We start from the raw sequence: 144,179 nt of genomic DNA on the forward strand, positions 1-144,179 counted from the left end.
AACTTAATAAAAAGAAGTAGAAATAGTTCTGACATTTGTTTACCTTTTGTTGTCCGCCTTTTGTTTACCTGCATTTCGTACAACAGGTCAGGTATATGAAATGTTTGTATGAAACAAACTCACCTTTCAATGACGTGATTTTGTTTACATCACTCACTTCAGTGACATAATTCATGGGAATTGCATGGGCCTGACAATTTTTTACCCTCTTCCCATCTGATTCAGAGCTACTGTTTGAAAATTCAGACAATAGCTGCAACATATTGGTGCTCAAAGCTGTATGGAGGACACAGCAGTGCTGGAGCACTTTTACAGTTATTGAGCTGTTGACCTTTGAGGGAAATGTTTCAATGCTGTTGTAGTTCTTGTGAACAGGTGGCAGATATATCACATAGGCATGGCTAGTGATTTAATAGACCAGGTAATTTCAGTAGGTACATTTCCAGTAACTGACAGTGAATGAAGAAGCTATTAATTTAATTACATTTCTCTACAAAATGCAAAAATCACATGGTCAAAGTGTTTTTAACTTCTGATGGTGGTTGTCATTCCTGTAGCAGTCTCCTCTTCTAAGGTTTGCCCAAAGAAACTGGTAACATGCAGTTGGAGTTGGATGTGACTGACTCCGTTATGTGCCACTTGCTGACGAGGGTGTGTGTATTGTCACATCTTCCCACATGTTTGCCATCAATTCTCCATCATGAGCTGCAAACGGCTGCAGCCCCACTGTATTTCTTAAACTCCCTTTATTTTATATTGAGCCACAAAAGACAGAGCATATACCACTGTTGTCTGGAGGGCTTTTTTTCCTTCCTAATTAAATTTCAAACTCTTTTTTTAGCATTTGCATTCAGTTTTGTCACACTTGCAAAGCATGCCAACTGCCCCAGTGAGTTGCAGACTCCTGGCAGCCGAGGTATCCATGTTTGGTCATGCACCCTAAAGGTTTTGGCAACAAAACATTTTTTACATCCTAAAGAAGGATATTCAACTGTCATTTGTGCCAGAGAGGGTCTCACTGTGTGCTTGATAATTAGAACCTGGCAAGTGTTAATGCATGGTGTTTGTAGGAATGCACAGAGCCTCAGAGGCCTGAGCAAGGATGAATTCCCTGTTAAATTGTAGTGCATGTAAGAAAGAGATGAACTTCCCAACAGCACTGGGCTGCACCAAAGTACTTCCTGCTGAAACAGAAAAGCACATGCAAACCAGAGGGTCCCCCTGGGCTGAATATGGCAAGGATTTACCTTCTGCTGAGGGTCTCTCCCAGGCATTGTGTGTAGTGAGGAGGCTGCTGGTTCTTGAAAGGAAAGCACCAAAATTAATAGTAACAACAGCCAGAGAAGCAGATTCTCTTACAAAACAGAAATATTTTCTCTTCTGTCCCCCAAGAGGTCATGGAGTGGCTATAAGTGCTTAGCTTAATCAGAAAGACTCTTTTGGAATCCTCACTGGAAAAATGCTCCTGTAGTGTTAGCAGGTGAATGAGGATTGCAAAAGGAAAATTCAGGTTTAGTGTCAGAGCACAGTTCTGGAGTGAGAGACTGATTTCCACTGGGCTGGTGTCTTTTGAGTCAATAAAGTTGTTCTGAGTTCTCCCTGCTGTCTGTGAGATCACAATTTCTTGTAAATGTTTTTACTAATCAGTTTGGCACAATCCTAAGATTTCCTGTGTCTTTCTTTCATGCTCGGAATACTCAGTTCATGACCTGCTTGTTAAAAAGAATGGAAATTGGAATTTTCAGGCATAGATGTTTTGCTTAGTGAGTAAAAAACCTATTATGATTTCTATTTCATTTATCTACTATGACCTTTTCCTCTGATATAATATTATGGCTGAATCCCAGAAATCAAATTCCCAAAGGGTGAGTTTCATCTTTATGTATAAAATTATTTTGAGGCCCTTTTGCAGTTTCTCATATGTACTGTTTTGCCACTGCAACCTCATAATTTATTTACATAAGGCATGTAGGTCTCTTCTTCATGACTGATTTTAACACCAGAGACAGAAAATTAGCAATATGCTAAGCCTTAGCAACCCAGTGGTTCTGTGTACCATTTTCCTTTGTTTTGGAAACCTTTGATATTGGTGGATGTATTAAAAATCTTCCTTAATAGAGGCAAGTTACTCTCAATGGAATAAAAATCTTCCTAAATAGAGGCAAATGACTCTCAATGGTTGAGTTAATAGTGCACTCAAAAAGTTGGTGTAAAATCAACAGGAAAATTTCTGTAGGGTGAGATATCCCTGCCTATTTTTCAGTCTCTTGGCTTTTGTTTAGGGTATCTGTTATGCAATGTTTTGGCCATGGGCCCCATCCACTGTTGATATTCCTGTGGTGGGAAGCCTGCCAGTGTAAGTCAGCTGCAGATCTGCTGCAGTGTGTACCTGGTATAATCAAAATTACTAGGATGAGCATGGGAAGCTTGTGATTCTGTTGACCCTTTCATAAATGCAATATATAGCATCCCTGAGAAATCATGAGAAGTAATCAGAGGAATGTGTTACAAATCTGGTATTTAAGTTCAGACTATCATTTGACTGTGTATTATGCTGGTTTAGATTGAAGACCCTGGTATTAACAGTGGACTGTTTTAAAACCTCGGAGATTTTTTACTGACTTTTCAGGGAAATCCTGAAATATTATTGGAAAGTAAATTAAATTTAAATAATTAGAATAAAAATGGATCAGTCTTGTGACATAGCAAAATGTTTTCATTCTTAGCTGCTATTTTCAATGCATTTTTCACAGAATAAAAGAATATTTAGGGTTAGAAGGGACTTCTGGAGATCGTCAAGTCTGATTTTTTCCCTGAAATATACTTGGAGGTAAAACTGAGTATATATATTTTTTGTTAAGAAGTAAATGTGTCTGGAGAAAATGTGTTTCGATGTTGAGTTTTCCTGATATTTTGAAATTACAAGGGCATATAAATACTGTTTTTAATCAGTTGAAATCACAGAATTAACTAGGTCGGAGATCTTCGAGATCATCAAGTCTAACCTATGACCTAACACCACTTTGTCAACTAGGCCATGGCACTGAGTCCCTCATCCAGTCTTTTCTAAAACATCTCCAGGGCCCAGCTTAGACTGTGTCCTCTTGTCCTGTCTCTGGTTCCCTGGGAGAAGAGGCCAACCCTCACCTGGCTCAGCCTGCTTTCAGGTGGTTGTAGAGTGATAAGGTCTCCCCTGAGCCTCCTCTTCTCCAGGCTAAACAACCCCAGCTCCCTCACAGAACTTGTGTTCCAGACCCTTCACCAGCCTTGTTACCTTTCTCTGAACACATTTCAGCATCTCAACATCCTTCCTAAACTGAGGGGCCCAGAGCTGGACACAGCACTCAAGATGTGGCTTCACCAGTGCTGAGTGCAGGAAAGGAATCACTGCCCTGGTCCTGCTGGCCACACCATTGCTGACACAGGCCAGGATGCCATTGGCCTTCTTGGCCACCTGGACACACGTTGGCTCATGTTCAGCCTGCTGTCCATGAGATGCTGTGCATTGAAATAGTCTTGAGTGAGTTAAGTACAAAATGTTCCCCTGAGATAAGACTCTGGAGAAATAATTGTGAAGGATCTGACTTAGAGAGGCGCAGGATGGTGTGTATTGCAGTGTTTGTGGGATACTCACTAAAAATACACTTCATGAAAGAGAACTTGTGAATTCAGTGGGATACATCTCATTTAACTGGGAGGAAATGTGTGGGGCAGGCTCCTCTTGTTCCAGGAGAACCAAGAGCCCCATGGATTTTTCTCACAGATACAAAACACCTCACAGACATGAAACGCAGGATGGATGACCCTGAGGGGCACAGGTTCAGGTAATTGAAATTTCTTGTGAATTGTGACTGATTAGGGACTCGGATACCAAACACAAGTGCTGGCATCCTTGCTGGATCACGCAGGTACTCCTTATGATAGCAAATTTCCAAGCTTCAAATGCCACCCCAACTCAAGAATTGTAAGGCTCTGCATGGGTAGAGCCTGTGGTTAGGCAAGAGGCTTCCTATTCAAACAAACTATGCCATAGTTGTTGACAACAAATATTTGGTATCTTTCTCTGACGCATTTATGACTAGGAGGCTGACTAACTTTGTGTTTGATTTATTGCTGCACTCTCTATTTTTAGATTTCTGAGGTTTTTTCCCCTCTCCCCCACAGTTTCACAGGTTGCTCTTCCCATGTTTATCAGAAAAAGCATATGGACAGACTTGTCAGTTTAACAGTGAATGTGAGCAGTAATTCTAGCACGAGGAGTTTAACATATTACAATAATTCATTTTAATAACATGTTTATTCAGTCATGACAACAACTATAAACATAAGTACCATTCAGCTCTTTGCCAATATATGAACTTACTAACATCAAATCTTACCAGAATCACATATTCTTACAGGTGTCCCAGACACAACATTAACTTTATTAAGCAAAAGTTCATAAATAGTAAAAATGTCCTCTGTTTCACATTGCAGCGTTCCTTAAGCATGTACGTACAAGTTTGGAGTAACTTCTCCAAATCTTTGTGTCATAAACTTCCTTAGCTGTTTTAACAACCATAGAGATGATTTTTTTTGCCTGCAGCAAAGCCTTTTGTCCTTGAGCAATCTACAATTAGTATCACTCTCAGCAGACATGAAAGTTCATTTCTGAAATGAAAGTGGTGATGAAACACAATACAATATTATCTGCTCATAGCTTGCCTGCACACTCTGCCCTCATTATAAATCTTTCAGTTATAACACAGTCTCCTAAAGAACAATATATCTCCCTAATATCAGTTCTTTATCTGCATTACCTCTCTTTGAAGATCTTAAAATGCTTGGCCTGCAGCAATGCAGATATTATACTTAGGGTGGAGTGTGTTTACAGTCAGTTCTTTTCCTTTTTAATATTTACACAGTATTTCTTAAGGTTGTTACAGTTTATGAATCATGTACATTGACATACGTTTTCTGAAATGTTCACAGTGCAGTATTTTGTGGCCTAACCAAACTTTGTAAATGTCATTAAAAATAAACTTTTTTTTTAATATAAAAATAGAATACTTTATGTGTTTACACCAGCAAACCCAGTTCTATTCTATTCTAAACAAACTATACAGTAGTATGCACAGAATTCCACAGGAACAGAAATGACATGTGATGTTTGCCCTAAAGTTATAGTACTCTTCCCTAATGAATATAAGTTTTATTTACTATCTCTTTTCAAAATTGTTTCTCTGGTCATAACATAGCATTAAAAGTAGATAATTCACTGGGTTGTGTGATCCAAGAAGAGAGTAAAGAGGGCCTGAAGCCATTTCTTCTTTTGATCAGTCTTTGCTCTTCAGGGCTGGTATGAAGAAGTTACTGATATGCCTGTGATGGTGGGGTCTTTTTAGGTCAGGGCAGCCTGCAACACCTCTGCTCCTTGCTCACCTTTGTTAGGAGCTCTACGCAAGGGTAGGTGGCAGAGCTTCAGCTGCTCACCAAGTGACTCACCAGACAGCAGCCTTCAGGTTTTAATTCCCAGAGTGATTCACTGTTTATTGAAAGAAATGGAGGCTTTTCATTTTTCAGCAAGAGATCTGTTGCTGTAGACTGTTTGACTCAAATAAATGACTGAATGTTGGAATAATGTTGACACTAGGAATGCTTTAAGCTAGATGATTTTCCCTTTGTTTTTGTACCGTCTGACTATACCAGAGAACTGGTAAGACACAGAATCAGAGAATCATAGAATGGCCCAGGTTAGAAGGGACCTTAAAGATCATATAGTTCCAGCCCCTCTGCTGTGGGTATATTGATTAATGTTGAAAATTCCAGGGATGGGGCATCCACAACTTCCCTGGACAACCTGTTCCAGTGTGTCACCACCTTCACAGTAAAGAATTTTTCCCCAATATCTAATTTAAACCTTCTGTCTTTCAGTTTAAACTCATTCCCCTTTGTACAGTCTCTACATGCCTTTGTAAATAGTCTTGTTCCATCCTTCCTGCAGGCTCCCTTCAGGTACTGGAAGGCTGCAATTAGGTCATGCCAAAGCCTTCTCTCTTCCAGGCTAAACAATTCCAATTCTCCCAGCCTTTCCCCACTGGAGAGGTGCTCCAACTTTCTAATCATCATGGTTGATGATTGATGTCCTTCCTGTAATGGGCCCCAAAGCTGGATGCAGCACTCCAGGTGGGTCTCACCAGAGTGGAGAAGGGGCAGAATCCCCTCCCTTGATCTGCTGGCCACGCTGCTCTTGATGCAGCCCAGGATACAATTGGCTTTCTGGGCTGGGAGGGCACTTGGCCTGCTCAGTGCAGCCTCTCATGCACCCCAAGTCCTTCTTGGCAGGGCTGCTCTGCATCTGTTCATTCCTGTGGTGATACAGGGGTTGCCCTGACCAAGCTGCAGCACCTTGCCCTTGGTCCTGTTAAAACTCATGGCATTCCCACCAGCTCTCTTCTTGAGCTTGTCCAGGTCCCTCTGGATGGCATCCCATCCTTCAGGTGTGTCAACTGCACCTCCCAGCTTGATGTCATCTGCAAATGTTCTGAAGGTGCACTCGTGCCCTTTGTCTGTGTCATTAATGAAGATATTAAATAACACTGGTCCCAGTGCTGACCCCTGAGGGACACCACTTGTCACTGATGGCCATGAGGACTCTGAGCCATTGACCTCTACTCTCTGGATGTGCTGTCCAAACAACTTCTTATCCATCCAATAGTCCACCCATCAAATCCATCTTTCTCCAGTTCAGAGAGGAGGTTGTGGGGGGCTGTGACAAAAACCTTAGAGAAGCCCAGGTAGATGACATCTGTACACCTCCCCTTGTCCACTGGTGTAGTCACTTCATCCTAGTAGGCCACTAGGCTGGTCAGGGAGGACCTGCCCTTGGAGAAGCTGTGCTGGTGTCTTGAAATCTGGTGAAGAACTGCTCTGTCCTTCATGTGCCTTCTAGGAGGGTCTGTACCATGACCTTCCCAAGCACAGAGGTGAGGCTGACAGGTTGGTAGTTCCCAGGGTTGTTCTTTGTTCTCTTCTTAAAGATAGATACACTGGTCCCCTTTTCCAGTCACCTGGGACTTTCCCTGGCTGCCATGACTTTTTGAATATCATGGAGACCAGCTTGGTGAGTGCATCAGCCAATTCCTTCGGAATTCTGGGATACATTTCATCAGGTCCCATAGACTTGTGCACATCCAGATTCCCTGGATGGTCATGAACCTGGTCTTCACTTACAGGGGGAGGGGCTTTGTTCCCCCAGTCCTCATCCTGTTGTCCATCCTTTCCAGAGGTGTGGGAAGAAATGATGCCATTGAAGACTGAGGAAAGTCTGAGGACTGAGGGAATTCTGAGGACTCAGACTTCTCCTCATCCATTAGCACTGTTTAACAGAGAGGGAGCACCTTCTTTGGCCTTAGTTTTCTGATTAACATACCTGTAGAAGCCCTTTCTGTTATTCTTTACATCCCTTGCCAGATTCAGTTCCAGTTTTGTCTTGGTCTTCCTCACCCAGCTCTTACTCATTCATACTTTTCTATACTTATTTTACTGCACACCATTTCTTGATTTTGATTTCTGTTAAGACACCATGAGGCTGGCTATCTTGGCTTCCTAGGTTCTTAGAAACCTTGTTGATGTAGTTCAAAAATCCGAAGTTTTCCCCATGTGGGATGAAAATACATTTTAAACTCTTGTAATTTTCATTGCATTTCTTGGCCTTTTGTGTGAAAACCATTTCTGCACTGTTCGTTATCCTGAAGTACATGCACAGTAACAGTCCTTCCAGCCATACTGATTGATATTCTACTTCCATGGCATTTGTTCTTGGGTCTGAGCACACATTAATGACAGTTTGTGGGAACTAACTCTGGAGGGTAGCACTCCACATTTCTATTTGGTAAATTGATGGCGTTCTCCAAATACTTGGAAATTACTGTTTATGGAATCCTGTATCCTTAAACAATATGATATTGTGTCCTTGTACTAGTGCAACTTGGGCAACAACATAAACATGTGCAACAGTGTTCTCACAAAGACTGGGCGGTAAAAACTAGTGGACAAAATGTTTTGCTCTTTGTTCATACAATGAAGAATGGATTTTCCTTAATTTCAGACATACCCGTCATGTGTCAACATCCATGTCTGTGTTGTCTTGTGATGACAGAAGAGAAGGATATGGAGCAATGGACTTGACATTGACATAAGTAGCATTGACATGAACATAGTGTTCCCCAATAAAAGTGGAGAAGATTGTTGATATTTTTGAAACAAGTTCCGAAAATGCTGGACGCATCTCAGGTTTTGGATGCCAGCACTTCAGCATGACTTCATACCTGCCATTCAAATAGAAGAGGTGTTCAATTATAAAATCACATAAAAAGAAAAAACCCAACTCTCTCTTTCCTCCCACAGCCTCAATTACTATAGCAGAAGAATCAGCAGGATTTGCAGAAGTCTTTGCAAACGATTTACTTACAGTGGATCAGGGCAGTATTCAGGTTGCAGCAGCCTTCTTCCTTGTAGTAAGTAAACAGTTATATCAAAAGAATTTACATCAGGATAAGGTGGTGCCCCTCGTGTCATAAGTTCCCATAACAATACACCAAAGGACCACTAAGAAAACAAAGAAATAAATAAGAAGTTAAAGGGTTGGAGGGCTTTACATTCCTGTTTTAGAAGATGGTTTGACAGATTTAAGCATTTAACTGCATGGATTTTCCCTTTGAAAAGTTGTTTTACTGCATTCAGCTTTCTTTTAAGTGGGCTAATAAATGCTGTAGGGACTTGAGGAGCCACTTAAATACGAGCCAAAGAATCTCAACTAAGTAAATGAAAGAAAATAAAAGCCTATAGGCCTGCTACTTTGCTGGTATAAATTGGCAAGACTTCTTTTGAGGTTAATGGAGCTCTGCCAGTTTACATGAACTGATGATCTGACTAACTCTGTGTAAATACCTGCTGAAGACAATATACATGGTGAAAATTCTGTGCATCACAGGTCAATCTGAATCTGGATTGAAAAGAGAGCTAAAATAGAAAGCAATCCAGCCAATGACTTCATTGTAACAATTTTTTCTTCGTACATGGCCAGGTAATACTTGAGATTACTGTAGGCAGCCAGACTAGACTTTTATGAGTCTCCAAGTTAACCTGTTCTGTCAAGCTTTCCTGAGCCCCTCCTATAGCAGGGTTCTTGGCTTCTTAGAATGTCCTTAGTGTCCCTTGGAACAGGGTTTAACTCCTAATTCTTTCCTGAGCAGTAACATATAATCAGGTCAACAACTTCTTGCTTAGTGATTGGGACAAATACACTTTCTGGATGTAGAAAGACTCTTGTTCTTATGTGAACAAAAGCTAGATTCAAATATCAGTTTTCATTTGGAGCTGTTCCATTAATTAAATACTAGAAAGATGCCTCAGGCAATATAAAAGAAATAAATAGGTGATACAAATATGTTTGTACATTACCACATCTGACTTTGTTGTGAACTTCTGAGTTTGTAAACTTTCTAAAGCCATCCATTTCACTGGCAGTTTAGCTCCTGTTTTATTGTGTACACTGTAGTATTCTTTATCATAGACATCTCTAGCAAGACCAAAATCAGCAACCTTGACAGTGAATTTTTCATCCAACCTACAGAAAAGACAAGAGGTATTATTTGCAACTGAGTGGGAAAGATTTACCATGTTGGTGGATTATAATGACTGACTTGCATTTTTGAGACTGTGACTTTGGATGGCAGTACTTTATTTGGCATCTATGAACTAATGTAACACTGAAACAAAAGTGCAGCAAAGCATATTTGACACGCATTTAACACAGTGAATGAACTCAGGAAATTACTGATATTGTTTTGATAATACAATTTGAATTACAGCTATTTTAAAACAATTGCTATGTATAAAAAGATTTTCGCTAATAGCCTATACATCCTGATTGAGTTCTACATCATTTCTTCCACAGCTGTTTTTTCTTCTGTATCCTTAAAACCTGTTCATTTTTATTTCCAAGTTAATGCATCACCTTTCCTACTTACTCTCAGTTTTGATAAGGAGGGATCCATCATTATCTCAGTGACTGCCTTTATGTAATAATGTACTCCTGTAACTAAGGATGAGTTTAGTGTGTATTCTGGGAGAAAATTATGGCATAACAAAAGTTCTGTTGGGGTACCAGCTCAGCCATACCAGAAGACCTCCTTAGCTTCGCTTCTCCTAAGCCTGGTATTTGTCCTGATAAGTGGTATCATTGTTACAAACAGACAGAGTGTGAATGTGGGCATTTTCAGGCCTATCCTTCTTTACAGGTGCAGACCTAGTCACAGCAAGCACTTCTTTTTGGGCTTCCTTACAGCATCACAAGGTCACAGAATGGGTGTGGTTGGAACGGGCCCCTGAAGATCATTTAGTTCACTGTAATCTCCCCTACTCAAAGCATGGTCTGCTACTACAGGTTGCTCAGAACCATGACCAGCTGGGTTTTGAATATTTACAAGGATAAGGACTCCACTACCTCTCTGGCAACCTGGGCCAGTGTTCAGTCATCTGTATAATAAAAGTGTTACTATGTTTAAAGGCAATTTTCTCTGTTTCAGTTTGTGCCCACTGCCTCTTGGCCTGTCCTTGGGAACCACTTAGAAGAACCTGGCTTCCTCTTCTTTAAGTCACCATATCAGTTATACATAGGGATAAGATCCCCTTGAACCTTCTCTAGGCTAAATGATCCTGGCTTTCTGTGTCTGCACATGACGTTTCCTTGTCTTGAATTTATGAGGTTTCTGTCTGGACAACTCTGGTCTGTTGAAGTAAGTGCATGGGACAGAACCATCTGCTGTATTTACTGATGTTGTAACTTAATCTGATGAAGGGAGTAGAAGGAACTTTGATGGATCAACAGGAAACAGTTTATGCCATAGCAGGTTCCTGCACCTCTTCCAGGATAGTGGAATAGAGTATATAGTCCCTGAGGACTATATTTGCAGCTGGCTTCCTTTCTGATAGACATCACCAGTGCAGCAGGGCCTGAACTGAGCGTTGGATTGCACATGGCCTCTGGGGACAGTGAGTCTGGTGACTGCAGCTCTCCAGGCTCTGAAGTGCTGATCCCTATAGGAGTACATTCAGTGGTCATGTGAGACACCCTGAGAGCTGCTCCTTCCTCACCCAAGGAAGAGACAGCAGGCCAGGGGGAATGTCCCATTGCCACCATTTGGACTTTGATTAGATGAACTAGGTCTTTTGTTCAGAAACCCAATGCATTTCTTCTTAGGAAATATTAAAATCTGCTTGTGGCTTTTTTTTTTTCCCATCTCTTTAAACAAACCAATACCTGCAATAAAATGTTCTTTTTCAGAGGCTGTTCAGCTGCACAGGTGTGCAGCCTTGAAAGAAGAGTAAGACATCTGATGTCACAGGTTAATGACCTTTTTGCAGCCAGAGTTCCAGTTTATGATGTGCTAAAAATAAACTTTAAGGCTGTGCCTCATTAATTCACAACATCAGTGATAAATCAGCATAATCATATTGGCAAATCCTGTATCAGTTTTTCTTTGTGGGAACAGAACTGTCTGGCTTCCCAGACACTAGTAAGATTCTTTGAATAATAATTTGTGTGCCTGTTTGAGCCAAAGCAAGCTCATACTCATGTAATGAAAGACTATTGTCAAGAGGTCTCACTGGTGTTTCTTTGTGTTCCTGTTTTTCTCACCGAGTTCCCCTGTTTTCGTCTCCCTCCTGGTTAGGTGTGGCAGCAGAGACATACTGCTTCTGAAGAGGCAGGGTGGAAGCACAGCAAGTTGAGGCAACAGCAGTTTAACTTCCCTTAGGAGATGCCTTTTAAACTCTAACCAATGATTTTGAGAGGCTACGCTTTCACCTCAGCTTTCCTATTTCTCACACTCAAAAAGAGCTTATGTGTTAGAAATGAGCCCTTAGCAAGATGAGTAGCTCATCAGCATGCAAGACAAACATCAGTATAATTGTAGAGCAATGAAAAAACCACCATCTTTTTACTAAAAAATAGCAGAATCCTGGAAATTTCAGTTTATCTCATCTCATCTCACTGTTTTATACAGAAGAGTGTGGTAATGTGGCTGAAAGTAGACCTTTGTACTTACATACAGTTTCTTGCTGCCAAATCTCTATGGACAAACTTTTTACTTGCAAGGTATTTCATTCCTTTTGCAACCTGAAGGCCAAATCCAATTAAATCTTTTACTGTTGGATTCTGGAAAACACAAACATTTATGATAAAATTAATGCAGAAGCTTAAGGATTGGACAGCTTTATGCTGTGACTCTAGGTTTTATCCACCTCTCCTGCCACCAGAATGATCAAGAAAGGTTGGTGCTTGTAGTGAAACTGGTTTAAGTTTAGGTCAGCTTCTTACCCCCAGTGAGAAAACACACTATAAGAAAACAAAAGAGCTGACAGTGTCCAGAAGAGTAGAGTTTACAGCATACGCAGCATAACCTGACCTGAGAAGTGGAACAGTATGCTGAAACTTCAGCATCACAGATGATACAAAAAATTCACACATGTGGACTTAAGGGTGATAGCGTGTAACTCAGTAGAAGGTAATAACTGTGAACTTGGAGCTCAACTGCGGTCATTATTCTATTTATTTCAGGAAGGAACATGGCACTATTTACAGACAAGGGTCCTGGTGCTTGTAGAATGAAAGAAGCTCAAATGGGAGTGGGTCCCAGTCTCTCAAAGCTTAACTCCTCCAAAAATTTGTTGAAATTATTTTTTTAAATTGTACTGTCTATTGATGATTTCTGTAAAAGCAAGGACAAAATCCCATGGGCTCAGAAGTAACTTTATATTGTTCTAACACTGTGAAATAGGTGAAATACTACAGTGTTAAGTGGGCTTGCACTGCCTGAGGTAAGATCTGTGGTCTCCTACTTGAGAGAAAGCAAAGAGACACATTTGAGGAATCTACAGTCTTTCAGTGGAAATGGGGAAGACTGCTGATAAAAGGATATGCATAATTTGTATAACAGCTCCTGTTTTTCTTTCTTAAGATAAGAAGAAAAAATATTGACAATAAACGTACTGTGACAAGAGCTGCACATGGAGTTCCCTTACCTAGGAGCTGGAAAAGCAGATGCTGATGACTGGCACTGCTGTGCTAAAGTCAATAGAGATGTGCCAGTTTAACCAGAAGATGATTGAGCCCCTGGACGTAGATCTCATAAACACATTTGTTTATAAAGAGGCTTATGGATGGGAAATGAGAATTGCTGATAATTTCTGGGAAACATTCTAGAGAGGAATTTGAGGGGGAGGGGAAGGAGTGGCACTGCTGCGGCTGGGCTCGATGCCAGACTAAGCAAGTGCTAAAGGTTAAGGTGTAGGAACAGCAGCAAGTTGCAGACGTAATGCAATTATGAGAGCCTGTAAGTGTTGGAGCAGGGTGTGGCCAGACTTGCATTACCCTCCACACCTCACCAGGTACTTACATGAGTCTCATTCCTAATGAAGTTTCGAAGATCTCCATGTTTCATGTATGGAAGAACAACTAATGGGGATCCTTCATTGGGCAAACAGATTCCCAGGAGTGACAGAACATTGGGATGAGTGAAATCTTTCATGATTATACCTTCTTTCAGAAACTGAGCTACTTCTTCCAGGTCTGTAATTCCTGAGAAATCCAGTCATAAAGTCAGTTAATTAAAAGAAACAGAAAAAAACTAGACTTCATTTCTCTACAGCATGTCACTACACAACAAAGTGATAATGAGAGACTACAAACATGCTCTCCACCTCCCACATTAAAATGAGGTTATGTGCATTGGTTTTCCTACAATGACCAAATACAGGTTGTTGGTAATGTTGATTTTGTTTCTCCATTTCTTATGTTAAATGATTTAAAATTGAATAATAACACTTGAGTAAAGTCCTAAATAAATTTTATACTATCTTTCTGGTTTTCCAGCAGCTTTGCCCACTCTTCAGCAGTTTAACCTCCAAACCCGAATCTTCAGTACTCAGTAGAATAAAAAAGTAACACTACCTTTCCCTTATTTTCCATAGTTGTTTTATTTGTAGAGGAAATATATGGAAATTTCATTTGATTTAAAAATATATGCCAATATATTGTGGTAATTTGGAGTAATTGGAATTGCTCCAAAGATAAATCTGATTCAGCTGCAACTAAAGATCTTTGTTGGTGAATGTATACTTCACTGGAATTTATTGGTTCACCCCAGTTATCTTTGGAATTAATAGTAATGTCTCACTATTAAACATGTAACTCACTATTCAGTGACTTCACAGCACAATGAATTTTCCTGCTATCGTTATCCAGCAATGTCCCATGGTACACACAGCCAAAATGTCCTGTATAAAAAAATGACCAATATTAGCTTTAAGAAGTAAAATTAGCTTTCTGGTATTTTCCACTGGGTAGCAATCATACTGTAACAAAGTGATCACACTCCATTTCTATCCAATTCCCAACATTTGTAATATACACTTCCTAACTAACATATTAAAATAAATGGAATCAGACCATTACATAAAACCACCATTCATAAAATCATCATTACATAAAACCACCACTACATAAAACCACCATTACATAAAATGAAAACTACTTGCAGCATAATTGGTGTTTCTTGACCTAAATGCAGAGTATAACTAATGACAAGGCTGGCGCCACAAATATTTCATGTTCTTGCAATGACTAAGCATACGAAACCCACGTCAGCCCAGTCCCACCATCTCCTGTGACATGGCTGTCAAAGGAGGATGCCTGGAAGGCACAGGGAGCAGTTAGGAGCAGACATGACCACTGGATTGGTGGCTCCCACTGATCTGCAAGCCCATGCTAAGCGGTCCGCTGGACTGTACAAACTCGATGCATCTGATGGAAAGGACAGCCACTCTGGGATTACAGTGGCTCAGGTCTTGCTGCTCCATGGAAAATGTTGAATGTTAAAGGTGATGTGCTGGCTGTGGATGGTTTGGGAGTTGCTCTACTGATCACAGACTGATGACACCACTTGGCAGTTTTTTTCTGTGGCCTAGTTCCAAGTATAAAATATCACTAAAAGATGATGAACAAAATTTGCCTTCTTTCTCATGGTCTGAGCAGTGAAATGAATTGCCAGGGACACAGAAATCCTGTGCTTTCCTGCCAAGCAAATGATGTTGTCTACCAAAACTTACTATGAGAAGTCAGGTTTAGCAGTATGGGAAACAGGGAAGTTTGAGCTCCAGGTTCACACATTAATTTCTCTAAATCAAGTTATGTACGTGCAGTTGTGGCTTCCTTCACAGATGAAATATTTACTGGAAAGTTTTAAAATACTAATATTTACAGTTAGAAAGCATATTTTGTTTTCTTAAGTGTGAACTCTACAGAGAATAAGACTATCTGATTAATTTTACTATGTTCCAGTCATAAGCTCTGGTCAGAGCTCAGTTTGCTTTGCTTTTGGCTTGAAGTAAAATTAATCCAAAGTTTGTTTTATAAAAGCAACTAAAATCCCATCAGACCACAGATTGCTTGCAGCCTGGGCACAAATCCTAAAGCTTGGATTGGGTGTGTCTAAAATATTTTGGGGTTTGGCCCATTTCTAGTTAGAAGGGAGAAAATTTAAAATGGTTAATTATCTCAGTGTCATTCCAGATATTATTTAAGATTTAAAAAAGGGGAAATTACTTGGATTTTTCCAAAACAAAAAAGAAAAGAAAAAGGCCCACCCTTGCTTAGGGGATGAAGAAGTGTAATACATAGAAGTGAAACACACTGACTGTTTGTTTGATTTGTGGCTCTTGTCCTGCAGAAGAGGCATTAAGAATATAATTTATAGCCAATTTTTTATCAGTATTCTGATACTAAACAAGAGACCTCTCATGCATGATCTGTAGAAATACCGAAAAACAGTTTGTACTTTGGTTACTAATAGGTACTCAGTCATACAGAGTTTAAAAATGTCCCAAACAGAAATACTGGCTTGGGCTGTGAAAGGTAAAGGGAGCTTGCTTATGAAGATGTAGAGGAATAAGAGTGATGAGAGAAATTTAGAAAAATAGGAGACTTGCTAAATCAGGGACAAAACTAAGGGGAAGTGAATCAGGAGCTACATATTTCTGCAGCTGGCATGAGAGGAATGAAGTGATATGAAGAGCATTTGCTGGGAGGAAACAAGCAGCAAATTCCTCAGAGCTGGTGGAAACTTGAGGAGGGAAAAGGGGTGTGGGCATTTCACCTGGGCCATGGGGACTTTTACTGTATGCACTAATGACTGCAGGAGTCTCCCCTGTCATGTAGCAATCCTGACAGACAATAGGCTCCAAGTTTGAGGGCACTTGTGTTCCTGCCTCAGCATCCCCTGCCATTTAGGTGTGTGCCTTAGGTTTCACACAATACCCTGTGGCAGATTCACTCCCATTCCACAGCCTCACGGATCAGAAGCCCTGGCTGAGCTTTCTGTAGCCTGGAAAAGGGTGAGAGTGAGGCACTTGTAGGGGAACCAGCAAGTCCATGAGTTTAAAAGAGCCTCATTAGTTGGCAGACTCCTTCCTCCTGATGGTGTCTTCTCAACTGATCAGATGCACTGACTTCAAAGGAGAGCCCCTTCATTCCCCGCTTGATTCAGTACATGGTATGCAGTGCTATAAGAGCTGAAAAGCTTGAAAAAAAATCTCTGTATGGACCCCTTATTCAGAATGGGTGTGCAAAAAGAGGAGCAGTTTGTAATGTAAGAGTTGCAGTACCCACCTCTTCCTATGACTTCATTGAAGTGCACAATCAGACTGTCAGCACCAATAACCACGTGCTGCACTTCTTTGACCAGGTCGGGATTTAAGGCACTGATGTCTATGTGGACATTGGTCTGGAGAAGTGGACTGGCTAAATCTGAGTCTCCACTAGACAGAATCGGGGAGAGGTCAGAGTGAGGATACTGGGCAGGTCTGCATGATCCATTCTGAGACATGCTTGGAAACTGATCTGGAAAATGAACAGAAACTGTTATAATCATTTCAAACTTCTCCTTGAAAAATGAAGAGTTTTATTGCATTGGTAAGAAAGGTTTGATTTTATCAGTTTGGAAGTGGCTTGGCTTTACGGAAGTTTTGGTCACTAAGGGAAAATGAAAATATGCCTTGGTTATCTGCCAGCCTCCAGGAAAACCATGTCACTAGAAACTTATGCTTGTCTCAGCTCTACTTTTAAGAAAGTAAATGGCAAAACTTGCACTTTTCTGAGGGGATGGAATGAAGCCTTGTCACTTCTTGCCAAAGAGAGGTTATAGCATTTCTAGCAATTGGGAGTAACAAGATTAAAACAGAAAAATGACAGCAATATGGGAGGAGGAGGTAGTGAACAATTGAAAACATGAAGCTTTTTATTATTGTCATGCTCTAATGTGGTAGGGAACTTTACACTTCTCGAAGGTTTCCAAAGTGCTGGTGAGTAGCTGTATTTATCCAATGGTAAATATTCAACCAGGGAAATGCCTAGAGGTGATTCATTTCCTGTAACTGCTGAAGATATTACAGTTGGTGCTACTCATGAAAATAACATGAGCCATCTGATACAGCAGAAACTAAAATATTTCAGTAAATCCAGGAGTATCTATTTTGAGATTTTATCAACAGCACGTTGTTCAGGTATTTCAAATTAGTTTTGTTTAAAACCCTTTCCCTAGCATTTTGTGTGGCTGAATGAAAGAACTATGTTTAGTTTACATCAATTTGAGTCTGGAATGATTTCAGTGGAGTTGATGAGCTCAATTTAGTTCAGGGTCAAAAACAAAAAAAAAGAGAGTAAATTTACTAATATAAATGATCAGATATCTTATTACAAAAAGTAAAAAAAATATTGTACAGATGTTCCTTATTTATTCCTGCATAAAACTTGTGGAATTTTTATAAAGTGCTTTTATCACTCTGGGAGCTGAGAAATACTCTGTTATTTTATCTAGGAGCAAAAATACCAGCTCTTACAACTTACAAATGAGTTTATTTGTAACTAAAGGCAAATATCTATTTAATAAGCACAGTAAAATAATCTAGCCATGGCCGCAAAATAATATTTACAGCTGCGAAATGTAAACCTGCATGTTTTCTAATGTTTCTTTTCTTTCATTCTTTGATAATATTGACATCAAATTGCTGCAGGATCATTAGATGAACACACACCCTTCTTGGATGCACTCTCCACTGCACTTTGCCAGTACACAGTGGCTGCATGACCACTGTGGATTTGCCTTTCACCAAGGATCTTTGCATAGTTTTGTCTCATGTACTACTTTCCCTTCTAACCAGTAGCACGGGCTTTTCTTTCCCTTTGGAAATTTTTCAATCAAGAAACTTCCTGTACAAGCTGGTGGCAGCAATTAAAGAATAATAGGGGAAAGCTGGGAGCAGGTCTGCGTCTCAGATAGCTCTGTGATTGGGGCTTGCAAAGGTGGAACAAAGATTTGGAGTTATTTCTGTTGAGTTGTATACAGCAGCACCTGAAATAGTACAAGACTATGTCTACACCAAGACTAACAACTATCTATGATATCTCACACACTATAATGTGGTAACTCCTAATAGATAAAGGTTCTTTAATGGTAATCACAGAAAATGGTCTCCACACGTGTTAAAGGATCTTAGCATGGTGTGACAAGTGTAGCAGAGTGCTCTTCTGAAGAATAACCACTTTAAGGTCACATTATTCAGCACAAAAATGTATTTGGTGCAGGATTATTCCCTGAGACTGGCAAAATGGCAGATGGCATATGGACCTCCATTCAATTTGTCACAGTCTTCATATCCTTTTAGCTTAACTTTTAAAGTAAACATTTTTGCATTATACAATGTCCCATTTTACAGGAGGGGCATTAACAGACAAAAGAATATGAGTTTACAAAACTCCATGTACCATGTCAGGCCAACAGAACTGCTTTATTATAACTGTAGGAAGTCACTGGGACACACTAAACCTACAGCCACTTGATGTTATCATTAAAATCAGCCTTTTCTGAGGGGATTTGGGCATGGTGCGATGGATCTTATGACAACACAGAATCACTATATACACTAGCTCCTAATAACTTGTGGAGCATACTTATAGAGAGTTTTTACTAATTTTATTTTATTTATTCCTTCAACCTGAGTAAAAGTAAAAATCCTATGGACTTTGATCTTGGGAAGCACCTGAGAAGCTCAGTTAAAATAGCAAGCCTGTGAATACGTGAGAGGCCCACAATTGCAGACAAATCAGATGAGAAACTGAAATTAGGATACTGATCAAAACAGCTGTCATTTGAAGACATATGAAAATCAAGATGTGTAAAATATCCTCCATAGTGATTCCTAATTAGAGTCATACCTTCTAGAAAAGTTGATCTGTAGTCTACAGATTCGCTTGAAACCATTTCTGTGGTTGGGCTTACACTCCTTGCACTCACCAGCCTGTCCAGGTGAGGAGTGTGCACTCTGCCATCATAACGAACTAGGTCACTTCCCAGATCTGGAGGGGGAGGAGAAAGCAATAATTAGAAAACCCTCATGTTTTCAGTATGCCAATATTGATTTATCTACTTATTTAAATTCAGATTTTCTGCTCTGCTGGGAAGAGGGTTAGGTTCTTGCTGTGGCAGATGTGCAGGACTTGATCTATTTTACAGTGCAAGATTTTCTGGAAAAAAATCTTGTGTTGAAGACTCACTCTTACCTATACTGGAAGATCAAAGACTGCTTTGAAGGCTCTAGGGGCAGCTTCATGGTCTGACTGTGACAGTGCATGAGGACAAGACTTGGTTATACACCAGCTACCCTCCTCCTCCCACCTTACATAGTGTGGCTGCTCCCACTGGAAGGAAACCCAGACACAGGGGCCAGTGAGGAACAGAAGTCTGACCAAGTTCCTGATTTGGGGGAAAAAAACACCAGGAGACTGCAGCACTCTGTGTCTTGCACAACTCCTGCACAGCCTGGATGAAGCTGAAGTACTTGTGATTCCATGCATGTCATTTACCCATCCCCTCTTCCAAAGCTGATTAGGGAAAAGAAGTTACTAAGTTTTCCTAATAGCTCAGAGTTCCTCAGAAATCCTTCTGCTTAAGGCATAATGTGGCCCTTCACCCAGCTCAGGCTCTTGCCAAGCACTGAAATGCAACTAAACATTGGGACTTGATTGTGAAACCTCTGCTGACAGGTTACAACAGGGCAATGCATGGCACTTAAGCAAAGCACAAAGTTATGTCAGTTTTTAAAATCTAAGATAATAACAGAATTATTTGATGGGATTGACTATTATGGACCTTTAATTTGTTTCTTCTTCCTTCTCCAGAAGAAAACCATCAAAAAGATAAAAATTAAGATTGATGTTGAAAGAATTCCAGCAATTAGTCCTGTGAAATTCTGATCTTGCCGGATCAGCACTTTTCCAATAACTGTTGACAAAACTTCTTGCTTCCACTGAAATAACAAAGAAAAAATAGTGTAATGATTTCCAAAGACAAGTAAGAACTAGATTATTAGTACTAAAGTATGAGCTGATATGTCTCATATGTATTAAATCTTGATTTTGTGATGCTGTACTGCGATAAGAGACTGTGAGTGGAGAAATTGTTATATTGGTGTACATGAAAACAGAGCTACATGTTTATGACTCATTTCTCGCCTCTAAGAGCTCTGGTAGTGACACAGCTCTGTATTTGATACACCACACACAGAGCATGCACTCACATGCACTCTGGATAACAAGGTTCCACTGTTACCAGATGTTAATTCAAAATGTTATATTCCTACTTTTACTCATATGCTGCACAGAATGGGCCTATGGCTATATGGGCTGACATGTGCATTAAAAAAAATAGCCCAACTGTCTTTAATGTGTGTCCTTCTGGCACAAATATGCTGTAACATCAAACTCACTCTCTTGTTGACAGCATGCTTGCATTTTAGTTCCCAAGGTCACGTGAGCCTGTCCCTTGCCAGCTTCTAGCTTGCTGACAGTTTAAAGACACAAAACCAAACAAAAAACCAACCCCAAAAACCAACAACCAAACAAGCACCAAGCAGCTAACAGGGAAAAACTGGTTTAGGTCACACAGCACTAGCTCAGTCAGTTGGAATGCATTTGGCCATCTTTTCTCTTCCTCCTGTGGAATTCATCCCTCTGGGTACTGTAATGATGGATTTGCCCGTCAAAAGAGCAAATTTTCTTCTTCACTGGGCAGACTGCAATTTCTGAGTCTCCTTGCCAGTAAACAAGTAGAAACCTTGTTTAACCCCTTTATGTTTTGTTCTTTTCTGTGCATGAAAAATGTCACACATATCTGTTTCTTAGAAGTCAAGAAAATATCACAGAGTAGAACTAATTGAATTCAATGTTAGTCCTGGTCAGATATGTAAAAATACAACATATTAACTGAATGCAACCTGTGCACAAGTATTATTATGTGAAACTAGGCACTTAAAATCTGGGAGACCTACACCAAAAGGAGAGCTGCATCTGATTTTATAGTTTGACTGATATATCCAAGAAAATTAATACTTACTTTAAAAAGAAATTGATATTAAAATAAATTACTAGTTACCATATTAATAAGTCAAATTAATTATTACTATTTACTTAGATTGCAGTAGCACATAGGAATATCATTCAGAGCCCAGGATCCTGTGAGATGAATGCCATAAAGACATTGAAAAAATAGATGTCCCTGCTTCAAAGAGCTTACATAGACTTTGATCCTAACCACACTTACATGACCAGCAAAGTCTCCACTGTTCTAAGTGAATCAGAGTACAGTTTCATAGTTTAAAAGAAATCCCATTCCAATTTCATTTTTCCATATCTTTAAAAAAATACAAATGTATTGAAAGATTTATGTCTTATTCTATAAATCAGTATGTCTACAATTCAAATTTGCAGTAGCACAGTGAATGACTCTAATGAGACCACCTTTAAAGCAATGACTCAATCATTTGTCCCAAGTGTCTTCTTCTTATAAAAAGAATTGAAATGAAATTATAAAATGCAGACCAAAAGAAAACAAAAAAACCTTCAGGAAAGATTTGATCCTCTTGACTGCAGCAGAATGTTTTGTTGAAAAAAGGGCTTGTGAGTTCCAAACTAAAACTGCTACATTATAGCTTCTCATTCTTCCCCACATGTTTCCTCTTGTGTTTGGATTAATAACTATAATTTTATTTCTGTGCTTAGTTCAGGTCCTACTTTGTGCCTAAGGCTCCATAAAGTCTCTGTACAAACAGGTAATAACAACAATGACGATCAAATTTATTTTAAAATAGCTGATACTACTTGAATTTCCATCCCAAACAAACAGGGGTAGAGATATCTCTGTAAGCAAAGGCTTAGGCTTAAATTTTATTTAGGCTTAAAGTTTATTGGTTCAATAGTGACACTGTGAGTAATAATAAAAATGGCATTAATATCTCATGTGTGGTGCAGTTGGCTCACCTCTATATTTAGCTCGCTGTTGGATTTCAGGAGATCGCTGGGAACCGTACACAGAATTGATTCTGACTGCAGGAGAAGGTTTTCGCAGCTTTTGTTTCCAACTTTTAGCACCTCACCTTTAACAGCTTCTGAATCAATGTAATTTCCCTTGGAAAAAAAAAATCAATTTCATATTACATAACCATCTCATAAAAGTTAAGTAGTTATAAGCTTGGAAGATATTTTTAATGAAGACTAAATTGTGAAATAAAAGGCTAATGAGAACTTACACTGTCCTGTCAATATGCATGTATAGGCTTATTTCATGTAAATGTGACTTTGACAGAGGGGCCAGTGTAGGATGGTAAGCTTTACAGATAAAATCTCCTGTCACTCATACAGCTCATACAGACTTCTGAAATTTTAAATGTCTGAGGGATTAATCCTGTTGGTCCTGTTTAGATTTTTGCATAATTTGTTTAAGAAAGGACACGTTATTTAACACTGTTGTTTACACAAAACTGGCATTATATTATCCACATGCTTAAGGCATCTAAAACATTTTGTTTTGCAAGTGGTTATGGTAGCAGAAATGAAGCTTTCAAGAAGAAGTAATTAATTAAAATAATACACAAGTCTGTTAAAATGATGTTCCACAGACCAAAAAGGAAAAATTCTTGGTAAAGATGAGGCATGAAAATTTTACTTCTTACCCAGAAAACTTGCTCTCACAAGACTTGGATGAGAAATTATTGCTTCTGATTCTGTGACAGCAGAATCCAAAGGCCAAGTTTAGGATCTTTTGTGCTCAGGAGTGCATCTCTATTTAAGAGCTGGCCTGGCCCATGTGCAGCCCAGCTCAAGATGAAAGAAGAGACATACTAAGTGGGATTGAAGGAAAGAAGGGAGAAGGGAAGGACTAACACAGGCTATTTATATGGGCTGGATCTGGGAGTTTTCCATGAGAAGAGAGGAAGGCATCACAGCTGACACCACTGTGAAGCCTTGTATATTGGAAAGAAAACAAGAATTCCATTCTGGGGGCAAAAAATAATCTTATTTTGGCATATGTTTTAGATCTGCTTCAGAATGAGACTGAACCCTGAGAAAACTGTAACAAATGTATAGGAGAGCCAGCTTAATATCCTATTTTGATGGCAAAGCCACACCCCAGGTAAATGCTTTTTAATTGCTCGCCATAAAAGTCCATTTTGCACTCTATCTTCTGTCTCATTGAAGCCATTCTGTTTGGTGTTAAGTAATAAAATATTCCTGGGCTGGGGAGCATATGAATGCTTATTGCTCATTTGTTTGGAGACTTGTGGCAGATTGTGAGCCACATCTTTCCTCTGATGATGTACCTCAAAAGACTTGAAGTTAATTCTTCCATCTTCAGGATAAATATATCATCCTGGAGAGTGTGGTTGATTGGTCTCTTCTTCTACATCAAAGCCTAGAATTTTTTTCTCCACCAAAACTGATGGAAAAATAGGAAAAAAACCAAGCTGATATTTCCTAAGGTGGTCTTTACCTAGTTATAGAGATGGCAGCCTTTACTTACTACTATGAACATTATGTTACAATTAATATATTTTAGTCTCAATTATATTCACCATGATATCTAAATATATTAAAAGTTTCAAAACACTTAGCAGTGGTTTTGCTCTTCTTGGGACAACAGAATTTGCCTACAATTTTAGGAAAAGGAGGAAACTGGCTCCTGTGAGAACTGAGAAAAAATATTTCCTCTTTTCAAATATGTATTACCCCCTTCTTGGTGAGCAATCCCCTTGAATGCAAGCTGGAGAAGGTAATCTTCAAGCTGTACTGGGTAGCTGTTGCAATCCAACCTGATAGCACAGCCACCTCACAACTTTTAGAGAGATGGGGATAACTTGGGTAAAAGTCCAAAAGCAGAAGAACAGTAAACTAAATAAGGGATGGAAATTCTGAGACTGGTATCAGAAGCATTTTTGAGGCTCCTAAGCAGAGTGAGCAAGTTGACTTGGGAAGAATGAGGAGTTACTGCAGCTGCAGAGGTTCCTCATCAGCTTGCTCAAAAATACCACAGTTTCCATATTGCTCTTTTGGACCAAGTTTTGAGAGTAATGATTTCCTACGCCATGTGAAAGATTGACAGTAGAGTGATCTATAAAGAGGCAAGAAGATTTCCTTATGATTGGCGCATAAAGAAAGTGTTGCACTGGCTTAAGAATAGAGTAGGCAAATTAGTAAGTTTTAAACTTACTAATTTGCCTACTCTAAACTTACTAAACTCAGAGTTTTAAGACAGAAGTGCCAGAATGCAGCCAGGATCTCAGATGTGCATGCCAATTGTTACACATTGAATTTCAACTGTGCTATGCATTTCTCTAGTGGAAGATTTCTATTTGTAAATATACTTTTGTTTCTCATGGCCCATGCCTAGGTCTCCTCTGGAACAATGCACAGAGTCCCTGCACCATCTTAGTGCACAATCACAACCCCAGAACAGACCAGGCCTCTGGGCTAACTGAAGAAAGATGCTTTTCTTATTTATTTGTTGCTTAGTTTTCTGTGGGGTTTTTTTGGGGGGTTGTTTTTTTTGGGGGGGAGGGGGGGGAGTTTTCCCCACAGCTAGGATGCTCTCAGCTGTCAGCAGCCCAGCTTGCAGGTCTGGATCAATGGCTTTTGGGGAAGGCAGCAAGTGGACTCTGTCCTTTTCAGCAGACTCAGGAGTGAAACACCAGTATTTCTCCTGCCCTGACAGCTTTCCATGTTGGCAGGAGATGGGAGTCCTTCTGAAGTGGTGTCTTCATGGTGTTGAAGGAGAGAGTTGTCTGTCATGACCCCTCTGACTGGGGCATGGTGGGCACCAAGGGACTTGAAAGGGCCACATACTTGGCATAGGAAGACAGTGATGATGTGGGATGTAGAGAGGCTGGCACTGAAGACAAGGAGGACTGGCATTTGTGGCACACAGTGCCCTGACTGTGTTTTAAATAGAAAACCTAATGTTTTCTTGTGTATAACATTTTCTTACAAAAACATCTTGTGGTCATCAAGGGAAACCAAACAGAACATTTCAATTGGTACCCACTGTCATTTGATGAAAGCCAAATATGTCACACTAGATTAGTTAGATTGAAAAACTTGTGATAAAAGTTCCCTCCTCCCCTCTGAAACTAATTAAGAAAGAGATAAAAGAACTTTGGTTTGGTAGAACAGACTGTTCACTGAAGCAAGCTGCCATTTAATTTCATGCTGAGCTTGCTTAATTACTGCACAAAATATGATCATGAGGCATGTAAAGTTGTGTGTATTTTTGAATGTGGGTACAGGGCGAGGGGGAAGTGTTGCCAATATGGCTTGTAATGCTCTTTTGGCTGCTGACTATAATTTTTGAAAGTTGTCTCACAGTTTTGATAGAAGCACCCCACTATAACTAATTCTATTTAGAAGAAGATGTTAAATTGGTGCCTGTTCATGCAGACCACCTTTCACTAATGCTGTTCTCCAGCTAGTTGTCAGGAAATAACCAGGACATTAGGCTTAGGGAGACATCTCCCTTGGGTGCCATCACTACAGGTCAATTCTATAAAACTGTGACTTTGGTCAGTTGTCACTATGACAATCCTCAGTCAGCCTTTCTTATCTAAATGTTTTTTTTTCCCAGCAATAAACAGCACCAGAGACTTCTCCAGGGAGAATAAAAGAGTAAGCAGAGTAGAGAGTTTAAAAACCAACTCATTTTTGACCCTCAGTGTCTCTGAAGATTATAGAGCAAGTCCTCATGGACGCACTCCCAGGCAGAGGAAGGACAAGAACACGACTGGGAACAGCCAGCACAGGTTTCCCAAGAGTGTATTTTGCCTGCCCAACCTTCTAGGAGTACAGGACTGGCTCTCTAGAAAAAAGGAGAGCATTGGACAAGCAGGCCTTGGTTTTAGCAAGTTTTGCAACACAACCTCTCCTAGCAAGGAAAAAAACTTAAGATGGTATGGACTGGATGGATGGTATATAAAATGAGTGAAAACCAGATTGGACAGAGATCAAATCTTTATATGATAGTGGAACCAATACTGCTTAAGATCTTTTGACAGCTTGGACAAAGGGAGAGGATGCACTGTCCTTGAGCTTTCAGATGATATCAGACTTAATAAAATGACTGACATGTTGGACCATAATGTGAAATTAGACAGCAGTATGCCACTTTAGTGATGAAGGCTCTGCACACATTTTAGCAGCAAAGCCAGTAGATTGAAGGCGATTGTTCTTCTCTGGTCAGCACTTGTGGAGCTGAATTGTGAGAATTGTGTCAAGTTTTGAACCCCACAGAAAAAGAGAGGTACTGACAAGCTGGATGAAGTACAGAAGAGGGTCATTGAGCTAGGAGGGGACCTCAAGCATAAGATACACCAGGCAAGACAAGTGGAGCTGAGTCTTTTAAAGCTGTAGAATCTCCATTCTTGGAGATTTTCAAAACTCATTTATACAAAGCCATAGGCAGCCTGACCTAATTTTTATTTCAGCCCTGTTTTGAGCAATGGGGTTAGACTATGAAGACCTCCAGAGGTTCCTTCCAATCTACATTATTCTGAAATTTTCCCCAAATTAGTCCTCTTTCCAACTGGTTGATATGCATGACTTGGAAAATACTGGAAAACACTGCTGTCATTGCACAGAGGCACTGAGCCATGCAGCAGCTGTATATTCCCAGATCTGTTGACCTGCACATCAGAACTCTTTCTAGCGTTTCTCCATAACTGAGCAAGAGATTTGCTCTGCATTGAGGAAGAAGTGATTGCATGGCTAAGAGCTCAAAGTAGAAAAAAACAATGTAAAAAGTAAAAATCAGACCAATTATTCTTTGGTATTTGCCTAAAACCTTTGCAGAGATGGATTAATATGCAGAGTTTGACTGGAACTCAGCATGGCTGACAGGAATTCTGAAGTAATCCTTCTGATGTCTTGCAGCCCAGAAGTTGGCCCACTGGACCATGTTAGATTCAAAGACCTTAGGGCTTCAAGCTTTCTTCATTGTGATGGGGTAAAAGTTTTGGCTTACAGAGCTATGCAGGAGTGACACAAAGAAATAACCTAAGCATTAGGACTGATTATCTTCCATAAAACATTTTTATCAATTATATTTTATATAGATTATAGATATCTATGTAAATAACATATAAATACCAACATTTTTTTCATAAGCATTCATTGTAAACTAGAAACATCCATATTTATAATTTTTCTATTTAATACTCAGAAAAAACTAGACTTCAAGAAATTGCATTCTTGGACTCTTGCAAAATGGATTTAACTTTCTCTACAGCATTGTAGTAGAGAGAGACCTGTGCTATTGAGGACCCCAAATTCCTAAGAGATGCTTCTCAGTGCTATGTAGGCTATTCTCAGTGCACTTTGAATAGGCATTCAGCATCAACTTTGCATTTTTCATGGATCCATAAATATTTAGGCTACAGCAGTGACTGATCCTCATGAGTGACTTTGTGCACAGGCCAGAGTTTCCCTCAGCTCCAGAGAACTGAAGAAGCCAGACCACATCTTTTGTGAGGAAGGACACATAACCATGGGACAGTAAGAGCCAGGCCTTACACACAGACCACATACTTCATGTTCTGGGCTGCTGGCCATGTTTAATCCTGAACTGGTGGTGCAGCCCATTGCACTCAGAAGCTGATGCTCCGTGGTCCTCCACGAGGACAAGGAAAGCCCCTCTCCCACTTCACCTGATGACAGCAACCACCCTGGTACACACACACATCTTTGTTTTCAGCTCTGAATCTTTTAAATGGTGACAAGTGGGCTGGGGTGAAGGCAGTACTGAACACAGTGCTCTCTCTGCCCTCGCTTCCTCGGGGCTTCCTTTATTTCAGCAAAACGTCTCTTCCACGCTGTGCTGCTGATGTGCACTTGAGAATAATTGAAAAACTCATTTCAGCATTTCTTACCTTAATTTCCAGAACATTTTGGTTGCCTCTTGAGATGAACACTGTCTTTTCAAAATGCTTAAATACAGGATTATTTACGTAATCAAAATCAAAGTACAGGGAGCTGACACCATCAAAAATAAAGAACACTTTGGTCACAAAGGGTGGTTGGAGATTGAAATCTTTCAGTGAAGGTGTTGTACAGCAGATTATCTCTGAGCTAGAGCGGTGGCTACATGCCTATAAGAAAAAAAAAAGAGGTAGTTGCAGTATCTACATGGAGAGGAAGTCACTGATTAATGCAGCTTTCTTTAACAATACACATATATTGAAAAAATAAACACCAAGGGTCTTGTTCTCCTTTAACCAAAGCAAAATCCTGATCAGTGCTACACAGCGTTTATGTAGAGCTGGGAGAAAAGTATAAAAACTTCACGTCAATGGTGTTTGCACTCTTGTTGAGGAAATGTTCAAGTAAACAAGCTTCCTGGCCTGATTGTTCACAGCACTTTTAAAGTAAATATTTTGCAGATAATTAATGGAAAATGATTTCCAAAGCCAAGGACCATCAGGAGCTAGCCTGGTGTGCTGAGCAGCTATAGTTCAGGTTTCCCAGCTTGTCACAGTGACTGCAACATGGATTTCTCTTTCTTTTTCACTACCAAAGCAATAGTAAGGGACCAGAGGACAAAATAAAAGCCAACAATGCTAACTGGAACAGTGGAAAACAGAAGTAAAGCACTGTTTACCCACAGTGCAGCTAAGTTGCTATGTTTCCGAAAGGCACTGTGGACTCTGAGAAAGGGCTTTAGAGCCAAAGCCACTGTGGATTCTGGGCCACAGAAGCTCAGCAAAGTGTATCTTCTTAAAATGTGCATCTAAGGCCCCAGATGTGTGGCACTTGGTGCTGAGGTACAGAGTCCTGCAAGCTCCTGCTGAGAGCGTTGCCTGTGGGAAATGCTTTGCACTCTATCTCGGACCAGCAGGGACAAGATGTTTCACCTCACTGTGGTGCAGGAGCAGCCTGACAACAGGCACGAAGCCACACGTGCCCCTCATTGCCACTACTCCTCATGGCAGCCTGCAATGGGGGGAAAGCTGCACCCCATGATCAGAAGTCCTTTGAGAGGATGCTCTGTGCTATGGGGATGTGACCCAGTACAAAATGCAGGACTCATCTGAACTGCCTTTGACAACAGCTCATCTAGAGTGGGTTCCATCTGATCCACCTTAGACAACAATCCAATCTTTAATTAGATTACTGGTGCTCTAGAAGAGTCAGCTTTGTCTGGACTGTGAAGGTTTCTACAGGAGTACTTTGCTTACGATGCCAGCAGCACATCCACAGCCCCAGTGGGAGGCACGGTGCGTGCTGGCTGCACCACACAACTGCAGAGGGGCTGTTTGTTATTGCACTGTGCTGTTATTGCACTGTTGTTATTGCACTGTGTCCTCCCTCCCTGGCCTGCCCCTTCTGCTGCCCACCAACGACACGGCTGAAGGACTTCTGGCACAAACACAGTTGCTCCAGCTCCACAGAAGCATTTCTCTTCCAACTCTACAAACTTTCTGTAAATAGTCCCTTTTGCACTGTGCCCTGAGAGAAGGACAAACTTTTTCTTTTTTTACAAAATATAAAGGAGCATATCTGACATATGTTCCAGAAAGAATGGGGCTAAGCTCCTTGTCATCATAAAGCTTACATTTGTTTTACAAGAGATTTCCTTGGAAGATCAACAATGCTCTTGAATACCTTTGTGCATCCAGAGAAGGCCAAAATACATATTTTTCTGTTTTGTTTTTCAAAATAAATTTGTTCTCATTATCAAATGCTGCCTGAAGGATCTTTGAAATTAGTTTAAATTAATGCAATGTAATTTTGCTTTTTCAAATCACTCAGGCTGTATCAGCTATATACCCACTTTAGCTGGAAAAGTGGGTTTAAATTAGCTGCAAACCAGCTGTAAATCAGGGGGTTTTGTTATCACCACAGCAATTCATGTTTCTGTGAATAATATTGTAAAATCTTGAATCTGCCAAGGGAAACATTTTCAACATTCTGAGCATTAGTTTTAGAGCTCCTATGTGCCTGTGAGCTGTGAGTTTGGCGCACAGTTAACTAACTTGGTGGAGCTCTCTGTGATGCTAATGGCATTTGCACCTGTGTATCTAACACCCCATTTAAATTTCTAGCAGAAATTCAGAAATATTTTTGTAACCCTCATGTCAACAAGGTAAACTGTGGGACACAAGACAAGGCAGATTTTTGCTCCATTTGCTTACAGTATCAGATTGTTCTTTAGAATACCTTGTTAAACAACACTGACTATATCTCAGGCTTTGTTCTATCACATAGATCTATAAATTAATTTCAATTAGTATGGAAATAATAAGATGCATCATTAGTACAATGGATGATCAAGCCATACTTTTCCATGATGTATGAATATTTGTTATCTTTCATATTGTGTCGATTCTTAAAAAGGATTACTAAAATATATATAATTATGAACCCAAGTATGTCCCAAGTAATCATTATATTTATTTGATTAATGTAAATTCATTAGACTCTTTATCTACTGCAGAGTAGTGATGTCCATTAAATGAATAGCAGTGGTATTCATAACTTTGTTAGTGGCTATCTATTAGAATCAGATACTTTACTTTATCAGGCTGGTCTCTGAAGCAGAAGCTTTCAGAAAATGATAAAAATCTAATAATACTCTTTGGAGGGGATGCAATGTGACTGATTGGTAAGGTCAAGAAAAATCTTATTTGCAATGCCCTTATTGGTACATGATTTGACATGACATTTTTACCTTGAAATTGGTTTTAGCAATTGAAGAATATGACGGTTTAGTTTTCAAGAAATATTGGATTGAGGATCTCCAAGAAACCCCCCTAATTCAATCTATTGCCTTCTCAATTAAGATACTGCCTATCACCCAGCACCTTTAACTTTTATTTAATTAAACTTTAAAGTAGATTCACTTTAAAAGCTAAGCCTACATTTTTCTTGTGACAATAATCTACATCTGAAGACAAAAAGGAAGAAAAAATATAAAAATTATGGAGCATTTCACAAGCATAAGTAAATGCTATACCCCAAAGGGAATAATAATCCATTGCACAATGCATATGACTCATCACTTAAGGTATGTATTCTTGTTCCATTTGTAAAATATGACCCTTGAGGCAATTAATTCAAACCTGACCTACAGAACCTGAACTTCAGTGCCCAATTCAATTCTTTTTCATCTGATAGAACAACAGGAGAAGTATGAGGGAGGATCTCTGAGCTCCAGAGGTCTCCCAGCAGCTGACCCAGATTAGAGAGGGGCAGTTGGGTGTGTATTACAGGATCTGCAGCTGTCAGAAAGGAGAAAAGGGCCAATTTGTTCCTTCATAAAAAGTAAACTTTTGGAGTTCCAGTGAAGAATGAAAGATGAATGAAGCTAAAGACAGACCTGGAGACTCTCCAACCATCCTTGCCAAAGGATGATTTCTCAATAGAAAGAGAAGAAAATACAGATCCAACATGAAGAGAAGCCCATTCAGAAGACTTTTCTGTGTAGAGCATATCCTGAGGGTTTTTCAGCAAATTCATTGCCTTTTGCTGCCATTTTGGGTGGCACAATGAATGATCCTGATGTATTGGTAGCCTTTTTATTTTAGTTTTCTTTTTGGGTGAAGGCATGAGAGATGATGCTTCTAGTCTATCAGATCATGAGAGCAGAAGGTAGAGTAAAATGTCTCTTGCTCTTGGGTCTGAGAGCCAGCCCTTTGCACGACATGGTAAATACTGGCTGGGAGTCCAAACTCCTCCCTGGGCTTGGGGTGGTCAATGTACCTTGTAGCACTGCATCCCTGGCACCCTGGTGATTTCACACAGGGGCTTTCCCCTGCTGTCCCCTTTTCTTGGCAGGAGATGTGTGTGAGCTACAGATTTGGCACAGAAAGAAAGATGAATTTTCCCCTCTGTGGGGGAACACTTCACTGGGATTCTGTGGCAGCTTTGTGCCCCGGAGTCAGGAGAGATAGAGGATCCAAGCCTAGGAGTCTTTGGATAGGGAATCATGAATATCTTCAATAATCACACACTCACTACCTGCACTCTACAGGGAATTTGTTTTATCATTATTTAATACATCTAAGGTAGACACTCACTGCTGAATTCTAGGCATCTTGATGAATATGAGTACAGATTGCTTACAGACTTGGAAATATTGAATGAACTTTAGACTCTTTTAAAATTGTCCTGTAAAACAACAGGAAATGGCATGTGGCAGGGAAAAATTTAAAAATGCTGAAGAACATTCAAAAGACTACTTACTGAAGAGATAATTAAAAGTCTGTGAAAAGAGAAGATGTTGCATAGCTACAGAGTCAGTTGTTGAAGGTCATGTAATAAAAAAGCTTCTTCTTAGTTTTGCAGCCTTGCATATCTTGGGACATTCATTGTTAGAAGAGATTAGGTAGAGGGAATATATATTGAAATTAGCTAATAAATGGCATATTAAAAATGCTACAAGAAAGGATCCCCAAATGACCACTTGTTCACTTTGGGGGAATCAAGGCAAACTACAGGCTTTCAAAGAAAAAAACCATTACTCCCAAGTGCTTCAGAAGCAGAAGAGTCATCTAGCATGACTTACAGCACAGGTTCCTGATCAAACACTATTCCAAACTGTGCCTTGGGTATTCTTACAGGCACAATGAAAGGAGGAAACAAGCTGCTTCCCTGCTTGTGTACCTCACATAGGAACTGGATATGTGAACAGAAGTGAGAAGGTTTCTGTATTCTTATGCTTTCTCTAGAGCTTTTAGGAATTTATGCAGCACTGCCTATATTCCAATTTTTTTTCCGTAGTTGGAACAAATGATCAAATGAACTCATGACATAGAAATTAAAAAAAACACATTGCAATTATTGAAACATATGGTTCAATACATTTTTTCACTCATTGAAATAAATTCAAAGGAGGCAAAATGTATTATTTTGACAGTATTAACATAAAATGTAATATAAACACAACAAGTGTGAACACAGTACTGAACAATTTTAAGGAAATTTAAATAAATATGAAAAAAATACAGTAAAATAGAAACAAGGCATTTTTTGCTCTATAAAAGAAAAATTTTCAGAGATACTAAACTACAAACATGAATGCTGAAAAGCTCAACTTTAATGTTTCTTCTGCAGAGGGCTGATATACTGTGCCCAAAACTTTTCAGTCTCAGTGAAACTGCACTTCTTATAGGAAGTTCTTCCAGAAAAACTTTGTATCAGTTGTACCACTCACCTCTACCACTGGGATGGAAAGAGGCAGAGAAGAGCAAATGCCCCAGGGCATGTCTGCTGGCTCTGCTCCCTGAGAATTGGGATGCAGAGCATCCCCAACAGCTCCTGCTGTTTACAGAAATGACCCTCCACCTACATTGTGACTCCATCAGGACTCTAGGCCACAAAAACGTGAGGATAGAGAGCTGACATGAAAAGGTGAGACCCATTTTAAATTGGGCACTGCCAGTTTCATGATCTGAGAGGTGGCTGAAAGAATGAGAAGAGCTCTAGGAAACAATATTTATCAGGAGAATTTGGAGTGGTTTGGTTGTTTTAACTGGAAAAGAGAAAGGTTGAATCATAATTTAGTGCAAATATATAAAATTAGCAGGAGGGACTGATTATCTGTTGCTTGTATCCACAGAGGGTTAAACAAGAAGATAGGTAATTAGCCACAGGATTTGGGTTAATTATTAGAAAGAAGTCTTTCCAAACCACTAGGTAAGCAGGTAGAGCAGCTCTCTCTAAAGCTTGTTTAAGCAAGATTGTGAAATTTCTTGCACAAGTAGCTTTAATAACAGCCTAAACAAGTATCTGGTAGGCAGTGGTCTGGGCACATTTGCTCCTGGCACAGGGAAGTGGGCCATGCTTGGCTGCTCTGGTCCCACCCAGCTGCCTTTTCCTTTGATGCTTTGGGATGTGTCTCAGTGCTGGCTTTGGTTTTCCCAAGAGCCCGAGTTTCTGAATGCTGACAAAAGCAGCTTCTTGGAGGAGGCTAGTGAGAGAAAACTGAAAAGAAAAAGGGCTTAAATAGCAATTAAAAAAATGATTCATTTAGCTATCCTCTCCCAAACTAAGGAAGCCAAAAGACTCATTACCTCAGCTATAGCACTTCTTGAGCACTTCTTTGGTCTGTTCAGGAAAACAACCTGTCTTCTCTTTATAAAAGGGATAATTGGTCTGCATCTCTGCTGGAAATAGTTCCTCATTGTTGTTTATTTTAATAATGACTGGATGAACTTGGGGTTTTTTGGTATGTCTCCCATGCAGAGAGCCCAGAACTTCCAGTGCAGGATGGCCATAGGCATCCTGCCCCAGAAGTTTCCTCAGTTACACAGTACAATCCTGTTTTGCCACTTATAAATCTTCCCTTTCTACCAGAGAATTAATACTCTTCCTTTAGAAATATGCTTGAGGTAGAGAATAGTGGCAGAACAAATGGCTGCCACAGAGGCAGAGAATGCAACTGAGCGCCAGAAGCCTTTAATTTCAATAGAGCAAAAATATATTGCTTGGGCAATGTCAAAGTATAAAACACTCTGGATTACAATCCATTTGAGGTTATATTCCACCTTTTTTGCTGGGAGAATGAACTTGTGTACAGCTGCTCATACACTGGGGCAATTTCTTAGAGATCATCAGTGGCAGGAGATTTGTTTGTTGGCAAATGTCAAACACACTGCACGGTATGAAAAGAAAAAGAGTAAAGGAGATAATTCTGACTGACTAAGTCCATGATTTTTTTCAACAGCAACTTAAAGGCAGAATGAAAGCAAAACACTGCTCAAGGTTGCTCCCCAATATTTGGGGGAAAGAGTAAATTCTATGGTGTTTATTGCCTGGAGTTGCCAGTCACTTTTGGACAGTGTATTTTCTTTAAAACTTCAGATCTTTCAAATCTGTTCAGATTCTAAGAAATCCTAAATATTTGACAGGGTGTACAGTATCAGGGCTTGAAGAGAAGCAGTATTGCATATTCCCACAGGGGAATAGAAAAAGCAAACAAATGATCTTTGCACGAAGCAAAATCTCAAGACTTGATTTCAGCAACAATATTTCCCTTCAAAATCCTTTGAGCTTAGAAATAATTATGCTCACATTACTCAAAATCTAATAAATTTTGAGTTTGGTAGATTTCACTGGAAGATTTTATTTTCTGACTGATGGGTAAAGTGACTTTTTGATAACACTTAACACTGTGTTACATTGGAAAGGAACTGATTTTTAGATTAAAATCTGAACCTATTAAATTACAAGCCACGACTACATGCTGCGGAAATTCAGGTCCTGACACTCATAATATTATACAAATTAGGATCATGAAGAATATGATGACCTTGAAGCTATAAAAGACTGCAAATTTGCAGACGCACCATTTAAAATGCATTGAGCAAACCTAGGTCTGATAGTTAGAATTCAATTCAGGAAACAGTGTATGATGATCATTAGAAATAAGCTGAGAATATGAACAGTAAGTAGCATGTCATAAAGAGTGTAGGTCAATTTAGCAATTTACCTCCAGTTAGACTAAACAAACCTTACAGGATAAGAGAATGTTGGAGGTAGAACAAAAATGTGTAGACAAAAGCTTACAGAAGGCAGTTTGAGTAAAACTAGATGGCAAATGCCATCTTTGCCCTATAAGAATTAAAGCAGATCATATAATCATATCTGTGTTTAGATTTGGACACTGTGTAGTGTTGACTCAGGAACAAAAAGAAAAAAACAAGACTTACATCTCTGATTGACACCTGCTGTTTAAGCAGAAGTACCCAATTGCAAGACCCCAAATCCATCTTAAAACTCAATGAACTTATCAAAGTTAGGACAGATTTCCCCAAAAGAGATTTTGGCACAGAAATTATTAAAAATAATACTTAATTTTGATTTTATATATTTACTCCTCCTCTTCCTTTGATATATACCCACAGTCACCACTTCAGTATCACAGTAGTGCCTGAACTTGTCGTGTAATCTGATATATTTATATTGCACTGCTGCATGTTTAGTCATTCAATTTGTATTGTTAAATTGAAATATATAAATCTTCTTATCAGATACTGTACTAGCCTTATTTCTTCAGAAAAGCTTTACTGGAAACAGTTGTTTTATCTTCACATTAATTTCAAATTTGTTTTGAATTTTTCCTGTACAGTGAAAACAGTCTTTGCAGAACACACAAAATATCAGTAGAAGCCCCAAAGTTTCAAGGCAAAAGTCAAAGTATTTGGCTGAAAATTCACAACCATTCACTACACCAAGATGAAAAGATAACAGATTGTGTTCTCTAAGATTGACTCACCACAGAGAAGTTCATTCCTAGTTTAGGTACAGTAATCACCATCTGAGGAAAGCACACTGAGTTCAAGTTGATTCCCTGAGCTGTGATTGTACTTCCACCACTAGGAAAATTCACCAAAAGAAGAAAAAAAGAAAAGGAAGGAAAAGAAGAAGAGAAAATAAGTAGAATAAATAACTGCTGTGATAATGTAATGTTAATTACAAATTATATTTTAGAGTAAATGATAACATAAAACCATAATTAGGGATATGCATTGGGTAAATGCAAATACATAGCTTTGAGCAGTGAGATAATTTTTCTGGGAAACAAATTTTACATTTACTATAACAACTTATCAAAAAAAGAAAAAAGAAAAACAATTTTTAAAACTGTGATAAGCCAGGGTATAAAACAAATGTGTAAATTTTAAAAGAGGTTGCTTTTTCTGTACTTTGTATTTGCTAACTTACTTATTTCACCTATTGTGTTCAGTGGTGCTGAAAAAGGTGTCTCTTTTACTGCTGACATTTTTTTGGCAAAGGCAGATGGCTCGGATTAGAGCTACTGAGACCATAAATTTGTCACTTGAAAACACACACATTCTAGCATACATATATATTCATAATGTTTATATAGCACTGGATTTAGACTATTTTAAAATCCATTTGCTCTCCTGAGTCTGCTGACTTGTCACATTAAATGATTTTCCTCAGCAATCAGTGTAATGTCCAGACACAGCATAGGAGACACACTTAGCAGAGCAGTGGGTATCTCAGTGGGACATCACAGGTAGGCTCAGCAGCAGCTAGGAGTGAAATCAAAGAGAAAAGAGGCACCCTTCCCCCTTCTCCTTCACCTCTGAAAGGAAATGATTTGCCCTCTGCAACTGCACCATAATAGAAACAATTGGCACGGAAGATAGAGATAAAAATGCAATTTCTTTTGATAGATTGCTGAGCAGCATAGCCGTTCTTCGTTCATTTGCTGCTTTTCTTATTTATATAAGAAAATTTCACTCACCTAAGAAAAGATTTGGCTGGATGAATTTTTAAAACAACTGGGTCTTCTCTGTATGTGAAATGGCTGCTTGTGTCTCGAACAGCTTCATCGATTTCCATTCTCACATGATATTCCTGGGGAATTTGCTGTGCTGGAGTGTAGCACTCCACAGTGCTCGCCGATATGCTGGGAGGACTGAAAACAGATTGCTTGTCACCATTATGAAACATGTACTTGGCTTAAAACACTGTCCTTTACTGAGCCCCAACCTTGCCTAAGGATCTGTTCATAAAAAAGTCATTGATTTTCCTGCTGGATAATCAGATTGCAACAAGTAAGCATGGCATAAGGTAGAAATTGCAACAGCATGTCTTAAGCTCAAGATTAATCTTAGTTCAGTTGACTTGCACCTTCCTGATGGAAGGTGTTGTCCCAGTACTGGTGACAACCCCATGAGCCCTGCACCCTGCAAAGGCAGCTTCCAGCCTGGAAAACAAGAGCACGCTCCAAGTTTAAGGAGAATGACTTGATCTGCTGTAACCAAAGAATGTAACCTCTTTCAAATCCACAGGAATTATTTTCTCTGTTAAAAGCCTCAAGTAAGGGTGCTTGTGTGGGATGTACCAGATGCTGAGGAGCAGGCAGAGGGCAACGAGAAAGAAGGACAAAATTCAAGAAGAGCTGGCTGAATTCAGTGGAGTCTCTGGGATATTCACCTTTCCCTTGCTATCATGCCTGGCCATGGAAGTCCTCCTCCTCCTACACTGAGCTCAGTGGATGAGTGGACAGCAGGAGGATCCTCAAGTTTGAAGCACATGAAATGTGGCCAGAGGGAGCAGGGCACATCAGAGACAAGGGTGGCAACTGACTGGGGAGTAAAAATAACTCTGCCAGCTGGTTTCAGGGATTTGGGCCCAAGCACATCCATTGGCCATGCTAGTGAGGTTGTTCTCATAGAATGTAAGAGATATTAGACAAAAGAGACATTTGCTATGACCTCTGAAGCTTTCCAGGAAGGTGGGGTTCACCATAAGGGATAGCAATTCATTCATCTGTTTCTGGAAGCTTTTTAATGCCTCTTAAAGGAAAAAAGTAAATCTTGCTCTAGCTGCCCACAGAACAGGAGAAAGCTGCCTGTTTAGCTAGAGAAACACCTGCCTTGAGAAATTGGTTAAGATTTACACAGAAGTCTCCAGGCAGCTTGGCTAGTGAGAAAGAGGGGTACTGGAGATGCTTACTGGGAAAGTCTCAGCTATTGTTCAATACCTAGAGGTCCACCTAACCAACATCTGCCTCTGAGCTGGCTGCTGTCCCATCCCCATAACAGAATCATTCCCAACGGATTCTCAAATGAATCATTTATTTCTCCATTAGCTGACAAAGACACCAAGAAATGCAACCCTAACTATTAATGAACAGAAAAATCATGAAGATCTTTTTAGTGATCACACTTGAATATCTAAATCCTTTTCCTTGATTTAGTCAGACTTGGCTGATTTGATCAAGAACATACAATAAATCATTTAGTAGTAAAGAATAAATTTAATCTCTCCTGACTCTGAGTCTTGTGTTAACTAATAGGCTACTGCTTCCCCATGGTCTCCACAAGTGTGAAGTTTTACCACTATGACTTTCCATAATCATCAGGTGATGCTCAAATTTCAGAGGAATTGCTGGATGTCCTGTTTCTGGAACACAGTGGGCCAGATTCTGCTTTGTCCAAAGAGGTGACAATTCCGGAATCACCCTGCTGTTCCTAAGCAGAGAACCAAGTTGGATTTGTGCCATGGTAGAATGGCTACCAAATTCAGAACTCGTCTGCCCATAGTGGAGAATCTGTGTTTGGTGACTAAACACATCACAGATTTGTGACTGAGCTCCTGCTGGATCCAGTACAGAGCCACAAGGAATTCTGGCTTAAACCTCCAAAACAATTTTCTAAATACCAGGAGAAGTATGATGCTGCCAAACTGATGCTGCCTCTGTTTTGTAGGCTGTTCTCTGATAGCAGTGCAGAAATGTCTATCCCATGCTCCTCTGCATTGTCACCCTGGCCAGGTTTCCACCCAGGCAGGCAGCAGGAAATGGTGACTTGTGCCCACTGGCTGCTCACTGGCAGCTGCTGCATGAACAGCAGCTCTTGCTAATAAAAGAGAGACAGCTGAGTGTGTGGGAATCAGGGTGACAAAAATGATGGGAAATAAGCAGTTTCTTGTCCATTAGAAGCTGATTTGACACTTCTCTATGCAACCTTTTAATGAGGTTAATGAAGACACTAGAGAATAAACAAGACTTCCAGAAAACTATAGTCGCTTCTAGAAATCTTTCAAGTATCCTAAACTCAGGATACTGCTTATTATAAATTCCCCAATAAGTGACACAAGAAGAGGAAAGCAAATCTTTGAGTTTGGTTTTTTAACTCCAAGGCTTTTAATCAAGACATTTCAGTATTAAAATGTGTTTTAGTCAGTGCATTACCTTTTCAAAGTGCATGGTTGCTCACCAACAAAAATCCTCATGGATTTCCCACTGTCTAGGTATTTTCCAGCTACAGTCAACAATGTTCCTCCAGATTTGGGGCCATAGGTGGGAGATATACTTGTTATTACAGGATTCTAAGGGGAGGTAAAAATAAAACCAGTGGATTATGAACATATTTTCAAAATGTTGAGAGGACTTAAAACATTTGTTAACATTTCCGTGAAGTAACAACAAAGCCAACATGGATACAGAATTTACTATGCTGGATTGGACTCATGAGGAGTCCCTAACAGTTAATATTGAAGCTAATTTTGACTATAAAATTTTAATCTAGTGCTTACCACGTATGAAAATGTATTGAATAGTGTTTTGCCATGTCCAACAGAAACACTACTGGATATGTTAAAACCAGGACTTTTTGCAGCAGGAACTGTGCATTCCAGCCTTTAGAAAACAAGGAAAAAATGGGATTACATTTTTTTTTTCTGATTGATTTTTTCATATTAAAATAGAACCACTTCAAACTCATAATAATGGGGAATCCATACTAAACAGATCATCAATCTATGTGCACCACAGACATTTCAGAAATAATAGCTAAAAGAACTGTAGCCCTCTTCCTTAATAATAAATACAAATGCTGTGGACTTTATAATACTTGGCCACAGAAAATAATTTTAGTATATCATATACATTTCAGAAAAAAGAAGCATGACAGAAAAAAACAAATACCTCTATTCAATGGCTGATATTTTTTTAAAAATTTTCCTTTAATATCAAATTTTGGCAGACAATAGCATTAGAAAAAATGAATCATATACACAAGTTTGTTATAAAAATTAAACATTACCAAAAATTAAACTTGAACTTCTGCAGCAGCATATGTCAATGTGTTATATTACATTCACATAGTCTCATATATAATCTAGTCTCCTTAAATCATCTTGTTTCCGTTGAGACTGTTCAGAACAGCAGTTAGGAGAGTGCTCAACACTCTGGAGCACTTGCTGGAGTATCTGCACTGCTGTGTATGTGAACAGCAAAGCTGTGCCACGATTTGTGCATTGCTTTGGTGGTAGAGAGAGGATATTCACTGAACTTGCATTTCGGCAAGATAAAGATCACAGTAACCTCTGTCTTAAACTTAACCCATTATCCCTGTGCCTCAGATACTTATTTCTGAGGAGGAGGAGGAGAGGTGCAGTGGAGGGTCATAAGCCTCTGGGTGACAAAATACCTGCATCTTCTCGCACTTCTCTCGAGCAGCAGCTTTACAGATCAGGAAGACAGAGGTGACATAACTTAACCCAGCAGGATCCCGGCCAAAGGAACTGCCCCCTTTTCAAACCTTTGAATAGACTCATTCTTGCCAGCTTTCACAGATGTTGAATAGCATTTCACCGACAAATCAGAAAAACTGCTGCAGGAGCTATTGGCATAAACTAGATTTATTTCATCTCCATTTTGAGCATTGTTTTTCTTGGTGAGTTTATTAAACCATGGCATTTCTTCAAATTTGAAATTTCAGAATCAGAGATGATACTTATAGACTGAATGTTTGTATTTGCAAAAAATTCCATACCACATAAAGAACATCTGTATAAATGAAAATTAATATTTTAGGTTTCTTACCTATTTTTGTTGCTAGATTTTGCTTCCAGAGGACAAATTTGTCCTCCAATATGGACTACGGTATTTTTTAATTCAAATCTATTATTTTTGCTGAATCCAAAGTCCCATCCACACAGTGTCAATTTTGTCCCGCCTTCTATGGGAGCGCTGCTTGGGAGAATCTGTTAAAAAAATATTGTGTTAGTTGAATCAGATTTTCTTGAACTTCACTTGGAGCTAAAGAATAGGCAAAGGAATAATTTTAGAAAAGCATTTCTTTTGGTAGACTATGTCCTAGCATTCATCTTAATTGTTCTTCACCTTTCATTTGTCACATTATGAGCTTTCTATGACAGTAGCAATAAATAACAAAACCTGTACTGGAAGGCTTTGAAAGATAGTGTTTAGGGGCACTGAACAAGCTGTGCATTGTAATAGTCTTTTAAATCCTGCAGTTCTTGTCTTTCACATCTTATTTCTGCTGTGTTAAACACACAATATACTTATTTTGTTAGAAGCTGAATGCTGAACACAAAAGAGCCCCCAAATGACCGTTTTTTGCCAGCTTGATGAAAGTTGGGTTCAGAGTGAAGTAGCTTCAAAGACACCATAATCCAATATTGCGTTGACTGTGATGAAGTTAACATGACTTCTGCTATTCTTTCCATAAACGTTTTACATTTGGTCACCTCTAATTCCAAGTCAAAAATAAACTGCCCCTCAGAAACACAGAGACAATCTACAAAGGAAATACATTTTTTTTTGTATGTGTGTGTGTGTATTGTAAATTGTCCTGTAAAATATAACAATGGTGGGAAAAACGTAGGAACGTTATAGAAGTCTTACAAAACTCAGTAAAAGTACCGGTTAGTACTGTCAGTAAAAAAAACCCAAAACCCACTAAAAAACCAACCAAAAAGAAAATACATTAGTTCAGGAATTATGAGGGCTTTCAACAATACTGCACAATTTTGCAAACATACCAGTACCACTAGACAAACAAAAAAGAATGAAAGGAATGAGAGACTGAATTTATACTTGTGATTATAGTGCCTAAGTATCTTAATGCTTTAGTGATAATAATTTTGCCCCTAAAATGCAATACAGCTGTGTCCTTCAAAGGACCCGGCTTAATTTTCAAGCTGAAAGGAAAGTGTTTGAATGATACTCAGCTATTATTTCATCTGGAAATCCAGTAAGACAGCACATTTCTTTTCAACTCTCTTGTAGCTATACTTCAAGACTCTCACAAATGAACTATTGTAGATAGAAAGGCAGCTGAAGAATACTTCAGAAGAATTATACCATATACTATATATGGGGAAATTTACTGCCCTCATTAGAAACCAGACAAAGAGTCTGACTTAAAATGCACTGAAGCCAGGAGGAACCTTTTCTGTTTTAAAGAGCTTTGAATCAGCTCTCAAGGAGCAAAAAGGGAACCTATGCAGGACCAGCACTTTTGTACAAATCCGTAAAGAAGGAGTGACACACAGCTGCAGCTATGAGCTTGGAGCCATTCTGTGCCCACAAAATCTGTGCAATTCCTAGGTTTAACTTTTCCTGTTTCTTTGGAGTTTTCTTCTTCAAAATCTGGATTTGACTTCAGATTCTAGTTTTCCACTCTGCTCAGTATCTCAGCACATTATCTATTTTTGAAATAGCAAAACCCTAGCAGAAAATGAAATTGCTCTGTGGGACTACAGGATGTCCCGATGTTTTGTACAATACATTGACATGTGGCATTTGAAGAGTTTGAAATGTAATCCACAAGTTAGCAAAATAAGGGCTTCACAAAGCCATACAGAATAAAAACTGAACACGTTTTTAGTGATCTTATATGGCAAAAGAGACTTGTGATAGCAACCTGTGTGCCTTAATTGAGGGGTACCAAGTATTTAGTACATTTTGTCAACAATTTTAGGAGGCAACTCCTCTAAGTAGATAGCAAAATATAAAGAAACAAAAGATCAAAGTTTTTTTTTAAGTTCTGCCAAACTCCCCTGTTTTTATTCAAAATTTATATTTGTTCCATTTGTTCTGTATGATGAAATGTCTGAAAATCAAATGTGGTTTTCCAGACTTTTTCTTGAGAGTGTTGACATGAATGGACAGTGAATCTCCTGCACCTCCTACTGAGGTATTTGTAGGCCTCTTCTGTGTACTTACATTGCACTGGTAGTAACAGAAAACAATCAAACCAGTATAAATGCTATGAAATGCAGGATTCAAAAAATATTCTATTATTTCCACTGATAACATGGATCAAGTCCTGTCATTCTGCTGCTCTCTGAACTTTTGGTTAAGGGAGAAAGTGAACTTTTTGTTTTTGGAAAACTTTAAAGCATTGTATTTTCCTTTTATTTATGTTGACAGCTAATATCCACTTAATATATTTTTGGAAGAAAATACATATTTATTAAAGTTTTATTAGCACATTTGTTTTAATTCAAAGACAAGAACACATGTGCACAACCACATGTGAAATTTCCAGCAAAGCCTCCAACCTAAACAGGCAGTAGAAGGCCTCATGTTCTCGATACGTCTGATACAAAAGCCAGCTAAAATGACTCACTTTAAAAACAACAACAAACCATGTCAGATTTTTAACCACAACAAAGAACCAGAAGGGAGCCCAATTTATTTCTTCTTTTACACCCTTCACCTTTCAGCGTGACCTGAACACCACGCGCAGATGCCTGCGATTTGTTCCAGCACCAAGTGATCTCCCAGGAGACTCCCTCCTGGCTTCCCTCTAGAGCTGCTCATCCAGGCTGATGAAAATCCTCATTGCTGGCAGAGGCAGGGGGTGGGAGCAGACTGGGAGCTGGGCTCTGGAAGGGATGTGTCCGAGCGCCTGCCCTGCTATGCTGTCCATGTCTGGGCAGACTTGGCTGCTCCTCTCCAACCCACAGCTCCAATGGAAAGTGCTTAAAGCAGGGCAAAAGAGACAAAGGATCTGAAGGACTCCATGGGAAAACACTGGGCTTCTTCTCTGCCATCCCTCCTGAGAGGAAAAATTATTTTTTTTCCCCGTCGTACACCAGTCTGTATAACAACCTGGGAAAACGTCACTGAAGATTAGTTAGCTAGCATCCACTGGAGCAGACCTTCAGGGAGCAATCTGCTCCCCTGAGGTTAAAGTGATCATATGACATATCTCAAGCAATCTGTCCCTCTGAAAGCTTCAAAATATTAGGGAGAGGTTTGGACTGAATTTCAGATACTATGCAAAGCAGGTCATCCTCCGTTTGTTAGGAACAAAACGAGCTTGTTTCTTACATTTTATGCATGTGAGTTTCAAGACAGATCAGAAGATGATGAATAATCTGTTTTATATTTTTTTCAGTAATCATGTTAAATGTCATGGTCCAGTAGAGCATGAAATTTGTCTTAACAGCTAGCAATCCAGTGGATTTAAGTATCCAGCTGCATTTTTTTTCCTTACAAGCCTTCTGGAAGCAAGTTCTACCAACATCGGCACGCAGTAATTTGAGATTCACTTTCAGATCCATCAGTGTCACAGCTCCATATTCATTACAGGGTAGACTGGGCTTGTGCTGAGCAGGCTGGGCTGAGCCATGTGGGGAAGGGAAGCACCTACCCAGCCTCACACCCATTCCCACTGCCCCACGTCCAAGGTGTGCTCCCCTGCCAGCATTCACAAGGACTGCAGAGATGGCTGTAGGGGATACACCTCTTGCTCTAAGTGCATGTGCATGGGCTCCAGGCTCTTGGTTCTTAAAACTGCTGAGTGAACACATTCAAAATTGAAATTAAAGAGGGCTACGTGAGTTCAGCCCCTCTGAAAATCAGAAACTAAGCAGTTCGGAGCCTGGGAAATATTTTTGAGCTATGGAAATATACAGCCACTTCTGGAAAGTTTGCAAATTAAAAAACATTAAGGGTGCTTGAGCTCTAGAAAAGATGAAACAAACTGTGCAGGACAGGTGAGCACCTTGGGCCTGCAGAGGTACAGAAAAATATATAAGAGCTAATTCTCACTGCATACCTTTGAATTGGTGACTCAATCTCATACAGACTAAGGCTATAAAGGATTGTTTCACTATCTAATATAAGCATTTTGAAACAAATGTGGTTTTGTATAAAGGAAAAGTAAACTGTTCACATTCTGCATTAGCAAGTTTTGTGCATCTCCTCTACCCTAAGTAAATGGCCATAGAAGGCAGGCAAACCACCCCTCCCCCATCCGTTTTCCATCCATTTTGGGTTTGATTCCTACAACTCTTCATTGTTTTTTCACTGAATTTTACCTGTGTTAATCGTAAATTTTGTGACTGAAAGGTGAACATGGAAAAAACCAACCCTGTAAACATGCGTTTCTATACTTCTAGATGAATAGCAGTTTTGTCTAAAACATTAAAACTTAAAAATACTGTTGTACATGAAATCATATGCCTGGATGAAAGAAATACATTATTTATTCAAAACCCACTTTTTTCTCCCTTTCTAAGAGTTTGGCATATCAAACTTTCATGTCTGTTTATAAGTTGTATTCTAATAAAGGAAAATGTATTTTTAACTACATGATGTAGTTTAAATGCACTAACATAAGCGAATGTGGCAGTAAATGCTACCAGAACATTTTATGCTTGTCCTTCCCTTAGATTTCTAGTCCATCAACTGCCCTACAAACCTCTGCTTTCACAGTCATGTCACACTTCACACGGGAAGGTTTGGTTCCATGTACAGTACAAATCCTGCATTAAGCACAGCTGAATTAAAGCTGGACTGTGCCAGTGCAGCTCCCTGCTCATCCATGCCTTCTTGTTGTCACACACCATTGATGAGCTCTGGCTGGCTGGCAGCAGCCTCTGGCTGCCCCTGTCCTGGGGGAGCAGCTACAGGCTTGCTCCTCGTTGGTGCCAAGTGGACCCATAGGAAGAAGGGGACAGGAAGGGACATTATGGGAAAAAAACTTCCCAGGAGCTTGGGTAGGGGAAAGAAGGGGTTTTTCTTAGAAAAAAACCACCAGGCTTTCCTCCAACATTGGAGCCAGCAAAGGGATGGATGAAGAGTGGGAGCCAGAGCCCTCCTGTGCTGGGTCAGGCTGTGGTGGCTCTGGGCAGGAAGTGCTTTCCTCCACTTTTGTCTCTGAGAGAAGCCCAAGAGGAGGGATGCTCCTTTCTGTGACTGGCTTTGCTGTCAGACCCCTGCCAGGCTCAGACCCATCTTGTTTCCCCGTCAGAAGTGCTTTGTAGGGCTAGGGATCTCCCAAGGCTGGTAAGGATGATCAGACAAACCTGTCCATCCATGAGCATCTCAGCCCACATTACTCAGGGAGACCACGTGCATCCAGTTAGAGGATTCATGGGCATCACGGCTAAGGGGAAGTTGAGGAAAGCTGAGGATTTATCATGATTACATGAATAGAAAATGTCTACAGAGTGCAGACTGTTCTTCCCTCAAGAGATAAATGCAAGAAATCCACCTCTTTACCTCATAAACCCTAGGCAAGCAGGTGTCCTGGGTCCAGGTGTTGCTGGGGCACTCAGAAGACCTGAGGCACTGCTGGCTGCACCAGCCACACTCCATGAAGGCTGGGGCCAGCAGGCACTGGCTGCAGGACCTGAAGTGATGGCAGCCTGGCCCCTTCAGAGGGATCTTTGTTATCTGTCAATGGAGAGACATGGTGCATACAGCCTTTTAATACATGCACTAAGTGGCAAGGAGAATCTCTATTTATGCATAGCATGCTGGTGCTACTCAGATTTCAGATGTGCAAGCCACAGTTCGACTTCTCTTTAGCTCAGTAATTATAGGATCTTATAAGTAATTTAACTGACATGATTTTAAATTCGCTTGGGAGAAACCCTAAAGGCATCTTAATGTTATATACAGTTACTACCAGCATCTGGTGTTTACAGCAAGATAGCATTTTTTGCTGATGGAGAAAGAAAGCAGCAGCGTGCTCCTCCCAGTTCTGTATCTCAGTATGCCTTACTTTATACATTTGTAAAAATAGGCATGATGGCTATTTCAGCTTTGGTGAGGCTGTATTAATAGCTGTGGCACACTTGCAGCATGTGACTGCCCATGTACTTGTTTTTTAACACCTATCATCAAAACCCCCCATACTTTACCTAAAATACAACTTAAAATATATATTACTTAAAATATCAGGATAGTTATGAAATAGTCACTCTAAACGTGCAAGAATTATTTTTGGTCAAATATTAAAATCAATATATAATTACATTACTATATAAGTGCCTTATATTTCTTTATACTTCAGGACCTTCCTTAAATTTATTTTGTACATTTTCTGAAGATCACTCTTATAAATAACTCATACATTTCTAGTAAATGATTAATAACAATCTTTATGGCTGATGTATTTCTGTAAGTCCTTATAGAACTCAAGGGGTCAAATTATTGCTTACGATTATGGTTTAGGATTATCCGTAATATTATCTGCTGATGTTTTAAACCTGTTCTTCAATGCATATCTACTTATGACAATAGCATATTTATGATGGCTCTTCATCTTTTATTAACTCTTTGTAGACTACATGCTAAAGTAATTTTCAAGTCTTACTGACTTACAGTTTTAAAGACATGCATGTAACTCTAGCACACACAACCGTCCTTAAAAAGTCACAATGCTATGACACAAACCAAGAAAAGCCAGGAAACTGAACACCATTCTTTTCTTAAGCCATTGTGTGTTTTGTCTTTGCAAGCTCTTGAATTAGGGACAGGTTTTCAGCCTTAAAATTTGCATTTCCTGGCTTTTGTTGGTTTATATCACCAGCTCTTACATTATTTAAGCATTTCTCAATATTAGGCTGCCAGTTTGTTTAGCAGGGGAATAAATATATCTTGGAGGAAACGTACATCCCCAGTGTTCTGAGGGAATGGCAGGGCCATGAGGATGCAGTGCAGAAAGCAGCAGTGAGAACAGAGGTTTACATAGTGCACAGGAGGATTAGATTATGAACCACTCACCTTCTTCCCAGTCACTACCAGGGTATAGCCATCATCTGCTAATGAATTCTCGACAACAACCTGGGGAGAGATGGGGTGGGAGTCCAGCTGAAAGCTGACATGCGGAGTTGTGGATTCTGAACGGGAAACCACTATCTAAGAAAGAAAGAAATTTTGAAAATCAGCAGGCAGTGTGTAACCCAAATGCAGGCTGCTCAGCTGTCTCATGTTCTCGCTTGCATTAATTACTTTGCATTACATTGCATAATATTTTGCATAATGTTCCATCATAATCTGATTAAAGTGCTATAAAATCTACTTTATTTAATACAGCAAAATCATGGCTGTTGGAGGATCCTCAAAATACACCATGTTTACTAAAATATGCAGGAGCCACTGCATGCTTCCTAGTCCTTCAATTTCAGGTATTTATATATCACCATAGATAATAAAGAGACTGACCTTTAGTCAGTACTATACATTTAAGAATGAAGAATTTTATCTACAATGTCTATTTAAAAGAATCTTAAAACTCCAGGTCTTCAGAAGTCAAAACCATTTCCTTCTATTTCCACTTTGGTCCTTGAGTTTGAAAAGCAAACTTTACCCTGTGTCAACCTTGCTGCACGTGGGGCAGTGAGATTGCAAAGCTATGTCAGGCACTGCAGGTCACGCAGTGGGCACCACTCAGAGTGCCCAGAGCTCAGCAGCCAGGGCTGCCCAGATGGCAATAGCTGCCAGGCTACTGCTCTGACAGGCTCCTTGCAAGGTTTGGCTGGGCACCCTCCGCTCTGGCTCCTGTTGGTTTCTGTGTGAGCCGGGTGACCAGGACTGAGCATTCAAAGCACTTCTTAAATTACAGGGAACGGTGGAGGCTCCTTTATGAGATGCTTAAAACAGGAGCCTAATTTAGTCATTCTGAAGCCCCTTTGCAAAAACCTTCCCTCTCTCTCTCTCTCTCTCGATTTCAGGAGATCTTAGAGAGATTAGTCACACCGCTATGAAATTCCCTCACTACTCATCTCTCTGCATCTTGAGTTACCTAAATTCTTCTGAGAATCTGGGCCCATTCCTGCAAACACACGCCTAACTTTACTACTGTAACTTTGTTGACTTTAATGGGATGAGTCATGGCTGTTAAGCAGAGGCATAAAGCATCTGCAGATCGGGGTGGATATTTGATAGCAACATTTTATAGGCTTGGGCCTGCAATGCAGAAGGATGTGCACCCAAATGTGATAGCATCAGACAACAAAGGCAGAGGATTGTTTACATGAGGGAAGATCATGTTCATGTTTCAAAAGCTGTATCACGTGTAGTTTACTTAAGGAATTTAGATAATCAACATTTGCTGAGAAGTTAGGATTCAATGGGGCTCATTATTTAAAAAGATTGAAGCCATTCTGGAAATAACTTGTATGTCAAATGTTTCATTTTTTACTATAATGAAGCTTTTCTTCTGACTCCGAAGGCAGAATCAGAACAGCCAGGACATTGACTTACACAATTTCACTGGCTTTTCACACTGCCAAGGGCTTTCAACAAGATGGCTGACTCCAAAACTAGACTTAGAGATGCTGTAATTATAGCTGCTGTTTTGATGTAATTCAAGACTTAAATAAAATATATGAGCAGTTAATTCATGCCGATAACTGCTTCACATCCCAGAGGTATTTTTAGTTTGGGGTTGCAAGAGGCTTTTTTTCTTTAAAAATGAAACTGGCTTTGTTACGGGCTTTGCTATGGATTTATTTCACAGCACAGAAAGTACAGATTTTAGAAATCAATAAAGTATGATCGTTTTTGGTGACACAGAAGTATGGTCTCTGACTCAGTGTAATAGGGCATGAGCTCTGTTTTTCTATTCAGGACAATGAAAAATAGAATGGACTGGAAAGCTGCATGAAAAACCTTGATTAATGTTGGCATTATGGGGAGAGGTAGCACCACAGCTGCAAATACCTTTTTAGTTGATCATTAGCCATGTCTCATCTCGAATACCCACTGCTATAAAATGCTAAGAATTCTTTTCCATCATTAATCCAGGCTTCCTCTTATTGCCAAGAATTCTTTCTGATTGAGCCACAGTGTTAACTCTTTAAACACATCTGCATTCCAACGTCAGAGCAATACATGAAAATTTGGATTCCATCTCTACAATCTTGGAAAAATTACTCAGTACTTTAAACACTGACTGACCTTTATTTTACTGAGGTTGATAGTCAAATCACCTGCTCAAAGCCCAAGTGACTAGACTTTGACCTCATGACATACAGGGAGCTCAGATTACACTTCCTAGCACACAGAATGAAAGTTTGGATTTTGCTTAGAACTAATCTACCAGCCTACAATGCTGCTATAACAGATACAAGATGCAAAAATGTTCTTTTTGGTCCATACAACTGTGTGATTTTTGCACACATCAGCCCAGTCCTTGAAATTCTATCTTACCCTTATCCAACATAAACCTGAAAAAAAAAAAGCAATTTGAAGACAGCTTCTACAGCAGGAGGAAGAGGCTACTTAGGACTCCAGTGTCGTTCTCATAAAGCTCTGATTTTTATAGCTTGGAACTGAGCTGGTATGTGTGCAGCATAAATTTCATCTGTCATGGACACACTGACATACAGGGATCACTACCATGAAAATTGTTCAGTACTACAGGAGATTTTTCCCTCTGCAAAGACTATAAAATTCTTGGGGTTTTGAGGTGTCTTTTTTGGGTAAGGGGAGGGGGGAGAAGAGTGGGTATTGGATTTTTTTTTGTTTTATTTTCATTTTAGTAATTAATTTATTAACCATTCACTTCTGCAGTGCATAAGAGAAATGAAAGCTTATTTCCATGCCTCCACTCAAGCAATTAGGATAGAGGGAAGGTCTAGCACAGGTAATTAACCAAAGCAGAACAAACAGACATTTGTAGTAAATGGTCAGTGACTGCAATAGTAAGAAGTCACCAGAGGTGTTGTACAAGCTGTCTGTGCTGGGGTCCAAACTGTTCAATACACCCATAAATGAGTTGGAAAAGTGGTTGAGCAGTCCAGTGATAAAGTTTTGTGATGATCTGAAGGTATTCAAGGTGGTTAGGATGAGGACAGACTATATAGGATGGCAGAAGGACTTTACAAGACAAGGCAATAAAATGGCAGATGAACTACAACAATGATAATTAATTTAAAGCAGTATATGTTAGATAGTTATCTAACTGCTTAGCAGCAGCCAAAACCAACCTAATAAAAACTTATAAATTATTAGAAAAGGATTAGAGAACAAACCAGAAAACACCCTGATAATAATATCAGGATAATGATAATGATATCATATAAATTCATGGCTTGCCTGAAACTTAAAATCTCTGTGCAGTTCTACTTGCCTCCTGGCAAAAAAAAGAGAATGTTAAAAAGGGGTAAAGCTCAGAGAAAGGTAACAGAGATGATCAAAAGGCTGTAATGAGCAATGATTGAGTATGGTACCTGTGGAATCTCTATGATGAAGGAATAGAGAATCATGAGTTGGTAGAGACCAACCCTACACTCTCTTCTACAACCACCCAAAATGGGCTGTGGCCAGCTCGGGGTTGGTCACTTCTCCCAAGTAACAAGTGATAGGAAAAGAAGAAATGGCCTCAAGTTGCAGCAGGGGAGGTTTAGAATATATTTTAGGGAATATTTCTTCACTAAAAGGGCTGTCAAGCAGTGGAACAGGCTGCCCAGAGAAATGGCTGAGTCTCTGATGACTTACATGTAGAAGTGACACTTAAGGGCATTGTTTAGTTTTGGACTTGGCAGTGTTAGGTTAATAGTTAGACTCAATGATACTAGAGGTGTTTTCAGTCCTAAATGATTGTATTATTCCACTATTTAATTATAATAAAAATTCTAAACACCACCAAAAGACAAAAAAAAAAAAAAGACTCGGGTTCAAAGCAAACAAAAGAATATGACATCCTAGCAATATGTGATGACCTATGGGACTCCCTGTCAAAGGATAAGAATACAAGAGAAATGCATATCCAAAGGCAAAATGCACAGGTACGTGGAAAGAACTAAAGAGACAACAATCAATAGCTCAGGAAATTCCCAGAAAAGAAAATAGTTGGGAACTTGAAGCAGAAGGTAGCTATGTGTGTCTGGGTCACTAGGCATCCACTAGTCAATACCACTGGAGACAGAGCACTGAATTATATGGACCCTTCATTTAAATCCATGTGGCTCTTCTGGTATCTTTAGAGAATCAGGTTCAATATCAGTAACTACGACAAACACAATATTTATGTCTCTCTATTTAGAGAAAAACACACAATTTTCTTCCAGCATTGCTTAGACTACTTCCATGAAATACTTTCATGAAGATAACAGACAACAGTTGATTAATGAATGAATATATTAATGTATTCTTTAATACTGGGAGTCAGTGATCGCTTAGGTCCATGAACACTAAAGCTATTAATTTAAATATTATTTCATTGCCATCAGCTGGTATTAATATTAAATATGAAGACTTGAGTCTAGGTTTGTCTGTGTGTAATATGGCAAATTAAGACTGTAATAACTTGACTTGAAAATCAGCATGCAACAGCTTATTTTAAAAATCATTCCAATGCTCAGTTGTGCTAGTCAGCAGGATTGAATTACAAATGTAACTGTCTACATGTTGAAATATTTTTTGCAAAAATGAGAGGCCTTCTAAAAGGAATCCAATCTAAGTATCATGTTGTTATTTTTTTCCCTAGATGTCTGGCAGGTGTATGCCATTATCCAGCAGAGATAGGCTCAGGGTTAACTATATTCTGCAATGCCTCAAATGCCCTGGGATATGCAGCCTAGCCTTGCAAAGGGCACATATGTAGCTCTCTAAATGCTGTATATCATTCTAATCCATGAAGAATAGAATGGATTTCTTCTGAAGAGTGTAAGCTTTTCTACTCAAACTGAATATTAAAACATATGTGCTCTCAAACCAGTTATTCAGCGCCAGGTGTTAATTTTAATTTGGCTACATGGATTTTGCATTATGCAGTGTTTGATACCTTTTTTTCCCTGGGAGAATCAAGATACATTCTTTACTACAGAAAGAACTGCTATCATAAATGCCAAAAGTTGAGCCACCAATAGGAAAATGCTGCTTATCAAGAGTTACCACAGTTTTCTGTTGCCTTAAAAATGAAAGATGGAAGGATTGCAGCTACTCACATTCCTACAAATGCTTGTGTTCACAGTTTACATGTAGCCTTAAATAGGTCAGACTGCTAGTATTGAAAAGCCAGATGAATTGCTGGGCCCCTGAGATAGGACAAGAGTGGGCACTGAGGACAGCCTTTGCAATGACTCCGTGGGCATCCCATCACTCTTTCCCCCTCCAGGCTCTGTAGGGTTTAAAGTCCAGGCTCATATATTTCTTGACCTTCTTGCACTTGGTTCAAGTGCAATATGGCTTGCCACTTGCGCAGGTGGGTTTTATCACAATGACATTTGTCTAGAGGGACAGGAACTGGATCAAGAGGAGTTTGATAAATTCAAAGGTGCCTATGGCTTCTAGTACACCACAGAATAAACTGGATTTGACTGAGCGCAGTGAAAGATGCAAAGCTCTGAATTTCTTTGCTCTGTGTCAACTCATTTTGCTGACAGGCACCATGGCTCTGAGTCTTGATTCCTGGAGTGGTGAGGTCTTGCTGCTTTGCTGTTTGCAAGAGGAGAGCAATGTTGAAGACTTGGCTCTCTTGCTGAATTCTGGGACAAATTTTCCCAATCCTTGAATGCAGTTACAAATAAAAAGCAGATGTGATGAGTTTTTTTCACTGATTTCTGTAGCACGCATTATGTTCCCTGGCATGTAGTCTATGAAAGCAGCTACAACACATGCTAAGTTCTCTTATTTTGGGGAAATGAGACGTATGTTAAAGTTTGGTGGTGGTGTTTGTTTTTAATCATAAGTATTCCTGGGAAATGAGTGTGATTATCAAGTGTTCTGTCTACTTGGATGTGAAAGACAACAGATTTGTGCTCAGTGTGTGAGAATTTCCCAAACCATTGATTTCTGAGTGCCCCGTTCCTATTCCTCATAGGGCAGAATCAAAGGCAACAAAAGAAATGATAGGGCAGCAGGTTAAGGAAACCCCAAAAAGCTCTATCATTCAAAGAAGAATGAAATTATGAAAGTCGTTGTCACAGCATACCACAGAGGAGAAAACAAAAATAAATTAAAAAAACAGTAAGCAAAACTTTGGAGAAAGGAGTCCACAAACTACTAAGTGCCAAATATGGGTGCAATTTCCAGCTCAGAATATCTTTGGGTCACTAAGTGCCAGAAGCTGGAGGGTACTGAGAAAGCTATGACTGTGTGCTTTTACATGTCTCATACCTCTCCCTTCTCCATCTTAGGCCCTGCCAGAACTCTGCTCCTTGAGCCTTTACTATAACCCCATATAACCTTTCTTAGCAAAAAGTCTGGTTAAAAATACTGGGATATAATGGTTCTCTAGAGTAAGGCTTGCATTAATCTGTACTGTTGCATGTCTAACAAGTGCAGAGAGCCCCCCGGGAGGATGAGTGGCCTGTTGCCTGGTGCGTAGTACTCCAGCAAGGCCTATCTGTACCATCACACTTTGCTTTTTGTGCCCAAAGCTGTTTTCTGTCCAGAATTTGCTCAGACATGACAGTGCATTACCATGTTTTGCTAATGCTTGGCTTTTCAGCTAGAGCTGGCTCGTGCTCAGCCAGATGGGACAGGACTGCAGCCAGCATGTGGCTGATGGCACCTCAGAGTTTATGTATGCCCATGGGAAGACCCTTTCCTCACCTCCAGAAGCAACAGGATGGATGGATGTCCCACTGAACCATGAAGATGAGAGGGCCCGTGGTGGGGTCCCTCCTTCTGCACTACTGCTGCCCTGCTGTGCACTGAGTTTCACTGGCATAGTCAGAAGGATGAGGTGGGCCTGCTTCCAAAATTACATCCATAGAGAGTGGTTGCCCATTTTAGCTGCAAAACATACAGTGAACACCACTGAAGGCCACCAACAAGCAGTTGTGGTGCTTTTGCTGGGGTGCTACAATGCTGAGGCCAGCTTCAAGTGTGGGGGCACATGCACTGTTCTGCTTCCAAACATACTCTAAGGCTGAAATCCAGCCTCTGCTATGTCAAGGGCATTGACCTCTAGTTCATTGTTATGGCCAGACCAAATGTGAGCTTCCAAGAATAAATCTTGGTAGACGTTCCCATATCCCACACTTCCCAGAGCTACCACAAAGATTTCCCCTTCCTGAAGAACTCATTTCATCATCACTCTAAAAACACTCTCTGAAATAATGCCAATTTTAGATAGAAAAAAACAAAATGCCTTGAAACCAAGAAGAAAAAAGGAACGATATTTTATCTCAATATATCATGGAGTTGTTTTTTTTTTTTTTCCAGAAACTATAACTTCCCAAAATACTGGCTGGTATATAAGTGTCTTTTCTAGCTGTGAGTTGTATTCTCAGAGTAGTTTGGTTTGAGCAGAATAAGGCTGTTTTGCACCAGCTGAAAATCTGATTCCCTCAGCTCTAGCAGTGTGACTGGGTGCTGTTTTCTAATCAAATAACCACTGTGAAATACCTGATTCACTTTGCACCCAACAGCTGTAGTTACAGTCTGTGTTCCCAGTCACAGTCTGAAAACAAGCACAATAAGAAAGGCTGAAACAGCTGCAACTTCTCAGCAGAAAAAAAAAAAAAGAGAAGGAGAAAAAAAAGTTTGTTGTCAGGCTCCAGCTTAGGAAGGAAGTAAAACCATTTTTCTTTTCTGTCTCATGCATGTCAGCTGTCTTAGAAAAATTATTACTGGTCTGTTTTGTAACAGAAACTCCACAATATTTAGTAAACTACAAACTCCAATCTATTCATGGCCAATACAGATTTGACATTTCTGAGGCAGCCAAAACATGCTCAGTATGTGAATGGGCTGCAGTACTTTTCAGGAGAAATCTGGAATTCACCTCATGGCCCTAATTATCCTCCTTAGAAGAACACATGCATCTTCTGTATTTGGACCATTCAGATTGATTTTATTTTAGTTCCAGATTTCAGCTGAAAAAAAGAAACATTTAGTGAAGGAGGCTATATTTACTTTCCAGTGTTAGTGCTTTCCAAAGCTGTTCAAGTGAATAATTCTATTTTATCAAACTAAAAGCAAAAAACAACAGGTGAGTATTCCTTGGTTGGATAAAACATACATATCTTGCATTCTGATTATTACTGGCTCTTTAGAAAGATTTTTCAAACTAAGTAAAATGTGGGCTATGTTCTGAGTTGGGTTATTAGTAATGCTATAAGCTTTGGGGAATCACTTGTAAAGTTAGGAACTATTCATTGTGATAAATCCCTAAATACATTAAAACCCCAGAATCTGGCACCCATCACCTACAGAAGGAAAAACGTACATGTTAAAGCTATTTAATCTATGAATTTTGCAGTAATGCTGTGCTATAGCCATGGGGTAAAGACATAAAAATAGATGGAGATAGAAATAGAGTTGGAGACAAGAGGAATGCAGGAAGGTAGAAAGTGATGAGTAGAAGAAGAAAAGCAAAAGGAGATGGAAAGATGACAGGAAAGAGGAAAGAAAAAAAAGACAGACTCAAGTGGTTGGCTGCTGATCAAGTATAAACAAGTACAATGGGGGTATGACATTTTCAAATAAATTTCTCTCAGGTTCAATAGCTTGCTGCTGCACCTATTTGCTCCCACAGCACAGGTTTGGAGCTCCAACTCAATTTAGATGACAAGATCACGTTTACAAGAGGTCCCCCCCTGCCACCTCCTCTCCCCCCCAAATCTTTCGTAACAACTACAAGAAACCCTAAATTAATATAGCAAAAATGTGATTCAAATGTTCATTACTTTCACCAAACTGATGCATATCCGGACACTTCAGGGTGTGGTCAAAGACAGAGATACTGTATTACTACTGATTTTAATCTCATGGATGGCTGCTAGTACTGAAATTTATGTCAGAAACCAAATTGTCTAAATATAGTAAGGTTTGGTATTTCAAAGAAGATACAAGATTAACTGGGTGCACTTGAAGGGCTGAGCTGAATTTCTAAATATAGAAAGCTATACATGAATATTTTTTTCATTTGCTTTTAAATAGTTGGCATGATAGTATGTTCTCAAAATACTAATACAATACAACCAGTTTTAAAACAGGTTCCCTGATAGGTAGAATTTTGTAAATAATTTTCTCTGAAAGCATGCCTGTGTCTGAAGTCAGCTTTGAATAGCTAAAAGTTACAAGGAAATTGCACAGGAAAATTCAATTTTTGCTTGTACAAAGACCTAAAAATATCAGTGCAAATGACTGTGCAAAAGAAGTGAAGAGCTGAGGATTCTTTGTGATATGTTCCAACAGATTTGTGAATGAAACAAAAAAGAACATTACATTTCTTTGCTAAAAATGTGTGGAAGTCTTTGGGGATATCCTTTTGATTAATTAAACCATTGTTAGATTATCCTGATTTTTTTACCCATTTTACTTCAGTAATGGTCATATAATAGCTTAATTTTTAATGATCTTAATCTCATTGCTGTTAATAGCTATATTTCCATAGAAACACTACAAATCTACTTTAGTTGGGCACTTCCTAACGAATATGTTTGAAAACACTCCTAAATCACTATTAGAGAAAAAAAAAAAGGAAAGAGAACATTAAAATCTGCAAAAATCTGTGTCTTCTGTATCCTACAGATCTGGTATCCCTTCCAAAATAACTTAAAGACAAAACAAATACCAACCTTTTGTTTGGAGGCAGTATCATTAAAGGTAGTCAGTATGCTTATTCTCCTGCTAGCTGCACCCAACCCTCAAGGAAAGAGCTCCTATTTAGTACAATATGAACCCAATGCTGACTTCCCCCTGTAGCTGAAGCCAGTCTGATTCAATGATGAGAATATTTCTGCTAATGGCCATGTGCAGTTTACACAATAGCCTTTTCTTTTGATCTGTAACTGAACCTGGAATGGGAAATGTATTCTGGAAATATTTAATTGTTCCTTGAGTTGGGCAAACATCTGAATGAAGTGTGTGCTGCAGGATTTGAATGAATAATTTAAAGAACATTACAAATAAAAATAATGCTCCCTTGTGCTTTCTACCAAACCTTCCTAAAAGCTTTGTGACAGCCTAGAAGTAATGCTGGGACTAAGAGAGTAGTTGTTATTAATTGTATTTTGTAGATAAGGAAATTACTTCAGAAAGGTTAAACAAATTGCTCATTTTGCTGTGTGAATCAGTATCTGCTTCCAAGAACAGAGTGCAGTTTGGGCCCATGCTCAGTGTGCAGCTCTTAGCATTTGCATCTCCTGCACAGAAGACAAACTGCAGCTTAAATTTACCAAGGTCATCATGGGAAGTTAAGGTAAAACTGGCAGGCTTGTCATTGAAAGTTTTGTTAAATTTTTTGGGGGGAGAAAAAGAGAAACGTGATTTTCTCTACTTTTTTACCTGTCCTTTGTGGCAAATCACTTTGAACTCTTTGCCTGTAGAAGCATTACAGAATTTGCATTATGCAGCTGGTTCTGTGTCTAGTCTGAGCAAAAGACTGGAGGTATAGGATTCCTTTTATCCAGACAGGGTGCATATTCTGAGAACAATATATAACCCTATGCACTGCATGTGGCAAGGAAAGGAGGGAAAGGGAGAGAAGAAAGGAAAGGATTAGTTCCATTAAAGGCTACATGTGCCCTACCATTTTCTAATGGAAGCTTATGGGAAATGGGAAAACTGGAATGGCACAGCAGCTGACAGTCTTCTCATTAACTTTGATGACTCTCTATAGCCTACAGAACCAGGAGGCCAGAAAGCTGTCAATACTTCAGGAAGTTTTCTAGAAGACAAATAGTACTGGCAAATTGAAATAACACAGGTCCTTGGGTGCAAGAAGGATCCAGACTGAGATGCACATCCAGGCTGGACTCTGGCATCTGGGGAAGGCAAGCTCTCCAAGGAAGTTGCTACAGGATGACAGTGCTTGAAATAAGTTAGGTGAACTCAAAGTATTTTTTCTTTGTCTTCTGGTGTTTGATTTTTACTGCCAAGAATTTAAAAGACTGCTGCTTGTATTCATTGTAGTTATTTAATTAGTCACCTACAAAGAAGTCATGTAGTATAATCTACCTGTCTAGATTAGTTATGTACTTAGTAGAGGAAGACAAACTACTCAGGAGGGTGATTTTTCTCTTTTTTATGAAAAACTTGTTATAGGACAGGAAGAACTGTAATCCAAAATAACAGAGTGAGATAGGAGTGAGCAAGAGCCTGAAAATCTAATACACATTCAGAGAAACTTGAAAGTAGGTGGAGAAGGAGCTAATCTCAATTCTACAGCTGTGAGTCATAGGCTATGGGTACACTAGCAAGGAATTTGGTGCCAGAGGAGTGGATCAGTATATAGAAACAACTAATGCTGAGGGTCCTGCTTCTACATTATAAACTGTCTTGGCCTTTTACATTGAATAGGTATAACCTGATCCTCTAGAGTGTAGATACATACAAAGTGTATTTTTGAAGCTGTTTGAATAATCAGTCACTGTTTTAGATCTTTCTGCCCCAGCTGGGGTTGAGGCATATTTCATGTCTATCCAAGATCCTGCTTTCAGTTTAGTTTTCTTTGAAAGAACTCTTGTTTATATGAGTTCTCAATATATGAACCAAAATTGTTCTGTGAACTAAGACAGCCAGAGTCCATGGTAGAGTTTGCTCCTCAACCGCTGTTTCAAACAACAAACTCCAGGTAACCACTTAAAATACTGAATGCTCTATTAGACACTTTATTTATATTCTAGAAGCTGTATTTTATTTGGTAATTTCAATTTTCTAATGCCCTTTTAAACAGAGGTACTAATTCTCCTCCCTTTTCATCATCCTGCTAAAGGCTAGTATGGTTTTTATTGTGAAGTTACTGTGGCAATATGGTAATATGGTGACATTTACCTGCATGAAGCGGCCCTCTGAAGTTCCCAGGTTAGCAATGGTAAGGTTCCCTTTGGTGAAGACAGAAATTGAAGTCAGCAGGACACTGTTGAACTGGCCCATGAACAAGTCAACCCTCTGCAGAGGAGTGGTGACTTCTAGGCGGTATTCATCATCCTGTGCTCTGCAGTATGAAGCGTTTCTTGAAAAAGCCTGTTTGAAAATGAAGCACAGATGAGCACTGTCTTTACGAGTAGCAATAGATCTTTGTCAGAATGAAGTCATTTAGCACAAATGCATTCGACCAAAAGTATTTTAAGATGTTTCAAACTTAATTGCTTCATCAGTTATGATGTTTCATGAGGGGGACAAAAACTTCTTAATGTTATGGGAATGTTTCTATTAACTTTTAAAATCATGTCTGCAGGAATAAAATATAGGGTCTTTATTTAACTAGATGATATGTGTATAAGCACATATATTAAGGTATCCTTTCTCATAGTGACTTCCTTAATGTTGCTTCTCCAAAAGTCTGAGAATTCTTGTACTACAGAGCCTGCCCAGTGACACACCTACTTCTAAAACAGTTTCCTAAAAAAAGATTCTCTAACAACAACATGATTTTTTACATTAAAAATAACAATTTCCAATATTCTTCTCCCTCTATTTTCACCACCTTTTTAAGAGATAAGACACTAAAGTGGAGAAGAAGCCAGATAAAGAAAAGGGAGATAAATTAGGAAAAATAGGTTTCTGAATAAACGAAGGGGAAGACAGATTTTGATAATTACTCAGATTATTGTACTGATCATCTATGGTTCATGCACTATTTCATCTGATCTCTAGATGTCTTGAGTGTACTAAAATAATAGCTGCATTTGCAGGATTTTCTCTTTCCTTTTGGGAATAGAGATTGCAAGTTCTTAGTTATCTCTGAAGAAGAATATAACCTCCTAACAATTCAATAGTAATCTATTATTAATAGATTTCAATTATATTAGATTATCAATAATAATTCCATTATTATTGATAGTACATAATCTATTTTAGGGACATTGTGTAAAGATAAAAACCAGGAATCCCTTAAATTATCTTTAACCAGTTTAAATATGGAAGTCATGTAGTATGTCACCCACTTCGACATACTTTATGAATAAACATTTAGGAAGATTATAAAGGATCTTACAGTGGTTCCCTCTGTTGAAATCAAGAGTGAGCTCAATTTCTCCTATTTTTTTATTGGTATGTATTTTGTCAAAAAAACATGTTTTAAAAACATGTTTTAAAAAATCTTTAAAGAAGCTTGAGTGAAACATTTTCAAGACAGTCAAGAGTCTTGTTACTAAGTCAAATAGATCTGTATCATACCCTTACAGAGCATGCAGAAAAATTTTAGAAAGAGAAAATTTTACCATCTTCTAGATTCAGATGTCTTTTCTCAGAGTATGAAAAAGAAAGCAACAAATGAAGAATTTCTTGGCCTAACTCTGGTGAATTCTGGACTGAAACCCAAGGCATTGAAAATACTATCAAGAACATGTTCAGCCTAGTAGCTCAGCCCTTTGCTGTTGAGCTGTGATGTTTCTGAGCTGAGCCCAGCAACAGCACTGGCAGGCGAGGTTTTCTGCAGTCCCTAGGAGCTGCTGTCAGCAATGGTGCCAGCTTTTCTGAAGGTACCCTGTCAATTTACTGTAGCATTTAGGTGAAAGCCTACATCAGACCAAATGAGCAGCTGAAATCTCTGCACAGGGTCTTAATGATACAGGAAAAGGGCTTCTAAATTAGATGTGGTACAGCAGTGACTTAACACTTTGGTTATCTACATACTAAAGGTTTAACTGTATTAGTTTTCCTGTTAACTGCTAATATACAGTGTATTTCCTTCAGCAGGAACTGCACTAGGAACACTGAACACACTTTATTTTTTTTAACCCAGTCTTTGGCTGGGTTAAATCATCAATGGGCAAGTTTGGCTTTTCTTTGTTTTGGCCACCAAACAAGGGAAAAGCTGTACTCTGTTGCACTCATATCCTACCCAGTGTAAAAGTATTTCTGAAACATCTGTGCAGATTACTCATACAATGAGTATGAATAGTTCAAGTGCAGAAAGATGTACAGTTTTCATGCTTTTTGAAATAAGGCAGATTTCTGATTTTACCCTCCCCCAACATGGGATCTTTGCTCTTTCCTGTAACTGCTTTTTTCCATAAGCAGACTTTGGAGAGAGATGTTTCTGTGCTAAGCCTAAAGTACTTCCTCCTACATAGTCATTTCAGCACAATTCAAACATCCTAACATGCTGCCTCATGAAACCCTGCTCAAGCTCTTTGGAAAAAGTGGCTAGACTTTCCTGCTTACCCTGACACCTTTCTTAGCTTTTCCAAAGTCAGCTAGCCACAATGTCAGCTCAGCCTTCCTCAGAGATGCCATAATTTCGTCTGTCTGCTGAAGAACCTGTAGATTGTTACACATATGGTTCTTTAAAAACCTGGCACTTCATGGATTAACCATAATGTAGGGTTGACTGTTCAAGAAATAGGAAGGCTTTGATCTTTGAGTAGAAATGCAGAGATTAAAAGGCTACTTAGAAAACTCAAGGAAGATTGATAACAGGGAAAACTTTGTGAAACATGCTGCTTTAAATTAACACTTTTAAGTCTGGTTCTCTCTCCCTCCCTCTCTCCCAGTATACACATAACTATCCATTTGGCTGTCAATGTGGAAAAATAACTGATGTCAGATGATGCACTCTGGATACCATGCCAAGTTCCACTGAGAAAGCACACAACTATTGAAATGGACGATTAGAGCACGGGTAAGTGCCTGGGTTCAGCTACATTGCTTCTCCTGCAGGACAAGAGGTGCCAATTCTGCCTGTGATTCACAGAGAGGGCTTTGTTACTGTTAAGCTGGCACAGGTGTGCTGGTGGAATGCAGTGAGGTGTGAGCAAGCCCTGCCTTACAGCTGTGTCCAGAAGGCTAGAAGATAATTAATGTTATCTTATTTGTTCATACGGGAAGCTGTGGTGCTCTGGAATTTACCCTTGATTTGGCCCACAGAAGACAAAAATGCCAAAAATGTCTCTAGACATCACTGAGCTGAGCTATCAGGAGCTGTCACTGTTTTGCTGCTAACTGATGGTTTATACGTCATATTCAGTGAGCATAAAAACAAAATATTTCAGACAGAGTTGCATATTTGAAGCCAAAAGTGCAAAGCGGGGAAGGAATTATTACAAAAACTTGTGAAAAATCACAGAAAAACCTGGTTAGGTCGGTGTCAGAAAAATGATCCAAAAGTCTAGTCTCTGGTCTGAATACTCTACCCAGGAAAAAAAATGCAAATATATTTTTGTGAACATTTCTCTAATTTGCAGTGACTGCAAATTGGAGAAACATTCCTCCAGGCTCATTCTTCTAGAGCTGGTTAAAACCTGCTCTTAGTTAAGTGCAGTGTTCATATAGAAAGTGATATTATGTGTAATGTCCTGATATTATGTTTAATGTCTTGAATAAACTGGAGATCAATGACTTAATCACTGCAGAACATTTCATACTGTCTTGTGAGCCACTTGGAGGACATAATTAAAATTAAAATTTAATTTGACAAATTGGAGAAATGGTCTGAAAGTAACTAGGTGATATTTCCTAGTGCCAATCACAAAATAGTGCAGCCACGATGTAAAGCGCAGTGAAAGTAGGAATATGCACGAGTTTTATTTCCTGCTGGTTTGTTTATATGACTTCTAACTTGCTGGCTGTCAAGAATCAAAATTCAAAGTATCAAAATTTTTTTCTACTGTGAACTCTGGGATTCTCCCTCAAGAGAAGTGGTCACCAACAAGAGCCAACAGCATTTCTCCTTTCATAGAATCAAAGAATCCCTTAAGTTGGAAAAGACCCTTAAGGTCTGTGGCAAAACATGGAGGAGGGAGAAATAAGGTATTGTTAAATTACCTGGATCCAGATATCTGCAAATGGCAAAAATCTTTTTCCAAAGAAACTACTGTAGAGTTTCTGAATGAATTGGTGATTCTACATAACAAATGGGTTACCAAGACCATTAAAATCTAAGAGAGTGTATAAGTTCCTTGTATCTTTTCTTGTGGAAGTCAGTGAATTAAGATGAATAATCAAATTTCAGTTTTCAGAGTGGGTCCAATTGGAATCAAACACATAATGGATTTACAGCAGACTCTGTACAGGAGAAGTAACTATGAGGAATCATATCATATTTTCCTCTCTAAATATTTCCATGTATTTTCAGCCAATGTAGCTTTGCTGTTCTTGATACACCTTAATTTTCTGGGTTTCATTATTTCTCTTTTCATTATTTCTCTTCAGGTGAGAAGTGCATTTGATCACTGCTTCTCTCCATTGAAAAGAATGTAATTCTGGCCCAAATAATTCAGTGAAGCCAGGTAGTTGTCTGAGGATGAGAGTGACTTGATCTTCGTCATGGTAATTATGATTCTTGTAATCCTAAGGAAGGGAAAAATTAATCATATTGAAGGGCACAATTTTGCCAGTGGAAGCCCATTCATGTGCTAAACAGTTCCCATAGAAGCAGAGACAGAGGGCTTCTGGTTTCTTCTTGGCTGGAGAACAACACCTGGAGGGTGTGTGGGTGCTGTGAACTCAGGCCAGTGCTCGTGCAGGACAGAACATGTCTGGGACAGGGGACTGGGTTCTCTGTTTCTAAGAACTTCTGCTGAGGCAATGACGCTTTACTCTAAAAAGCAGAAGAGTTTCTTCCTCTTCTGTTTTAAACAAAGAAATCTTTCCCTCTTCTTCCTTCCTCCTCTTCCCAATACTCCTCATGTATTTGAAAGCAATTAAAAGATTTTTATATGGAATACAGAGAAAGCATGTCCCTTTTCTGAGAATAAAATTTTTAAAAGAACTCCATCTGTGTAAAATTTTACACAATATCATTTCAGTACTCCTAATTCTTGTTGCTTTGATCTACTCCTAAAATGAGATGGGGGAAGTTACTGTACTGATGCTCCACTTAAGGTAATAGGTAAAAAAACATCTATGTTAAATGTAATTAGTTAATACAAATTAAGATGATTTTATGTTCTTTTGTCAAGATCATTCAAAGAGTTATTTGCTTTTGTCATTGAACAGTACTGCATTAGTTCTTATAATCTGGTTAGTGCATTAGCACTAAGTAAATCCTATTGATTCAGCAGACAAAATGGACCTAAGTAATCTTTGTGTTTTGCTGATTTCCTTTATATTAATTTAGCATTTAACTCAGTATACAGATTATCAAAGAAGAGGTGTTGACTAATTACACATTTTTAAGAAATAAAGTAATGCACTGGAGATATTGTGCTGATGAAAGCAGTTTTGCTGTACATTTGTAGTGTCTATTAGGTGCATGTTTCATGGAAGTCCTTACTGACTCTGAAGCTGTGGTAAAATAGAAAAGCTGGGAATTCCATCTAGATCAGCCATCCAAAGATAATGCTGAATGTGGAGACCCTTATTCCAACAAAACATTGCACAACAACTGCATGTCTAGCCAAATCAGTGGTGCAAGACATGTGTGGGACAGAAAGAATTCAAGAAACTAGAAGAAAATCATGCAATCTGCCCAAATTTCCACAGACTGTGTATAAAAGCAAGTGACATCTGCCTTAAGAAAATTAAGCTGTCATTATCACTTCCTGCAAGATCATTTCTCTAGCATTTCTTTGTTTTCACACACCCTGTAGATGGTACAAGTAATAATTTCATGTGGCTTACACTTGCTTTCTGAACCATTTGTGCCATGGATCTTCTGCCTCAGCATTATTATTATTTTTTAAAAATTTACTGTGGGATTTGATTCTGGTTTTACTTGTATGTTTGGAAATGAGGAGTAATTCCACTCTGATGCAAAAGCTGTTTGAGATCAGAAACCCACATGCCACCTAGAAAGTTTGAGTAACACAGCTCTCTCCTGGATAGTAATTACCTGCTGTTGCTTTAGTGAGCAATAATGACGGCCAGATGTGGTCTTGAGTCAGAATAAGCAGAGTAAGTAGAAAACTGCTGAGGTAAGGTGGGTGCTGAGTGAGCTGAAAGGCAGATGCCTGCTTTGTCAGGACTTATGTGTCTCTCCATTGTTTGGCAGCAGAACACGAGAAAAATTCATTGCTTGCTTAGATGTGTCAACCACCTACCAAAGCCAGGTGGGATGAATCCAGGACTTAGATCTGCACACAGAGTGCTGCATGATCAGCTTCTCTTTCTCTGGAACTTGGAATTGTGCTTAAGGAAATCCAAATAGATCTTTCAGAAGGGGCTGAGATGGTCCCATTGCAGAATAGTCATCAGCAGACTTGATGTGAACTTAATCTGGGACTAAGGAATCTTAGAATTTGGTCTGAACCCAGGAAAAGAGGCTCAGATCTGAATATTATACATCTTCAGGGAGTATCCTTAGTATTCTATTACTACTAGTATACATTTTGAACATCTCTTTTTGTGGGACTATAAAATTTTTCTAATTTGCAAGGCTACATAGGATAAGAAAATTACACTTTGTTCAGTTCTAGTCTTTAGACTTATTTAAGTGCCTTCAGAAACTGAGACATAAAAACCACATGACCAGATATTCATTTTAACAAAATAAAAATTACTTTCTGCCTGAAATGATTTCTGTGCAATTCCAGAGAAAAGCAGCAGAGTCACTTTTCCATACTAATGACCAATAGGGAACCATGCCTTCAGTGGAAGAATTTGATTAAAAAGTCTGGAAATGGAACATTATTAGTAACTCTGTCTGATAAAGCTGTGCCCTTTGCAGAAAATGGTAGTTTAATGGATACTACTTTTTCACAGAGAAATCCAGCTTTCATCAAGAAGATGATAAAATGCCAAGCAGCAGCACTGGGAAGCAAGGAAAGACAGGTCCCTAACTGGACATCAAGAGAAGGAAAACAGTAGTTTTTGCAGCTGTGGGCGACTAAGAGGTTTGCCCCCAGTCTCCATAGCTCCTGGGCCTCCCAATGCCTGCAAAGACATCAGCCACGAGGGGAGGTGTGGCACTTTCCTAAAAAACTCCCCGACCTGCCTTCTTCCTTGTCTTGTCCTTTTCTCAGTGACTCCCTCATGAGAGTGTCCGTGTGGCCAGTTCCAGAGATGGAACAGCCCTTACCTCTGTGTTTGCTACATCTGCTTCAGCCTGAGATAACCTTCCCAGACCCACAGCCATGCTCATAGCTCACCCCTACACACTGACACCTGTGTCCCTCCTGTGCAGTTTAACAGAGACCAGACTCTCCCTGCAATCCCTCATGCCTGGCTGTTTGCCCCAGTCAGGTCTTCCATGGCCAGCTGGGTGCGTGGCCGTGTACCGAGTGGTGGAGGGGAGCAGGCTGGTGAGCACACCCTGCCTGCCCTCCACTGGCACAGGCACAGCAGAGACCCCTGGTACTGCCAGGATCCACTGCAGAGAGGCACAACAGCAATGTGGATGCAGCTTATCCCTTGTTACTAGGGTTTAAGCATGTCTTAAAGGGTGCCAGTGCACTCTGCCCATAATTCTGCCCTCCTCAGTTATTGTTCTGAGATGTCAGAACCTCCCAGAGGAGCTTGCATACAAATGGGAAGAGATTTCATGCCCAGGCAGAGTGCTGTATGCCATCTGATATAGCATTTCCAGAGGAATAAATGACTGGACAAATCTAATGGATTCTGGTATCTGACTTTCAGGGAAAATATTCAGTCACATTCTACTCGCAATATGAAAACATCTCTGTGCTGTGAGACTATCTGAGCAATTTACAGCAACCCATTTTAATCAGAGATATGTGGTGTTATTTTTAAACCTGACAAAATTCCATGCCAAACGGTGTGGGATATTACAGTTCCAGGGCCTCAAAAGAGTTATTTGTCTCTGTTTATTTTATTAAATATTCTTAGACACAGTCTTAAGATGACAGATCAATAAATGCCTTTGCGGTTTCCTGATAGAAGGCAGCAATTATTTTCTTCCATTACAATATAAGCATAACCTAATTTTACTCATCTGTCAAGTGTGTAATGGTAATAAAGAAGCATCACCATGTGTTTCTTTTACCTTCCTTTTTTTTTTTTTTTGTTTTGGTGATCTTCTGTTTTCCTTTCATGTTTTCCAACTCTTTGTGCCTTTCATTTAACAGGAGTTGTGACCAGTTTGTCTTGCTTTATGACACTTCCTGGGGGCATGGTAGCAAAAGCCTGTCTGTGACTTCTCTTTTCCTGTAAGGTCTAAGTATTTTAGGCCTTCACCTGAACTTAACTGTAGAAAACACAAAGACATAAGATCTTTACAGAACTGAATTTGGATTTCATCATTAGAGGTGTTTTATCATATAAGTCCATAATTATTAAAGTCAGGTAATTTGGCTTACAATAGTTTATCACATAAGAGATGCAGAAAGGACAAAAAAAAAAGCCTGTAAGATCCTGATATATCTAAAGACAACTGAAATGTATAGTTGAGATTGTCAAGGCTAAAATCAACTCATCTTCCTCACTTGAAATATCCCATTTAATACAAGGTAAAGATGCACACTACTGGATTATGACTGCAAATGAAGTAAGCAACATTTGTCTTCTCATCTAAGCACACCTCTGCTTTGGGGATACCACACTGGGGCTGATAATGACTAACTGACCAAATAAACTTTGCTGAGAGCTTACATCCAGTTTTCTCTTTGCTGTGGGAGATTCCCGAACAGTGATTCAACCCCCCCACAGCAGCTACCTCTCAGATATCTTTGTCCTGACTCAAGCAATAAAACCTCCTAACTATTACTCCAAATTTTTTTTTAAATTCAAAGCCAGCTCTGTTTCCATCTTGCTGTCATTTAAGTGTCAGCCAGCTCTTCCCTGAAGGAAATTATTAGGCAGTCCTAACTGGTCACAGCTCTGCTGAAGTATGTCTGACATCAATCAGATGCTCCATCGGATTCACTTTTCCTAACCCTGACTTCAGTGAGCCCAGGTTTTGGCTTAATATGTATTACACTTAAACACAACTGGAAATGTTTTATTTTGATTTTATGAAAATCCATTTTATTTGATTCCATGAGCACTGGAGTAAGTGAAGCACAGTTTAGTCTGGATTTATATCTTGTGGCTGGTTGACTTTGCTCTTCAACTAAGCTCTGATGGAGACTATTCCCATGGGTGAACAATACCTTCCTTGTGACTTCTGAAGTTTAGAAAGGTGCTCCTAAAATTTCATCAGTTCCCATAGCCTGAGCCTATATATCAGACCTGTCCCTGGATTCACACCTTTAAGATTTTTTATTGCTGAGGCTGTAAGGATAACTAACAGAGACAGACCTAAAATAGCATGACCACATAAACTTCATTCCTTTAGAAAACAAGGCCAAACCAGAAAAAATTTTGCTTATTACATCAAGATGAGTGGAAGTTTTACTTATTTTTGCTTTAAATAAGAGAAGAAAAAATTCAGGAAGTGTTTTGGATATATCATTCAGGTTTATTTTGAATTAATTTTACCTTTAGAAGCCTCAGATGAAACAGTCCTGAGGGACAGCCGCTTAAAAAGATGGACTACCCGAGTAGTCAAACAAAATTATGTACAATTGTCTTATGGGACCTTTTTTTGATAACATTAAATAGCTTTCATCAATCAGACTCTAACTGTAAACTATCAGAGAGCATTTCCTTGCAAAGAGTGCTAGAGGCTCATTTTTCTTTTTAATGTTGAAGTTAGTGATATACCATATTCACTGCTGGACTGTTTTCACTGTCCTATGACTTAATTTTGCAGTGGTCAGTGACTTTCACTTGCATGAGTGATCTGTGGTTTTATTCTCTTGACATCAAAGAGAAAAATCATCTTGGCTACATTACAAAAACCAAGTTTTGAACTTTGCAACAATAAACTGTGACAAACTCTCAGATTTTATAAAAGCTTTCTTTTAAGTTGAAGGTGACTTACAAAAAGGGGAAAAATGTTTTATGCCCTCATGTACACTTTTACAATGTACAAAGAAGGGCCTAAGAAGAGTTGGGGGGTTTGAGAATCTTTTTTTATTAAGTATTATTTAATCTCCAGCAAAATCAGGAAAGACCAGATTTGACATTTTAGGCCAAGCATAAGAAATAATGTCCCTTCCTTTTTCTGCCTGCTCCTTCCCTTCCTTCACATTCCAACCCTTCAGGTCTACTTTACACACCAGAGAAAAACAGGTGTACAAAAGATGGTTGGCAAATTCTTGCCAATCTCAGTGGCTAGTTGAAACCTCAAAAACCTCAAAGGACACTTTTTACTGGACCCTTAATGAGCCCTCTGCAATCAGGCAAAGGAAATGGTACAGCAAAACTTGAAAGTCTTGATATTTCAGTGTTAAGCAAACAATCAGGACAAAAATTTCTGACTGGCTTTATGCCATTTAAAAGAATCACAAGAAATCATAGAAACATTTTTCCCTTTATCAATTTAATGTAGCAGAAATCAGAGCTCTGATGCCATTTCTTGAAAATAGGCAACTTTAATAAACACGTCGGCAGTACAAGACATTCATTCTGATATGCAAAGCAGCAGCAGACTCTGGAAAAGCTTTTGAAACACGAAAGTACTTCCCAGCATGTGAAAAGCTGCAAATTATTCTGTCAATATTTTAATGGTATACTTTGCTTTGAAGAGATCACCTTATGAAATGTGTGTATAGGCAAGAGCAGAATGAGATAAGTTAAAGGCCACGAGCTTTAAAGACAGTCATTCACAAATCATATACCCCAGGAATATAGAATAAAATACTTTCAGAGAAGGACAATGGTTCTTGTTAAAAATGAATTGAAAAAAGAAAAAAAAAAGGATATGACTACCTGAAATGAAAAATTAGGACAGCAATAACAAAGTGAAGAGAGAGAAGCTACTCTGCTGAAGGTTTGCTAACTTGTTTTTAGTTCCTGAAAATTGCCTGTCCCCCTCCCACGAAAAAGGGCATGAAATGCTGTGTCTGTTGGGGCTGCTGTATCAGCATCCACGGGCAGTGCTACATCTGTGTTGAACACCTGGGGCCTGCTGTAAGCAGCCATCCCCCAAATGGCAAGGCTGCTGTGGTTGTGCTCAGATTGCTTCAGACCCTCTCTGAGCACATCCTGCTACTGGGGAGAAGCCACAGGGTCTCTGTGATGGGTTCTTCTCCCCAGATTGCCCTGTCTCACCTCTGGCAGTGGAGAGCAGCCCTTCCCTTTGACAAAACAGACTCCCACCTCCAACCAGAGCATTGTGTCAACATCCTAACCTGATGCCCTGTGCTGAGCAGCTGTGCTGCAGAGGACACTGGTGGTACTTGGGATGAAGAAGGTCTGTGACTCGCACTCTCACTTTGACCTGTCCCAACAATGGGATATGAGAGATACCATCCACCTCTAAAGGCAGGTTGAGCTGTTGATCTGTCCTGACACTGGCCTCAAACTGGCTGAGTAGAGCCCCACCACAGAGGCTCTGGCCCTCTGGTAGAAGACAGTGTGCCACCTCTGAGCTCCAAACTTCTTGTATTTGAGAATAGAAAGTTCCCCAGGTAGGATATTTAGGGGCCCGCTTCATAAGCAGGTGACTGAAAGTTCTAATGTTTCATGTTCCAAAATAACTGTTCTAAGTACCTGATTTCCACATTCTGTATTTCTTTTACAAGACCTAAAACCAGCACAGACACTGGCGAGAAGAAAAGGGAAAATTTCTGTGGTTACTCTGCTCACAGTATTTCATATGGTTGGAGAGCAGCAGCCTCCTGAAGTCACGGTGTACAGAAATGCAACCCTCCCACCCAAGATCACCTAAACCCTCATTCAGATACAGATTTCACTGACACTTTCTTGCAGAAAACTGATGTCAGTTGAACTGTTTCTGTACCAAGCATGACTAACCACATTACAATCTGGCTCTTCATGCCATATTCCAAACCAGCTCTTTCATTTTTTTCTGAGAAGGGCAGTGATTCAGCATTAACATACTTTTAAGTATGTGATGTTTTTCTAGGACTCTTCAGTGCACATGAATGTTTATGAATACTTTTTTTAAATATTAAAAGAAATAACTGCCTAAACGTTCAATTTATCTGCATCAGTTTCTCAAGCAAAAAACTACATTTTTCAGCCCCATAAAGACCTCAGTGATTTTTATACTCAATTTACATGAACTAATCCTTTTAGGGATAATCAACAGGAATGCTAAGCAATCTGCAATGATCAGGGACTTCTATTTTGGAACTGAAACTGAAGGGACAGATACCTGGCAATGGAATAGGCAAAGAGAGAACAAAAGTCTCAAAATGTAACAAATAAATTATCACTTACCCTGTTCAAGCAGTATTTGCTCTCTTTCCCATAAAAGTGTTGGAGGCATTTCATGTTCTGCTTGTCAACAATCTTGTTGAAGAACTCGTTGATGGTTCGCACAGAGACGGCGCAGACAGCAGATCGGTTGGTTGGTTCAGAGGAGTCTGGTTTGCTTTGTGCAAAAACACCATAGAGGATATCATCATTGAGCCCAAGGCCCATTTCGTGTGCTAGAGCTGCACCAGGCTTGCTCACGTAGGCAGCTTGCAAAATGTTGAATACCTCCTTCCGGATGGACCTCTTCCTTCTCTTTTCAGTAAAAATGCACTCAAGAGGCATTTCCATGTAGGAACGCATCTCTGAGTCTAAAGTGCAGAAGCGGATAATTCTAGTGTGAAAAGACTGTGAGTCAAGAGCTTCTCTCTGTACAGTCAGAAAATAGACAAAGTGGTCATTTTCAAAGGCATGGACGTACCTAATAGGATACGAGTCACGGAACTGAGGGAGGATATCTATATAAGACTGATCTGTGAGAAACTCAAAACCATCCTGTGTTTCTTTTAATCTTCTAACTGATATCGAATGCAGCACGTGGGGAGGTTGAAACGCAGATGTCACAGTATTTCCAACAAAAAAGTTGACAAACCTGTCCTTTTCAGTCACCAAAACTTTGGTTCCTAAAGTGCTAACAACACAATCAGGACAGTTATCTGCTTCTCCATCCGCCTGGGGTGAGTACATGCAGTGCACCTCGCTTTCAATGTCAGCAGGGTTGTCAGGGTGAATGATGTGACGGTGGCAGATGCCTCCGGACACACTACCACAGCTAATGAGCTGATCATCATAATAAGTTTCTAAAAGCAGTGCCATGTTGATGTTATCCTTCCATATGCTGTTAGATAAATTGGCTTTATCTCGGCAGTCTTCACATGGCGCACAGTCAGGGTTCTCCAAAACAGGCCCAGTCTTGTACACAGAAATGTTCTGGAGAGTTTCATTTAGTACGTAAATCTTATTGACTGCTCCAATATAAACATGATGCTTGTATAAAACTACATTCTGAATTGGTGTGTCTGCAATGAAGTTAGGAAGATCATATTTTACACCAAGATTCATCTCTGATTTTTTAGCTGCTTCTTTGCATTGTCCATGGCTCCTCTGCAGCAAGGCAAACAGGAATACAATAAACCCAGAAGGATTTGCAGTAAAAGGCTTCATTGTCAGAGATCTAATCTGTCAAAATATATTTAATGGGAAAACTGGTTATATTTCATATACTAAACCGTCAGTTTATCAGACAACAGAAATCCGTTTCTAGGCTGCATGTAGTAGCTGAGCTATTTCAGTTTAAGAAGTGTTGCAATCTTGCTTAGGATCATAATAGTTTTATTAGAAACAGCTACAATCACTGTAGGTACCCATTTCACTGCCTTTAGAACAATTCACAGAAAGATTTTCTTATGATGAGTTTCTCAAGACCCCTTGGCATGTTGTAGAGCAGCAAAAGAGAGAGAACTACTTCCACAACACCATTAAACCAGCTGACTGGTACAGTTTAGAACAGGATGGTGTACACATAGCTAAAAGCAAAACTGCCCAGGAAACTTAGAGGACAACAGCACACAAAGCAGCTGGAGCACTTCAATGTGTGGCTATAAGATATTTGTCAAGTTCTCAAGGGGTTGAACGGATTCCTAGCACAGTTGATCAAAAGTAAGAAATAGAAAAGACATGAAATAATGCCAAGATTTGAGCCTAATGGACTTATATTCTGTTGATTTTTTTTTGATTAACCAAGGAAGAGACACTTCACCAGACCAAATGAAGAAACGCCTCTCTCTCCCTCCCTCCATCTTCTCAAATCACTGTCTTTCATAAAGGCCCAGTTTGGAAAAAAGAATGTCTTTTTTCAGCCAGCCCTACTTCTTGGAATAGTCATTCTCCCTAGTGTTGACAAGGCTTTGTAATGTATTATTAGAATATTTTATGCATCATGTGGTGTTTGGCATGTGCAAGCTTTATTTTAGGCCCTGTACCACAGCAGTAAGTCACTCTGGTGAGCCTTACAAGACACAGGCGTATCGCTGTGTTGTAAACAAAGGGCTATCAAGTGACCTACAGCCATTAACTGATGAAATCAAACCACCTAGCACTTCTCTCTTTTTCTTTTACATCTCCACACAGCTGTTTGATGTGGCTTGAAAAACCAAAGGCAGATGACTTGTGTGATATTTCACCCCCTTGAAAGATCAATGAAATGAACTGTGGTTATGAGCGTTTCAGAGCAGTATCCACACTATGCCCTGTCACACCAGATTTCTTCTGTCAACATCATGACACATTTGCTAAGCCAAATTTAGATTCTTCATGGAGAAAACAATTATGCATTCTAACAGCAATATGATCACATACTTTGGGAAAATTCCTCTAACTTAGACTATAGTTAGGCAATTGTTGCTAATCAAGAAATGCTTGTGACCACTGAGAGAATTTAAAATAGATGATCTTGAAAATTACAAACTGAAAATTAGGAATCTGTACCAATTTTTTATTTCATTAGGAAATGAAAATACTACTATAGACCAGAGCTGTTTCAACTGTGTATAAATCTAGTGTTTTCACTAGATTGGATAAAACAATCTATCAGTAATTCTTGTGGTGCTTTATTTCAGTGTCCACTGAATTCTTTCTGTGGTTTACCTCTTTAATTACACAAAATAATAGGTTTTGGAAACTAATTGTTCTTCTTCCCTGTTATCTGATAAGAATCATGATTGAGAGTTGGGGATAAAAATCAGAAACACAGGCTAGTTGCAAGTATTAGCTGGTAAAAACAAGTCACACTTCTAGTGTTGAGACATAAAGATCATCCTTCAAATCAGTAACATTTTTCTGATATTAATTAGTGATAACAGAATCCTGGAAACAAATCTAGCCTGGATTTGAAAGAAAAAGAAAAAAGAGCAAGGATATTGCTATAATTAGAAAATAGTCCCAGTACACAAACTGCTGAGTTCCATATTGTATAGGGCAGGAAACTGTCTTCTCATCCTCTGTAACATCTTGCTATCGTGAATTTTTTTCCTGCTCTGTGCTGGGATGAAACCAAGAGCTTTCAAAGTTTGTGTAAAACACCCAGAATTCACACATGATCCACGTTCACATCCTGCCTGGCCAGTGTCAAGTGCAGGTCCCAGCACTGGGAGAAGTGGGGCCTGGTCTGACTGTCTGCCTCTTTTCAACCAGCACTTCCACCCAAGACACGGCCGAACCTCATGCATTCCTGCAGATTCACTTCTGATGAGTCAACGTGTTCTGACAAATACTAGATTAAGTAGAAAATTCCAAAAGTGCTCTATTTCTGACACCAGCCAGAGGTAGATATATTGTTACTGTAATAAGTTTAAACCACTCACCAGAGGCAGCCCTGCAATGGGGAGACAAAGCAATGGGTGGGACAAGAGTTGCATGAGGATGGGGCACCACCAACACAGGCAAAAAAGACTGAAGAAAGGTTATTTGACAGGCACCTTATTTGTTGCAGTATACTCTGTGCTATATTCTTGTTTTAATGTTCCCAAATAGATTTCCCACCCAATGGGTCCCTCAGTTTTCAGTTTACAATCCTCCCTATTCTTCCAGTGTCTAAAAAAGAGGATGCCTAGATGTCCAACAATCAGTACCAATGTGCACTGCAGGGGTATTTAGAGCCATAAATACTATCTGACGTATTTTTTCTCTCCAACTATATTTTGGGATGTGAGGCCAGCATCCTCAGACAGTCTGCCTACATTCAGTAAAACATCACTGATTTCAATCTATGTTCTGGAGACCAAAAATTCCACCTTAGACTCCTTTAGCAAGCGAGGCTGGAATGGAAAATTTAACAGTAAGAACAAAGGTGGGATTCAGTGTGATGTAAAGGACGCCAGGAATAATAGGTACTTTATTTTACCACTACAGGAAGGAAAATATGAGCAATAAATGAAAACCAAGTCATCTTTTCTCTTCTATTTGAGTTTCATCATAGTGCTTTTGTTTGTATATTTTTGAGATGTTTCAAGCATCCTCCCAGACAGAAATCTGCTGATTCCAACCTATGGGAAGCTCTGGCTCAGATTTGTGGGCAGCTCTCTAGGAAAGGTGGCTCTCCACAGCCCAGGTCTTCAGCACACTGTGAATCTTCTCTCAAGGTGCCTGACACCAGAAGGAACATGCCCTACAGTGAGACATTTATAGCTTAGGGAGAACGTAGGAGTCGTGTGAAGAGTGCTGTGAACTTCACAGTCCTCACATCATATAAACTCTGCTGCTTCTTTCTCAGAGTCTCATGACATTTGGTGCCACTTTTCATCTGCATCTGACCCAGGTTCTTTCTCTATTCCTGCACTGCAAGGTCCAGCACAGAGCTGCTCTTTTATGACCTTCAGACCAGGTCACTGCAAATACACTTTACCTGAATACATCCTGAAGAAGCACAGAAATTTTGGTAAATTAAAAATTCAGTCTTTCTTCAAAGGTCCAACAGCTCTCCATAGCATACACTCAAAGGTAATTTGTTGAACTTACAGAGTTTTGATGAATTAGAACCAAAATACTTGTGCTATAGCTACAGGTCAAAGAACTAGCTGCACTCTATCAGTTGCAGAACGAAAACAAGGAAACCTTTTGTTTCTCTGCTTGGTTTGAATGATGGATGCTGTTCAATCTTTTGTGACCTTCCTGTGACACATGTGTGTGTCCTTCATGTGTCTACAGATGACTTGTAAGTTTTGGCCTGTGATGGCCATCAGTGAGCAATAGCTGTCATGGATTATTCCTTTTGTAAGAGATATTTTCAAAGCCAGTGTCATGATGTGCTAATTTTTCCATTCCTCATCAGATAGTAGCCAGTAAAACCGATGAGAAAATAGATTTTGGTTAACCATTGCAAATGGTTGGTAATGATGTGTCATATTAGTGTGAGTGCTATGGCTGGTGCTTTGTTTTTGTACCATTAAGTTTCCCAATGGTAATCTTCTTCCTACAAGTTTCATTCCCTCTAATTATGACTTGGGTGATAATTTGTAAATATTGAACATCATGTGTCTCCTTGGCACTGTTTGCAACTGTACTGACAAGTCAGGCCTGGCCTTATTGTGGAATATGTTCAAACTGGCATATGCAAGGAAGCCAGAAAACACAGGCATGCTTGTTTGCCTTTCCCTCATTTCAGAAACTTTGGTCTCATTTATCTCTAATCACAAGCACTCCATGGATCTGCACAAGCTCAGACAATATGCTGACATGAAAGCATTTTGTTCGTTGTTTGGTGCATGTCATTTTTCCTAGCTTTATTACAGAAAAGGAAATGGCAGGGTCCTCTATCCCACAGAGAGAGTGTTTGTACAAGAACATATTTAGTCCTAAGATAGGTCATTTCAGGTTAGGTGACAGCAGAGCCATGTTAATTCATGTTTCAAAAACGCTATTGTCAGCAAATGGTAGCCTTTTCCCTTTTTAAAGCTGATAGTAAGGTTTTATACTTTTTCCAGTGGGAGAGTACATTTTGTTACTTTGGTCTCTAACAGAGTTGAGGTGGCAAATTTATACAGAATAACCCTAGTGACCACTCCCCCTGAGACTTCAGTTTGCTTTGCTATTTTGGACTAAAATCTGTGCCAGTGCAGGACCTGATTCCCTGTGGTTCAGAGGCTGTGCCATGGAGAGAACATCATCATTTAAGAGGACAGGGAAAATGGGAGGGGGTGATAACAGCTCCATTCATCCAGCTTTAATCAGTTGTTGCAAATCTGCCACAGTAGTGGCATCAGCTTCAACAGATAAAGCCCACAATGGATGTGCCTTCACCAGACTTTTCAATTAACCAATTCCAACTGCACACAAGGTTGAGAATATCTAAAACACTTAGTGAGGGTAACCTGTTTTCTAAGTTCAGAGGTAAAAAAAAAAAAGGTTTTAAATCTGAACTTAGTTACCTTAAGACAAAAAGAGAACAAGGAAATTGAAAAAGTCAGCAGTAAACACAAAAATTATCCCTGAGCTGAATTCAAATGGCTAATCTGAGTTAAAATTCATGTTCCCTTGTCTTCAGTGCTATTTCAGCTTTAGGTTAGGTCACTCATCCTGACTAGGGTGGCAACATTATTTTTCCTACAGCATGATATGCACTCTAGCACAATTCAGTTTTCCAGAATATAGAGCCAAAGAACTTATTATCAGTGATTTAGGTTATAAATTCATTCATAGCAGAGGTGGGAGGTTTCTATTTGCTCTTTTTATTCTCAGAGGTGTGTGCCTATGCAGATGGCTGATGGGGAAGAACTGTTGGGCAGGGTACAGTGTAGGCAATTGCTGGAGGATCTACCATTAACTAAATCCTCTACATACACAGTGCAGTCATGTGTGTCAGAAGAAATTTCTTTCATTAGCAGGTTCAACTGATCTGTAAGCCTTTCCTTACAATATTCAAACACGTAAAAAAATTAAATTATCCCTGCATAAAACACACTCTTTAATACACATAGTCCATTACTGGGTCTAATATACCATTATAAATCACAGCAGCTATCAAAATAAGCATTTTTGTTGTCTAGCACATTTATTTTTAACAGGCTTTAAACCACAAGAACATTATTCTAGCCTTTGCAGTGGAGAAAATGCTATTCTTACACTCATTTGGCATTTTTTGGAGGTATCCTGCAGTGTAGTAGAGTATTTTATTTGAATTGCTTCAGAACTTAACATCCTAAAGCCAACTCATGTCATGGGTCTCTAGCACAACTGGATTTATTTAATCTTTTTTTGTTGTGATGGGCTTCAATGGCACTACTGGTTCTTTTGTAATGAACCCCAGCAAACACTCACTGATATATTACAAATGAGTGGAACTGATCAAGAGCTATATATTGCTCAGAAAGATTAATTTAATAGGTGGAATACTTAATACTTCCACTTAATAGGTGGAATTTCTTGCAATTGAGATAGATTTCTCATGTGAGAAAGTAGCACTCATTTTAAGGGCTGAGGAATCAATTCCACAAAGAACATGGACTAGAAGTCCAGAATATACATAGAATAACTGAAAACCAGAAAATTACACCAAATAAGGTAGAACCTCCACTGTCTCTTCATGCTTATATTTGCAGATGGATTTGGGTCTTTAAATAGAAGAGGACAGCTTTCCACATCTGGATGATAAGGATGGGAGGATTTAAAAAAACCCCTATTGTATTGTTTAGCAATACCAGGAAAATAGAAAGCAAGCTTTGAACAACACAATTGTTCCATCCTGTTCATCTGAGATGCAAGTCAGCAATTGTGGAACTTCAGGAAGAAAATAACTGTGATGTTATTGCGGCACTTTACCATTACAATTGAAGTAAAATATACCCAGTTCTGGCATAGACTTAAGCTTGGTATCTGCAGCAAATAGTTCAGCCTGACGACTGACATATGAACACCTTACTCAGTGCAAAGGTTCAGTACCAGCAGAAGAAGAGCTGTGTGTGTGTGAGGAGAGTAACATCTATGCCTGATACAGTGCATGTCATGACTAATAACACACGGCAATATTGGTCTTCTGGGTCAGGTTAGTGCATATGGAGATATTTGAGGGTCACTTCAAATTTTTCATGTTTGAACAGACTAATTCATCTCTTATCTATTTTCACCACATATGCAAAGCAGAGGCCTTTATCAGCTTCTAGTGAGTTGAGATAAATGCAGACACACCCTGGTGGACTGAGGAAATCACACAAGCTCACATAAAGACCCAAGTCTTTGTTTCTGGTGTCACAGAAACACCTCACAGTAGGAGAAAGCAACTTACTTGCATTTCTGAGTTGATCCTCTTGATCAACTTTTTTTGCATGAGTCTGAGCATTTTGTGGGTGTCTGTACTGAATGGGGACAGTGTGATTTCCTTGGAATGTAGTTCCTCCTTTTGTAAAGAGCCAAGTTGGCAAACCTGGCTGCAAGCACAGTTTTAGCTCAATTCCCTCAAATAGTCCCAGCACTTAGACTTGCTACTCTATATTTTATGGTTATAACATCTATCCACCTGAATTCTTGTACTGAAATGCAGAGCATATTTTGGAAGTCTTTACAACAGCCTTATCACAGTATGGAAGGCTGTTGTAAAGCTAACAGCCTTCCATACTGTGATAATTAAAGGAATGACATGGGTCATAAAAATGAAAAAGATTAAAAGGCAGATATCCATGAGTAACCAAGACAGCATACAGATTTGATCTAAATGTTCACACAGCAATTATGAATGATCTTGATGCAGGACATTTCCTGCAGTTTAATTGTCATTTGCTGCTAATGGTTCTTAGGAGTCCCTGAGATAATAACTCTTCACAGCCAAACATTAATCTCTTAAAAAAAAAAAAAAGTTCTCTATGTCAATAGATACAGATAGCAAAGTATATTATATATGATAACTGTGCCAAAATAGTGATTATAAGGTATGTTTTATTAGAATAGTACCAATGGATCTACTTGCCCACCAAATGACCAAGTTTCCTTTTAATGTCATAAAAAATATACTAATATCAGCATCTAAAACCCAAGAAGTCCCTGAATTCTTCCAAGGTGTGGCACAAATACCTAGGATACTAAGCAAAAGAAATTGTGCTGGCTCTGTTCTTTCCTCTGAAAGAGCTCGCAGGATGGTGTCAGGCAGTGGCTTTCTGCTTGGTGGGCACACATAAAGCATGCCACTGTGTGCCATGACTTCACCCTGCTCACTTAATGTGTCTCCAAGAGCCACAAGGCAAATTAGCAACCAAACTTACGGTCAAGGATTTCCAAAAGGCTGCTGATGCCTTGCTTGATACACAGCTTGTCAAGCTGAGATGTCATGGTCAAACTGTGTAGGGTCCCAGCAAGATCAGCACGTCTGTGTGACAGAGCTGGGCTCACAGATTTGGAGAACTGGCCCAAAGGCTGGAATGAGACCCCCAGCTCTCCTTTACTCAGCCTGCTGGGAGTGGCTTATTCAGGGAAAGGAAAAACCAAGAAAAAGGTCTGCTGGTGTACCTGTGTCAGCACTGTACAGAGTTGCCTCCAAGTCATCTCCTTGCATCTAGGAACGTCTGTGGGGGGAACTGGTCTGGCCTGGCACAGTCCATTGGGTTGATAGTGTGTTGGGCTAATATTGTGCTTTGTGTGCAGGTATACTTAGGGCTGGAAAGCAGACTGCACTCCTTCCGTGCTCAAGCTGGCTCCACAACCTACAGTCACAATTGCGTAATGCTGTGTTTGAGATCATCAGCCCTGCCAAACACAAACCCTCTCTGTGCAAAGCTTTGGTGGTCTTTGCCCCAAGTGAAAATGTGGTGCAAACACTCAAAACAGCTACAAACAAAACTGAATTGGCTGTGTTTGTAAATTTGCTAGTGAAAGCAATGGGGTCTTTATTTATGCCCCAGCTTCATACATAACCTGATACCAAAGTTAATAACCTGATAGAGTCTACTTAGCTTCATAGCGGCTTTTTGATAATCAAACAGGAGCAATGTCAAGGATAGTGTTCATTTCCCATCTGTGTTTGGTTAGGAGGTTATGACCTTTTCTTTTCAATGCTGACCTCGCTTTTGTCACTGTAAGTTTATGTTATTGCAGTGCACTTTAAGTGATGCCCTACTTTCCCTTGGTTTAGAGAGGGAGCTAATGACGCTCATTGGCATGAGCGCTGCCTCGCTGTGAACCGGTGATTCATGATCGCCTTCCAAGGACCTTAAGGAATTGGCCTTCATAAATCCCGAAATGGCCTGGGACCAGCCTTTCTGACATCCTGGCTCTCACCAGAGGCAAGAGTGTCACAGCTGCAATCAGGAGAGTGGCTGATCTGCAGCAGCCTCAGCTCCCTTTTTTTGGCAGATGTCCCTCAGCAAGGGTCCGTCAGCCACAGATTTTATTTTGAAATATTGTGTTGACCTTCAGAAGATGCTGAAAAGCTCAATAGTTTGAAGAAGGAGTTCAGGGATGGCTGAGCAGTCTGAGTTTTTTCATGCTAATGGGATCTTTTTTTGTGCGCTTGTTTCTGAAAGGATTTTTCAGCTGGTTCATTTACTTTCTTTCAGCCTGTCCTCTCCCCTCATTTGAAGAGACCTGGGAAGCTTAAATGTGCAACTGTTGCTCTTCAGACGTTCTCATTTATACTGGGCCCAGAACAAGGTTTTGGACTTGTTCAGACCCTGGAATGCTTCCTTTAGAAATCTGGAGCCAGATAAGGAGTCTGTGAGATAAGCAAAGAGGCTGTTTCCAAACTTCAAGAGGGTATTTACCTTTCTCATTGGGGTGAAATGAGGATAATGAATCCATTCTTACAAAACACCTCCAAAACTCAAAAGGCTTAGTGCTGGTGTTTACTACAGACATAGCGCAGAAAGGCTGAGCTGTAGGATGGTGCCTGCCATTAAGGGGCTGATTTAAAACGATGGCCCTCATCCCTGCATGAACAGGCTGGCCAAAGGTCTAAAATGGGACTTGGGACTGTCTCTGCTGCTTTTGCCCCCTGCCCTCTCTCTGCAGCCCCTGCTTGCACCCTCCTGCCCTTTTGCCATGAGATCCAGCAATCCACCACCCCAGGGCCATTCCTCACTCTCCTCCTCTTCCTGTCCTGGTGGGAAGATGCAGAGAGTGGAATGTGAGTCCTCCTGGGCAAAGCTGTCCTGATGCTTTGGAGGCAAGCCAGCTGGGAGAGGAGAGGGGACGGCGTGTGGTGCTGGAGGCTGCCTGTCAGCAGCAGGACCCGTGCCTGGCTCCATCCTGTCTGGGCACTGCAGAGGAGCTTGGTGGGAGCTGTGAGCCAGCCAGCACTGAGACACTCTTACTGCTCTGTCTTCTCTCCCAGAACTCCAGCTCAGGTGAGATCCAGGGAGCATTCAGCACAAAATGCTGACACTGGTTAATCTAAGCACCTGAGAGTTTTGTGGCCAGTGAGTGTTAGCTTTTTAGATCTCTCTGTTGGACTTGTGCCCTGACCTCACTCTAAACCCCATTTGAGATGCCAAAGCAGCCTCTCTGGATTTTCCCTATAATATTAAGCTTGGTCTGTTTATCCAAAAGAAAATAAAATGGCAGTGGTAAAATTGGAAATTGGTCAGTAAATGTATGTTTTTAATTTAGGACTTCATAGTGAAACAATTGCTTCTAAATATGATGTTTTACTAAACAGTTGATATTTAATTCAATATTTTGGGCACTGAACAAAGGTCACTGTCATTTAGCAGGAACATTTTCTTTTACATCCCTGCTCCTATTAAAAATATTCAAATCATATTGTATTACTTATTAGCACCGTGTATGTTGTGTTCAGACAAAAAATATGGAGTTCTTATCATTAACAATTACTCACTTAAGCATTTTAAATTTGAACAAGATACAGATGTTTGGGGTGAGGATGGACTGATCTCAACTCTTACACACCTTGCTTTCACACAAAGGTCTGGTTTTGGACCTAAGCTAGGTCAGGATAAGCTACATTCCTTCAGTGTGAAGCCATCATCTTTTCCAAGACTTGACTCCACAGTCTGTATGCTATCATTGGTGTCATTGATCCCTGTGATAGTTGAGCTGACTAAAGACTAGAGAACAGGGTGCTTAGGACAGGCTGAAAGACAGATCAATGGCAATGACAGAATCTCAATACTACCTCATTTAAAATGAGCAATTGATGATAGAGGGTAAATACTGAGATGTAGAAGACGTAACAGGAATAATAGGTGCGGAACAGTAAATCTTTAAAATCTTATATATTGTTAATGAAGATAATAATTACTCTTTACAGAAAGGCTGAATTAACCAACACTGCATTTCTAAGTAACCAGCTAATGGACACAGGCATTATCTTTCCATAAGTCTTTGAAATCCCTATAAACCATGAGTAGTCAAATATTTGACTGATGGGCTTTTACCTCTGTTAATAGCATGTGATGGTGGTCTCAGTAAATAACATAACTTTAGATTTCCCTCTTGCAGCTGGGAAAGGGGTACTTTCTTATTTTTAAGCCACCTCTTATTGCTACTTGCTGCTTCCTGAAAGGCTTTTTATATTGTGAAAACAATTCACTGGTTGTTACCTTATTTTTGTGTCCTGAAGGGGATTTTGGGTGCACAGACTCTGCTCAGATAAGCAGGGACCTCTCCCACTGCAGTCAAAGGAATTTTTAAGCCATTCCTGCTTACCTGCAGACAGAAGTTGGCTCAGCTTGTGTTTCACCTACAAGAAAATTGTGGCATTATTTGCATAAAAGAAGTTTTTTCAAAGTATGTTATATGAAAACTTCTCAATTTGAAAACAAACAAACAAAAACACAACTTGGCCATCTTCAGGAAGCAGCAAAGTTGTCTCTGAGCTCTACCCCAGAAGATTTTACTAGGGCAGCTTACCTCTGAAGAAAAACAAATACATACTTATTTTTGTAAACGTATTTTCAGAAGGAAGGAAAGAAAACTCCACAGAACAGGAAAACAGGTCTTCTAACTGAAAATAACCACACAACGTGTTTTCCCTTTTTACAGCTCTGCATGAAAATCATAGGCTTCAGTCCTGCCATTAGAATGTCATTAATGAGTTTTGTGATTTCATGTACACTTGTGCTGACTTTACTTAAGTCTGGCTCTCACCTCTCTCAACTTCTATTAGCATGTTCTGCATTCACAACACCTCCTCTCATGTAACCTTCCATAGTCATCCAGGTAAAAAAAAAGTGACTTTTATTGGTTAGGTCTTTCTGAATAGAACCAGGAGGACAGAATCATCCCTTTCTCACAAATGGACATGCCTTGCAATCCCTCTCTTTTGTATACATAAGGTCAGGATAAAAAGGACAAAAATCAAATGTAATCTGATAGAAATAATAACTGAATTCTATGGGATTTAACGGAAGATAAAATGTAATGAGATTTTAACATGAAGTTCTGAAGCACAAACAGATTGAATATTAAATTTCATAGGATAATTCAGAAATTTGTAGTAAGGTTCCCATGCTAGATTCAATAGGATTTTCCCATTGTGGAAATTTATGGTGGAGAGTTGACAAGGTCTTGAAAATGTCACAGGAGAGGACATTCCTAGAAAAGGAGCTATTCAATCCTCTGAGCAGGGAAAAGGACACAGTGAAATGTTGCCACCATGTCATGTACTCTGGTAATTTGTTTGTGAGGCCAGTGTTTGCAATACCAGGCAAAACAGACACTCGGGAATTTCAGATTCTGACTGCAATAGGCTTAATATACCCTAAATACTAGGAAATTAAGAAATCAAAGTAAAGCATAAAAACAGCACACATTTGGGTCCTCTGCTTTCAACTCTAGCATATTTTTCACTGAAGGTGATAGAATTTACACCCTGACTTTAACTAAAGGCACCTTCATCCTGGATAGGGAAACACCCCCATTTACTATTGGAAAGTGCTGCAAACACACAGGGATAAAACTCATTATCATGCAGCACTCCATCCTTGAGCATGTATAGGAAGGCAAAAGCAAAGTGTTCAAAGTTTTCCCTCATCAAAGTTTTCTTTTCCTTCATCAAAAGAGTTAAACAACAGTTAAGATAGTTTTCAATCATCTCCTGCAAGCAAAATTGCATCTTCAAACATGAACAACATTTTCCACTCATCTAAATGGATGGTAAATACACTTTTAGGGTGAAATTTGGATTATTTTCTCTGATGCAGAAGTGCTTTATCACACAGGGAGCGGGAGCTCCACATTGGCTCACTGCTTACTGGAGCCTATTACTGTTTGTATTCTACTTACTCTTTAAAAGATTATTAATATTGCAATTATATATATATATATTTCTTTTTTTACTTCAGCTTTGGGCATTTGTAAGAATGATATCAAATACTGAGTATTAACAAGGAACATTTTCCCTCAGGAAAAATATTGGCCTCTAATCCAAAGAGCAAAAGCAATAAACCTAAAGAGTTTAAGGAAAGGTTTTAAAAAACAGCAATATATAATATGTAAAATTAGTACTCCCTCTCTAGAAATAGACAGGAAAACTGAAAATAATTAAAGTAACTTATTTAACATTTTCAGTGACAGCAGGAGAGGGCAATTAATCAACTTTTACCACTAATTCAACTACCAACACCTCTCATTGTCTTCAGCAAAGCTGCCTCACTCTCTTTTATCCTGCTTTCTCAGACCAAACAGAATCTGATCTATGTGGATGAGAAGACATATGAAAGTATATATAATACTGCCCATATAATAACACACATAACATATATCAGGATATAAAACAGCAATAGATGAAAGCATATATAATTCCCATAACTGAAATCCTAATACAATTTTGAATGTGGAACAGTCTCAAAGATAGAGAGCAATCCAAGTCTGAGTTACCCCAGTGTGTATCTAAGACAAATGAAGCTTGTGAAGTTATTTCAGTTTGTTCTTTTCTAGTCATACTTTGGGACAATCCACAGATTTGGGACTTTTCTCTGGGCCTACTTGGAATGCTGGGCTTACTTGGAAATTTGCTACTTTTATCCTCACAGGATCATCTGTGATGTGGGTGTGTAGAGGGGAGAAGCAAACCCCAATGTCTTAATTAATATCTCTGATGGTCCTAAAGTTCTGGTGATTTAGTTTGGGTCAACCAAACTAAAATCCAAAACACACTCTTATTTATGATGCAGCTAAAGACAAATCAATAAAAAGTCATGTATTAGGCATTAACAATGGCACAATAGGTCTATTTCTACCAAGCTTGAAATCTCACTAGCTAGATTAGTTTTAAAACAAAGTAAAAGAAAGGTGAGATTCAGCATCCAGCTCAAACAAACTAAAAATAAACAAACAAAAAAAGAAACATTAATTAAGAAACATTAAATAAGTAAGTTTGGAATTCTAAATGTAGATGATAATTGTTTTCATCTTGCTCATTAAACATGCTCAGAAAGGATTTGTTTCCACAAAATTTAGATGAACATAGATAGCTCCTACAGGACTGAACAACTTGTGCAACTATTAATGAGAAAAATTTTCTGTCAAAAAGATACATCAGCCTTCTATTAAAGTCAGAGAAGAGGAAATCCATTTTTCAAATATGGTGCAGATGCACACAAAACTAGAGCTAAATCCAGTGTCCATGAAGAGTCAGTGGCAAAACTCCCAGGGATAACCACGAGGTCACTGTCTTGCTCAGGGTTCTTACAAGAAAAGTGACACAACCACAAAAACAGGTAAAAAACCCCAGTTTCCCAAGACCCACATGCGTTGTTGGAGGCCTGAGTATTTGTGGTGGGTGATAAAGGGCTGGAATCCAGCTGAGGGCGGCTCTGCCAGATGTGGGCAGGGGTAGCAAAGCTGGGGCTGGGTGTGGACATCCCACAGCAGGGCCATGTGGCTCTCAGCCCTAACAAACGCTCCGTGTAATCAGTCCATTAGTCCAGGGTTCTCCCAGTCCCAGACAGTTGTTTAAAATGAGCATTAATTGAAGCAAACCAGAAACCTTAACACTGTATTTCATAAATAACTGTAACTTTACTGCCTAAATTCATGGTGGTCCAGCCTTGTTACTCTTGCAGGCAAAATACCTTTCTGAGTCTCCTCTCCCCTCTGAAGGAGGGTCAGCCATGGCAGGTAGGTGCACGGGCACGCCACAAGGTCACAAAGATACACACCCCAGACACCAGGAGGCAAGAGTATCATATGTGCTATATTTTTGGTCACCTGCCCATATCTAAGCAGCTGAAAACCCCTCAGGTATTACATGCCATCTTCCTGCAGTAGGGCAACCACCTGGAGGCCACCTGCTGGCCTGCTCTTTCTAAAGAGAAGCAGAAAATTTTATGTGACTGTTCAGTCACAACCAAAGATATTATTCTAGCCATTTTATAAAATAAATTATATATTAGGCAAATTTCATATCCTTATGCTGAAAGAAAATCTGGCTGAAGCAAAAAAACTTCCTGTGTGGGAAGTGAACAACTTACATAATATAAAATTGTCAATAAAAATTAATTACTCACTGCTTACATCTAGATGTCTTTATAAGTGTGCCTCCTCAATAAACTGAGTCTGCTTGTAGAAGTGTAACTGAGAGGCCCCTGTGCTTCATCATCAACTCCAGCTATGCTATTTTGAAAATAAAAGACCTGTATCCTGTCCAAAAAAAAAACTCTGGAGGTGACTTGCTGTGTTGCCATTTTGGATTACAAAAAAATACTCAGCTAACACACAGGGGAAGGCTTAATTCCAGCAAACGCACACATAAACAGGAAACCTCTCTCCAGTCAGAAGGTATTTTTTCTTCGTACAATGGGGTTCAAAGATGTGTCATCATATAGTTTAAAACAATTGCTAAGGAACCTTACAATTTCCAATAGTTTAGGAATAGAGTTGGCTTCCACAGTTGAAAGTCTGTCTGAAATTGCTTGGGAAGCACATAAACACTAACAAATATATGCTGGCTTAGGCCAGTGCAGAAATTTTAATCAATAAGCATGTCAAGCTAGGGGACAGGGAGGGGAGGGAATCAATTTTCAGAAGGCAAATGGTAACAACTGTAGATTTAATCAAATTGCAGATGCAATCCCTTACTATTCTCAATACTTTTGAAAGAAAGTAGCTCCATGGCAAAGAATGAATTTCAATAAATGTCACATATTTAGGTTTATTGCTGAACTTTTAAATTTATCAAGCTAGGTCACTGATCCCTCACAGAAATGATAACCATACATGTCAAAAAGATTTTGATAGTGTTTGGCTGGATAAACATCAAAATGAAGGAACTGCAGTAAAGGAAAGCAACTTACATAAAAAATTGTTACTTCTGTATGACTACAGGAAAAAAGATATGCCACTGTGACCCTTCAATGGGAGGCTAAAGCTGCAACGTACACAATGAAGGGGTTAGCTATCAAATGCCATGGTGATGGCCATGGTGTGAACACTTGGGCAAAATGAAAATCTTCTGAAAGCATTTGGCAATTTTCCTCCCACATGCATTTGCAATCAAATTTATCATTAATTCAGACAAGAACCTTTTGCTGCCTTCCATACAAAAGGACAATTGAATGTTAATTTTCTTGGGACAAGCAGAAGAAACTATCAGAGCTGTAGGATGCACAGAAAAAGCAGCATTTCATTTAAGAATTTTAAGCTTATTAAACTCCTCAGCATTGCAGAAAATCTTCTGTTATTGACAACTGCTTGAAAAATTGAATGTTCTGGAGCCCTTGCTTCCCTGGCGACCGGGGTGCTGGGAGGAGAGGCAGAGGAGAGGTTTCAGACCATTCACTGCTGCTGTTGCACCACATGCACCCTTGTGCCTGGCTTATGTACACAGCCTCTCCTTAAAATACAAGCATTATAAAATTCTTAAAATTTGAGGGTTATAAGCCCCTCAAGTTATTTATCTCCACTAAAAAAAAAAAATCTATCTATTTTCCACTCTTATATTTGGTGTACTCAATTGCAACTAATTCAGTGAAAGTCCATCTGAGCCCAGAGGACTCTGTCACCATTCAGCCACATCAAGTGACTGAAAAAGATCACAGTGTGACTAAAAAGTCCCAGAACAGATCAAAAACCATGGCAATCTACTTGGGAACACTGTTTGCTTCAAAGGAGTTATATCCTGGACTAACGTGGTCTGATAACTTTACCTCTCTTTTCTTTCTCTAATGTTTAAAATTGGAGAAAGAAAAAAATACATTATCGTCTTGTACAACATCATAGTTTTCCTCAAGGCAAATAGCTTGGCAATTTGCTAGATTTGTTAATGCTAGAGGAAACAAGTTAGCACACATAGCGTGTGTTTGAATGCCTTTGGAAATTAGATTGAAACACTGATTTGATTTCCTAAAAGGTATCTTAAACAAGGCAAGGTTAGAGATTTGGAGAATAATGAGAATTTGTGTGACTTCAAACAGCTCTACATAAAACAGACCTGATATTCTGGGGGGAAAAAGGTCACCTAATTATTCGTTTCCTGAAGGCCCTGTCTATACTACATTTCCCCTGGGTAAGGAAACTGATTTAAAAATGGCTTCTGCTAACATGTTTGCCTCAGTGGCTATGTATGAGACAGATTTTTAAAGCCGCTGCCAAGAAAAACACATCATTTTTGCAAGAGAACAACAGAAACCTCCTTATCTTGGCTGTAGCAGAAAGATGCCACCCTCAGATGGAGCTCTTCATGGAGCTGTGGCCCTGCCTCCTTGGTGATGGCACCCTGCTTGGGCAGTGTGGCACAACCACCAGTGGTGCGTTGCACAGGCTTAATTACCAAATACAGAGGAAGCAAAATCACCAACTGTGGCCACAGCAGAGAAGATGCACAGGTTGATGGTTCATCTGAGGGTAACAGCCTAATGAAACATGAAGTTGTGCCACCAGCTCAAAGGACAGACAGCAAGGGAGCAACAGGGAGGCAGAAAGGCTGGACATAGGGGTTCCACAGGAGCCCATCACAAAGGTGGTGTTGCCACCCAAAATCTTAGCAAGGTGTGTCTGAAGTGTCACACACTGCATGCACTCCTTCTGCTTTGCACCAAACAGATCCTTGTAACCCCCTACTGAATTTTGTGTTTCTGTAGTTTCAGATAATGCTGTTCAGCTACCCTATCCCTTTCTTGTTCAAGAAATTATGTGTAGTGCTGAGGGAGCCCAAGCAGGATTTCCATTACGCTAGATATTTCACAAACACAGATGGAGATGGAGGACCTCTCCTCGCTTTCTGCCTGAAGCAATAAAGTCTAGACACATGCCCACCACGAAGCAGTCGTGGCACAAAGCAGATCACCCAGTGCTCTGTGGCTCCCACTGCTGCAGCTCTGCCTCTCTGGCTGCCCCAGCACAGCAGGCTGCCGGCATCAGGTTCCCTTTGTGGCTGTGAAGGCAAGACTGCTGCTCTTACACTGCAGCCAGCTGTGCCACTTAGGCTCTGGAGCTCTGGAAGCCAGATTTGGGAGGCAGCAGGCTTTGAATTTCTCCTCTGAATTGAAAAAATACAGAGCAGACATTTGCAGATCATAGAAGAAGAGGAGTAGATGGGTTGCCCCCTTTGATTGCACTGGACAAGCAAGAAGAGGTTTCAGGTCATCAGCTAAGGTACGAGAAAACCATAAATGCAGGAGAATCAGGATGGGAAAGGCAGTACTGGGAAGACAGCATTTGCTACTCAGTTTTGCTTTCATGAGCTTTTCATTGAACCTCGGCTGAATTTTGGCTTTCTGACTGCCTTGCCCTGACTCAATGAGCTCCCCTCCATCTATGGCTGCGCTGTCATCTACACTTGAGCAAATAACACGTCTGTGAACCCCTCCCCAGCCACAATATGTGCACTTTAGCTTACCAATAAAGAACTGCTATGCAGTGGTTGGCCTCTGAAGAGAAGGGAAAAAAAAAAGAAAAAGAAGGAAAAAAGGGGAAAAAGAATAAAAAGGAACAAAAAAGAAAAAAAGGGGGAAAAGAAGAGAAAAAAAGAGAAAATCCTTATGTGATAATAAAGACAATTCATTCCCTGTCCACCAAAAAGGCACAGAAGTTCACTGTCTTCTCTAAATAGTGAGGTGATTTTTTTACAAAATATCCCAGTTTCCAAATGATTCAGTTTGTATTAGAAGACAGAAAAAGAATCATGCAGTGCTGAAGAAGGATTAGGGCACAAAGAACAAGCTATACAGTCATTCTCCAAGTTACTTTGTTTTCAACATGCAGCTCCTGCCAAAGGCTAGCTTTTTGCTCTTGCAGTGTGTGATCTGTAAACATTTAACCAGCTCTCTGAGAAACATGTGAGACACTTTATCTTGCCTGATTATGAATCCAAACCTCTCAGATCTAAAAATAAAAAGACAACAAAAAAGAGACACCATCCTCTTTTTGCAGCTGGACAATGAAAAAAGCACCTGTGGGATGAAAGCAAATGAACTATCACACAGGGCATAGGTTCTTCAGGAAAAGCATGCACTGCAGCTTGAATAAACCTCCTGCAGGTTACAAACGCAGTTTGTTAAACAACACTGCTATTTGACTATTAATCCCTATTGATGTATGTGCAAAACTTCCAATTTCTAAGGAGTGCATTCATTTTTATAAAGCCTAAGACCACATAATTTAATGCTGACATGGAAACAGTGGTGGAATGCCATTATATGAGCCCTTTGCGATTTGTTTACCGTTCGAAGCAAATTCTGCTTTTAAAAATGGGAAAAATAAACCCCAAACAAACCCCAACAACAGCAACAACACAAAAAGGCCATACCGCAAAGAAAACTGAGAACGCCGTGCAACCATAAAGTACACATCCCCAACTTGGGGAATCCCGCAGGCTCACCCTGCGCCTCTCGGAAGGCGGTCGGACCGGCCACCACAAACGCGGAGCCGCCGTCTCCGAGTTGGAAGTTCCAGGCTGCACTGCCGGACACTGCCCCGCGGCGCTCCTGCCGAGCGGGAAGGGGCGGGAGGGGCAGCGGCTCCGGCTGCGGCCAAGGGCGCTGCCCACAGCATCCCGGCGAGCGCTGCCTGCCCTGCCCCGCCGCGGCAGCGTTCCCGCGTCCCGGCGCCCTGCGGAGCCGGGCCGGGGCAGGGGCCAGCCCGCAGCCCCGCACGACTATCACCAGCTCCGCACAGCCACCACCTGCCCCGCACCGCCATCGCCTGCCCCGCACCGCCACCACCTGCCCCGCACGGCCATCGCCTGCCCCGCACGGTCATCACCTGCCCGCACGGCCATCGCCTGCCCCGCACGGCCATCGCCTGCCCCGCGGAGCAGCGGCGGCTCCCGCGAAGTTCCCGGGCGGGGCACAGGCAGCCCCGCGCCGCTGCCCGTCCTCCCCCGCTCCCGGCTCATCCCGCGTCCCCGGCGGGTGCCGGTCCTTACCGCAGCGGAGCGGAGCGGGCTGCGCGCCGGCACCACGGCCGGAGGGGCGAGCGCTGCGCCCGGCGGGCTGGGCTGGGCTGGGCTGGGCTGGCTCGGCGCTCCCGGCCCGGCAGCCGGCCCAGCCCGGGCGGGCGGGGCGGAGCGGGGCGCAGCCCGGCGCACCTCCGAGCCCCGCTCTGCCGCTCCGCCGCTCCCCTCCGCCCCGCGGGCTGCCCCGGCCCTGCCCCGCTGCCGCTGCTGTCCCTACCTGGGGGCGGCAGGGGCTGCGCGCCCCGGCGGGCAGGGGCCCTCTCCCTCCCGCACGGCACCTGGGCTCGGGGCGGCTCTCCGCGCCCTTCCCTCAGGCGCCTCCGCCGCGCTGGTGGCGGCTCCCAGCGGTAAATCAGCCGGTCCCCGCGCTCCCTCCGCCCCTCCGGCGCGGTCCTGACCTGCCTGTGACTCACCACATCGCAGGAGCCCGGGTGCGCGGTGGGGGGAAGGAGGGAGGGGGCCTCCTTCTCCCGCTCCCCCTCCCCTCCTTTCTTCCCCTTGTCCCTCCCGGCCAGGCGCCCCCAGCCCGGGGCCAGGAGGGGTGGCTGTCACTCCCCACATGGGGAAAGCCAGGGGGACCATTGGTGGACTTTATCCTACACCTCGGCGCTTTCAGGCCAAATGGGTACCAGTGGTGTGGGCACAGCCTCCCTGCTCACTGCCAGCCGCTGGGCACTCACCATCAGGTGTCAGTGCCTGACTGATGCTAAAGCCTAACCCTGAGAGGTCGAGATATGGGCACCCCTAGGCTGGTCCTGAGACACCCCCCAGGCTGTGTAATAGTGAACAAATTTAGCCCATATTGCACTATCATGGTGTCAGTGCTGACTGTGCTTTAAATGTCTATCCACATGTAATTCAAACAAATGACCTTATTTATATAGACTGTCAAGTAGCTGTCTTCCCCCATACATGCTTCCTACAGGGTACTAAACTGCACAGGTTGGAGTTTCTCCCTCCCAGGGTTTGCAAAGCAGATGATGACTTCATCTTTCGGAGGTGCTGAGAAACTGAGTCACTCAGCAGTACTGCCTGTGCAATGTACGCTTGTGGAGCTGCCGAGAGACTGCGAGTCTCAACACTGGGGCATGCAGCAAAGGATCCATCTTTTTTTTTCTGGTAACGAGTTTCAGCAGCTACTGATTTAAACCAGATTTTAAGTGAAAGGCTCCATATTCCAATAGAAGTTACTGGAGACATCTATTTTCCCTGTGCTTGCTTCCTTTTTTGGCCCCAACTCTGCTCCCCTTAATCATACCATTTAAACCGATGAATGTTTTTTGTGAGTGAAGTAAAAGGAACTGTAAGAAACACTGCCCAGTTTTATGATTAACCATGGGAAAAATGTCAGACCTTACATCAAAACATTTGTAAGGAAAATTAAATATTGTATGTATTTGTTTTAGGCCTTGGATGTCACCATGTACAAAGACAAAGCTGTACAAGAGAACAAAACATTTTAAAAAAGCAGTTAGCCACCTTTCTGCTAGTCTTCTGCTGGTCTTTCACAATTTATCTGTCTCCTCTTTTCTATTGACTTGCCAGCACTAGTGATAAAGACATCTAACCTAGCTATAAGCTGAATCTGTGCAAAAACAGATGTGTGATTGAGGGCAGCCTGCCCCCCAGCTTCCCCTTGAGAGGAAGTTGTAACTGCAATGAGGTCTCCCCTCCGTCTCTTCTTCTCCAGGCTGAACAGACAAAGTGACCTCAGCCACTCCTCATAAGGCTTCTCCTCAAGGCTCATCACAATCTTCATTGCCCTCCTTTGGATGCTCTCTAGCAGTTTTATATTTTCCTTATATTTTGGTGCCCAAAACTGCCCCCAGCACTGGAGGTGAGGCTGCCCCAGTGCAGAGCAGAGTGGGACAATCCCCTCCCTTGCCCAGCTGGTGATGCCCCCAGGACACAGTTGGTCTTCTTGGCTGCCAGGGCGCTGCTGATGAATTCAGCTTGCCATCAACCAGGAACCCTGGCACCCTTTCCACAGTGCTGGTCTCCAACTTCTTGTTCCCCAGTCTGTCCATACATCCAGTGTTGTCCCATCCCAGGTGCAGAATTCAGCACTTGTCTCTGTTAAAATTCATAACTGATGTAATATCATTTCTTTCAAGTGTCTGGAAATCTGTCAATTTACTTCAATAACCTTTATTTTAATTAATACTCAGCAATAGTTAGAAAAGGAAGACAGTGCCAGCCCCTCCCAGGGAAAAGCATGGCTTTTACTACTTGCTGGGCTTCAATTAGTGATCAGTCAGCCATTGTGTATCCATACAGCCAGACCAGATTTGGAAGAATCTGCCTTAAGAGTTTTGAATAAAGTGATAAAGAAAAAGATCCGGAGTTCATCCTAAGGACAGCCCCTCATATTATTTGTTCTTAGGCTGCTCCTGAGTTCGCTGTGCACCTGCCTGGGCTGAGCAGCCAGAGCCCAGGCTGTTATCAGTGGGACAGCCTGTGCTATTCTAAAGCTAACAAATAGATTGTCACTAATATAAAAAGGAGAAACAGATGTTTCCTTTCCATTTTGACCATGCTGATGCCATGTTATTTTAGATTAGTTTTATGAGACAGTGACACTACACTGAGGCTTTGATAATCATCTGATACTCCTTTCATCATGCTTGCAATGATATATGTGCACCATGAACAACTTTCTCAGGGCCTTGAAGTACCTTTAAGGTGCAGTTATGGGTGAAAAAGGAACGATGACTTTCTTATTCATCATCCTGGTCTCTTTATAAGTTTTCCTAGTCTCTCTCTCCTGTCCAAAAGAAGCTGATCCTCTTCAGTCTGGCATAAGATGGTGTGACACATTTTAGAAAGCTGACGGCACTGGAAAAAACAATTCAAAAGTGTGGAGGAGAGTCTGTGAGGGTGATCTGTTCAGTAAGAGAACTGGAATACACCAGGGAGTGTATTGGCACATGCTTTCCAGCCCTGACGTGTTTTGAGATAGGAAGCTGATGAGCCAGCCCTATCATATTTCCAGGAACACAGAGTTAGAAAAATGAATTGCAAGGCTATGTTGAAGTTAAAGTTTCAAGTGTAAACATGAAGAATGAAAACACAGGGTGACTTCTGTGCATTGGCAGTAGTGCATCTCAACACACTAAAGTGTCTATTTCAGTTTTATGGGTTTCATTGTGACTTCTGTTCAGAACCTGAGAAATTATTTATCATAACTACAGGTAGCAAAATGAAGTTTATAGACCTATGCACCCAATTTATACTGAACTTCAATAAGGAAAACATATATTTAAATACCTCTGCAAATCTGGATCTAACCACATTTTCTAAAAGTGCAGAATCAAACACGAATCTACTGTGCCTTGCTGCAGAACCACACTCTACTGCATGGCACCACAGCTGTATGGTACCGTCAGAGGATTTACTCTTTGTCCTCTGCTGCAGTCATTCACACCTTTGGGAGCAAATATAAAATGCAAATGTCATTGTGAGGCTCCAGAGACTTCTGACTTAGTGGAGCTTACTCATGAGTAAATGATTTCAGAAGGAGCAAGACAGCGGAAAGGAATTAATTTAATGCTTAAGAACACACAAGACAAAGATCTCTGGAGCTGAGCTTCGTCGTGGTGGGTATCAGGTACCTTCCTGTCGCAGAACCCTGCAACAGGGACTCAGAATAGCTGAGGCTGAGTCTCTCTGGAGGTTGATAAACAAAATAAGAGCCTTAGGTGAACCCATCCAGCTCAACTGCCTGACAGACCCGTGATCCAAGGGGAAAATTATAGTGCAACAGCCTGCTGGGGTAATGTGTAGCTGTATTTCCTGTAGACCCTTATTCACTGGAAGGCAGCCTGGCTGCAAATGCCAGGGGCAGCTCAGGGAAGGGGTTGTGCCTGAGGCACATTTTCCTGTGACTACTTTGTCCCTTCAAGTCACTCTGACACAATCTGTCTTTCACTGTCTTTCCTGGGCTCAAAAAGCACACAGTGGGCAGGGAGACAGTGTTGACTGGGGGTTGGGCTTTGGAGAAAAAATGCCCATGGTGTTGTTTGCCTCTCTGGAAACTAGGCTGAATACCACAATTGCTACTAGGATCTCTAGATTCCAAAGATTTGATCATCACTGCATTTTATGGCATTTATTATCTAGCCATTTATTAACTAAGCCCATAGCTTCTGAAAACTAAATAAGTACTTTCTGTTTCTTTGTAAGAGAGTCAACAATGTCACTGGAAGAAATTTCAGCCTGTGACTGGTGGTTGCAAAAGTCCCTTGCAAAGCCAGGAATAGAAGTCTGCAGTTAGAAGTCCTGATCTCTAACCACTAGGCTACCCTGGGCAGTGCTCCATTTGTATGGAAACACAGATCATAACAGAAGGTGTTTCCACCTAATGCGCTCTGGATGATAAGTGATTTCTGAGCAAAGAGAAGTCTTTTGTTTAACTTGATGAAATTTTTCTCCTTGTTTGTATTTCTGCTTGTAAATGGACACAACTGGGCCATTCTAAAATCCAAATGGTGAATGCTTCAAGTGTAATTCTTGAAAATGGAGGAAAATGTTTATGGGGTTAGTGCATCTGAAGTCTCAATTGCCATGGCTCTGTGTCCTTCTTGTGCCAGTCCCAGAGTCTTGGTGATCACGTGGGAAACTGGTACATGAAGTTCAGGAATCCAGCAAAAATTAATCACTCAAAAGAACAAAGATTAGTTTACAGATAAATTAGCTCTTCAAATCCATCTGCTATGTAGTAATGTGAGTGCTCGTGCTGCAAAAGGACGAGGTCAGAAACCCAGGAGGAGGGTGGGCTCATGGCAGCTGAGATTTCCATCAGCTTAACTGGAGGGGGCACCTCACCGTCCAGAAGGCAGAGGAGGAGATGGTGTGGATGTCACTGCTCTCCACCTGAACCTTGTCTCCTTTCCTAGTGGTGTTGAAATACATTAAATCCCTGAATGAGTACCTCAGAACATACAAACCCAAGGAATCATTTCAGGGAAGGAAAGCTGAATAGTCTTTGTGTTCATATCCCTGAAAATGACAGAAGTGCAGTAGCCCTTGGTGCATTCACTGAGCTCACACTGCAGCAGCAAATGCTTTCCAGCACATGCTGTGGAGAACTTTTCTAGCATAGCTAAGCATGAACTGCTTCAGGCAAAGCACAGTGACAAAATCCAAACTCAGTACCATACATGTGTCACTTTGGAACAGTAGATTTTTTTGCATAACTGAAAACAAACCTGATGATACTTAGAATTAAAATATTTTCAAAGGGAAGAAATCGCTATGTATAATATTCATAAGTTCACCGCTATTGCACACTTAGTTAAAATGTTGTTAAAATGTTGTTGATGTTGTTTTTAGTACATTTTAAATGAATTCCACCACCCCTTTATTTTTACTGTTGCTTTTGTTTAGTAGTGAAATCACTCAGATTTTTATATTTCCAGGTTTATTTTTGGACTAGCTGCTAGAAAGTTTCCTAAAGTCTCTTTTAAGTCTGATTCCTGTAATGCAGGTGCAGCCTTTTTTTCCTCCCCTCAGTTTGCTGTTTGTATTATGAAGGGCATAGCATCCAGATCATTGAAAATAGAAAATCTGCCTATTTAGAAGCACAGGAACAAATCCTGCCTCCAGCTATGTGTGCACCTGGTGAGCAGGGGAAGGGTGTGACTCTGCTAACACGCGTGTGAGCATGCATGAGCAAACACAGTTCTGATTCAGCCTACTTTTGGAGGATATAAGCTTCACTAGAGATAATCAGATGCCTAAAATTAAGCTCTTGCCCAAGTTAGGTGATGCTGAGTGCCACAGGCATTTGTAGCCTGGCTTTTGCAATTGTGCTCATCCTTGCAGGTCATGACACAGCTCTGCAGTTGCCATTTGCACAAATAATACTGTTGGTGAACTCCTGTGCACTGAAAGGGAACCGTCACCTTCAGATTTCTCCTTTGTCTGAAAGTATCTCAGAATGCTACTGCTTAAGGTAATGCTGCTGTAAGGACTATCTCCAAGGAGTGGAACAGAGATTTTGAGGAGAAAAAGCCCCTTTACTTTCTGCTCTTACTTGTATTTATAGCAATTTGCCTGTTTTCAAATTAACTCAAAGACTTTTTCCTCAATAATTTTTTGCCAGCAGGTGTGAGAGAGGAAAGCACTTTAAACAGAAACCATCTTTGTAAAGCTTCCATAAAATGCCAGAGAATACAGAAAAAAATGAGATCCTGTATTGATTTATATTTTCTTGGCATAACATTAACCATGTGTCAAGAGGAAAGAAAGGAGAGGCATTTCAGAATGGTTTGGTAATGAAATCAATTGCATACACAAGTGTTTGTAGACTTGTGAACTTGTGTCCTAGCTTTCTGTAACTACCAAAGTGGAGGTCTTTGGCAAAATCTCAGGCTGATGTTGTTTATAGTGGCAATTTGCCTGACATGCTTAGTCTTGAAGAGCTGTGTCTAGATGTCATCATCATATTTTCCCCACATCCAGGGGCTTACACACAAAAATATTTGTCAGTTTGGAAAACCTGGTCACTTTACTTTGAGTGTATAAATTTTTTTTCTACATCTCCTTGAAGAATTAGAGCACAGTTCTAAAATCTCATAGTGTTTTTACTTAATGTCATTAAATATGAGATGTTTCTCAGATGTGGTTGAGATTGTGTTGCATTTCATGTACAATACCTATTCTTATACATTTTAAAAGATAAATTAGTGTATTCTGTTACCAAGCCAAATTATTGTAATTCAGTCTTGCATTTCATTCATTATCATAAAATAATCTACATTTTAAAGTTAACTTTAGAATAACATAGTTGATTCTCTAATGATGTAAGCATATGGTATTTGCCAAAAGCTCTATTTCATAAGGCTGGTTTAGGATACAGCCCAACTCATGAGGATCTTGATAGGAGATTATTCCTTTCAATAACTTTCATTATTTAATTAGACACATGTGCTGATTATGAATGTAATACTATGGAGAATGAAGTCAACGTTAAAATCCCATAATTTTAAATTAGGCAGGAGCACACCCATAACATGTAGCCAGGAAATATTTGTGTCGTTTACAACATCTATACTGTTAGCAGTACATTTCTTCACAAAAAAAAAAAAAAAAAAAAAAAAAAAAAAAAGAAAAAAAAAGAAAAAATTCAGAGTGTTTTTATACTATTATTACAACTTTATTGTTTGTACTCTTTTGGGAGCTAATAGCACTGTTGTGTAACATACAGGGAGAAAGCATGTTTAAACATACCAGCAAGTACTCAGGTGAGCTTAAAGTTTAACTTTGAGTTTGGGAACACTTTCAAATCAAATGAAACAAGGAATTCAGAGGAAATACTGAGCCAAACCAAAAAGGATTACTTCAGCTTGGTAATTTTATGTTTCACTTCCCTCTATCTGCTGAGAGGTTTTTAACAAAGGCAAAATTCAAAGTTAAAACGTGGGTTTTGTAAGAACACCTTACTGATTTTGGTCACTTTCATAGATTTAATTTTATCTCTAAGAAGGAACAAAAGCACCCCACCAAGAAGTGGGCAGCAGGAAAGAGGGAACCAGTAGGACAAAACCCATCCAGTTCGGGAGATTTAGCTGTATAATGAGTACATCAGAAGTGAGAGACTGGAAGTTGATGCTTTTTTTCAAATTAAATCGTGATACTCACTCTGAATACCTGCCCAGCCTGCTGTGGAGGGCTGCAGAAGGCTCAGGCATTGTGCTCTGGTGTTCACCAGGCCAGTGGTAGCTGTGAATCTGTGCCAGTCCCTCATACATGTGGTGACTGTGTCTGCCCTCACTTTGGCAGGGGTGGTTTTAATAGCATGCTCATTATACAGAAATATTTTCATTTGACAGACAATTTAAATGATCGTATAAAAAGCTGCAATTACCATCAGGACAAATCCAGCTCTGATTGACTCCCACGTTTGCTCCTAAAGTTTGACTCTGAACTAAGAGACTAGAAAGATTTTTACCCTTCTTTTCTTCATTTTTACATAGGCTCTTCCCTCTTATTGCTGTCTCCCATGCTAACATACTGAAGAACATCTCAAATTCCTGCTGTCTTTGTCTTCAACAAAAGTCACTACTAGCAAGTACTATTAGCTTCATTTTACTGATAGGGAACTGAGGAACAGAGAAAACCACTGTCTTGACTAGGTTAAGACAGGAAGGAAACCTCTAGAGAAGCTTAGGGATGAAAGTAAGTCTAATGTAGAATTATCTTTCTGAATGTCCAAAAATCCTAGAAGAAATGGGGTTTGTTTTGGTGTCTAAATAGATCAGAGAGGTAAGCCTCATGTGAAAATAAAATTAAAATCACAGCTTTGAAACTGGGAATATAAGCTATGATGCTAATTCTGGAAATATTCCTTTTGCCAATGTTGTGTTGTTAATCTATGCATTAGTAACTTATTTATTTGGCTGCACTCATAGCTGCTTGTTTGTGAAATCCAGTGATTTTTGTCTGCAACCATTTCTGAGGGAAGAAATCAGAATTATTTAGATCATCTGCCTTGAGCATCCTGGTCACCATGTGAAAGTCCCCTTGGTCACCTTGGTCCAGCTAGCTTGTGAGGTCAGCTGTCTGCCTCAAAGCATCCAGGTCACTTCAGCCTGTTCTCAGTCCCCAGAGAAACACAGGAACAGGACTGAGAAACTCAAAGTTGTACTGAGGGGAGTGTGGGAATGGCCATTTGTTGGAGGTTTTCAATTTCCTTTGAATGTGCAAGCTAGACAGATCTTTTACATCTTAAAGTAGCTTTTAATGCTTTTCTGAGAGCTAAAATGTATTGCAAACATTTTGCTGGTATGTGTTAGTGCTCTTTAATGACAATTATGATGTAATTACTGTTAACATTATCTTGGAAGGCTGTGATGTGTCTCATTGCACACATCCTATTGGCATTAATCAGGAGACAAGCTTAATCTCAACCCAAACATGTCAGGGGAGTGGCTGGGGTGGAGGTGTGACTGGAGATAAAAAGGAAAGGCTGCTGCTTTCTAGGAAGGAAAGGAAGATCTCAGCCCCATCACACCGCTGTGGGGTGGCCTCTGTGTCAGAGGTGGGCTCTCAGCCATTCTCTCACCCAGGCAAGACCCAGATCCCTTCATGTGCCCTGTGAGATGCCCAAGGATCTCAGTCTGGTCTCCTTTTATAGTAAACAGCAACAGAGAGAAAAACCTCTGAGAATTTAAACCAATGTATCTAAAATATCAATCACTTTATTTTTGTTCATACACTTGATTCAAAATGTAGGACATCTTCCTATCTGGGTCTCAGTTATGGACAGGTAGTCAGACAAGAAGAACCCAACTGTTTTTTGCCTGAAATGCTATGAGGGAAATACATAGGAAAATGCAAAAGATGGAATTTTCAAAACTAATTAATTTAGATCAACTCTCAATGGAAATATTCCTGCTGAATTATCTCCAGTGTTGTCCAAGAGATTTTGGACCAGACCTCTTTGCTTTTGAGAAAGAAAGCAAACAAAATCCACAGATAAAAACATAAAAACCCAACACTTACAAAGCTCCTAAATGTATCCTAAATTTCTTGACTCTAGGCTTCTGGGTTTATTTCTCATTATGAAAGGTAGCATTAGACCACACAGTAGAATTCTGTCTTTTTGTTAAGATTAAAAGTGCAGCAAAATATACAGGGAAAATTTGTAATTGTGCAAATTAACAGTTTTATTAAAATTTAATTTAATATGTGGCTAATGAAATACCTGATCTATCTGACCTCCTTCTCTACTTCTGTCACAGTAGTTTTGAAGATAGTTCTTAAAAGGACACAAAGAAATTGCAGACATTTTGATCACTGAACACTTTGTTTCTCTTCTACTGTTTCCATCCTGGCAATTCCAACAGCCTATAAACATTTACTTTGTGTGGAGCAGGGGGCTATTTAAATCTGAAAGTTTAAGGGTAAGGGACTGCCTAATCAAACCTTAATGTGTTTTTCCCCATGTTGAGTGTAAACCTTGCATGCTTTTGTCCTGGATGGGAAGCTGCCTCCATACCTTGTGAGGGGATTCAGAACTGGTTCTGCTGATCCCCTGCCCAGTATTAGAGCTGAGTGCCACTGCTCTGAATGGCTACAGATGGGTTTGAAAGGCTACAGAGATCTCCCTCAGACACAACCTGTGATTTGCAGACTGGCCAGGTGTGGGCATCTGCAGGTAGGTCTGAGGTGGCAGCAGGACTTGGGCTTGCAGCAGGACACAGGTGACAAGGCTTTGAGGGAGGCTAAAAGCTCTGTCTTGACCAGCTTTGACCTGAGCTGCTGGAGATGGAAGATGTTCAGAGGAGATGAGAGAACTGACTCAGAAGGGCAAAGTGTGTCTTATGTGTGCTGGGACTCCAGATGTCTGCCTGTTTCCTGACCTGGCTTCTGGTATAAATGACACCACCACACAGTGTGACCTGAGCAGCCAGCTCACATGTGGACACCTGTAAGTGGGCACCTCAAGGTGGTCATCCTCATCATGCAACTTAGTGTGGAATGGCAAAAGAGCTGGGACCACAGCTGAGATGTTATGTGTGGGCAAGATTATCCCAGGAGAGAGAACAGTGAAAGGGAGTAAGAGTCAGAGCCATGTGGAGAGTTGGAGAAGGAGAGGTGAAGATCATGCAGAGGAGTGGTCAGGAGAGAAAAAAGAGGTACAGTCACAGCCATGAATTTTTAAGAAGAGCACTATAGCTGCTACAGAGCCTAACCAGTTTTGGAAGGTGGTGACAAGCTGAGTTAGCCAACTGTGCAGCTCTTGCTCTGAGAGGCAGCTAAAAATGCCAGCAGTTAGGAAATCCCAGCAGCTAGGAAATCCCAGCACCAGCTCTGCTGATAACAGCTCTGTGTGTTCATGGCCCCACACTGCCTGGTGTTTATTGAAGGGCTCACTAGAATAAGGGAGGAAAGCTCATATTGGATGTAGAAAAGATTGAAATTGACATCCTGAGTTTAAATAAGATTACACTAATTAATCATCCCCCTGGGAATGTGACGGATCCTGATGGATGTGATCTGTCCAATGGCGTTAATCTCCTCAAAGCGACGGCAGCTCCGTGCGGGCCACCCGGCTGCGCTGGGCACGGGGCCAGCACTGGGACATGGCCACAGCCCCAGCCCTGGGGACTGACACACCAGCCTGCACACTGCGGGTGCAGAGGCACTGCCAGCCAGGGAATCCAAAGGAAACCACTTGCTAAATTCTTCACGACCTTTTCCTTCATTTACAATAGGGATGTGGTGTTTCCTGGGGAAGAGTAGAATAGGACAAGCATATTTCTCCATTTAGATATTCTTAGCAGTTCTGCAGCCTTATTATTTTAAAAAACAGAATGCAGATATATTTACATGTACATAGGGACATATTTTGTGTTTTCCAGATAAGGAGCTTTTTGTTAAAGAGATCTGATATGAGCAAAAATAAGCCTAACGTTTCATATTTTTGCTAAATAACAAAATCAATGTTTTCTAAATAAAAATGAAATAGGGAGAAATTGCCATTTGTTTTTTATTTTACTTTTATCACTGTAAAGGAAAGTTGGTTTGGAAGACTGGCTGATTTTTGGATGTGGTTCTGGTTGCAGAATATGATCACATCTGAGTTCAGAATCCTTCACAAGCTTCTGTAGACACCTCAACACTGAACACCTAAGACCATGACAGCTGCCTCACAGGAAGTCTACTCCATGTCTTTATACAACAGTTTCTACCTTTTCTTAGGAAAATAATTTTTCCTTGACAGGTTTTAGAAATGAAGGAGATCTCTCAAAGAATTCCCCAAATTTTTCAATCAGAGGTGATAAATATTATGATATGTGATATCATAAAATATAATGTTTTAAAAATAATACTAATGTTTTAGCATGCAATACTAAGAAAACTATGACACTGCCACCTCGTGGATTCTGAGATAATATCTAGATCATATTTTATCATCATTATTTACATAGTGGCATAAGTGGGTGCTGTACTTTATGGCAAAAATAGCTCATTTCTTACCACAGAATTTTTGTTAACATTTAAACTTCTATTGATGCAGACATAATCTTACTCTGATTTATGTAAACAACTCCATAAGTTCCTAAGACTTGCTTTCTGTTTGAAAATTAGGAGACATTCTCACATGAGCAGTGTAATAGTCTAAACATCACAATTCTTCCCTTTATAGCATCCACAAAACCTAATGCTGAATTGAGATGTAGCGATACTTGCAAATTATTTCTGGAATTTAGTTTTTCTTAAATTATTGAAGGCTGCTATTATAGGGAATGAAAAACTCCATATTTAATTGTTCATTGTGATATAAACTGAAACTCATAATTCACCTCTGAGAAAGTCTGGGTATGTGCATCAGGGGAATCTTTCATCTTGTGTTCTCCTGAATGTGGACTCTGAAGGGCTCTATTCTACTGGATCCAATGAATCAATGAATCAATGAAAAGTGAAAAAAGCCAAAGACTCTCTTTTATTCCTGAAGGATCTGAATCATTCCTTCAGCACATCAGCAGTGACTCCCTAATGAGTCAACACATGAGAAAAAAACTCCAGACATATTGTGGCAACTTCAGAAATGTCTTTGCTTTTGGAGTTTACCAAGAACAGCACCAGGATCTCAAATTCCAAACATGTAGGAGCCAATATTTGAGGCAGAGCTCCAGTAAAACATTGCTGCAGCTTGATGTGCAGTATGGATCCATTCTGAGACCAAACTGTTGGCAGCTGAAATAACAGTGATATCAATATTTGTGTCAAGGCAGCTCTTCCCCTTAGGGAACGAAAAATAGCACTTCTGCCTATTTAACCTCAGGTATGAAAACATTTGTGAAAGATGAGTTGTTATGCTGTACAGAAGCTAGGGAAAGGGCCTTCAACCCCCCAGATAAACAATGCCTGGGGATTGCTGTAGTAGAAAAATCAGAAAACAGACACCATCCCTGAAATAAACTCCATTATGGTTCATATTTAAGGCTAGACAGTGATTCATACTGTTTCACTAAACTCAGCATGCTGCAAAAGCCACTTGAAATAATTAACACTTAGAATTAAACTACTTAGATTTCACATCATCAAACATTTAACTTTCTTTAATTCCCTCTGCAGCTGTGATTTATTTGCATTTATTATTTTTTCCTATTTACCAGCTCTCAGTTTCTTTTTAAGTGCTCATACTTCCTTCACCTCTAAGGCTGAACACTCACTTATTGTTCTGGCTTTAGCTCTTGCATCATTCTCATACTCACACTTCTGGCTAGTTAGAAAATGCATTCCATCAAATATGGTTTTAAAATTGCTAAAAGGAGATTTCTGTTTCATTTTAATAATTGCTTTTACTGTACTTGTTATTCATAAAATGCATGCTCATTAGTGCAGTTTGATTGTTTGATATTGAAGAATGTCACTAGACACATTTTCTGTATTTGTTAAAAAAAATTTTTGTTTTGATAGTGTTTAAGAAAGAACACATGTGAAGGGCAAGTCTCCTTTTATCCGAAGCTTGTATCAAGAAACATAGATCAGAGTTCTCAATGTGACCAAATTGGAGAATTTGTGGAGACAAAGGCCTGCTAAATAACTTGAGAAGAATGGACCATGGACATATTATAAAATTCACCAGCTTTGACAAAAGGCACTTGGAAGCTATGGTTTCACTGGGAAATCTTAGAAAGTGTTTGTAGTCATAACTATGAAGGAGATTGAGGGAGAGACATTGACAACATAAGTGTATAAAAATTGCTACACTGGAACAGGAGAGAAGTCCAAGAAACCTGTCAAACTTCTGAGTCACCCAGAACATATGTTTTGGGGAAAAGCACAAGAATGAGGCAAACATACAAAGACAATTTTCCCTGTTTTCCTAATCAATTTCCAACACTCTGCACCCAGAAGTCTTCCTGAGCCAGTTTCTGATTCCTCAGAGTTTTGTTTCATTGCTCTTGATGGACATTTCTTCCATCTGCTTTTCCTGTCCTCTTCTGTATTTGCATACACATATGGCCTTCAGTGTCCTCTGCCAATGAGTTCCACTATTTAACTAAAATCTGTGTGGAAAAAAACCCTTCAGCACTTCCTCCTGCACATTTTAACCTCTCTGCCTTGTCATTTACTTTGGTTTTTTCTCCTGTATTTTAAGAAAAAATGAATATTCTTTTCCCTACATTTTTCCTCCTGTAATACTTTGATTTCTTTGTAAGTCTTACATTTTCCTCTGGTTGTCACTTTTTCAAGTTGGCAAATCCTAATCTGTTCAGTCTCTTCTTGGAACATCATCCTTGTTAGTGTATTCGAAACATTTGTGTGGTTCCACCATGTCTTAATGTCAGCCCCAGAAGTCCACAACAACAAATATTTAAAAAAACAATTAATTTTTCTTAAAATTAATATAATATTTCAGATTTTGAGAATCTACTAATTTCTTTTGGAGTTTGTTTTTGTTCAAAGCTAACCTGAGAGTTGGTCACTCAGGTCTCAGAACACAAATTAATGCAAGCTGGTTGTGAACTGCACACCCACATGTGCACAGTGGTTTCTTAATTGTTTCTAAAATTTATTGCAGATATTTGACTGTGAAGTTCCTAACTCTTGTGCTTTCCCAGTCAATTTGAGAAAAAAATCTGTTTATCCCTCAAGGGAAACGATGGGAAAATAGTAGCAGACTATCAGATTTTGACTGAGTTAGTCAGCATCCTCACTGCAAAATACTGTGTTGAAAAAAACAAAACAGGTCTAACTGCAGTATATTCAGTTGGATTATTTACTTGCTCTCAAAGCACTTCCAAAGGAGGGTAATTTTTTTTTTTTGTTGGTTTGTGTAGGTGGACCTGAGGGTTAAAATTTGAATAAGAGCTTTGGTTTATAGTGTTGTGGTTTTAGAGGATATTCTGGTAAACATTTTATTAACCTTCTGAAAATTCTGCTATTATTATCCTTTATGTGCTTAGTATTTGCTGAAATAGTTATTAGTAAGAAGATTGCCCAGTATATGCTCAGATAAAAACCTGAAATAATGACAGAAGCTGCTGGTCAATGCCTCTGAACAGAACAGAGGGCTCAGAGGAAACTAAGGACTTGGATCTGCCTCCTGTTGATTCCCACCAGAATTTTTAAGCTGACATAAGCTCCCAAATTTCATTGATAAGCTGCTTCTCATAGAGCTCATCACCTCAGAATTCAAAACATATAGCTCAAGCTTCTGTAATTTACGAAAATGAAATTTACCTCACCTAATTCTGAGAGTGCAGAAGCCTGGTGTGTAATATAAACTAGCCAAATACGCTCTCTAGTCAATGAAGAGAGATGGGGCCTTTTGGAGAGCAACCATTTTGCCTTCTTCAGAATCCCCTTTTTAGCATGTTCTCAGCAGAAATTTAGCTTTCTTGCTAGGTGAATCCCATCCTGAGAGCCACATGGACTGATACACAAATGGAAAAAACAAACTTACACATAAAAGGAACAGCAAATAAGGAACCCAAGGGGAAACCTGCCAGATAACCTGACTGGTCCCATTATTTTTCTCAAGGCAGCTGGAATCAGCTTGTGGCTGCACTTCTTGCTCGAAGCACTAAGTCTAGGAGTGGAAGGATATAATGGCTTTGAGTCATTACTCAAAGTCCTAAAAAAGGTACCTCCCACAAAGGTGCTAATTGAAGAGATTAATTCAGCAGTAATCCTCTGAGAGCAGATATCAAACATTGCTCACAGCACTGTTGTCTTGCAGCTTCAGCTTTCCCTTGGCATTTTTCAGAACTGGCATATGTTTTCTTCCCAGCAGCTCTGTGGGTGGATGCCGGGACCTGTGCTCTGGTGAGGCTGACTTCCCAGGCAGGCAGGCAGGATGGAGTGAGGTGCCAATAACAGCACCCTCAGAGGTTCCACCATTTCCAATACCTTCCTCCAGGAGCACAGCTCACCTGTCCAGGAGCAGGTTTGGTCCAGGGCACTCAGAGGCTGCGTGGCTGTGCTGCAAGGCGAGGTGGCACAGCATGGGGAACAATCTGTGTGGGGCTGACTTCTCCTTTGGGCTGTGGCCCTGCATCTCAAGGCTAGCTGCTCCCAGCACTGCAAAACAGAAACTGGTTAATGCAGCACTCAAATAAACTGAACAAACTACCACAATACATTGTTTTCACAGAGAGTGTTATAAACCACCGAATGGGACTAGGGGCATTGTCATCAGCACATTCACAAGACAATACTTCATTATTTGAAGTTACTTTTATACTTAGTTCTCCAAACACTCACATACACATATATATGTACATTTTTCTCTCATGAGGGGAAGGGATTTTGCTATATGCTGCTTAAGTAGCTTGGCTTTGAATGTGAAGAATAGAGAACCTCTTATTTTATATAGGTACATAATCTACCCCTGCCATTGCTCTTGCTTGGCTTTTTGTACAGCTAAAATTGTGATTAAGTTTCAGCTGTAGTGATGTATTTAGGTTCGTGGATAGAACTTTTTCTGGTTCCCTATTCTGTCTTGCTTTTTACAGAAGCATTTTTCATCTTACTTCAAGAAAGATGGGATGTGAACATGAATTGTTTCAGACAGTCATAGCATAAGAAGTTTAGAAATTTTAGTTATTTGTTATCTTCATTCAGGGAGGGGTTGTTTTAAATTTTTCTCCCTGAAGCTATGTCACTAAGTATGCACTTATCTTTATGAAGAATTACATTCTCCCTAACACTGTTGCACCAATAAACTGAGGTGCTCTGACAGAAATTCCTTGCAGCAGAAAGATGACCCTTCTGGAACTGGTCAAGGGAGATATGAGAAGGAGCAAGGTGTGACAGTGTTTCTGGCCTGAACATGTTCAATGGAAACTGGGCTAAGACTCTTGAAATGGTTTCAGAAGACAGCAGCTGATGAATTGTTCCAGGACTGAACATCTTCGTGTTTTCCACCAAACAAGTTAATTACCAGTGTTCTTGGCAGTAAGGAACCGCCCTTCTTGTAACAAGCTTCATTATGAATTTAAGATTGCCAGGAACATTAAGTATTTTGACCTGTCCATGTCCATGCCTCCTTAGCTCTGTTGTCAGTACTCAGTATAACTAAGCCAAATCTAGCTTGGAAACACTTCTCAGAACTGGAAACACCGGGAATATACTGAAAGCAAATCCTAGGATTATAGCATTCCCAAGATATTAAGAATTCAAATATTCTTCTTTCTCAGGATGCTTTTTTAGCCTGATCAAAGCTAAACAAAGAGTTTTAGGAGGACAATAAAGTTTGGTCTTGTATTGTGACACTTAAAACATTCATTTCTGTGCCATAGAATCATTTAGGTTGGAAAATACCTTTAAGATCATTGAGTCCAGCCATTAACCAGGCACTACCAAGTACATCACTGAGCCACATGCCTGAGTGCCCCTGCTACACTTTTAAATAAACCCAGGAATAGTGGATCCACCACTTTCCTGCGATCATATCCATCATAATGTGATCCTTTGTTTTTTCTGGTTACAGCTCTGCTTCATATAATTCTCAAAAAAAAAAAAAAAAGGTAAGAAAAGAATCACTTTTATCATCAAGAGGAGACAGACTGCAGAGAATCCTCCAGACCCATGGCACAGTATTTGACAAAGACCTAGCCAGTACTCTGAGGGCATTTCACAGATTGTCCCGTCCTGGCTGCCAGGCTTCTTGCTTTCTCCTCCAAACAGCTACAATGCACCCAAAACTGAGTTACAAACCATGCACACTCACTGCTTCCCTGCTTGCTGGGAGCAGGGAATGGAGGGTGGACATGGCAGCACCATCACACTCCCTTTTCAGAAGTGGCCAGAACACTTTGCTAGGGGTGTTACACACTGCTGGGGCATCCCTGTGTAGATGGGAGGCAAAAGTCAGTTGATTACATACATCGAGATATTTTGGCTTATTCTACTATAATTCCTACTATAATTTCTATATACCTACAATATATATATATATGGCAGCATTTTTTTTAACAGGATATGCATCATATCCAAGAGGTAGTTGCTTGATTTCAAACTGAATATAACTGCAAATTGTACTGCTGTGGATCTTACTATTTATAGGATTAGAACAATGCCATGTGTGCTGAAATGAAGGAAGGGTATAGATGTTCAGCAGTGTGAAGAAAAATTATAGAGTACTTGGGGTTTACATTTTGAAGCTGGGAATCAACCTGAATATGAATAAAACAATACCAGGGCATATTCCTGTTGTTTCTTTAATCAGTTAAGATGATTTCCTCTGCTTATCTGTAGCATACTTTAAAATGTGCCTTTATTTTTTTCTCTATTACTGGCTTTATTCAAATGTAAATCTATTGACTTTAGCAGAGCTTTGATATTTATCTTGTTTCCTCAGTGTATTTTCCAGTCTTAGCATGAATTTTCTCTTCTAAAAAGTGCAAGGAAAAAGACCTGCCAAGGTTTATTTATTATATGCAAACTGAAGCTCAGCATCTGCAAAATGTTGGAGGCTGAGGGGGTATTACAAGGTGCTTACCCTGTTCCAGCATCCTTTCACAGGCCTCTGAAGTGAGTTCATTCTCAGATATAGTACTGGGCTGAGTGGACCTATCTATCTGACATGCTAGAGCCTTTACTGGACTCTTGTGACTGCAACTCTCCTGTTAAATTATTCGAATCCTCCCTTAGGAAGCCTAATCCAATTTAGCTAACTTTTAGAGTTTGAAAATACCAGCATGAATAACAAAACCCAGCATAATTAACAATTATGGCTTTTTTCACAGTAAAAGATCAGTGATCAGAATTAAAAAAAAAGACAAACACCGAACTCCCTTTCTCCTTATTCTGAAATGATGTATAGCTAAACACAAAAAAGAGAAATGGTCAGTCTTTTTACACATGTCAAGCAAGTTCCTACTGGATTTATGTACAGCAATACTTATGTGATGAGCCAGAAATCATGGGCACATCCTAGGGAAGAATTTTTGTTTCTGGAGAGAATAGCTAAGGTCACTGGGCAAGCAAAGAAGAAGGCTTGTATTCATTGTACTCCAACTAGAGCCTCAGATTAACATTTGGAGCTTTAATTTGAACAATGTCAAATACCATAGTGCTTAGAAGCAGAAGCACAAATATTTGGTCTTAGAATTAAAGCTTGTATTTTACCAAAGCTTATGTGCTGCTACATTTTAAAATATAGAATCACATATGAGATCAATGGGGCAGCATAGGATACTAGAAGATAGGAAGATACCATGTCCAGGGTTCTTCCAACCCTGTGGGCTGGAAGTCTGGAGCCCTTGGCTATGCTAAGAGCTGGGTCCCAAACTCTTGTTTCTTGTAACCAATCTGGAGATCTTTCCTTCTCTTTTTCTTTGGCAGCTTGGCAATTCAGGGGCTCACTTGAGGGAGTGGGTCAACACTTGGATCCTTCCACTTGCCTGGTGGGATGGGATTCAGATCTCCCATTTTCAAGGTGTTTCTGCCCATTTTCTTATTGTGCTTTTGCTTCCTTTTGGCATCAAATATATATTTCTCACTGTGAAACAGCATTTTGAGCTTTCATGTAGGAGCTTCTTTGAATGATTTATGCACGTGATCAGAAGCATCCTCAGATGGGAAGAATTGAAAGTGCCTTTATGTAGATGACCCAGCAGTCTGGTTGATAAAGTTGGAAGGTCAGAGGCTGCTGCTTCTGGGGGGAAAAATGATGGAACTGGGCCATTGATATGGCTGCATATGACTTTCTTGCAGTTTTCCTTCTGTTGACAGGAAAGCACCCCTGCCATCCCAAATAGGTACAAAATAGGTACTTAATTAGAACACCAATTAGAATAGCAACATCTTTATCACAGCATGGGTTTAGGATTAAATGCATTTTGATTACCAGGTTAGCTCTCAAAGGATGGGCAAAGGCCACATTATTGTGGTGCAGGGTATGAAGCAGTGCTGCTAAGATTGAAATGAAAGATGTGTGCTCAAACATTTCAGTGCTGCCAAAATGCAGATGGTTCTGGGATACTCACATGCAGAAATGTAGAAAGCAGGAAGATTTTTTGTGTCTATCTCTAGTGTTAAATTGAGGTTTTAAAGATGTTAATTTGGGACTTCAGGAGTCAGCTGGAAAACTTAGTTCCTGTTGTGAAGGTGGTAATTGGAGGCAAAGAGCTTTTCATACATATTGAGTGCTCAGTTTCTTGGATTGTGTGAGTGTGTATTTTACATAATGCAAAGTGTCTCACAATTGTACCCGGGCAGTTGTGGGCATCAAATTGTAAAGAATTGCTGTCTGACAGCCTGCTTGGCCCTTAGCTGTTTTTCTAAGCCTACAAGGCAAATTTGGCCAGCACGGTGGGAGAGTAACTACACCCAAGTAAACAGTCTGATTCAGTTTTTTTCCTCGCCCAAATGAAACGTGCACAGAGGGAATAGCAACCCCCAGTGTGCAGAGCACAGTATTCACAAACAGCAGTTTACTGCAGAAATACACTGTGTTGTCAAGAAAGGTGATTTTTTTTCCTTTTTCATCCAAGATACAGTGATCTTTCCCAAAGCACGATGTGTGTTCACTCTTTCCAGGCTGGCAATGCTGTAACCCCTAGTTTCCAAAGCTGTTCCAAGGAATAGCTCTCTCAGTGCCCTGATGGCTGTGACTTGTCCCAAACCACTTGGATTATCCAGGGAATGAAGCACTGCAGGGTCTCCCAGGGAACACAGGACAACGTCCTGCAAACTTCCCCGGGCTGAGGGTGCTTCTGCAGAACAAAAGGCTGAGCTGTATTTCACTGTCAGCACGGTGACAAATGGTGGCCAGCAAGCCCCTGAGCCGTGTGTAACTTGGCTGGCAATCAATGGCAAAGGTCACAAATTGTCCTCTTACATTTTAAAGCTCAGTGAGACGGTTTTGTGCCGTATTAGTGTCCGTGTATTAAGTTTCAGCAAAGAGGGGGCAGGGGAGGAGGGAAGAAATTTTTATCTGGAGCTAGGTGATGCTAAATATTCTCAATAATTAGATAAGATTCTGTGTGTCAAACTCTGTAAAGAACTGGTTATGTTAATAAAATGTCTTTGACTCCCTCTGCCTCCTTACACCCCAGTACATACATGTACATACACACACACACACACACACACACACTTTTTAAGTGGTTTCAGGGCCCTTTTAAAGAAACCACGCCCAAATTCTTTCCCACCCCCTTATTCTTTCTCAATGGGGCAATCCATTTAGAATCCATATTCTGCAAATTTTTTGAAGTCTCAAAAAGTAGCCAAAATAGGTGAAAATTCACTTCCCCTTGCTGATCATTTTGTGCTCAGCATGGAGCTTTTAAAGCCTGCCTAAACCTCCACTGCCAGGGCAGTGTCCCAGAGCTCACATCAGCATCACTTACATCAGCTGACTGCTGATGCTTCAGCTCCTATTGCATTTTGAAAAAGGTACAAAACCTTACCAGCAACAGGTGCCAAAGGATACCCACAGTGTAATCCTGACTCTCTTTAAAAGGAACCTCAACCAAACTGAGCCATGCAAAAACCTGATGTGATTATGCAGATGTGTCCCCGTGAGCTGCAGCTCCTTCTGACAAGTGAAGTGAAGCCAAGAGGAGGACCAGCCTTACTCCTCTCCAAAACCAAGCCTGCCTTCACCCCATGCCTTCTCCTAATGGGTGGAAGTAATTTTCCTGAGTAAAGTGATATTTTGAACATTTCTCTTATTGATATCCTCTCACATCTCCAGCTGCTGTCACACCTATGTTATTGAACTGGGATCTATGATAGTTTATCAGGCAGAATGCCTAAAGGCTCTGGTAAGCAAAGGTATTACAGAGGTAGAAACACCAGGGAAATCACAAGAAAATCATAAGATGGAGAATGATTTAAAGACAGTGCCACCACTCCAGAGGTCTGCTGATCCAGAGGAGGACCATCATTTAGCTTTTTTAGTTCATTATAATCCTGTAAATCTGGTGTCAATGGAAAGTATATCTAGGGATAGAATTGCAGTCACTCTTCACAGACAGATGACTTTTACATCTGAATAAATTTGTCTTCTGCACCCCACTTCCTGCAGGGAAAACCTGGGGTGCATCCAGAGGACCTGTCATGTGGAGTGATAACCTGAGCATCCTCCTTCCATGGCATGGGTTGTTGGACCAACTAGGGAGGCTGTGTGCTCCTTTCCTGCAGAGGTTCTGGCTGATGGCTCCCATGTGCAATGGGGTTACACTCTCTCAAGTGGTTTCATTGCATCTTGTTCCTCACATATCTGCTTAGCAATAGTTTTCCTTGCTCTGGGACCTGATTACTCAGCAAAAAGGTGAAGTGTGGAATGTTGTCTCACCTGTGTGCTGCAGTTGACTGTGACTGGAACCCCCAGACAGAGGGGAATGAGTACTCCCCACAGTCAGTGCTCTCTCTCATGACTAGTTTAGGGCACCCACAGGGAAATTTCCCTACAGGTGGTCATTGCACATGAGAGCTGAGACCACCATACTCTACCAAAAACTGATGAATAAGGCAATAAGCAGGAGCAGCCATCACTATTCTCCTCCACACTTGTTTTTCCAGTGCAAATACCTTATGAGTACAAATTCAGGAATGTTAGGCATGATATTGTCATTGATTCCTTCAAGCCCATACTTGTTTCTGCGTCACCAAACTATTAGATGAAGAGTGATGTATGCTGAACAAATCCAGCACCTGATTGATATGAATGGGCTTGCAAGGCCCCAGGTGAGGGCAGGGCATGTGGAATTGACTGTGAGACGGCACTCACACGTAAGCAGTCCTTGTAGGAGATGTTGAACAAGAATAACATCAAACCCTGCTCTTTCTGACGGGAATTTTGCACTTTGTATTGATGCACCCCGATGAATTAAATAGCATTTGAAAACATCCATGCAAACACATTTAGTGCTGCTCAGGGAGCAGAGGTGGAGGATGCAGAGATGAGTGGGCACTCTCTCTTCCCCGGCTGCGTGCAAGGAGACGATGCAAGTGAACAAAGCCAGTGATCACAGCTGTACCCAAGGATACTTTAAAACAAAGAGAAAGATAATACTTTTAAAACCAGGGCCATAATTACTATTTATTTCAACAGCAATTTGCCTTATTATGGTGCACAGCATTTGTTACCTAGGCAACAGATTTCTGTAGAGGCCTGAATCAGAATCAAATGAAAGTAAATCAGGCAAGATCTAACACCAACATCAATAATATATTTAAAAAACAAAAGACTAGAGAGTTGGCAATTTCACCTAAGAGTTGTATTTTTTATTGTTGTCATCAGCAGATACAAGCAATGGTCTGCAGCTAAGTAATACCTTTCTCTGCTGTGACTGACTGATCTTTTTCATATACATTTACAAATGAAGAGAATTTTACAGAGTTCTGCTCCTGTAACTGTAGGCATGAGTGAGTGTCACACAATACACTTCTGCAGCCATGTGTAGAAGAAGCACTGTTGACATGTCTAACCTAGTATTTTTATTTCAAGCCCTTGCTGAAGGCCAGCCTCCAAGTTGTTTATGAGCTGGTATGTGCTTTGCTGTGGGCTCAGGCAGGTATTTGATGTACACCTGGGGAGGAAAGTCTGGGTCTAATCACTGTCATGGCACCTGCTCTCTCCTGGGTGACTTCAACAGATGAGTGTGGGGGAGGCTGGACTCCAGCTGGAGCTTATTTAAGGGTTGCCCTAAGCTCAGGTGCTATGAGTGAAACTGTTAGGCAGGGATATGTATGGATGGAAAGCAGGACAGGATGCTTGATGTCCTTGTGCTTGTCCCCATGCCTCACAGCATAAGTAGAGGTCAAATACCATTTTATGAATTCATAAATAGCATGCGGTTTGATGGTTTTCCTATCCATTGGCAAATAACTAAATTAAAGGACTGAAAATTTACAAAACAGAATTAGGGAACAGTGTGCAGATATACTTTCAAATGTAGCTTTTGGAGATAAACAGTTGTATTTCAGGACTTGCTTTCATTTGAACAAACATTGGAAATGTAAGTCAGTGAAGATTAAAATTTTTAGGAAAGGAGTCTGACTCCAACAGATATTTTAGAGTCCAAGGGAGAATGAATATAGAAGGACAGGGCTAAGCACTATAAACTATACATTAATCTCTTTCTAAAGTCTGCTTAAAAAATGCTAGTCAGGAAACACTAGACACCTTGTAATGGACCATTGATCATTCTAATGGGTTTTTTTGCACCTATTCTTATTTGATTTTTTCCTTTTTCTTTTTTTGTAAGAACAGAACAAAAAACCTGAACAAAAAATGCTGTCTTGAGAGGTAATATGAGCCTAGAAAAAGTAATATGAAGTTTGTATCAAAGAAAAATGCTCAAATATTCCCCTTTTTTAGGCAGCTCTTCCACTACAATCCTAATGGTAGATTTCCCCCGCAGATTTTTGACCTATTATATAGATCTAACTAGCTATTGTAGGCTTTTCTTCTCAGATTGGGCTCTTCTACTCCTGGCACACCACTGTCTTTATCGTCTAACCTTTCTCAATCTATCTCCACCTGCCTTCCTCCATCCCAGGGCTGCTGAAGCTCTAGGACAGCTTTTATGGATGAACTATGGATGAATCCATAATTTATAGCAATTATGGATGAACTCCACAGCTGCTTTGTGGCTCTCTGTCCATCGTGGCTGCCTGTCCTTTGCTCCCTCTGCAAAGGCAGCACTGGGGTAGGGAGCCAGCCCATGGAGCTGGAGCTCACTGCTGGGAGTCACACAGCTTCTGGTGATGCTCCTAACAGCTCTGCCATTGCTTTCTTCCTGCCTCTCACATAGCTGAGAGCACAGAAAAATCCCTGAGAGAAAAGAAAGGTCCTGACTGTTAGAGCCATTGGGCAAAAAGTATTTTGCTGGGAAAACTTCTTAAGTTGTTGCAAGATGACCCTAAGGTAGTGCCTGCTTTCTGAGAGCCTTTACAAGTTCACAGCTGCCAATAAATCCCAGAGTGGTAAACAAGGCCAGCTAACTGACATGAGAGAACAAGAGCTGTTTAGTACTCTGAAATAACCTGGATTGCCATGCCACACCTGGGTTATCGAAGATGCACTTGGGGGGATTTGCATCAGTTTGTGCTGAAAATGTCGGAGGCTTTTCTTGGTAATATGCATCCTGTCTGTAGATTTGGTATTTCTAATAATCCTAGCAATCAAATACAGGAAAGACCATTCCATTTTAATACAGATGGAGAAAGAGGTACACATGTGGAATCATTCACTTTTTGGCAAAAGAAAGGAGTTTTACTCAACTTTGGCAAAAGTAGGCATTTATTAGTTGCTAAGTTTTCCCAAATCCTTCCTGATTACTTCCTTCACAGAGTCTTAGGGAGGTGCAGGACTTTGGAGGTAACAGGTTTTGGATAATGTGTTTTCACTGGCATCTGTGACTGTTAATAATTTGCAAAGGTCTCCTGGTTCTTTTTTTTCCGAGAATATCCTGGCTGTGTCTCAATTTTATTACATGCAAATTCCCCACTTTGGTTTTAATAAGCCATTGAACTGTGTATGCCACTCGACTGTTGTTTTTGGAGCTGCTCAGAAATTATTTTTCTTAATGAAAATTATGTTTTATGATGAAAAATGAAGCTCGTGTTTTCAACTGGAAATGGTTTTGTTTTGATACCTCAAGCGTCTCATGGGAGCAGTAGTCTGCATGCTTCATTTTCCAAAGCCTTCAGCTGTGGGGGCTTCTTAAACAAACTGCTCCTCCCTTGACCTGCCCTGTGAGTTCCCAGCTGTAGGACTTGTCATGGGATATCTAAACCAGCTAGAAAACCTGGGCAACACAGGGGAATGGAGACAGCTTCAGCTTTCATGAACTACCACTGGGACAATCGTGAAATGTTTTGGGTTTTTAAAGAAAAAAAGCCAACACAACGACAATTAAAAAAATCCAAACAAAAAGCCAGAAAAAAAAATTAGATTATTTAGATTTCTGGCAATATGTTGTAAGGGCTTGGCCTTGGCTGGATGCCAGGTTTTTACTAAAGCCTCTTTATCATTCCCCTCCTCAGCTGGACAGGAGAGAGAAAATACAATGAAAAGCTCATGGGTTGAGGCAAGGACAGGGAGAGATCACTCACCAATTACTGTCACCAGCCAAACAGACTTGACTTTGGGAAATTAATTGAATTTTTCACAAAGCAAGTCAGAGCAAGGTAATGAGAAATAAATCCAAATCTTATAAAAAGCCTTCCCTCCACCCTTCTCTTCCTGGACTCAAATTCACTCCTGCCTTTCTCTCCCTCCCCACCCCAGTGATGCAGGGGGACAGGGAAAGGGGGTGTGGTCAGTTCATCACACATCTTCTTCCACCTCAGGAAGAGGAGTTCTCATGCACTCCCCCTGCTCCCATTTGTGTCTCTCCCATGGGAAACAATACTCCATGAACGTTGCCAACGGGAGCCTTCCCCACAGGCTGTAGTTCTCTATGAACAGCTCCAGTGTGGGTCTCCTCCATGGGGTGCAGTCCTTCAGGAACAAGCTGGGCTCCCCACAGGGTTGTAAGTCCTGCCAGGAGCCTGCTCTAGCATGGCCTCCTCTCTGCACATGGCCATAGGTCCTGCCAGGAGCCTGCTTCTTCTTGGGCTTCCCACGGGATCACAGCTTCCTACAGGCATCCACCTGCCCTGCTGTGAGCTCCTCCTTGGGCTGCAGGTGGATCTCTGCCCCAGGGCCCAGAGCACCTCATCCCCCTCCTTCACTGACCTGAGCGTCTGCAGAGCTGCTGCTCTCACATATTCTCACTCCTCTCTCTGGCTGCTCAATTTCTTTTCGGCCTTCCTACATACATGATCCTGGAGGTGCTGTCACTGCTGCTGATGAAGTTAGCCTTGACCAGTGGAGGGACCCATTCGAGCTGGCTGATGTTGGCTTCAGCAGATGTAGGGGAATCTTCTGGCAGCTTCTCAAGAAGCCACTCATGTAGCCCCCTTGCTACCAAAACCTGGGCATGCAAACCTAATACATCTGCTTTTTGAAACTGTCTGGTAAATGGCTTGTTCTCACCAATAATTTAATTTAGCTGAAAACTTACCAGAAAACAGTGTGATAAAAAGAACTTGCAAATAATTATCTGTTTTCCCTTTTTAAAGAATAATGCTGTTTCTGCCAGAGAACAGATCTGTGCTGCACCAGGGGGAGGTTTATGAGACATATGTCCGATGAAATTGCAAATGGCTGCACTTGAGATATACTATCAGAAAGCACTGAACTCAAGGGAAACTAGGAAACATAACTGACCAACTGTGCTTGAGGGATTAAACTCTCCTGCTGCATAACAAACTTGTAGCATCTAAAAATACTGAGCATTTTTTTACTATACTACCTACAACTGCTTTCAAATAATTGCAGGCTGATTTTTGAGGTATTTGGACCAGAAAATTTTGCAAGGGAAGTTTTTAAAATTTCTTGGGTACTGGTTTGTTAAGGTTTGGCATGACTGCCCCTTGAATGTCATCTGTTTTCCTGTCTGTGTTCTCATTTTTACTATATTGTCTTAGATCTTCTGGAAAGTAAATATAGTGTCTTTTTAAGTCATAATATGGCTTTTTGTTTTGGCTGTCCTGTGGTGGCAGCACAACTTGTTGTTATGTTCTCAGACACTCTTCTCTCCTGTTTCAGCCACCTCTTCACTTTCCTTGCTTTGCTGTTTGCACAACTGGGCCTTTCTCATGCTTTTGTCCTATTTTTCATGGGTCTCTGAGTCACCTGAGTACATGTCTGAAGGTTTTCTCTCTTTTTATTGCAGTGGGGTGCCTCAGACAAGTTTTGCAGCACTAAATGAAGCTGGGGAGAAGTTTCCTTCTATCCAAACCATGGATAGAAATCCACTAGTTCATAGTATACTCAGAAAGTTTGCTTTCTTTGTGAGAATTGACAATTTTCCACCTACAACAGAATTATTTGCTGGTCCTTATGGCTTTGTCTCAAATGCTTTTGACATTTATGATCTGTCCCAAACTTGTGTTTTTCATGTCAGTGAACTGCTTGGTGAGATGTACTCGTTTTCTAGGTCCATTCTTCTGGCACTTTTTTAACCACACAGCAGCTAAACAATTCTTCTTTGGGTACTGGGAATCAAGCAAATATATTCACTCTTTCAGACTAATTAAAGACTTTTTATATTCTTTCAAAAGAATATAAAAGAAAGCACTGAAGAACAGTGGATCCACAAAAATTTGTGTTATTTAGGCACATTATTTGATTATTATCCTGAAAACAAACTGTTGTGTCTTCCAAGACACCTTGTGTCTTTTGTCTCCCTCTCTCCTGCTCCTCTGAGACTCATGCAGCAGACATGATTCATTGACTGATTCCTTTGATGTCAATGGGATGAAAGTCACAGCCAAATATGTTTATGAGCTTTCAAGATTACTTGGTGTATTTTCTGATTGCTTTAATAAGGCTACTGTAGCAAATCTACAGCTACCAAGATAATTTTAACACAACAGTCCTTCTCATAATGATGTTCTGTAATTATATTGTGCCTAGGAAAAAATGTCTTCTGGATATTTCTGGAGGCTGCTCTTCTAAAATATTAATTTTGATTGATAATCTGATATGAAAACATGTTTACCTATCGTGCAGTCTGTTTCCTCCCTTTAATAAACATAACTATATAATGTAAGATCTACCTTTTATTCAAAGAACCTGAATTGCCTGAGTAGAAGAAACCAAACTGGCATTTTTACTCCAAAATGTCAGCACCTGAACTGCAGCATTAGCTCCCACGTTGGCTAACTCTCTGGGATGTGGCCAAGTCTCAAATTCAGAGATGCTGTTTTTTTAAGGGCCTAGAGGTGTTTCATCTGCATGGGCAAGTTGAGTTTGTTTCTCCCTGACTCTCATCAGCTGTGTGGGCTGTGCCTGTGTCACCTGTCTGACAGTGCTGTGGCTGTTGGGTGTCCTGGTAAGTGCCTGTAATGGTTCTGCAGAACCACATGGAGTAAAAAGCAGTAAATGCATATTGTGACTAGAAAACAAGCAGGTATCAATCTGCTAAAGGACCGCAGCACCTTCTGCATGAAAAGCCTTGGTTGCTGTGCAGTCACAGTTTGGAGAGCAAATGAACCTTTCTGATGGTTTTCATTTATTAGCTTGTTCTGTCCAACATAGATATGAATGTTGATTTTTGCTTCCCAGGAAAGAGGACTGCAGTGATTGCAAGTCTCCAGATATTTTTACATGTTTATTTAATCTTTTCCAAACAACTACCTAAAGCTTCATGAACATTAAAATTAATCAATTTAGGTTTAATTGAACTGTGTTTCAAAATCACAACATATATCTTTACTCCTAAAGTAAATCTCAAAATAACCAGAAAACATAACTTCTGAGACTATAATTGAACAGTATTTATCTCTTTAATCACTTCTTGGTTATGTTCCAGGCTTAGCATCTACAACTGAATATTCAACAAAATATCAGTAAGATTTTATTTCTAGACTACTACTTCAGTCCTCAAGGCATACATTAATTCTTACTTTCAACTGTTAGTAATCTAGCCAATACTCAGTGCTTAGTATGCTGGATCTGTGACAGAAACTTTCCCCCACACAGGCAAGTGTCTTTGACTTCAGTACTGTATTAAATTACTAATTTTGTGACAATCTTTCAGAAATGTCATCACTCCTGCTTGTCAAATGACTCTTCACCACGTTTACAAACCAGCTGATAGCAACATGACTTGTTAAGTCAGCTTAAGTAGTGGCTTCAAAGTAGAACTTCATTTACAGATGCAAAGAGATTTTAAAACTCTGTCAGGGTGATTTTACAAATCCTTAAAAGAGGCACAGGGATGCTCTCAATAAAATGAGGAGGAGCAGTGGATCCCATGCAATTCCCCCCCTGCAGCCCCTCCATGCCCCTGCCATGAGTGACAGTACTCTACTGAGCTCCTCCTCAGAGAGGGCTTCCTCCAGTCAGGGAAATACATAGGCATCCACACACTCTGCCCCTTCCTATTTATTGAAAAAATAGTAATCTGAAAAGCCTTTCCTCTCTGTATTGCTGTACAATAGCAATATGGTATAACTGCCCTGTGGCTCTGATGTATAGTCAGATTCCAGATGCAATAGATTGGGCAGTAGATTTCCACTAACCCACTCCCATTTAAGCTCAGGTGACAGACTATTCTTTTCCACTTATATGTTGATTTTTTCTTATGCTAACAACAGAGGATGGAAATGGGAAGAAATAAGGAGGATGTGGAACTGAATATTCTTTTTATCACCAGCTAATTCACCTTTTAAAACCTATGTACAATCTACAGTGGCTCTGAATATGGACTTACAGCATTGTGATGCCTGCCTCATATTTTGTCTGTTTGAATGTATTTATATTTAATCAGGGTACTGTGTGTTTTTCCAGATTCTACTTTGCCTGCAGCTATGGCAGCAGCCTTTTAGAAGAGTCTTTTAAATTGTAATTAAATAAAACAAATAGAAACAGAAAAAGCGCAGAAACTGTTAATGGAGGATAAGAGCATTCAGGATGTGAGAGGTGCTATTTTTCTGTGTTGACCTCTAATAATTTGCATAAACCACCTGCCTTAGTTTATCCAACTGTTAAATTGTTATAAGAGCACATTTTCCCCCCCAAGGGTTGTGGACAGAACTCATTAATGTTTCATAAACACTTTCAAATACTTATCTAAGATCATCCTATTCATAGAGGTTCACACTAATGAGATCTAGTAATGAAAGGTGAAAAACAAGTACTATTATAATATTATTTATTCGCTTACAAACGCAAATACTTTGACAGAGTATAGCCATCATGGCATCTTTACAATAACGAATTTATAATAATTTTTAATTTAAGCATTATTTCTAATTAAAACCACATTAATTCTATAGCTAATTAAATTCTTTATAACACAGCTTCGCCTCTGATTTTTATCCATCTCCATGCACAGGGCTGCCAGTAGCTCCCAACAATGACTTGATGACCACACACAGCACCTGCAGCTTGTCCACTTCCGAATAGTGGAGATTTTAAAGATTTGCTACATGAGTGAAGTTTTCCAAAGACCTATCTGCATAGTCAAAGGTGAGGTCTCTTCCAGACAGATTCAAATATTTTTTGGGTATTTAGAGTAGGATACTCTAAACTTTTCTTGAAAATGATCCCTGAAGGTAGTGCTTAGTGCCTTGTGGAGGAATGCTCAGTCTGGGCATCAGGTACAGACTGAATACAGTCAGATAAGGTTTAAGGCTGCTCTGGTCAAAATTGGTGGAATTATGACAACCAGAATTTCATAAATACACACAAAAAATTATACTGTTTTCCAGGTTTTTTTTTTATTTGTTTGTTTGCAGTTCTAGGACTGCCTAGTAGATGTTAGTGCTGTTCACACAAGATTCCCCAAAGAAGTGCCTTATGGACACAGGGATCTGTGCAAATATTTCCTTTCTATTCTATATGTATTTAAAGCCAGCTTTAAAGCAGGCTAGAAAAGGGAAGTCTTGCTCTGTAGGAATTAATATATTCTTACTTGACTGCTCCTGGTGAAACATTTGAGAATGTGTGTTACATGAGACAGAAAAGCTGAAATGTTAACAGTGAATTTTTCAATGTTGTAGAAACTAATTTGCAACAAGATTTTAAATTAAATTTAATGAAAATCAAAATTAATTTAATAATTAATTTTCATTTTAGTTCCAGTGAAATTAATAAGTTGCTGCTGAATATTTTGATTTATCCGAAACCCTGCTTCCAACAGGAAAAATACAATAGCAATTGAAATACTGAATCCTGCAGTTGATTTTTGAGGCTATGTGATTTTGAACCACTCTTCTTAAAAATGCCTTTTTCAAGGGGGCTTTTTTGGGCACAGGTGATGCACACAGCAGTGCAGAAGGACAGTTCAGCTCGGGTGCATAGCATTGTCCTCCAGTTGAGCCCTTCTGCCCCTGGCAGGGTGCCTAGAATAGACAGCCTGGAAATGCAAGCACCCGATTTAGAGGCTGTAAGGTTCCTCTTTACATGTAAATAAAACACTTCACCATGGATTTTTCTCAGCTTCACATAATCAGTTTTTGCAATAGGAAGAAGATGATAAGGAAAGTAGCAGAGGATTTTCTATGGCAGAAAGAATGTTGTGATTACCCAGTAATGTTTCCTTCATTAATTGCTTGGAAAAAAAAAATCTGTTTACAAAGGTAAACAGGATTTACTGATCTACCATGTAGCCACAGGGTATAAATACTTGAACAAAAGAAGAGAAAAAAAAAAAGTTTTAATTGTATGTGCTTGATGTGCATTGGAAGCAAGGAAATAAAGTCCAGAATGAAAACTTTATTTGCCAGGAATCTGTATGCGAAGCACTGCTGAAAAGCTCTAGTTTATCCAACTTGATTTACAAATGTGTTACCTGTTAACCTGAAATAGCTTTTGAGGGTTCTGAAGGTAATAAGTAACATGGATTTTGCTGCTTTATGAATATTATTTGGGTTCTAAAGGTCTATGTGCTTTGCTATTTACCTACTGAATTCTATGGAATTTAAAAATGTTGGCCAGAGCTGGCGTTTTTTGTTTGTTTATTTGTTTGTTTGTTTTTTTGAGTGGTTGAAGGCTGTGAATTTCTACTACAATGATCAGAAGAAAGTAACTGAACATAAGGGACATCTACAGATTTACAGACTGTGGAATATTAAAGATTAAACAACCCACTTCTTCCTTGTCAGCTATGGTGATACAGGTGAAAAGTAACTTAGAGTGGGCCTTCCTTTCAAAACTTCTCCTTCTCTTGTCTCTAAAGTACATGTGGCTTTTCCCATCTACATGGATTACTTTTTGAATGCTTATCTTTTAAGGAAACACAGAAGCAAAATGTTCCTTTGCAAGCCTCATGGAAAGAAGCTTTTCTTGAAAGTTTTCTATTTTGCCCAACACATTTTGAAGGTCTCCTAGTTGTATCAACAACAAACAACATTGGATTGTGTTAAACAGGAGTTAAAAATACGATGTGCCTGTCCCAGAAACTGATCACATTGTTGATCTTCGTAACACAGCCATGGCACAATTGCAATGAAATGTATTTCCTTTGGCTACAGCAGGTCCACAGCTCCCACTGACACCAGGAAATGGAAGTACCCTTAAGAGTATGCAGACATTGATCCAGATGCAGGAAAAAATCCACCAGAGCAATTGACCCCTGCTCTAATGAAGAGATGGGATGAGACAGTGAAGGGCCCTGACTTTGCCCACGGCACCCACAGAGCCTGAGCTCCCAGTGAGCTGGAAGCTGCTGACTTGACAAAGCACTGTCAACCAAAAAGTGACAGCTGCTCCTGTCACATCTCATCTTTGCAGCTCAAGGACCAAAAGTAAAGAAAGAAGATCTAGAGAGGATGTCTTCTGAGTGTTTGACAGGGCCTGACCATTTCATTGCTATTCTACCAATACACTTAATAAGGCTGTTGTCATTGAAACAAGAATTTGGAACTTGGTTCTTAAAAAACTTGTAGCTATACAGGCAAGATTTTGGTTTTATTTGACACATTGTACTCTCATTGTACCAGAATAGCACCAATGGATTCAGTTGTGGGGGGAATATGGGATTGGGCAGTTCCAGCATCGCTCACTGCTGTTGAACACTGCTGGCTGCACTGGTGAGCAGGCACCCAGACTGCAGGCTCTGAACCAGAAGGCACAGCTGGATGTGCCAGAGGAAGTCTGCCCCAGGTCCATGCCCACTCCTGCCCTCTTCAACATCCACATATTGTGTTAAGTTCTTCTGAGATGATTATATCTTATTACCTGAAGCCCTCATTACACACCCGATGATTGGAAGCTTCACTGTAACATTTCCAAATCCCACTCCTAATTAACAAAGGAGGAAACCTAGCACAGAACTACTTACTATGCCACTTTTTGCTGCCAGCAAGTCCAAAATGAGTCTTATCTGAAGCTTACAGGCATAGCTTTAGACTTAGGAGTGGCTTTAAAATTAATCTGAAAAAAATATATAAGAAGACATTAAAACTGGTATCTTGCCTCATGTGAGAATACTGATGCTGTTTCACACACACAGAAATGTGTGGGCTGAGTGTACCATGTTTGCACTGAACACATCCCTGGTTGTGTAACCAAATTAAATGAACAAAACAAAGTGTTTTCTCTCTGTGGCACCCATTTTGAAAATCTTTTTAGAATCACCAGGTTCTTAAAGAACCTGCAGAGTCTCCAGGGCCCCAGACTGCTGGTGTTTCCAGCAGATGTCTTATGGATAACATCACTGAAAAGCCTCTAGCATGAGACCATCCTGAAAACCACAATTTGCATTGAACTGTTTCAGGTCTGATATTACAGAACATCTTATACCTGGAGAAGGTGAGGACATTCATTATGAGAAAAAGGGCTGGTCACAAGCTGCAGGCTGCATCATGAATCAATGCTGATGACAACTATTTGTTAAATGTGTTTTACACTTAACAACAAACAATATAACATCCAAAACTGTCTGTTCATAGCTCACTGATCTGAATTTATTTAGCTAAATGTTTCCTATGATTTCTTTCAACATGGGAAATATGGCTTTTAGCACAGTTCTTATCAAAGGAATCAGGCTCTTATTTCTCACTAGCAGACTGAGTTCTCTGCTGTGTTAACTAGCAGATCCCTCCATTACCTTGTATTAATACTTCCAAAATCCTGTCAATGTGGTTACCTAAATCCAGTAAATGTGTACTAAATAGCAATGCTAACAATTTAACAATCTAGTTACAAGCAGTAAGTTACAAAAGAAGTAATTTCTGCCTTTCAATAATTTTCCCCTTAATGGTCTCATTAGTTTTTGTAGTTGGGCACAGCAGTTAATGGCCTCAACAATAAATCCTGCAAAATGAGATTTTAAAACTTCAAGGTAGATCAGTGCTACTGGTTTGTCTTGTTATTTTCTATGTTGACCTCTGCTACCTTTATTTAGGTCATTCTCCCTTAACTTTTAACTGTTTCAGAGTCTAACAAGTGATATCTAATTCTGAAATATTAAATCTGGATGATACCTATGCCAAATGAGTTCTTCAGCCTCTACAAAATGATGTAGAAAGACCTTCCAGGATTACAGTAGCTTAAAATCAGAAGTATTTGAAAACAGTGACAGTGAAAATATAGTTCCTTTTTATTAGTGTCTTGAACTCTGGACTTTATTATTCAGGTCCTTTCAGCAGCCCTGTGAGGGCCAGCAATCCCCTTTTAAAAAATAACACAAAGCCAACAGTTTTTATTTAATCATCTGACTTGAGCACCTGGGAGCTTAAGGAAGAGCAGCAAGGAAAACAAAAGTCACAATCAGAGCTCAAGGCTGGTAGCAATGTGCCTGACACAAAGACCCTTCTCGTGACTTTGGGATCAGTGTTCCACAATAATAACCAGATTAGTGATAAAGATCATTGCATCCTGTATTTCCTTTCTCTTGACAGCTTTCATATCTGATTCACTAGGGTGCTTACTGAGCCCAGGGGTGTTCAGCCAGTGTACAACTGGAGTAAAGCAGCCATGAATCATGCCCTCAAAGTGCTCTTTACCGCAGCCGCTAACACTTTATAATGTTGTCTAGAAATCCAAAAGAATGATTTAGTCAAACCACGGCTTCTATTTCATTTTTATTAAACCTGGCTCTCTGCCTAAACTCTTGGCATTTTGAACAGTGAATATATTGCTTTATCCATAACATTTGTAACCTTCATTGATCCATTCAGGTAAAAGCACCAAGTAAAAGTCCTTTATTATTGATGTGGAAAATATTACTTCTCCATTGCTTTTTTGTCCACAAACATCTGTCACTTTTCCCTGACAAATCTCCTAAGCCTTCTTTGTTTTGGGCCCAGAAATCCCATCCATGGTTATTTTGTGGGATGAAGTTGTTTCTCCATAAAAATCATAGCATACTTTGGTTTGAAAGGGACTGTCCAAGGTCATCTGGTCTAACCCTGAGCAGGGACATCTCCAGGTTCAACCTGACCGTGAAAGTTTCCCAGGATGGGACGCCCATTACCTCTCTGGGCAACCTGTGCCAGTGTTAATTGAACTTTGAGTGGTTAAATTAACACTGGTTCACAGCACTTTCCCCACACCTCAGCTTTGAGTACAAAAATTTTGCAGAAACACAGCTTACTGTGGTCACTCATTTTCTCAGAACAAATCTTTTCCTACAGCTTTGGGGGACCCCTTGCTAGGGTTCCCATTGCATTCACTGCAGCAGCACTACTCCAGGGTGAGCATCCTTCTTGAGAGCACAGCAGGTCTGCAGCCTGCTCCTCCCTGTGTGTGCATATTTCCCAGAGGAAAGTAAATTGTCAACAGAGCTTGTTGAGCAGAGCTTTGTTTTCTGATTTTATCACCCCTGTTTTTATTGCCCCCTGCCCCTCCTCTCCTGGTGCCACAGGAGCTGAGCTCCCCCCAGCAGTGGGGAGCCAAACACCTGCACCCGCCCCAGAAGCTGTGGGTGTAATATCATGGCTAATGATTTCCTGATTTTTCTTTTCTCTGTATGATGTCTCTAGCCCCTGCATCTGACAGTTCCAGCAGTGTAAGCAATAATTTTCCTACCTGACACAAGTCCCATGACCCAGCTGCAGCCTGGGGAAGGTTGCTCTGTGCCTCTGCCCTGCCAGGGCTGCTGTTCCAGCACCCTTTTTGCTCTTATGGCTTCTGAGGCAGAAGAAGCCTCCCAAGGTTTTCGGTCAGTGCATGGCTGTCATATTTCATTTTGCCTAATACTCATCAAAGTGATACCTTTGACAAGTGCATTTTCCTATGCCATTTGTTGATTCCTCCTTATAATTCCACCTGCTGGGGCCTAAAGTGTCACCACATCAGTCACAAGGGCACAGAAATTTTCACTGGGTATTTTCTGTGTCTGTGTACAGTTGGGGTTTTTTTACTTAGCATTTAAAATTATTATAGCTTATTATTTATACATGTGTCTTTGGTGTGCATGAGTATGCAGTTGCCATTTTTATTATTTGTTCATTCCCATCTGGACCATGTGTTAACTTTGTGTATATTGGTTTGCACACTGAAGGTGATATCATTCATCCCTGTACAAGCATGGTGTGTGAGTCTGAGTGCATGCAAGAAACTTATTTTATTCATGTCTTCTTCTATGTGTAGCATGTCTGTGTTACACCAAGATGAGCCAATGCTGTGGTTTGTTCTTCTGCACGCAGCACATCTCTGTCTGCATATTAATATTTCTCTGCACCCTGATGATTTAATCATGTATTAGGGAAGGAAGTCAGCACTGCTCCCCAGTGGAGAATATTTATTTTAGGTTTCCATTTTCAGAAATTATTTCAGGATGATTCTCCACCATTATGAAAGGGGAAAAAATTAGTCCACTTGAATAAGCTATTTACTCATATTGGGAGCAGTATTCTGCTCCCACTGTACTAAAGAACATCTTTGGATCCAGTGGGGATGGATCCACCTCCCCTGTTGATGGCCATTGCAAAGTCAGGCTACTCCAAGCTCATCATCATGGCTCCTTCTGCAGTCAGTGAAAAAAATCATACAGATATATAGATTCCTTCTGTAGACAGCCCATCCTACAACAGATGTCTAAAGCTGTGAGAGGACCCCTGCCCAGGGGCAGGTGTTTGTAGCAGCCCATCAAAACTTGCTGGGGTTTGCATTGCTCATGTAGGAGGAGAGCTTTACTCCCATCTTTGTCTGATGAGGTGAATCCTGGCACTCCAGAAAAGCAACACTAGCTGAACTGAATGTGTCAGTTTTTATGTTTCACGACTACAGTTGTTCTTGCTAGCAGGTTTTTCAAGTCTAGACATGACCCACATTGCATAAAAGGCATTAAAGGGAGTGGACTAGAATATGTAACCTATAAACAGCAAAGGCATTTAAAAGCATAGATCCTAGACTAACCCCCAAAGCTAATGAAAACCAAACCCCTTGAATTTATGAGCTGGAGTATCATCCCACAGCTGAATGATGATTATCTTCCAAATGTAGAAATCACCTGAATTTTAGTGAAGGTCAAGACCAACAGCTAATGTTTGTGTTACACTGTTTCTGCTGGTCAAACAGGTCATCAGTACTACAGCATTGCTGAGACTGACATGGAATTTATAGTAGCTATCCCCAAAGAAGCTTGAAGATGCTGAGTAAAAACAGTACAATCCAGGCAATAATCAATTAATACCCAATTTTGGATGACTTCTCCAAGAGGACTGAGAAAAGATAAAAATTCAAGGTGAAACCTGCTGCATTTTGTAGCTATTAAAACATAAAACAGACACAGATTTGAACTCAACAAAGCTACAAAATGTCTGTTATGCAGTGGAACTGGAACATCAAAAGGGTCTCAGAAATATAATAACATACTCAAATTTGAACAAAAGGGAAAGATATGAGCTTTCTCTTTTTGGGCTTTGATACTCTTGAGACAATCTAATTTGATGGATCTAGGGAAGCACACTTATTTATAGAACAGAAAGGTTTTTTATGAGTATCAGGTTGCTGATATACATAAAATTTACAGAAGTGGGCTTCTATGTTCCAAACCTCTCCTCTTAAGTGGGTTTTTTAATGTGTGATCACTTTACAGCTTATCTCTGTGCAGGGTCCCAGAAAGATAGAATTTGAGGAAAAATAACTGCCAACACCTAATTTAAAGGGCTGAGAATTTATTAATCTTTTTTTTTTTTTAGAATGTCACTGGACTTGGGTGGAGCTGTAGCCAACTGTTTTAGTAATACTGTATTGGATTTCACTGGTTTTACTATCAAAAATGTAGAAATGCTTCAGATTATTACTTTTTTCCAGGGCAGTAATGGTTGGACGGTGTTAGGATGCCTTATAGCTGTAGCTTTTCATTGTGTTCTTTGTTCCTCGCCTCTTCCAACATCCCATGACCCTTGATTCCTCGGTGTCCCTGTCTTCAGAGATCTATAGCACTCTATTTCCTTCCTACCAAGCTGCATCTTCTTTTGCTCTTAGACTTGGACCTGAGAGTGTAAAACGAAGTAAAGACACATAACCTAACAATTCTCTCTCTTCTGTTCCTGAGTGTCAGCAGTACCTCTGCTCTCTCTTTTATATCTTATCTTTAATGCTGTCATGCCTCACTAAGAGGGCTTGACTCATGGGTTGGACACTACTGCTTTTGGTGATGACTTGTTACTTTTTTTTCCCTTCTGTTTATCACGTCTGAGTGAACTCGACAGCGTTCAGTCATTGCCAGATTGTCAACACTGGACCCAGACATTCTTTGTGCTCAGAACAAATGTGATCATATCTTTCCAAGTACAGCATCTAAAAGCCTACTTCTCTCTGCTTCTTTCCTCTCCACATCAAATATGCCTCAGTTTTTTCCTGGAGAGATGACACTGGCCCTGGGGAGGGGGGATTTGGCTCCTTTGCTCACTTGCTGCTCTGCCCTTCAGTTGAGATGCCAGCCTGGGAGTAGCAGGGATGCTGGTGTTGGGATGTGGCTTTCAGCAGAACTGGAATGGCTGTTTCCCATCTGGTTCAGAGCAGCTGTCAGAGACAACGAATGCCAGTATCCAACAGCAGGAGTCTGTTTTTGTTGTGTGTGCTTGTTTGTGTTGTGCACGTGTAACTTCTGAACTGCCTCTGTGCTGGGAAGCAGCTCTTCTCCTTGCTAGTGGATGCTCATGTAAAGGTACTTATAACCTGTGCTGTGGTCTGCAAATCATAGCTGGCATTGCCCTGGCTCACTAGCTAAAAGACCGAGTTAATGTGTAAGACTCAAAGTAATTTAATGAACTATTAACTGGAAATACATATTATTTATATTTTGCAAAGGGAACTGGGAGAGAAGCCAACTTGGCATTTTAACTAAGAATCAAAAAGGACTGTGATAAATCCTTGGTTTAACATATAACATGACCCAATGGCTAAAACATCAGCTATGATGTGTGTTCACATAGGAAGCACCTAAGGGAAGCAGGCTCCCTGCAGGATAGTCCTTCTGCAAGGACACCATGTTTTCAAGCATTATAGAAACATTCTAAAGCCTGTAGCAAACCCACAAAATGGAAACAGGTTTAAAACTTTCCCTAACAGAACATTTTCAAATAAAAAAAAGTGTATGTCTTCTGGACAGCAGGTCAGTTTGAAAACTAAGGAAAAGTGAGGATCATTTCAAAACTGATCATAGGGGAGGAAAGAAACCTAAATAGGTGAGTCACGTTAAAAACTAATGCTGCTTGTCTAGAATTCTGGACAAGTCTTCTGTGAAGTTTTAGTTACCTTGAGTATTGACTGGGTAACAGGGCCAGCCTTCCAGCAGTTGCTCTTGCCCATCTGGCTGAGGCGCTCTGTGTGCTTGGCCAGAACCTGAAAGCTTTCAGGGCTGCTGGTGTGTGGCATTTAACCAGGGGGAGCAGCTGTTCCTTGTTGGAGAGCCAAGATCTTGCCCAGTCCCCAACTGAGAGCTGTCATATGACATAGCCCCATAATGGAGACAATAATGCCTGCCCTTCCTTAGAAATTATTTTGAGATCTGCCAAAGAAAAGGGCCTATTCAAATGCAAAGCCTGATGCTTTAATTTATTAATAGATAATGTGCCAGAGTCACCAATATGCTCCTGGTGCCTAGTGTGGCTTTGAGAACAGAGGATCTGCTTGCTTGATTGAACCCAGCTGGTGAGTTGAGGCCTAGGGCTGTTTTGTGATATTGGAAGGAGAAGCAAACAGCCAGATGTTGACCAGCAACTACTCAAGCTTGGTGTTTTCCTGCCCATTATTCCTCTAAAACTAGAGCAAACATGGGAGTGCCACCAGCAGCACCAGTGCTTCTGGTGCAGAGGGCTGGGCTTCTCAGAACACTGCTGTTTCCCTAAAGGAGCTCATATGCTTGCAAAAAATAGCAGCTACAGGTAAAACAATGATCTCCCATGGGAAATATATTTTGTCTACTCCACAGAATCCCATGGGAATTCTGTGCTGTAGCAGGCTCCTGGCAGGACCTGTGGCCCTGTGGAGAGAGAAGCCCATGCTGGAGGAGAGGAAGAGTGTGAGGAGTCCTCTCAGCAGAGGAGAAAGGAGCACCTGACCACAGCTCTCATTCCCCATTTGCCTGTGCTGCTTGTGGATAGGAGGCAGGGAATTCAGGAATTAAGTTGTGCCCAAGAATAGGAAGGGGTAGCAGGAATATGTTTTAAAAATTCATTTTATTTCTTATATTCCTGCTCTGATTTGACTGGTAAGAAATTCAGTTTATTTCCCCAAGCTGAGTTTGCTTTGCCCATGACATTAATGGGTAATCTCTCCCTGTCCTTATCCTGACCCATAAGCCTTTTGTATTTAGTCTCTCTAGCAGAGAATGAGAGTGGTAGAGAGGCTGGGTGGGTACCTAGCATCCAGCCTGGGTTAACCTCCTATAGCCTCAGAAGAACAGCATTATCTTTACTACAGCATTATTTGGCATTTCTGGAGTCTAGCTCAGTTCAATCTCAACAAAGATTTTCAGGAAAGACAGGCAGGAAAAAAAAAAAGTTTTTTCAGTCTTGCTCTAGTTTTATCTCTCTGCTGTGAATGAATGCTATGAAATTTACAGGTGTCTAAATTTGTGCCTTCCCTATTTTGTTTTTGGCTACACTTTCCTGGTGTACTACACTTTCTTGCTACTGATTTCAGTCAATCCATGGTTCACACTGCTTGATTCATTTTTGCTGTCCTCAAGGGAGTCTTTCCACAGAATCATAGAATTACTGAATGTCCTGAGTCAGAAGAGACCTTAAAGATAATATAGTTCCAACTGCCCTGCCATGGGTAGGGACAACTTCCATTAGACCAAGTTGCTCAAAGCCTCACCCAATGAACACTGCCAGGGATGGGACATCCACAGCCTCTCGGGGCAACCTGTTCCAGTGACTCACCACCCTCAAAGTAAAGAATTCCTTCTTAATATCTAATGTAAACCTTCCTCTTTCACTTAAAGCATTCTCCCTTGTCCAGTCACTACATGACCTGGTCAAAAGTCCCTCTCCAGCTCCCTTGTAGGCCCCCTTCATGTACAGGAAGGCTGCTCTAAGGTCTCCAGGGAGCCTTCTCTTCTCAGGGCAGAACACCTGTGAGTCTTTTGGCCTGTCTGCATAGGAGAGGTGCTCCAGCCCTCTGACTGCCTTCATGGCCTTCCTCAGGACTTGCATCGTGTGTTTATTATGTTGGGTTATTTCCAGTTACTTTTCCCTCTACACTTGCAGTAACAGATGACTTTTTGAAGCAGTCCTATTAACATGAAAGCAGAGGGTATGTTTCTACCCACAAACTGGTTGACAAACTTTATTTTATCAGATGAAATATAAATGGAAGTAATTTTACTAATGTGCTTTTACCAAGCTGTCTCCTTAAGCTGCTATGTTACAGTCCATTCCTTTTGATTTCTCTTATTTAGAACTGATTTCTCACATTAGGATTTTTCCTGTAATATTTTTATCCCGGACATATTGTAAAGTGATGGATAATTTTAAATGCTTCCTTTCCACCTCGTAAGTTCGAGAGAGCACAGCGGAGCACTGCAGCTAGATGATGTACAGCGGGGTGTTTTGATACATAGAGGAAGGGCTTCAGCAGAACCAAGTGACTTCCCCTGGGAGCTCCAGAGGCGGCCCCGGCCGGGCTGAGGGCCGGGAGGGCCGGGAGGTGGCAGCCTCGGCTCGGCGGAGCCGCCTCGGCTCCGGGCGCTCCCCCTCCTTAGACACAAAAATAAAACAGTGCGTTGCCATGGATTTAAAGGAGAACCGAAGGGGTATTGTCAGGGAAAGGCTTTGCCTGGCTGCCCGGACGGTTCCTGCGGCCGCTCTCAGGGAGAGGGAAGCGGGATGGCAGCGAGGGAGCCGCGGGGAACGCGCCGGGCCTGGGGAGCTTGGGGTGACCCATGAGGGGCTGGTTTCCATCTGGGGCAGGGCAGTGTCGTTCGTGAGGGCAGGAAGAAGAGGGTCACTGGGCAAATCAGGAGAGGAAAAGAGAAAGCATTAAAATCAGTCCTGTTTGCTTTGCTCTCTGATTGCTAACACCTTTTAATGATGTTCTCTCTCACTGTGGGGTGGATTTTCATTGGCTTACTTCACTTTCCATTGAAGTAACTCGGAAAATTCCAACAGTTTTGGTGGAAACAAATTCCCACAATCTGGGATTCTCTGAAGTGTCCTTCCTTTCCAAGAAACATAATCCTTCTGTGATAGAGAGAGCTCTATCATCTGCAGAACCTTAATGCCTCACTTTTAATGCTGAAAATGTACCACACCAGAAATAATACCCAGTGCAAATGTGATTATACACCGAGCTCCCTACTCAGATTAAATTGCACATTTTAAATATCTTGCAATATTATTATTTCATCTTTAATTTCATTTATTTGCCTGACATTTGAAATTTATTGAACAGTCCAAGTTACACTCAATTTAATTCACTGTCTTCAGTGAGTTTACTTATATAGTGATTTTGGTTGGCTGTCTTTAAACAGAGATTTGCACTTCTAATTAGCAAATTCCTGGAGCTGTAAATGCTTTTCTTGATTTTTCTTACCTCCACAGTGCTGCTGTGAATTGACAGAATCACTCAGAAAGCAAAGCTATTTTCGGGTGTTTCCCTGGTCAATAAGGAAAAATGTTCCTCTTGCAAAAGAAAACTGTTTCTCTTCTGCATGAGTCATGACTCTGCTTGTATGCACAGAGCAAAAGATTTCCAGCTTCTCAGGCCTCACTGGCATTTGGGGTAGGATTCAGCCAGCCAAGATTCACATGTGGAAACTAAATATGGTCATAGGGTTACACTCCCATTTTTTGCCCATTACTCAGGCTTCTGCATGGTGTATTTCAGTGCCTACTCCCTTTCTGCTGCTGCATATCTCCCTTTGCAGTGATAGTTTACTCTGTGGATACTGCTAGTAAGATCTTAGACAGCACCAGTTACAAAAAAGTAGTGTATTTCATCTGCTTGGAGTACTGTATAAAGAGAATCTGTAGTAATCCTGGGAGGAAAGCGAAAAGCTCAATACCTTTAGAAAACTTCAGGCTAGAGGGTGTAATCTTAAGTCTTACTTGAGCTTTCAGCTGTGATAATCACCACAGTTTTCATGACAGAACCTGCCAAAAATAGACAAACATGAGGGAAAGAACATGTTGTTTTTTTGAAAACAAAACAGCCCATGTATTTTCAGCAACAAGTCAGAGAGACATTTCTTATAATTATATATGACATTGGAAGGGTTCTGATGTCATGGAAGTCAGAAAAATACATCCTAAATTATACCACATTTCACTATGGAGGTTAATCAGCCTGACAATGCCATTTTTAGGTTCCAGTAAGGATGTTCAGCCCCTGCTTGGGACTGCTCAGCAAGTGTGGCTGTGGAGGCACAGCGAACACCGGGTGCTGGGGTGTCCCAGCTGTGCACTGCTGTGACCCCAGACACAGCCCCACAAAGCACTGTCCCTGTCCCACCAGCTCTCAGGGGCCCTCCCAGCCAGCCCCAGGTGCTTTACAGATCCCTGTGGGACTGGCAGGGGGTTTGATCTTGGACTCTGGGCTCAGTTTTGACTTCCTTAAGGGCTCCATGTTCTCCTCTCATCTTCTAAGCTATTCTGTGCTGCCTGGAGACACAAACTGCAGTGCATCCATAGTGGAGAGCTGATTTCTGTGTAGGTCCCACTTCCCACCTTCAACTTCCATTCAGAATTCTGTACAGAATAGTAACAGCACCGTGACCAAAGATTTCTATGAATTAGGCCTGTTTTTAGCAAAGCTTTTACATAGTGTCAGATTTATAAATTCTCCCAGGAAATTATACGAGACCAGGCTTGGTTAAAACAGGATTATGGTCAGGCTGGATTACCATTTGGTCAGGAGATATTTTGTTACCTGATGAATTACACTTACCCTGTATAACCTCTATGGGACTTTGTGGCTTGCTGCAGTACTTTTACTAGAAACAAAACCCAATGTTTTGCAATAGCTGTGGTGACCACATGGATTAGAATCATTGAACTAGGAATATGTTATACAATTTTTTTCAGCCAAACATTTAAAATTACACTTATGCTTTTCTGCTTTTTGTTGTGTTTAACTACAAAATTGTTACCAGTAGAAGAAATGAAAAATAAATTACTCTAACTTTAATTAGATAAATACAGCTCATTTCCACAAGAAATACCACACAATAGAGAACCACAAAGTTTGAATTCACATCTGGCTATGCAAAAAAAAAAATTCCTGCATCTTATTTCTTTACCATGAGAACCATCCCTTTGAAGAGACCTAGGATAGGCAATGCTGCAGGGCAAAATGAAAGCGTTTCTACTGTCAAGTGTACCAATATTTGTTCTGGAAACAGACAGCTCTTTTTGTGAGAACTATTCCATTTCATGCCCCTTTCCAAGATTATTGAACTGGCTTTAGAAATATTCAGACATGCCTTATGCCAAGTATTTGCACCTGTTACATTCTTTATGCAAAATTAAGTCACTGACTGTAAAGGTCCTAAGGGACTTATGTTCTGCCTCAGAAAATCATTTGGTGTTTATACATATGAAATTTGATAGTGTGTGCCATGAAAATCAATCAGCATGACTGCTCATCTGGGCCTTGACTACCCACCTATCCTTGGATGACAAATAATCTGGTGTTTCTATATTCATATAAGATAAAAGTGTTATTTTTTAACAGATTTTCATAGATAGCAGTGTTTGTTAACCCAGAAGGACAGCTTAGTTTTGAGAAGCAATTTAAAATTTGCATTGGATGTGACCCTTGGAGCCACGGCAAGTAGCACCATATACTGAATAAACTGGATCTAATACATTGTTATCTGATCACAGAGCCATTACCTGATTGGAATTTAGAAAAACAGTCCCAGAACTCAACACAGAGCAATAGAATGGTTTTCTGTTACTTTTTTAGTCACATTTTATCTGGTTTCCTTAAAGAAATAAAGGCTTTTTGCTTCTAGTTGGTGTTTGTAAGTGGAGACAAAAATAAGTGCAAGCTATGAGACGTTTATGAAGTATTATTGTGCAGGGAGAAGAACAGAGTGCTTTTATTACTCCTGAACTTGGCATTGGTGAGGTCACACCTTGAGTGGGCCTTCGGCTCTGGGCCTCTTATGAGAGGAAGGATTTTGAGGTGCTGGAAAAGAGGGGAAACAGAGATGGTGAAGAGTCTAGAGAGTGAGTCATTGAGGAACAGGAATGGCTGAAGGAGCTGGGGTTGTTTGGCCTGGAGAAAAGGAGGCTCAGAGGAAACCTTGTTGCTCCTTACAACCACCTGAAAGCAGGATGAGCCAGGTGGGATTGGCCTCTTCTCCCAGGGAACCAGAGACAGGACAAGAGGAAATCGCCTCAAGCTGCACTAGGGGAGGTTCAGGTTCGACAGCAGGAGGAATTTCTTCCCTAAAAGGGAGGTCAAGCATTGGAACAGGCTGCCCGGGGAGGCGGACTCACCATCCCTAGAAGTGTCCAAGAGATGACTGGATGTGGCACTTAGTGCTATGGTTTGGTTGATATGGCGATGTGTGATCAAAGGTTGGACCCAGTGATCCTTGAGATCGTTTCCAGCCTGATTCTATTATTCTAATTGCATGAGCTTTCTATCCAGAATCACCTACATAACTGCTGGAAGCTCCTGCTGAAATGGAGGCAGACTAGAACAGAGATTAGAACACAAATGGAACAATTACTTTTTTAAGATTCCTGCAAATTTTAGATCTCCTTCAAGATTCAATGAGCAAATATGGAGGTGACTTTGGAGGGAAAGAAATACCTTGAGCTGGAGCTGCTGAACAGAGAAGTATGGCTCTGTGAATTCCCTGTAGGTGGCATGAAACAAGTGGGGTAAGGCTGAGCATTCCTATCAGCCAGCAACATGTCTGTGTGAATGAAGGAATTCACAGATGTTGGGGTGGTGTAATACTGATGGTGAAATAGGGAGAAGGGCTAGCTGGAATCCCAGTAATGACCAAAAAATGGCAATAGTTGAAGGCAGTACCATGGCTGTGATGGCTGTGAAACTAAGTAAAATATTTAGTGCAAAGAAATAGAGCCTTTAATTTTTGTTGTTACAAATAAATGATTAATTCATCTTTGTTAATTCTTCCCAATTTTGTTTTACTTTTCCTTGTGTCTACAAAGGCTTAGTGTTCTAAATGAGAAGTTTTTCTTATCAAGAGAGTCAGGGTTCAGCATCCCTACAATTCAAGCTGAGGATTCAGACTGAATCCTTTTTGTTATTGCTAAGAGGAATCCCTCTACATTTTAGCCTAGTTCTAGTTGCCATCAGCAACAGATTTTCTTTGAGTTTCAGTTCTCAACAATCCATAATGCAACAGGTCATTGATAATGATGTTTGGTGGTTCTTTTTTTTTTTTTTTTAATTAATTTTGGATGAGTACCCACCAGCACAGTTTCAACTGTAAATTTTTAATCTCTCAGCCAGGAAGGAGTAAACTGATACATGGAGAAGTGCAAGTTTTTTGAGAACTCTGCAACAGAAAGGCTTTCCTCAATATACTGAATAGCTGGCTTTAACCTCTCTCTGCTGAACACTGGTATTTGCTAAGACAACTCTGCAACCTAGAGGACTAAATCTGTATTTTCAGTGGTTTCCTTCAAGGAGTTTTTTTAGGCACATACAAATGAATTTTTATAACTATAGAGATGATGCTCTAAACACACTCAGGTTCAGACCAAAATCTAGATAAAATATGACAAAAACTGTTACAGTTTTTAATCTCTAAGCATCTTTATTTCACAGATTTCTTTGGACTGTTTCAGCACAGTAGAATGAAACTGGCAGAATTCTAGCTGTTTCCAAATGTTATTGAATCATTAATCATTGTCTAGCAGAGTAAGAACACCTGCTTTTGTTAAGATAGCTGACTTGACAATTATGAGTACCGTTTGAATGGGAGCAGAAACATCATGAAATAAGGAGATAAGTTAGAGGTAGGAACTGAAAAAAAGGTATGAAAAGTCATCCCATTCCTTTTTTCCTTTCAGAAATCTCCATCCATCCCTTTCAGATGGAAGCGTGTCTGCTGTGCACAGCTTTGCGTCCTTTATTCCTTGAATATTCCTTGAATATAAAGGGCAGATCTGAGATCTCTCACCACTTGCTCTTTGTATAGAATATACCTGCTCCTTTTGATCAGATTTTTTTTCATTGCACCAACTAGTTCGTTTCTATGTCAGTTTTTTCACTTGGGATTTTCTGCCAGGAGGGTTTCTGGCAACATGTACATCTGGGCAAGCTACATCTGGAGCTTTGGTTCCTGGACATCAGCAGGCTGAATGTTTTGATGACTAATAGTCACAGATGAATGCCTATATTCTGATAGTTGCCAAAAAGTTATACAACTCTAGAGTACTTCATCCTTTAAGGCTACTCTGAGTGAATCCTCTGGTGTAAAACATTTTCTAGCTTGGAATAAATAGCCAGGAAAAGGCTGTCAATGCCCAGATGCACTGCAGGGGTACTCCACACCCTGGATAAAGGTTCAGAGATATGATCAACTGAGGTCACAGTTATGACAGACTTGTATCTAAGTTAGTCCCTGGGTGCCAACAAAACTCTCGAGAAATTCTGGCAGTCTGTAGAACAGCCTTCAGCCTAGACTGCTAGTGTTTCAAGCTGAAAACTGTTATCTCTAGAAGTGCTGGAACTGGAGACCATAATGCCTTTATTCACCTCTGATAACCACTTGATAGAAAGGAAAATCTGAAGACTTTAGATCAACAATGGTGTCACACAGCTCAGGCAATGCCTTTAAGGTGACCTGGCTCCTGTTGGAAGCCATCATGCCACATCAGGTGTCTGTGCTTAGTTCCTTCAGAGCACACCACTGGTCTTACAAAAAATGGATTCATAGTAGTCAGCAAACTAAAAGGTGAGCAGTTGAAGTTTACACCTGGGAGTGCAGTGAGAGGAGTTTAAATCTCCTGTCTTAAAGAGTGAGATGTTTGACTACAAGCCTCAGGAGACATTTCCCAGCACTTGTTAGGGTTCCTGAGAGCATTTATCATCTCCAGCTCCTACAGGAGAGGGTCAGATAGAGTAGCACTCCTGAATACCTCCCTGCACTGTGTATGTGTAACCTGAGCACCCTTTCAGTGAGTTCTAATGACAATAAAGGGCCAAGGAAATTCAGGTTCTCAGAACAAAGCAAACCACCTACTAGAATTGAGCCTAGGCACTGTGGATTGTGTCTTGAATCAACACTAAAATTTGCTTTGACTATGAGAGAAGGCACAGGCTTGTAATGAGTATAATCACTGTCTGCCCACTTGTGCTGTCCTTAGAATCACAGAATAATTAAAACTGGAAAAGAGCTCAAGAATAATGATTCTTGAGTCCAACCATTGACCAAACACCACCACATCAACCAGACCAGAGCACTAAGGGCCACATTCAGTCATTTCTTGAACACTTCCAAGGATGGTGACACTACCATCTACTTGGGCAGCCTGTTCCAATGCTTGACCACCCTTTCAGTGGAGAAATTATTCCTGATGTCCAACCTGAACCTCCCCTAGTGCAGCTTGACACCATTTCCTCTTGTCCTGCCTCTGGTTGCCTGGGAGAAGAGGCTGAACCCACCTGGCTACAGCCTCCTTTCAGGTGGTTGTAGGGAGCAGTAAGGTCTCCCCTGAGCCTCCTTTTCTCCAGGATAAACAACCCCAGCTCCCTCAGCTGTTCCTCACAGGATTCACTCTCTAGGTGCTTCACCAGCTTCGCTGTCCTTCTCTGGACTCACTCAAGCCCCTCAATGTCTTTCATGCAATGAGGGACCCAGAACTGGGTACAACACTCAAGGTGTTGCCTCACCAGTGTTGAGTACAGAGGGGCAATCATTTCCCTAGTCCTGCTGGCTAATTTTTATATATAGACAGCTTAGTAATAGCAGTTACAAATTTGGTGAGAATACTGTGCATTTATATTTTCATAGTTAACAAATGTACATTTTACCATTATGCCTTCAGAAGGCCCTAACAGGGCAAAGCATCTTGGAGACAGGATGTGCTAGTTGTACTATACGATTGAAATTTTAATTAAAAGTTCTACAGAAAAGAACAAGATAGAAATAAAAAACCCGTGTCACACGGTGTCCCAGTGTCAGATAACATGAAATGAAAAAGTCAGGGTTTGTAAGACATAAATGAGGATAACAAAGGTGTTCTATCTTAGCAAAGACTTTTATTCTGTGCTTCTTTCCTCCTCCTCAGGACATGAGGAAACAAAAGGATGCAGCAGACACAAGGCAATGAAAGACAAACAAGTGAACAAAGAGCAGCTCCAGTTAGACCTAAGTGAGGGTTAAAAGGTAGCTTGGGTGCAGATATGGAAATTCTCCATCATTATTAAAAGCCTAAGGTTCGTCTTTGTATTTTGTTGCAAC

General features: G+C 40.3%; 1 protein-coding gene across 2 annotated transcripts; it reads right to left on the bottom strand.

Moving 5' to 3' along the window:
• Window positions 1-4,278: 4,278 nt before the first annotated feature.
• MET (MET proto-oncogene, receptor tyrosine kinase) lies at window positions 4,279-93,838 on the bottom strand. 2 transcript variants are annotated; one of them, XM_059472693.1, is made up of 21 exons: window positions 93,817-93,838; window positions 72,978-74,192; window positions 60,681-60,872; window positions 48,729-48,863; window positions 47,220-47,393; window positions 41,781-41,941; window positions 40,490-40,592; window positions 40,146-40,282; window positions 37,689-37,862; window positions 36,690-36,789; window positions 28,345-28,563; window positions 22,415-22,561; window positions 20,250-20,406; window positions 19,316-19,456; window positions 16,712-16,942; window positions 14,242-14,322; window positions 13,443-13,624; window positions 12,093-12,202; window positions 9,445-9,610; window positions 8,453-8,589; window positions 4,279-8,309 (listed from the first exon to the last, which is right to left on the bottom strand). In XM_059472693.1, the coding sequence occupies exons 2-21, from the start codon at window positions 74,175-74,177 to the stop codon at window positions 8,099-8,101; spliced, it is 4,158 nt and encodes a 1,385-aa protein (XP_059328676.1). In that variant the 5' UTR covers window positions 74,178-74,192; window positions 93,817-93,838; the 3' UTR covers window positions 4,279-8,098. The 2 variants fall into 2 exon arrangements, with proteins under 2 accessions (XP_059328676.1, XP_059328677.1); XM_059472694.1 differs by lacking the exon at window positions 28,345-28,563.
• Window positions 93,839-144,179: the final 50,341 nt, after the last annotated feature.

The sequence above is a fragment of the Ammospiza nelsoni genome, chromosome 5 (assembly GCF_027579445.1).
Source record: "Ammospiza nelsoni isolate bAmmNel1 chromosome 5, bAmmNel1.pri, whole genome shotgun sequence".
NCBI classification, from domain to species: Eukaryota; Metazoa; Chordata; class Aves; order Passeriformes; family Passerellidae; genus Ammospiza; species Ammospiza nelsoni.

Excerpts from the sequence above, each read along its gene's own strand:
- MET (XM_059472693.1), bottom strand. The coding sequence starts at position 74,177 with ATGAAGCCTTTTACTGCAAATCCTTCTGGGTTTATTGTATTCCTGTTT. Across the intron at positions 40,283-40,489 it reads TCAATACATTTTCATACGTG|AATCCTGTAATAACAAGTAT; the intron begins GTAAGCACTAGA and ends ACCTCCCCTTAG. Across the intron at positions 8,590-9,444 it reads TCACAACAAAGTCAGATGTG|TGGTCCTTTGGTGTATTGTT; the intron begins GTAATGTACAAA and ends TTGTTTTCTTAG.